General features: G+C 31.4%; 23 protein-coding genes and 1 long non-coding RNA gene across 32 annotated transcripts in view; 12 read left to right on the forward strand and 12 right to left on the reverse strand.

Annotated features, from left to right (window-relative positions):
• LOC124835592 (PII, uridylyltransferase (DUF2921)) overlaps positions 1–2,068 on the reverse strand; it is a 3,712-nt gene extending 1,644 nt beyond the window's left edge. Inside the window, exons 1-2 of one of the 2 annotated variants that reach the window (XM_047310556.2) lie at positions 1,913–2,068; positions 1–1,840 (exon numbers count right to left, since the gene is read on the reverse strand). The exon at positions 1–1,840 is cut by the window's left edge and continues 1,644 nt beyond it. In XM_047310556.2, the coding sequence (XP_047166512.2) occupies positions 1–1,668 (1,668 nt within the window). In that variant the 5' untranslated portion in view covers positions 1,669–1,840; positions 1,913–2,068. The remainder of the gene's footprint in view (positions 1,841–1,912) is intronic. The other variant, XM_088102369.1, reaches the window with a different exon arrangement.
• A 2,758-nt stretch (positions 2,069–4,826) lies between these two features.
• MOT2 (sulfate transmembrane transporter) lies at positions 4,827–6,615 on the reverse strand. Its single transcript, XM_047310562.2, has one exon. It carries the CDS (start codon positions 6,500–6,502, stop codon positions 5,114–5,116), a length of 1,389 nt encoding a protein of 462 aa, XP_047166518.2. The 5' UTR covers positions 6,503–6,615; the 3' UTR covers positions 4,827–5,113.
• A 1,840-nt stretch (positions 6,616–8,455) lies between these two features.
• Positions 8,456–10,620, reverse strand: LOC124835598 (root phototropism protein 3-like). The gene is made up of 3 exons (XM_047310563.2): positions 10,197–10,620; positions 9,487–10,010; positions 8,456–9,217 (listed from the first exon to the last, which is right to left on the reverse strand). Exons 1-3 carry the CDS (start codon positions 10,474–10,476, stop codon positions 8,687–8,689), a joined length of 1,335 nt encoding a protein of 444 aa, XP_047166519.2. The 5' UTR covers positions 10,477–10,620; the 3' UTR covers positions 8,456–8,686.
• Positions 10,621–12,598: 1,978 nt separating this feature from the next.
• On the reverse strand, positions 12,599–16,569 carry LOC124835586 (plastidic ATP/ADP-transporter-like). The gene is made up of 5 exons (XM_047310549.2): positions 15,640–16,569; positions 14,246–14,500; positions 13,851–13,994; positions 13,405–13,752; positions 12,599–13,247 (listed from the first exon to the last, which is right to left on the reverse strand). The coding sequence occupies exons 1-5, from the start codon at positions 16,393–16,395 to the stop codon at positions 12,879–12,881; spliced, it is 1,872 nt and encodes a 623-aa protein (XP_047166505.2). The 5' UTR covers positions 16,396–16,569; the 3' UTR covers positions 12,599–12,878.
• Positions 16,570–24,842: 8,273 nt separating this feature from the next.
• LOC148191547 (uncharacterized) lies at positions 24,843–26,259 on the forward strand. The gene is made up of 2 exons (XR_015782804.1): positions 24,843–25,343; positions 26,114–26,259. It is a non-coding gene; the product is annotated as an uncharacterized LOC148191547 (long non-coding RNA).
• A 2,391-nt stretch (positions 26,260–28,650) lies between these two features.
• On the forward strand, positions 28,651–33,351 carry LOC124835593 (uncharacterized). The gene is made up of 7 exons (XM_047310558.2): positions 28,651–29,360; positions 29,677–29,984; positions 30,413–31,138; positions 31,445–31,573; positions 31,878–32,081; positions 32,460–32,660; positions 32,863–33,351. The coding sequence occupies exons 1-7, from the start codon at positions 29,093–29,095 to the stop codon at positions 32,983–32,985; spliced, it is 1,959 nt and encodes a 652-aa protein (XP_047166514.1). The 5' UTR covers positions 28,651–29,092; the 3' UTR covers positions 32,986–33,351.
• A 4,101-nt stretch (positions 33,352–37,452) lies between these two features.
• On the forward strand, positions 37,453–37,989 carry LOC124835594 (uncharacterized). The gene has a single exon (XM_047310559.2). It carries the CDS (start codon positions 37,518–37,520, stop codon positions 37,863–37,865), a length of 348 nt encoding a protein of 115 aa, XP_047166515.1. The 5' UTR covers positions 37,453–37,517; the 3' UTR covers positions 37,866–37,989.
• Positions 37,990–41,161: 3,172 nt separating this feature from the next.
• Positions 41,162–44,943, forward strand: UVR3 (DNA photolyase family protein). Of its 2 annotated transcripts, none has more exons than XM_047310566.2 (14): positions 41,162–41,552; positions 41,652–41,723; positions 41,836–41,916; positions 42,113–42,283; positions 42,350–42,421; positions 42,624–42,707; positions 42,808–42,906; positions 42,991–43,074; positions 43,331–43,417; positions 43,553–43,624; positions 43,704–43,817; positions 43,975–44,062; positions 44,153–44,248; positions 44,650–44,943. In XM_047310566.2, exons 1-14 carry the CDS (start codon positions 41,247–41,249, stop codon positions 44,829–44,831), a joined length of 1,608 nt encoding a protein of 535 aa, XP_047166522.1. In that variant the 5' UTR covers positions 41,162–41,246; the 3' UTR covers positions 44,832–44,943. The 2 variants fall into 2 exon arrangements, with proteins under 2 accessions (XP_047166522.1, XP_047166521.1); XM_047310565.2 differs by having other exon boundaries at positions 41,164–41,552; positions 42,621–42,707.
• Positions 44,944–46,111: 1,168 nt separating this feature from the next.
• Positions 46,112–50,633, forward strand: LOC124835587 (Rubredoxin-like superfamily protein). Of its 2 annotated transcripts, XM_047310550.2 has the most exons (6): positions 46,116–46,406; positions 46,479–46,567; positions 46,829–46,879; positions 47,771–47,837; positions 47,961–48,040; positions 50,324–50,633. In XM_047310550.2, exons 1-6 carry the CDS (start codon positions 46,268–46,270, stop codon positions 50,384–50,386), a joined length of 489 nt encoding a protein of 162 aa, XP_047166506.1. In that variant the 5' UTR covers positions 46,116–46,267; the 3' UTR covers positions 50,387–50,633. The 2 variants fall into 2 exon arrangements, with proteins under 2 accessions (XP_087957865.1, XP_047166506.1); XM_088101739.1 differs by having other exon boundaries at positions 46,112–46,567.
• Positions 50,634–59,539: 8,906 nt separating this feature from the next.
• Positions 59,540–63,005, forward strand: LOC124835588 (uncharacterized). Its single transcript, XM_047310551.2, has 9 exons — positions 59,540–59,814; positions 60,079–60,193; positions 60,849–60,885; positions 61,012–61,081; positions 61,178–61,282; positions 61,687–61,837; positions 61,926–62,008; positions 62,495–62,588; positions 62,671–63,005. The coding sequence occupies exons 1-9, from the start codon at positions 59,784–59,786 to the stop codon at positions 62,753–62,755; spliced, it is 771 nt and encodes a 256-aa protein (XP_047166507.2). The 5' UTR covers positions 59,540–59,783; the 3' UTR covers positions 62,756–63,005.
• Positions 63,006–63,196: 191 nt separating this feature from the next.
• Positions 63,197–65,504, reverse strand: GRX4 (glutaredoxin 4). Its single transcript, XM_047310553.2, has 6 exons — positions 65,346–65,504; positions 64,777–64,905; positions 64,583–64,682; positions 63,961–64,027; positions 63,591–63,669; positions 63,197–63,498 (listed from the first exon to the last, which is right to left on the reverse strand). Exons 1-6 carry the CDS (start codon positions 65,406–65,408, stop codon positions 63,451–63,453), a joined length of 486 nt encoding a protein of 161 aa, XP_047166509.2. The 5' UTR covers positions 65,409–65,504; the 3' UTR covers positions 63,197–63,450.
• Positions 65,505–65,566: 62 nt separating this feature from the next.
• Positions 65,567–70,778, forward strand: LOC124835579 (WD repeat protein). Of its 3 annotated transcripts, none has more exons than XM_088101535.1 (13): positions 65,567–65,696; positions 66,061–66,218; positions 66,579–66,683; positions 66,783–66,892; positions 67,376–67,530; positions 67,621–67,709; positions 67,794–68,325; positions 68,617–68,697; positions 69,084–69,325; positions 69,428–69,510; positions 69,894–70,005; positions 70,309–70,383; positions 70,467–70,778. In XM_088101535.1, exons 2-13 carry the CDS (start codon positions 66,126–66,128, stop codon positions 70,635–70,637), a joined length of 1,848 nt encoding a protein of 615 aa, XP_087957661.1. In that variant the 5' UTR covers positions 65,567–65,696; positions 66,061–66,125; the 3' UTR covers positions 70,638–70,778. The 3 variants fall into 3 exon arrangements, with proteins under 3 accessions (XP_087957661.1, XP_087957662.1, XP_087957663.1); XM_088101536.1 differs by having other exon boundaries at positions 65,567–65,644; XM_088101537.1 differs by lacking the exon at positions 65,567–65,696 and having other exon boundaries at positions 66,078–66,218; positions 66,788–66,892.
• A 106-nt stretch (positions 70,779–70,884) lies between these two features.
• Positions 70,885–71,426, reverse strand: LOC124835580 (uncharacterized). Its single transcript, XM_047310540.2, has 2 exons — positions 71,336–71,426; positions 70,885–71,233 (listed from the first exon to the last, which is right to left on the reverse strand). The coding sequence occupies exons 1-2, from the start codon at positions 71,387–71,389 to the stop codon at positions 70,988–70,990; spliced, it is 300 nt and encodes a 99-aa protein (XP_047166496.1). The 5' UTR covers positions 71,390–71,426; the 3' UTR covers positions 70,885–70,987.
• Positions 71,427–75,951: 4,525 nt separating this feature from the next.
• On the forward strand, positions 75,952–77,585 carry LOC124835569 (Ran BP2/NZF zinc finger-like superfamily protein). The gene is made up of 3 exons (XM_047310523.2): positions 75,952–76,087; positions 76,514–76,889; positions 77,207–77,585. Exons 2-3 carry the CDS (start codon positions 76,534–76,536, stop codon positions 77,280–77,282), a joined length of 432 nt encoding a protein of 143 aa, XP_047166479.1. The 5' UTR covers positions 75,952–76,087; positions 76,514–76,533; the 3' UTR covers positions 77,283–77,585.
• A 2,644-nt stretch (positions 77,586–80,229) lies between these two features.
• On the reverse strand, positions 80,230–82,521 carry LOC124835572 (3-isopropylmalate dehydratase small subunit 1-like). Of its 2 annotated transcripts, none has more exons than XM_047310529.2 (2): positions 81,675–82,521; positions 80,230–80,656 (listed from the first exon to the last, which is right to left on the reverse strand). In XM_047310529.2, exon 1 carries the CDS (start codon positions 82,435–82,437, stop codon positions 81,676–81,678), a length of 762 nt encoding a protein of 253 aa, XP_047166485.1. In that variant the 5' UTR covers positions 82,438–82,521; the 3' UTR covers positions 80,230–80,656; position 81,675. The 2 variants fall into 2 exon arrangements, with proteins under 2 accessions (XP_047166485.1, XP_047166484.1); XM_047310528.2 differs by having other exon boundaries at positions 80,230–80,573; positions 81,675–82,514.
• Positions 82,522–83,197: 676 nt separating this feature from the next.
• Positions 83,198–85,380, reverse strand: LOC124835574 (uncharacterized). The gene is made up of 3 exons (XM_047310533.2): positions 85,176–85,380; positions 84,293–84,521; positions 83,198–83,898 (listed from the first exon to the last, which is right to left on the reverse strand). Exons 1-3 carry the CDS (start codon positions 85,265–85,267, stop codon positions 83,611–83,613), a joined length of 609 nt encoding a protein of 202 aa, XP_047166489.1. The 5' UTR covers positions 85,268–85,380; the 3' UTR covers positions 83,198–83,610.
• A 1,361-nt stretch (positions 85,381–86,741) lies between these two features.
• LOC124835573 (uncharacterized) lies at positions 86,742–88,562 on the forward strand. Its single transcript, XM_047310531.2, has one exon. It carries the CDS (start codon positions 87,248–87,250, stop codon positions 88,352–88,354), a length of 1,107 nt encoding a protein of 368 aa, XP_047166487.1. The 5' UTR covers positions 86,742–87,247; the 3' UTR covers positions 88,355–88,562.
• A 5,851-nt stretch (positions 88,563–94,413) lies between these two features.
• Positions 94,414–95,108, forward strand: LOC124835584 (MAPK kinase substrate protein At1g80180). Its single transcript, XM_047310546.2, has one exon. It carries the CDS (start codon positions 94,535–94,537, stop codon positions 94,880–94,882), a length of 348 nt encoding a protein of 115 aa, XP_047166502.1. The 5' UTR covers positions 94,414–94,534; the 3' UTR covers positions 94,883–95,108.
• A 3,104-nt stretch (positions 95,109–98,212) lies between these two features.
• PDF1A (peptide deformylase 1A) lies at positions 98,213–101,005 on the reverse strand. Its single transcript, XM_047310536.2, has 4 exons — positions 100,459–101,005; positions 99,989–100,078; positions 99,817–99,884; positions 98,213–98,710 (listed from the first exon to the last, which is right to left on the reverse strand). The coding sequence occupies exons 1-4, from the start codon at positions 100,930–100,932 to the stop codon at positions 98,470–98,472; spliced, it is 873 nt and encodes a 290-aa protein (XP_047166492.1). The 5' UTR covers positions 100,933–101,005; the 3' UTR covers positions 98,213–98,469.
• A 9,446-nt stretch (positions 101,006–110,451) lies between these two features.
• Positions 110,452–112,071, reverse strand: GLYI4 (Lactoylglutathione lyase / glyoxalase I family protein). Its single transcript, XM_047310547.2, has 3 exons — positions 111,797–112,071; positions 111,514–111,619; positions 110,452–110,955 (listed from the first exon to the last, which is right to left on the reverse strand). The coding sequence occupies exons 1-3, from the start codon at positions 111,952–111,954 to the stop codon at positions 110,698–110,700; spliced, it is 522 nt and encodes a 173-aa protein (XP_047166503.1). The 5' UTR covers positions 111,955–112,071; the 3' UTR covers positions 110,452–110,697.
• Positions 112,072–116,289: 4,218 nt separating this feature from the next.
• Positions 116,290–118,696, forward strand: LOC124835582 (uncharacterized protein At2g34160-like). Its single transcript, XM_047310543.2, has 5 exons — positions 116,290–116,519; positions 116,641–116,689; positions 117,956–118,018; positions 118,122–118,186; positions 118,312–118,696. Exons 1-5 carry the CDS (start codon positions 116,403–116,405, stop codon positions 118,411–118,413), a joined length of 396 nt encoding a protein of 131 aa, XP_047166499.1. The 5' UTR covers positions 116,290–116,402; the 3' UTR covers positions 118,414–118,696.
• A 1,630-nt stretch (positions 118,697–120,326) lies between these two features.
• On the forward strand, positions 120,327–123,364 carry LOC124835581 (O-fucosyltransferase family protein). Of its 2 annotated transcripts, XM_047310541.2 has the most exons (6): positions 120,327–120,538; positions 120,697–120,779; positions 121,157–121,227; positions 121,337–121,425; positions 121,527–121,748; positions 122,462–123,364. In XM_047310541.2, the coding sequence occupies exons 1-6, from the start codon at positions 120,423–120,425 to the stop codon at positions 123,192–123,194; spliced, it is 1,314 nt and encodes a 437-aa protein (XP_047166497.1). In that variant the 5' UTR covers positions 120,327–120,422; the 3' UTR covers positions 123,195–123,364. The 2 variants fall into 2 exon arrangements, with proteins under 2 accessions (XP_047166497.1, XP_047166498.1); XM_047310542.2 differs by lacking the exon at positions 120,327–120,538 and having other exon boundaries at positions 121,115–121,227.
• A 470-nt stretch (positions 123,365–123,834) lies between these two features.
• LOC124835571 (DEAD-box ATP-dependent RNA helicase 15-like) lies at positions 123,835–128,685 on the reverse strand. Of its 2 annotated transcripts, none has more exons than XM_047310526.2 (12): positions 128,527–128,685; positions 128,315–128,428; positions 127,700–127,800; positions 126,848–127,020; positions 126,462–126,693; positions 126,249–126,367; positions 125,912–125,968; positions 125,626–125,810; positions 125,231–125,375; positions 124,578–124,661; positions 124,384–124,447; positions 123,835–124,219 (listed from the first exon to the last, which is right to left on the reverse strand). In XM_047310526.2, the coding sequence occupies exons 1-12, from the start codon at positions 128,676–128,678 to the stop codon at positions 124,209–124,211; spliced, it is 1,437 nt and encodes a 478-aa protein (XP_047166482.1). In that variant the 5' UTR covers positions 128,679–128,685; the 3' UTR covers positions 123,835–124,208. The 2 variants fall into 2 exon arrangements, with proteins under 2 accessions (XP_047166482.1, XP_047166483.2); XM_047310527.2 differs by having other exon boundaries at positions 128,315–128,422; positions 128,527–128,618.
• Positions 128,686–129,739: 1,054 nt separating this feature from the next.
• On the reverse strand, positions 129,740–132,477 carry LOC124835583 (SNARE-like superfamily protein). The gene is made up of 5 exons (XM_047310544.2): positions 132,317–132,477; positions 131,928–132,041; positions 131,415–131,494; positions 130,484–130,608; positions 129,740–130,154 (listed from the first exon to the last, which is right to left on the reverse strand). The coding sequence occupies exons 1-5, from the start codon at positions 132,367–132,369 to the stop codon at positions 130,083–130,085; spliced, it is 444 nt and encodes a 147-aa protein (XP_047166500.1). The 5' UTR covers positions 132,370–132,477; the 3' UTR covers positions 129,740–130,082.
• Between the last annotated feature and the right edge of the window lie 5,860 nt (positions 132,478–138,337).

Here is a 138,337-nt window from a genome sequence, read left to right on the forward strand (position 1 = left end):
CAAAGGGTCAGGAAATCCAGAGACATGATAAGTGAGATCTTCTGCAAGAAGAGACAGGCTATCCTGGAATGCCTCACTGTCCTCAAGTTTGGGGAATGTTAGCAATGATTTCTTAATGACAGTCGTAAAACTGAAGGGCTCATTTTTTTCTAGGACAGCACCAGCCAAATTAGTTTTGGAGTAACTGTAATGTGGGTTAGTGAGCTTGAAATAGTTCCAGAGTTCTGAAGGTAGCACAAGTTGCTCAAACGACAGGGGAAAGAAGGCACTACTGTTACTAATGGGAGACAAAGTTCCCAAAATAATACTATGTTCCTTTAAGGAAAAAGTGGTGGGAATATACATACAGATCCGAGTATTACAGCTACTCCCTTTGGCATCAACAACTCCTAGGCAACCAACCATGCAAAGCTGTCCACTAGAAGACTTCCAAATCCCTTCGGCAGCAAGAGACGTGTTGCTAGGCCCAGATCTTTTTGCTGCAGTATACTCATTCTCTGATGGAGAAATGGCTCTGAAAACAGTTGATACCCTAGTAGAACCAGTATTACTCTTGCTAGCTTCTTGACTACAGATAACATCCTGCATATAAAGTTTAACGCCTTGAAAGCCTCCATCCGTTGATTTGATTTCCTTATCTGACAAAAAAGGACCTAATTTACTGCAGAAATCATCTGTGCCATTACATCTCCAGTTTGACACCACAGACAAAGGTTTTTCTCTAGTAATTTCTTCAAGGATTTCACAAAACCTTGACCCTTTGTAGACAGCAATGCCATCATCCGTCAGGTTATCTTTAACAGGGTACGGATTGCATGCTTTAGATACAATCTGTTGTGAGCCAAATGTGTACTTTGCTGACTTGCCCAACTGTGATAACATGTGAACAACATCAAAGTATTTAGAATTGGACTCCCGGTTCAAGCTTTTTAGCTCTCCATTGATTATCCTGTTTGTTAATGTGAATGACAATGGATACCGAAGAACAAGCAGAATTTGATCATCTTCTGACAACGGTATATCACCCGGATTCTTCATCCATGACCACGGGTTGGCAGGGTCAGCCTCTCGAGTAGGAAGCATAGTGTTCCCTAACAAACACAATACCCTTTCCCCACCATTTTTCCTTGATTCGGTGTAAATCCCTTGAAAGGAGATTGAAAGCTGAGAATGGCTGGGCCATAAACGAAACTCAGGATTCCCATCAAATGCATTGTCCACAAAATTGCCATCTCTAGTAATGCCAATCACCATGAAACCATTGATAGGAATTGACTTCTTCAAGCGGTGGTCAAGATCAACATCCGAAACCCAAAAAGAGACCAAGTTCATTGAAGCACGATCTTCAGACAAGGTTCCAGGAGATTTGCTTGCATCAAATGGCATTATGGGAAACTTACCCCCATCCTGCCTCCAATCCCCATTCACAAAAGAAAACTCTCCTTTCATTCCAGTAACACTATATTCATATCTCAATTCAGATGAAGCAGACAACACAGATGCACACTGTTTCTGAACTTCACTCATGCGATCATACTTATAAGTCACCTGGGGGTTCCTATCAAAACTATACATTTCCTCAGGGAAACGTGAATTTGCGAGAACATGGACCACCAACAGATCACAAACACACCAAAGGATAACAATGGCTGAAAATAGAAACTTCATGATTCCTGGTGATGAAAGTTTATCACTTTTCCTGACAAATCCCGAAAACTAAATGACCCAAATGGTTTTTTTGCCAAGATTCAATGAAAAATCGAACTCCATTACATCCACTACGCGTGAAAATGCAGGCAGCACACGAAAATCAACCACAGATCACAGTCTCAGAGAAAATCTAAAGAGAATAAACAAAAACATAAGTCAAGGTAGACTCATCATCAAGTCCAAAACAAGTGAGAGAACGAACCTGAATCAGACACAGATCAACAATTGACAGTGAAAAAATTATTCGATTTGGATTAGGAAATAGGAAGACAGAAGAAGAAGCAACAGTGGACTTTAACGTAAGATGAAAGACTTTAATTGAATTGAATTGAAGTAGAAGTTTTCGGGTCTGTTTGGTTTCCTCTTTCAGATCCAAACTATTTTTTATTTTTATTTGGAAAAATCCAAAGATAATATTCCTTTTTTTAAAAAAAAAATTGATTTCTTAGTTTGGTGGCTTGTATTTGTCATATATCAACCTAATAATTTTGGAGAATATTTAAAGAAATAAAAAAAAAAGGCCATATTCTTCTTTTTTAAAATTTTGGTTTCTTAGTCAATCAAGAAATTAGATATAGCTACTGCAGCAAACAACTAATTCTAATATAGTAAGATAATCACAATATATATAAAAATATATATATTATATCATAATAAAGAAAATGTATATATTATCATAATTAATAGTTGATGTTAACATTTCATCATATTTAAAAGTTTCATTATTGGAACTTGTCATGCATTTAACAAAATATTTAGACAAAAATCTGAATATGATTGAGGAAGAACACATTGTATTCAAAAAAATAATGATTTTTTAAAAGAAATTTATCATTAGATTGAATTTTTTTAAGTATGTATGCTCTATTTATAAAATTATATTAATTCAAAATTATTTAATTAAAATATCAAAGTATATATATACATATATATATATAAAACTATATATATATATATATATATAAACTATTTGATTTTTTTATGCTTAATTATCAATGTTTAGCCTAAACCTCTTTATATATTTAGTTAAAACTTTTAATATAAACAAGTATTTCAGTACACTATTGTTTTCTTTTAGTATAATAAGAAAAAAAATTAAAAATCTAATCTAAATTTTTTAATTTGATTAATTTTAATTAAAAAAGTTGTAATTATAAGAATTAAGAATGTGTTTATTTAGTAGGATTATTTTTATTTTTTTGTTATTGTTAGGAAAGTTAAATTTATAAAAAAATTACATTATTATAATTAATCTTAATATTTTTTAAAATAAATAAACATAATAATTATTAAAAATATAAAATTAATAAAATTAATTATTATTTTTAATGTCAAATATATTCTGCCTAATTAATAAATATACCCATTTTTTAAATATTTAAAAAATTGTCGAACTTGCATGAAGACATCCACTTTGTTTGATGAAGAAGGTTTCAATTTGAAATCGAATATGAAATTATAAGGTTATTTTAGTAAAAAAATGCTTGATAGAAGAGGAATGTGTAATAATTGGATAGGGTATGTTTATCAAATATCTAAACTCACATGACCTTTTTTGCATGGCATATTATATTTTTATTTTTTGTAATTTATTTTACGGTATTATTAAAAATTTACAGAATAGAATCAAAGTAACATATTTACTAAAATTCAACACAAAAATATTTGTTATATATTATACAATGATCATTTTAAAATAAATATATGCTCAATAATAACAATAATTTATAATCTTTTATCTTAACAATTTTAATATAAACGCTGGAAATCTCACATCAACTAGAAATAAGACTAAACTAATTCATAGTTTATAAGTGAGTGTAAACCTCACCTTAAAAGCTGGTTTTGTAAGATTGAATTAGACTTAAAACCCACTTTTAATAATAAAATTTTGACTTAACTTTATATAATAATTATATATTTATTATATTTTAGAGAATTATTATATATTTTGTAATATACAAATATGTATCATATTATTTTTAAAAATAACTTTGACATGTGACATTTTATTTTTATAAAAAATGAAAAAAATTAATACGCTATAAAAGACTTAATTGAAAAAATAAAAATATTTATTTTTGAAAAAATATTTGAAACAAATTAATAATAAGTCACCACGTTACACATTGTTAAAATATTGTAAAAAGAAAAGTTGTTAAAAAATATTTTTCTTTGTTTTATTATAAAATGGTATAATTGTATATATTTCTTATTATTCTAAATATTAATTAAACAATAATAGTAAAGAATGTTAAAAAAATTATGTTAAATTTAAGAAAATAATCATAATTGCATAAATATTAAATATTAAATATTAAATAGTTAATAATTAAATAATTATATACAAAAATTAAATAAAAATTAAAAATATGACCTCTTTAAATAAAAAGAAACAGAAAAATGATTTTATATATATATGCTGGCGCCCATACACTAATACATAGAGATTCTATGAAACAAATTTAAAAAATATCTTAGTATTGATTTGTGGTCCCTATAGCCTATTAGTTTGTATAATTGAAAGGATGAAAAGCCATGAAATTAATGTAAGTTGTTTAGCAACAGTTGGAAATTAATGTTAGTTGCTCGAAAAGAGTTAGAGAGAACCACGATAAATAATTTCAAAGAATTACGAAATTCATCATGTTATTTTTTACATGTTTAGTGTTAATTTTCCCTATCTTTCTTTTATTTATTTATTTATTTCATTAATAAAATATTTCTAACTTCCAAATTTAGCATCTCTCCTATCATTTCTGCTTTTGACTTTTCTGTCCCGTTACGTTTGCCCAGCAAAGCAACCACCATATCATTTGGTGAAAGGACAACTTTTTAAAAACAAAAACAAAAATATATATCGATACATATAATAATGTGAGATGAATGTAAGATTGAAGTAAACAGAACGAAATTAAAATCTGGAACTCTGTAACATGAACTATTGGTTACAACCAATAGTCAAGTAACGACTGGTCTGAAAAAACAGCAGATACTTCCTTCTGTAAAAAGATCACGGTTAATGTAACAAGTCATGAAATGCCTTTCATATATCGTTCTGATCTTCCTATGTAACAAATGAATGTTGTTTTATAAACAAAGTCTCACACGTCATATAAAAAGAAAAAATAAACATAAATTTATATATACATAAAATAATTTCATCTTGTAATAACTTAACAATATCCTATAATTGTGGAACTATATATGGATACTTTCCCCAGCTGCAATAAGCGCTTTTTAGCAGAAAAGCGAGTAAATCCAAAATCCAAACACTGAATTATGAACTGTGAAGTCCTAAATTTTTTGTGCCATCTTCAGATGTTCCCACATGATCACAACATTGCTGATCATTTTCTGGAACATACAGTATATATATATATATAAGAATAAAAATTGTTGTCTAGGCAATTAAGCTTGCATGTTCTTCTTCCTGCAGAGAAGATTTGGTGGTTTTGGATGAGCAAAATCCAAAGGGAAAAGCTCCACATTCAAGCTCCCTCAATTTGAGGAGTAAGTATAGGACAATGCCCACAAAAAATCCCAAAGCAGCACTTGAACCAGTGAGTGAAACAGCGGCACAAACAAGCATAACGAACGATTCTTGTTTAGTGTTCATGTCTCTGGCAGCCATGGCTAATTCAATCCCTGCAAACAACAAAAGCACTCCAAGAATCCCAATCGGAAACTCGCCCAAGATTCTTCCGAGGGAGTTCCCGAAAACCAGAGCAAGCACGAGCTTTGCAATTCCAAGGAAAACCACCGAAGCACCACTCCTGCCTCCGAACCTGTACTGTCCCGCCAAACCTCCAGCTCCGTGGCAACAGGGCATGGCTCCGAACCAACACCCCACGAAATTCATAAGTCCCACACTCACTGAAACATGCATCGCCGAAGCTTCACGTTCGGGAAACAAATCCCCGGAGAGCTTACAAACTGCAATAACTGAATTCAGAACGGATAACGGAATCTGAGGAATTGCGGCGCTGACGAATCCAACCTTAAAATCTTCCCAGGTAATCTTAACCAAGGAAATCTTCGAAGGCCCAAACTTAAGATCTCCGAAAATGGAAGGGTCGCGAACAAAACACAACACCAGACCAAACAGAAACACCATCAACGCTGCAGGGATAGTTGACAAAACCCGCAACCTCCGGCGAACCCTGACTCTGTTTTCATTTTCGTCTTCTTGTTGTTGTTGTGGCGGAGGTGGGTCGTCCCCGGCGCCGGTTGCGAGGACGAGGAAGAGAACGGCTGCGAGGGCGACGGCGACGCCGTCGAGGGCGAACCAGGGGCGTGGAGGGCCGGATTTTGATTTGGCGAGGTCTTGGTCGTAGCGAATGTATTTGACGGCGGAGAAGGCGAAGGAGAGGCCCTGGGAGAGTTGGACTCCGCGGACGACGGGGAGGGGGAGGTAGCGGTAGAAGACAGACATGAGACCGGTGGCTCCGAGGACGAGAAGGACGGCGGCGACGGAGAGACCGGCGGCAGAGATCTGGGCGATGGTGAGCGGCGGCGAGGCGGAGATGGCAACGGCGGCGATGGACTTCATGGGCTGGACCGGCATGGGGAGGCCGAAGAGCAAGCCGGTGGCGATGTTGTAGAGCGAAGTGAAGATCAGTGTGGTAGTGAGATTCAAGTTGTTGACAAGAGACAGAGCCAGCACGATGGGTATGTAAGTCCCTAGGTCACCCACCGCGCCGGAGAGCTCCGAGAAAAGGGTTGTCTTCAGTTTGATGGAGGAGGGGAGCCACCGGTTGTGGCGGAGGAGAGGGGTGGTGCTGGTTGACATTTCGCCCTATTGAATGGCGTTGATTGCTTCTGTGAGCTAAACTACAAAATGAACGAAGGTTGTGTAGTTTTTATAATGGTTAAAACTACATAAATTATATTTGATGTTTTATTTGTCATTTATAAAAACAAAATAATAGTGAAAATAGTGTAAATAGTGTAAATTTATCGATTTTTTAGTTCTGAATCCAAAACATGACACAAATTAATATAAAACATATCTTTTTGTATCAACATGTCACGAACTGAACTGTTGGGAAAAAACTAGAAAAGGAAAGTGAGTGGCATTTTGTATGATCAGAGCAGCACTAAAAAATGGGGTTATAATTGTGCTTACGTTACGTTGCGGGGTAAAATGGAATCTGGAATTTGAGATTTTTTATATTGTTGTGCTACGTGTGTTTCTCATTGGGTAGCTTTCAATTTCAAAGCCTGTGGCTTTGCCTGTTATTTATGGGTTATTCTTCGTTTTTTATTTTAAGATCTTGCTGGGTTGTGGTGTGACACGAAATTGGAGATGAAGGAGATTTGTTTGGTTTCCACTAAAAGGGATAAATTATAATAATTGGAGGATGTGGTCATGATTTGGCTGCATAACTCATCTTCCCATGAATCAAAATTTGTTGTACAAATATATGTCTTACCAAAATCAATTGGCTCACCTAGAAGATGAAGAAAAATGTATTCTCCAAATCATCATGTTAATCACGAATTTAACTTTCAATAAGTCTATGATTCTACATGAATAGATCGTTGAACCGATAGATCGAATTATAATTATAATTAAATTTAAAAATAATTACATTAATTCTAAATTAGATCATCACAACAAAAATAATTAAAAGTTCATCCAAAAATTTATAAATAAAGATTATTAATTATTTTTACTATACATTTATTATTAATATTTTTAAATATATACTAACTATAACGTCAAAGTGATTATGTTAAAGACCCATTGTAAAAACATACTTAACATCAATCTAACGAAAAAAATATGATAAATTAAATTAGAGGGGATTTGGAATGTGACGTTTAAAATTGTCCTCCACTTTTCATTGTTTTTTTAACCGTAATGATTTACTTTTTTATAATAACTATAGTGCCCTTAATAATAGATTCCAAGTGAAAGATTACTTTAATTAGATTTATTAGGATAGGTAATAATTTCAATTACTTTTTGTCAAGTGACCAACATAGACCACATTAATGAATCAGCAATTTCTTCCGTGGGGGAATGTGTTTGTGTGTTTATATTTAAAATATCTATTTTTGACAAGTAGAACATCTATCTACTTTAATTATTCTACATCAAAATATTTAATATAGATACGGAAGCTTTCGTTACTTTTTCTTTAATATACTTATTTAGTATTATTTTCTGAAAGTTTATTTCTTATAATTTCATTGTATTTAAATAAGATATTCTCACAACAAGCAGCATAAAAAGAAATACATTTAAGATTTTACAATTTAAAACGTATTTTTATTTTATATTTTGAAATGTAAACTATAAGATTTAGAAAAATAATTCTTTAATACACCTAAATTTTTTACATTCATTTGATACTACATTTACTTATTTTTTATCATCTTCTTTTTTGAAAAAATATAAAAATTTATATTTTTATGACCATTTTATCCTTATACTATGTGTCAAATGAATTAAAAATATGTTATGGTATTATTACTCTAATATTTATTATCTAAATTACATATTTTAAAAGAAAAATATTCTTAGACATACCTAAATTTTTTATATTTATTTGACATTATTTTATTTATTTTTTATCCTCTTTTTTTTTTTGGAAAATTACAAACATTTACAGTTTTATCATTATTTTATTCTTATTTTTTGTGTCAAAAGTGTGTCATGATACTTATGAATAAAATGGAAATCGTAATCGAAGGAGCAAAATTGAAATTTTTAAATATGTAAGAATACAAGATGAAATTACGAAAGTGCAGGAAGCATCAGCCTCAATTTATTGAAGTAAACTTTGAAAAACAACATACGCCTAAACAAACCCAAGATTCTACAATCATCACATTTCAGTATTATCATTCCAAAGACAAAAGGCTGATCTTACATTATTTCAAACACCAATGAACAAACATATCAAACACTGAATTATTATTCTGAACAAAATAATATAACAAACTAATGAGTTGTGTTCTTGTGGTTTCACGACATAGATTTCCTCCACTTGTGAGTGTTGTTGTTCTTGCTACCTTTGACATTGACCAATCTGGTTTTGAGACCTGCAGGCGTGTACATTTCATTCCCTTCAAGCTCGAGTTCCATTTTTTCATGTTCAGCTTTGCCAAAAGCAAACTTCTTCCACTTGAAGAACCCCTTTTTCTTCTCCACCATTCTCTCCATCTGAGCCTGCATGGCGTTGCACTGGCTCTGCAACCTGTACACGTCGTCCTTCAGCTTCCTTATCTCGTGCTGCTGCGCGTTCACCTCACGCTTCGACAGACACCGTGTCGGTAACTCGAACGTACTGGGGCTTCTTGTCCCACTCACCAACGAACCGCTCCAATCCACGTGCCGTGACAGTTTGCTTTGCTCAGAAAGCAGCACCTGAATCACTGCTCTCACTGGAAATCGTTCGTTCTGTGCTGCATGCAGTGATGCCTCTGGGGTCAGTTTTCTGCTGTCGATTAACCTGCAAAGACCCTTCCTTTCTTGCTTTGACACTGCTGGATGTGCCTGCCATTTCACAATCATTAGCTTTCATCGCTGTGTTAATTCCTAAACAGTATCTGTTAACAAAGATTAACTCTTTAAATGGATGTTAATATAAGATTAGTCCTAGACATAGATTGGCTTCAATCAAACAGTTACATTACACCAGTTTTCGTTTAATTAGCCTTGTCCCATTTCCTGATTTGGTTCTTTTTACCAATTCATAGTCTTGTTTTGTTTCCCTGATTAGGAACTAGTATTCAACCGATTTGAAAATATAGAAAGGAGCATACTTTAAGATAGGTATCAATGGCACGGTACAAGCCATCATCCGTTGCTCTTGCATGGCTAGGAAGAGCGGCGGCAAGGGTAACGAAGTCGTTCAAGCTCAAATTGGAGTCCACAGCAGCCTCAGCGAGGTAGGAATCGACTAACTTAGCTACCTTAACCAAAGAAGCAACACTCTTAGCTCCGTCACTGTCCAAACTCACGAACCTCTGAACCAGCCTAATGACAAGTTCAACATCCAAGAGAGTGGCACAGGTGTGGCTGAAAGATGGAATCACCAACTCCTTCAACGAAGCCTGGTCTAATTGCCATGAAATACGCTTCTCAAGCTCTTGCCTGTAGTTACCCTCAACTCCAACCATGTTGGCCGTTCTCAGAAGCCTGAGCATAAAGTTACATGGAATTGCATCTTTCTCAGGGGGCAGAACACCCACCAAGGTTTCCACGAAGAACCTCTTCTTCATCCATGAAGCCGTCACGCTTTCCGGTGATTCCTTAATTTGGGTGAGACCCTTTTCGACCATATCACCTATAGAACAGAAATTATTAAGTGTTCCTGAACTATGCTAATCTCTGTTTAATCTTGAAGTAACAGTTAAACAAGCGTTGTGTATTTTTCTTGTAGCTTGTGAAATTTAAATGTGGTGTGTAAATATTAGTTAGAAGAATAGACAAATAGTGATGACATAGTACAGAACTATCTAACAATTTGCACCTGCAGAAAGATCAGGGAGCCATTTGGAGGCATAGTGAGTGATGATGGAGCCAATAAGGTCTGCACGAACACCTTTGGCCTTGATTCCAGAAAGGGTCTTCACGAAGTAATCCATGTCCAAGATGCATGCATCGTCGAACCAGCATTCGGAGCAGTGTTGGGAGGGAGATTTTGCTTGAAAGGTGAGTGATTCTGGCCAAGATTGCTTCTTCATTTCGGTGAGAAGCTCGAAGAGACTATTAGTGGAGGAATCCGTTGGTGTAGTAGCTGTCTCGGGCATTTTGCGTTGTATGTCAGAATAATCAGATTTTTATTCTTTTGACATTGTTGTGGAAATGAGATTTTCTTAGCAGAAGAAGGTAGGAATGAAGAAGATTGATGGATAAGGCCCTCTGAGATAGATAGGTGCATGACTATAGGACCACTTAAACAACTTTTTATTCTCTTCCTGTGCCAGACAGCATGCATTTTGCTCACATCCTCCTCTGTAGAGAACAAAATTAATTAAAACGCCCTCGAAGCTGAAAGGCACTTCAAACGGACCACTTTGTTCTCTCTCAATCTCATGTGTACCTAAGGAGTTTTGGACTTTGTCCAATTACAATACCTACCAAGAATCCTATATGGATAGGCAAAAAACTCATTTGCTGGCTTTATATGGAAACACCGAGTGAATATTGCTGATACCACTTACTTCTAGAATGTTGTAATCACAGGTTTACGTTAGTTGATTTGAAGAAAATGAAGACTTACTGTTACATTTGCAGTGCACAAAAAGATAGAAGCTAGAAATGGACGAAATAAGGCATTGATTATTGGAGGGTTCAAAATATATCCGTTGTAGCATTCATCAATGATTCAGCACCAAGAATTGTAACTTAACTTTCTGTCATAAAAATATCTTGTAGCAGCAAGCAAGATACCATAGCATCACTGTCCAAAAGGTCATGATTATATTAAATGCCGAGATTGAATCACACTCATCACCCTTTTTGAACAAAAAGTATTAAAGGGTGAGAAATTGGGTTCGTTTTAAGGTCAAACTACTACCCCATTAAGTACCAAGAATTTATACATAACCGTTACAGAAAAGTACACTTTTAAGTACATCTCTCTTTAAAGAAAATAAACCAAACTAACTATAATTTAGCGAATGTAAAACTTAAATATAACCTACTATGGAACAAGGGAAAAAAAATATAGCCCATTTAAATCCAACTCGTTTAAGCATAATGTGTATAATATAATCCATTTAAATCCAACTCATTTAAGCATAATGTGTATATTGTGTTGGTTTACGAAGGACAAGGTTCACTAAGAAGATAACAAATACCAATAAAATTTGAATCTTACAAAGTTCAATAAGACATGAGTCTGAACATATAAAAAATTGACACTATTTTTTATCCAAAATTTTAAGATAATTCGTCTTTCACTTTCGTATAATATTCTGATTTTTTATTTTTATCCAACGTCACACTTACATTCTCACCCTATCTCCCAAAAGATTATATATACTATAGTCATTTGACAAAACTGTACATCAACTTTTATATTTTACTTTTTATTGCGGTGTTTAACTATTTAGGTGCTAACGAATTCGAACTGTAATCAATCTTTGATGCTACTGACAGATTTTCTTTTTTCACTGACCCTTAATATGGACACAACTAGCTAAGAGATTAATAAATGAAAGAGTAAAAATAACAATATGATGTTAAAAGTGAAATAGAAGAGGAAAAAACCAAAAAAGAATCCAAAGTAAGTATGGCACCACAGAGTAAGGCTAGCTTGTGATCATTCTTGTCAGTTTTGAAGCAGACACGTGAAACTGTAGGGAATGCTAAATCGGTCCCCTTGTTGTATTAATTGTTTTGTTTGATCTGGCTCACTCACTCTAATTTTGAGTAATACTAAATTGGACTTTCTGTTCCTACACCTTCATGTTACTTACCAATCTTCATTAATCATCAGAAAAGGTGAAAAAATATATTTCTATGAGGTCTTGTAAGGAAGATTTCTGATTGAAAGATTCTAATATGTTTTAGGATTGGACAATCTACAAGTTAATAAAATTAAGTTTCTTGTTTAAGATTGAACATATCAAAATGTTAGATAAGTTCAAAACCGAAACTGATATTGAATACATATTAACTGAAGGAATTTGATAGCTTGGGGTGAACATTTTTGTTTTAATGACTTATATAGCCTAAAGACAATAATATACTTATACCCCAACCTTTTGGAACAGGTAGGGTTTATTGTTTCCTTTTCCAAGACAAATTGTTAAACGTTGGCATGATCATTGGTGGGCTGCAAACAACACATGAAGCCCAAAACCAAGCCCACACTAAGTCATTGATCCTTATCACCAAAAAACCCAATGAAGGGAATACAAGAAAGAGAGAAATACAGATTACATAACACTGAAATGATCTTCTATCTTTCATAGGAAAACAAATGCGGTTCACTACACAGCAAACCGTGATAACAAGTGAAGAAATTCATCTGATCTAAGAGGACAAAAAATTTATGTGACTTGAGAAAGTAGCTAACAAGCTTATTCTATGAGAGACTTATATATAAACCTACAACAAATAGTTTCACCTAACACTGCCCTCAAAAGAGCTCTACTTGTTGCTCAATTCTGTGGGACAATTTTCACAGAAGGAAGCACATTTTTCAAATGTTGCGAGGAGAGGAGGCTTCAGATGGACTACTTGAGGAGTCACCTGAGGTTGGATTTAAGGGTGCACCAGTTGCAAGAGAACCATTTCCATCATCATTCTCAGCCACCACTGGTATCTTAACGGCAGCTGCTCTTTCCATCTCCTTCTCCAATTCTTCCTCTTTGCGCAATGCAGTAAACTGGGTGTCCAACGATTTGGCTGCTGCTAGCCAGGCTGAAACAATCAGCAGAAGCACTCCTCCTAGGTATGGGGTTGAATTTGCAAGTGACCCAAAAGTTAAGATCATAAATTGCTGAATAAGGGCACCTCCAGACTTCCCCAACGGGTTGCACACAACATCAATGGCTGCCTTGCCTTTAACCTGCAGCGAGGAATGCACAGCAAATTCAGTAGTAGATATGGCAACAAGAATTGTAATAACAGTTTAAAAGAACTTGGCACAGTTACAGATCTTTGAAACTTTCAAATCATCAATTTAGTGGAAATATGATGGAGAGAGAAACGTATAACAATCAAACCTTGGTATCCTCATCCAGTGGAATGTAGGCCATTTCTTTGCAGGGATCAAACAAACTGTACTTGGCACTCTTGCTAAATATGTTCTGCAAAGCACCTACATATACAGCTGCTAGAAGTGGAGTCATTCCCAACTGTGCAAGACCAGGTGCAAGTGGGCCACCGAACAATAAAAGAGAAAAGAAACCAACTCCTGTCAAAAGCAGGACCGTAGGAGTGATTGTGGCAGCAACTCCCCATCCATATTTGTCAAATATAAATTGGCTCACAAGCATCATTGTGAATGTGGCAATTCCAGTTGCAGTTGAGAAGTCGCCCATAAAAGAAGAGTACTCATTGGGGCTAGGAAACTGCAGTTTATACAAGTTTGTAAGAAAAAAAGGGAACAATGTAAAATAGCCAGTTATAAAATAAAAAATAATACAAAGGAAATGTTTGGGTTCGTTACTTGAGCTTTGAGCTTAGACTTCCAAGTAACCTCAACAAGATTGATGCTGATTCCATAAGCAACCACTAAAGTAGCAAGATCTCTTATGTACTTGGAAGACACCAAGAACTTCAAACTCTCCATTGTACCCATTTTTGGCTTCTCCTGTAAAATTCCATGGTAAGGTAAAATTGTTGGTTCACTTACTTCAAATACCCGAAAACTTGAATCAAGAAGCCAGAATGTCCATTTGTATCAAGAAAATTCAAAACAAAAGAACGAAGGTGAAGATGTACACCGATCAAAGAGAAAGTCAGAAATGATGCCTCATTTAAGTATTATGTTAAAAATTATTTTCTTTAAACTATAAACATCTATTAAAAACTATAGGTAGCAAAAACGAAACAACAAATTACCTTCTTCTTCTTGCTACGTGTAGGAAGAGGAACATAGTTATTCACCCACCAGTACAGGAAACAGATTGCAAAACCCATACCCACAACTATACTCATCATTGCTTTTAGAGAGATGGCCCAACCATCAACTCCAGGACCCAAATTCTGCCTCAGGTTAGAAAAGTATTTCACAGTCCTCCCAGAGAAAATAAGGGCTACATTGGCCCCAAGTCCAAACAATGGGTAGAATCGTTTTGCTTCCTCAATAGTAGTTATCTGCAGAAGAAGAAAAAACACTTCTGTTAGATTTGTCAAGAAGAAGAAATGCATAAACCATGTAAACCTATCTGCTTTAAATTCATTATAACTTAAATAATAGATTCACTTTATCATTTTGGTCAAATAAGATTGGAGAAGAAAGAATTGTATTCAAGTACTTAACATTTAACCCTGTCATGCCATCACATCATAGCATGCTAATTGGGTAAGAGTTTACGCATGGTATTGCAAGTGAAGAAAGAATCTAGCAACCATCATTGCTGTTTTACTAAAAAGCATATGGACTTCTCAGTCCTACACCCATCTGAATATGAAAGATTGTTGAAAAATCCCATCGTCCAAAAATAGAACAACTGAATGAGAAAAATATGCTAAATTGCAAAGAAAAGACACATTAACAAACATCCACTAACCAAGTCATCTGACAAATGCTTTCCATTCAGCTAAAGATGGCAATACATTCAACACAATAAAAATAGAGAAACAGAGACAGACTTCACAAAATACAATTGTGTTTTAGTGCATGTTGGTTTCGCACTGATCAAGTTAAACACGGATCCATGGTCATGCATGTCCAAGCTGAAGTTACTCAGCAACTAATTCCACCATTACATTCATTGACATTTTAGTTATACAACAAATTTAACCGGTATCTAGAATTCCAAACACTCAACTTACAAAAGGATAGAAAATGCATGTGGCAGAATGTTAAACAATGTCTCATCCTTAAAATAGAATAAACATAACCATGTTTCCATCCATCTCTCAACTATCAACAGATGTACAATATAACCCAAGTCAGTAAACCAGACATGCAAATCTGAAGAAAATAAACACAGATGAGAAGTGAGACAAGTGAATACCTAATCATGATGATAGCCTAATAAATTAACCATATATAAATTCCATCCACCCAGGATCAAGAACTGCATGGAATATGCTCAAGAACACAACAGGAAATCCAACAAAGACAATCAAGATGTCATATCATGCCATGCATGCTTATAACAGCAGAATAAAAAAATCATAACCGGACATCGTCACACATCATCAAAGAATCAAACCAAAAGTCAGTTAACAAAACAGAATCAATTTCCTGATTAGCAAAAGTCAGTTAACAAAACAGAATCAATTACCTGATTAGCAAATCCCCAAAAGAGCACGGAAATGACGACACTCCCCCACAACTCAGCCATGACATAGAACAAACAGAAACTCCAAATTCTCATAATCGCAAGGGGGCCAAGGAACCTTGGTCCGAGGATGTTGAGAAGCTTATCCGCAAACGCCTCAGGGTGAATATAGTTGCTGAGAGGGTACAGTACAAACCCAAAAGCCCCAAAAAAAGCAATGAAGGGAAGAATAACGGAGTAGAAAAGAGCTTGCTTTGACAAAACATTGGCCAACTTGGTGTACAACAACATAAACCCAACAGCCATGGGAAGGTTCACCCAAGTTTTTAAAAACGGAATAATCTCTGCACTGCTCCCTCTAGCAGTGACAACAAGGACATCCTTGGTGTCTCTGAGAATCGTGTAATTAAAAAGGATGCAAAAGAACATCATACCCAAAGGGATGATTTTTTTCAAGGTGCTGATCTCGATGCCCAAGAGTTTCGGCTTCTCAGCCTCGGCCTCTCCGAAGGCGGGCTGGGCCGGCCCATCTGCGGCGGCGGCCGCTTCGGCTCGGCAGATGAATAAATTTTTAGGCTTTGAGTCGAGGGGTTGAAATTTGGCAGCGGAGAGAGAAGGGACGGAGATGGGTTTGGGGTTCAGAGAGATAAAACGGTTCTTGAGGCCGTGAGAAGGGTTCAGATGACGGGAAAGAGAAGCCCTGGATTTGGGCTTGGTGGGGAGAGAGAGAAGGCCCCTGGTTTGAACAAAGGTGGCCATTGATGCGAGTGTGATTCCCTCTCCCTCTTGAAGAACTAGCAATGGAATCTGGTAATTCAAGAGAGAGGGAATCGATAATGAAGAAGAAGAAGAAGAGAGAGATAAGGTGGGTTGGTGGGTTGGTGGATGAAGTTGGGTGCAGATGGGAGAGAATATCGTGTTCAAAAAAGGGAGAAGAAGGAAAAGCAAATATCTTACCTTTATAGCTCACAGTAGCAATCAAAACCCTTCAAGGGTTGAAGACGACGACAAAAAATTATAAACAAAAATACCACATTAGGTAGAATGTAACCAGGGTTTCTAAGTCAATCCAAATCCCCTCTTTTAGATGAGTCAGAAATTAAAAATTAAATATATGTAAAAATAATAAGATTTTAGAATAAAAAATTATATTTTGACAATTAAATAAATATTTTTAATTATAAATATATAAAAATGTTAATTCTTATAAAATCTCATTATTAAATTAAAAAAATTAATTTTTTAAAGTAAAATAAAATCACCTACAAGCTTTGTATTAAATGCTCTAATAAATGGATTATGATAAACTGAATGCCACTTTCTTGTTTTAAAAGCTGACGGAGTAAAATCTAATGAAAATAAATTAAAATTTTGATTAGTATTTAATGTTCAATGATTAAAAATTAATTAATCATTAGTACTAATTTAAAAATAATGATGAAAAACTTAAATTAAAACTCTGTCCATGAAAATAGTTAGGTAACTACTTATAAAAAAACTGTTAAAGTATTAATAATAAGAAGGAAAATAAAATGCATCATTGCACTTTAACCATAATAAGTTACACTGGTTTAATTTGCATATGGAGGGTCATGTGCGTATCTTGTATTTAATAAAGCTTGTATTTTTCATCTTCCAAAAAAAAATTAATAACATTTTCAATCCTTTAAGTTATATAACTTATATAATTTGTATAAACAATGTATTTATCTATATTTACCATAAGGTATATGGGTTATAAAAATAAAATAATAAGTAAAAGGAAAATTTAGATATGGTGGTACCCATGAATGAATTCTGCAAGTGAAAATGAGATGGTCAAACAATTGAAAAAATGTATATTAAAACAGAAAATGAAATGGTCAAAAGATTTGAAAAAAATTTAAACAGAATTAGGTTTAATAATTTGGAGAATGATATGTTAAAAACAATTTTTACACAACAAACATTTTGACATGCGTATTAATTTATTATTAAATTTAAAATATTTCAGTATAATAATAAACTTGTTATGTATAATATGATTATTAGATTATATAAAGATAGGATGTTCTACCAACATGAAATTCTAAAGAGGACAGTTCTATTAATATACAATTTTAAAAGAGCATGTTAATAGACTTGAATGGTCAAATTAAATAAAAATTAATGTTAAAAATAATTATATTAAAACTAAACAAAATTATTATTAGTAAATCATAATTACATTAATAATAACTTGATAATCGTTCCAAAATCTATATAAATATAAATAAGTATAACAATAAGTTAATTACCTTTACTAAATATTTATTGTTAGTCTTTGATCACATAAATTAAAAAGTGAAAAATGTCAGTTGTGTTTCGTTAGAAAGATAATGATACTTTGACAATATTTTAACACTGTCTACGTGTCATTCTGTGATTGGTCTGTATTGATGTTTATGATTATTATTATTGATCGTGGAATAATTTTGGATCAATCACAAAATGACACGTAAACAATGTTAAAATGTTGTGAAAAAAATATTGTCAATGTATCATTGTCTCTCGTCATTCTGTAATTAGTTCATATAAATGTTTATAGTCATTATTATTAATTGTGAAGTAATTTTGGACCGATATTAAAATAATATCAAACTATCATTATTTTTTTATGACCAAATTACCCTGAGATATTTTTCACATCCACACTTCACAATGTTCGTAGACGTTGAAAGTAACATGTACGATTCAAAAGCTTGGAACGTGAACCACTGTCATAACTCACGGTTCATCAAAATCTATGACTACTAAACAAACAAAAAGTGCTCTGCTTTGCACCGCAACTATGTCCAACTTGTGCCAAATTCTCATAAAACAATAATTGCTCTAATAAATTTAATTATTCAGACGCAAACTTTCATTCACCAAACGAACGGTGGATTTTGGGACCTTCTTTGAATATGACACATTTATCAAATTATTTGCATGCTTCTCGTTTTATTCAAAAACTACAACACAACAGCTACAATTACAATACAACTTGGTCTCTTTTTTTTCTTCGTCGAAACACGTTACTATTGTTGTATGAAGTTTAAGGTTGGTATGTGTTTGGTCTTTTCGTTCTTCGTTTCTCCGCGAGGGTAGGAGTAAGACCAAATAATGTTCATGAACAAACACGTGCTATAAGAAACTGTGTTACTTTCTTAAGTGCAAGAAAGAATAATTGAAAGGAATGCTGCATCTTGTCAGAGAGATCTTATTTTTTGCTTATTTCGTATTCTTTTTAATAATATTGTTTAATCTGTGATAAAATGTGACCATTACTACTAAAACTTCATCACTAATTGTTTGGTGTTCAAAATCTAGGATTTTTTCGAATTTGAAACGTCGTCAAAATTAATATGATTAACCTTAAAATCAAGTACATTATTAAAGAAAAATAGTGAGATTGTGTATAAAAATTAAGTTAAATATATTTTTTAATTCCTAAAATTATCTAATTACATTAACTTTTTAATAATAAATTAATATTTGAGTTATTTATTTTTTTGACTTCAATTTTAATCTAAAACACTTTTTAACAAATTAAAAAAAACAATAATGTTTGATTAAAATTATTGTATTCATTTTTTAAAACTAATATGTGTCAGTTTATAATATAAATTATTCTTATCACATACAATAATCTCACAAAAATAGTCTAAATACTTATTTCTCTTACTCTTCTGTTTTGGATATGAAATCAAGATTTAAGTTTTCACCGTATTCCAAGTTTGCAAAGGAGTCTAAGATGATTCTTTATGTTATCGATTGTCCAACACCAGGTTACGTGCAAAAAACATTTCGATTCTTAAATCAGTAGATGACCGTTCAGTCAGCAAAGCAAATGATGCATATTATGTGCATGCGTTTGAGAGGTTACCTGCACAAGACATTTTGATTCTTAAATTAGTAGATGACAGTTCAGTTAACAAAGCAAATTATGCATATTGTGTGCATGATGTCTAAAATCATATATGAGACATTTATTTATAGTAGTTGTGATGGACCTTTACCTTTCGCTAGCCTAATGACAACATCGATCACACCTTAATTTGTATTAAAGGCTTAATGAGTCATTATCTTTGATAATATGACGTATTAGGTGGTCTAGAGGAACTTAACGCAAATGAGTTCGACTTTAAAGGTGATTGACATGGGTGGTCGCCCCGAGTGATCAATCTGGGTGAACTGCCTGAGTAGATAGTCTGAATAGTCGACCTGGATGAACAACCTAAATGATCGGCTTGGTAATGCGAAATCCTTGAAAAGTTTGATAGTATAATATACCTCCAATACACCTTTTTAAAAAGAAAAATGTTATTTGGACAACAAAAGTTTGACACAATTTTGACAACGGCGACGTGGCAGCTGTGCATTGGCTCAGTGAATTGAAAACAAACCAGAAAAAACCCAAAATACCCCTCACCCCGGTTCACTGAGCCAATGCACAGCTGCCACGTCGCCGTTGTCAAAATTGTGTCAAACTTTTGTTGTCCAAATAACATTTTCCTTTTAAAAACAAAATTGAGACAAAATTACACATTCTAACATAAACAATACAATATGAGATGATTGACATGTCATTCTCGACAACATTAACACTCATCACCACCTCATATCAAAACATAAATAAATTAACATTTTATTTTAAAATATGAAAAACAAATTTAACATAAAATTATTATACCAATCTGATAAAGTTTGATTTGATAGTTTTGTATAACGAAATTTTATCTGATCATATTTAAGCCTGGACCTAGAATTACGCTTTCGATAATAAAGATTTAAGTTTATTACACTGTTAAGAGAGTTTTAGTTGAAAATTACATAGGGACTAAATGCTAAAACTGAGAACTTTATTACAACTACGTACCATTAAATTAAAATTAATGTCTCTATACATAATTACAATTACCCATTAGAAAAACGAATGAATTTTTATTTAAAAATAAAATGTGTATTATGTAGTTTGAACGGTTGAAAATTGTTAGCTTAAAACCCATTATTTATTTTATGCATTTAATGTTACTATATTAAATTTATTTAATGAATATTTTGAACAAATAAATGTTACATGGCCATCAACTTTACTAGTTTTGGTTAACAATATTTAACATGAAAATAGTTATTTGTTTTACCCATTTGATATTTCTATACATCAAATATGATTTATATTTTTAAATATTATTTCTTGAAAACAATTGTTTAATAAAAATGGCATTAATACCAATGTGTACACAATTTAACATATTTGAAAATATGGAATGGTCAAAGTCAAAGAATATGAATTCCGTGCAGGTTTTAATTGCGTTGTTGAGTTTCAAAAAATTCTCACATCCTTACAAAATTACAATTAACTTGTACGCTTAGCGTTTACAACATCCTTACGGAAAATGTTTAAATAAAATGCCAAAACACTGCAATTTTATCTATATGCTAATGTCACATTAAAAAGCTAATTTTAAAATAAAATCATTTAATCTTGTATGAAAAATCATCATGTATGAAAAAAATATATATAACTAATTTTTAGTATTAAATTAATATATAATTTGATAGTATTTTTGTTTCTATATTTATAAATATTTATTTATATTTTGTTTAATCTAGTCTCTATATATTTAAAAAAAAATCCATTATATCAACGTTAACATAGTGTTTTTCCTTTTATTTTTAAATTTGAACAATAAAAATACAAAAATAATGAATGATTGTATTAGCCTATACTAGAACATGGTCTTCTAAACTTAAACGATATTAATGTTGATATAATGGAAGATGTTTTTTTTTAAAAAAAAATCAATGACAAAAAAAATACTATTAAATCATTAATATAGACTTATTTGACAATAATTACTTACTAAAAATTTACATTTTAAACAATTTAAATTACCCAGACAGTATTAATAATACTATTATGTATAATTTAACCTGCAAGGATTAAGACTAGTGTTGGTGAATTAATATATTTTTGAATCTAATTAAAACTTATCATAGTTAGTATAGAACTATTATATGTTAATAACTTTTTTTAATAATTTTTTGATAATAAATTGTGTGTTACGTATATTTGAAATGAAATGGATTAATCATAAATTATCACGTAAGCTGTTATAAAGAAATTATAAAAAAAAATTGTTAGAAAAATATTTCACTTTAGTGTATGGTGTGCGATGGTAAATAATATAAGTTTGGATAGTTAAATATGAAATTGGATTGAATTGAAATGAATTAGTATATTAGTACATTGGAGTTGAAAGCAAAAAAAAAAAATGTGAAAATGTAATGTAAAAAGGGAATAAAATTTAATATATATATATATATATATATATATATATATATATATATATATATATATATATTCTAAGTTGTATAATTTTAAATCTCATTTAACTTATATATTAAGTATTTGAAAAGGTAGTAAAAAATAAATAAATAAAAGGAAAAATTTAGTTTACAAGTTAATTTTAACTAAGGCATGAAACAATACAATTCAATCATTATTCAAAATAATGTTTATTATGATATAATTAGTTATAGTTTAGTATAATTAGGTTAGTTTTGCGGTTATACTTTTTTTAAATTACTAAAATAACTCCCAAAATCAAACAAAGTTAAAAGCATCAAAACAATTTCAGTAATAAAAAAAGAAAAATAAATAAAATTACGATTAATGATTGTTAGTGATTTCTAAGTTGCTTTTTTATATTTTTAATTTGATTTCTCCTATTAAAATTTTGTTAATGTATGAATAAATTATAAAAAAATTAATAGAAAATTTTCTAAGTATTTTTACTAAGATATTATGATAATTATGAAAATAAGAGTTTCTTATCTCGAATTTGAATAGGATATTTATCAAAGTGACCATTTGAAGGCGTTTTTGTTATGGATGATGATAATTTGACAACATTCTTGTGAGAACATTTTAACATTATCTACGTGTCATTCTGTGATTGGTCTAAAATTACTCCACAATCAATAATAATAATCATAAACATCAATATGGACCAATCACATAATGACACGTAGATTATATTAAAATATTATCAAAAAAAATGTTGTATCACTATCCTTTTGTTATATGTGTAGCTTTAAGAAGCACCAGATTCACTATTTATTTTTTCATTCTATAAAATAATTTCACCCTTTCAATTTGAAATGGATATCCTTCGTATAAAAATAATTATGCTCCAAAATATCCCATAAAAGTTCATCGTTTTTATTTTGAAATCCATATTTCCTAAAATACCCATTATAATAATAAAAAAATACAAAAAAACACAAATTTTTAACACAAGTTGGGCTTTTTGTCCAAATAAAAAACAAAGTCCAAATCACATGTGGGACTGACCCACTATTCAAATGGCCCACTGCCACTCATATTCTTTTCCGTACCTTTTAACTTTATATATTCTATAATTTTTTAAATTGTTAATTTTTATTATTAATATTTGTAACCTAGTCTCACTGGTAAAAAGGAAGTGAGGTTGATCCGTAATTCATAATTTATAAATAAAATAAAATAAAATAGTGTGAAATAGTAATCTGAAATGAAAGAAATGACACGTCACCTGAATTACGAATAATAGACCCGTGCCCTAGCTTTATAAATATTAATTTTACATATGAAATCATATTTATTCATATTTTTAAAAAATGTTAGAAATTTAAAATAGCGAGATGGAATAAAAAAAATATTAAGCTTGATTTGTTTAGGTTATATAGTTTTTCAAATTGATATTGATAAATGTAATTTTTTTAATTTGGAAAAACATATTCGAAAAAGATTGGTCGAGATTTTTTATGGAATGTGGTAGATGCCCACAAATATTCTTTCAACGCAGCCCAAGTCGGTGGAAAATGGGCCCATTTTGGACGGTGAATATCAGTCCAATATGACATCTCACTCTTTGTGTAAGTTTAATAGTTAATTTAAATTATTGTGTAAGTTTAATTATTAATTTAAATTTAATTAAATGAAACTTTATATTTCTATCACACTCAATAATTGAACTTAATTTAAATTGAATTAAATGAAGTTTTATATTTCTATTACACTCAATAATATAAGAATTGAGAATAAGTACAATTTAAATATTTTTTTCTTATTTTAAAAATATTTTTTTAAGAAAAAATATATTTTAAAGCAGATAATATATTTTTAATTAAATTAATATTATTATTATTAATTAGGGGACATGTTATAATATTTTTAATTCTCTTAATATATTTTTAATATAAATAATAAAAGTCTCTTATAGTTTTACCACAATATTATTTTAATATTAATACAAAATTTTACATTTCTTAATATAGCAGAAAGATGGCAGAATCAGGTCAGCTAACTTACAAAAAAAAACAAATATTTAATTAAAAATATAAAAATTTTAATATTAGACGTAAAATAAAATTTAATTCAAAATACTCTAAAAGAAATTTAAAACTTAATTAAACTATTCATAATCCTATCAAACTCATTATTGTCATGTCTATCAGCCCATCAGAGACACGGGCCCAAAGCCACAAGCATATATTGGGCCTCATAAGCCGTGAGCTCACTCCACAAATAGTTCATTGCATTGTTAGATTTATACATTAATGAAATGGTTAAATTAATGATGATTTTGTTGGTTTATCACCCCAAAGAAAACTATTTGAACATATTTAAACAATATTTTATTTATTTAATTTATAATAAAATAAAAAGTTAACTATTATTTAAATTAATCAAATACGCATATATAATATTTAAATAAACTTAAATTTAAGGGTTAAATATGTTTTTGGTAAAATTAAAATTAGTTTCTTTTCCAAACTTTAGACTAATTTAATCTCTCATTTTTATAATAGTGTGAATTTAGTTATTTTAACAAAATTTTGTTAATTTTAATTTAAAGTTTTAAGTTTGTTATTCAACTAACATTAAAGAAAAAAGTTTATTAAAAGTAACTAACTCAAATGTTATTATAAATTATGTTTGAAACGTTAAACAAATTTAATAAAATTGGGTTAAAATAATTAAATTCATACATGTTTTTTAATAAAAATTAAAGTTCGAAAAACATATTTACTCTTAAATTTAATAATCACGGAAATTAATTAATATATTCTAAATTATAGTAGTCAATTTATAGATTTTCTGAAATTACACAAACTCTTCTGGTTTTTCTGTCCCTAGTCGGTTTTTTACTGAACAAATGATGCATGAATAATAGAGGGTAGAAAATTGGGAACAAAAGAAAAATGTTCATCTTTCAGAATTCCCATTTTTCAACCCGGATGATAGGTTCTCTAGGCTTTGGACTTTCTTGTAGAACTAGGTGGGGTGGTGTAGAATTTCTGGAAGAGTTAATTTTGGAATTCATCTTTATATTCCACAGTGCCATTGATTTATGCTCCATTCTTGTAAGCTTAAACAATCTTAGTATTGTGACAAACACAATCCAGAAAGTTAGTTGCATCAGTCATTATTATTGTTGTATTCTATGCACAAGAAAAAGCTGGACTTGTTTTGGAATTACATTATTTATTGAATGTGTATTAGGAAGAATATTTGAACATTACACTCAGTCCAAAATGCAACAGTCCAAAGAGGTAGATGTGCCTTGGGGAACTGCTCTGGTGGAGGATATTTCATAGCAGTTGATGGTTGCAAAGCTGAACCAAATTAATGGACCACACAAGAAAAAGTACTCCAGGTACAACTTACCTTCATTCTAGACTTCTACATGTTTGATAAAATACCTCACAGACATTAGTTAATATGAAATGCAAAAGTTTAAGGTTATATCATTGTTTCTGTATGAAGAAAAACAGACAAGTTGTTCTCTTGTGTTTTCACCACCGTGCATCGATGGAAAATTCTATTGGGTGCCCAGATTCCAGAATTGGAAAAACATGAATGTTTTGTGTATATATGTATTAAGGGAATCCATAAGATATGTTACTACGGTACAATACTAATAATGAGTTGTTATAGGTAATCATTTTTTGTTGATAAATGACAGGAACTATTGAAGTTTAGAAATAAATATCAAACAGCTCACTTTGGTTGTCCACGTTTAAAAGAGAGATGAGTACAGATCAACAATCACTATATATCCGATATCATTAGATTATATATGTATACATAACTTATTTATATGCCTAAGATTTCAATGAAAATCCGAGAGTGGAGGAGGAAAAGAAATACACCAGTTGATAGTGTCATTTTTTGAAATTCTATATTTTTACCTGTTGGATGATTAAGAAACTGTGACTTCATAATTGTGAAATACTGATACTGATTATGACGTATTGTTTAAGTAAAATTGAAAGTTTGTAATTTGCATTGGTTACGGTATAAACAATATTTGGAATCAACTTTTTAAAAGGTGACCACTGATTACACTTTAGTCATGTGTGATTAAGAGGAATGGTGGATTTTAGTGTCCAATTGGCTAACACCGTTCATTTTTTATCTTGACAGTGAAAAAGTCCAATGTGGCCTATACAGAAAACAATCAATGACAGAAGAGAATCCAAGTACGTATCATTAATCTCCAATAATGTAAGAAGAAAACATAATAAGCGACAAATCAGAACAATAATAAAAAAATGAAACGCCATTCAGAATATGGCACTCCTTATCTGCAAACTGCAGCATGCTTGAGATAAAGTTTACTCCATAATAGCTGAAGTGACTCCACTTCATATACATCACTCCATAATTCAATTAACTTATAATGAAAATTTCAAGGTTGAATTCATATCTGTCACGGATTTTGTTTCCATTGTGGTAAATTGGCCAAAATTACCAGTCTTTCATTGGCTTTAGTACACAGCAGAAAAAGGGTGACTCGAGATTCTGCCATCTTATAACTACTGTGTGAGCACATAGGAAAAAGGAGAAAAGAGATTCTTCAGTCGTTGCTTGTTTCAACCGAAAAACTGTATGTCATTACTCATTGGATCTTCGTGTGAACAAACAAGGTATAAAAAACAGACAAGGGCGATATGTGAATTTGTACAACATGTTTAGAGTTCCAACACATCACTAAAGATTTGGTTTTTTCACCATGCAAGAAAGTAAACGTTCATTTTTTTCAGGATAATATATTGATTTGCTTTTCCCGATGAGTAACTTTTGAATTAATTGTGTTAGTTGAAAATTTGATTCAAAATTAAAAAGTGTGTACATATGACTATCTGATTAATCCCAGATCGAGCAGTAAACAATTTTACAATGCACGACTGGCAAACCGAATGGTTGAACCACAGATAAGATTAACTATCAAGAATATTTAAACCCTAAGTCAAGTCTGGATTATAATTAGATTAACACTAATAAAAACCTATCACGAAATAGATTTAATATTAATATAGTTATTTATTTTTTCACCATACATCTATTATTAATATATTTGGAGAAACACTAACTTTGACATTAGATTCTTTTTAGAAAGATTGTAGACCAAAAATTTGAAGAACTCGAGTAAGGAGTTAACGCCGACCCCATGTTTAGATAGTCTTCTTAATCGAATGATATACTTAATTTTTTTTACCGAAATCATATAAATGCATTCTGCAAAAGTGACAGTAATTATTTAGTGGTAGGAATGTATTATTTAAGAGTTAAATAGAATGGAAACAATTAAAAATGTCACTCTCATCCCAGCTTTTGATTTGCTTCCTGTGTGTCACATTGACATTTAAAACAGTTAGAGAATCCGTTCTGTCTGGAACAGTGTTTGTGGAAAAAAGGGGTGAAATCTTTGGAGATGGCAGTGTTGTGAAACATCAGAAAGCACATGGGGGAAGATAGCAGTGTAAGAAGAAGAATCACCCGTGACGTTTTTTTGGGCAACCAAAATGGGAAAGCAACAGCCCCGTTCTGTTCTATTTCCGTAAATGGACCTAAAACTAATTATCGGTGAAGGAAAAAAAACCTTTATTGAATGTCCCCATTGCCAGACTAGGTTGTACTGCATATCTTGGTACTTGCTACACCCTATGTCTATCTATGTGAACGTGATGTGCCTTTCTCAACCTTCATACTAATGCTACTCTCACATCATTTTTCAATACTTATTTCCCATCTATCATAAGTGCCAACATTAAAGGGCAGGCAGGTTAGTGGAGGGACTCAAGGAGAAAAAAAACATTAAAAAAATGTGCAATTTTCCTTTAAATTACAAAAATGGAGCAAATTTTAAAAAAGTTACAAAAATTGACAAGTCTTGTAAATTTGATATGATTTTACTGTGAAGAAGTCGTGTCAATTTTATACTATTATTTACTTATTTATTTTTTTGGATATCTGATTAACGTGAAAAAGAAAAAACACATGCTTTGAGAAGAAGAAAAAGTAGGAAATTTAGAAAAATGAAAAAGTATATAATTATGGCTTTGCTTTTAAGATAAAAAAGGAAATAAAGAAAGAATAAATGGAAAAATGATTTTGACAGGTGGCAGTTAGCAAAGAAAGGAACAAGGTGTGGTGCGTGGGGCCTCGGTGGAGATAGTGACCGGACCAAAGTGTTTGAATTCTCGGTCCGACCAAACCGCAACACAAACCCAAACATGAACAGAGAACTCTTTACTCTGTCTCTGTGCGCACCAAATAATTCTGCACCCTAACCGTTACGCCGCCCCTATTCATCACTACACATAATCAATGCTTCAAATCCTTCATCATCATCGTCATGCCAAAATCCTTTCTAAAAATACATTTCAAGTTACCAAAGAAAAATCTTACGTGGATTTTTTCAAATTATTATATTATATTTTTTAAAATAAAAAGTTATTCTAATTCTTATTAATTTAACTAATTATTATTAATTTAAGGAAGGATTTGTGATCTGGCAACACTGCCAGTATCTAGTAGTGACTCTTGGTCACCCACCAAATGCAAACGGTTATCCCAAAATCAATTTATATTCCCATTTTTTAATTTCATAAAATTCATGCTTACATTTTAAATATTGCAGAAATAACGAAAAGACAAGCATGAATAAATAAATTTTAAAAATAATAATAAACAGAGCTAAGAGAAAAGCAGAAGAGAGAGAGGAAAGAGAAACTGAAGAGAAAACAAGATAGGAAGGAAGAGAAAGGAGAGCATTGAAACCGTTCGGAGAAAAATCGGAGAGGGCGTTGTTCGCACGGAACCCTAGCCATCAGCCTCCGTTGTCAATGGCGTTCTTCTCCGCCTTATTTTCCGTCGGGAAACATTTCCGGCGACGTTGAACTTCTTCTCCTCGATTTCCCCGCCGCCGGAAATGGCTCCGGCGCCGGCGGAGAGCGTGGTGTTGTTCGCGTTAGATAGGGAGCCGCATGCGCTAGATCTTAATGTTATTTTCTTTCTAACTGACTGACTGACTCACTGACGAATCTGTTTGGACGATCGTAACTAACCGGGAGGAGAGGTCGTTACGGCCGTTACGGGCTGGGTGTTTCTCCGGCGGAAATGGCGAAGGGAGGGCAATGCTTCTTCGAGAAGCTTCGGCGGTGCGTTCGGACGGTTTTCTTCGTGGTGGCATTGGTGGCGTCCTTGGCGGTTACGTCGCTGCCGGTGGTTGTGGCGGTGGTTGACGTTCTGGTGCCGTGCTTTTTGATATCGAACTTCACATGTGTCAAGTGTTTCAGCTTCAAGGAGCATTTTCACCGTTATGCTTTCAACAGTTCCTTGATGGACATTCCGCTCGTTTCGGTCATAAGATCGCTTATCATTCTCTGTACGCGTGTTCTAACTTGTGGAATATTAATATTAATTATTACAATGCAACACTTTTGTCTTCAAGGCATTAATTGTTCTAAATAATCATATAGTTTATATTGTTCTAATTCAAATTTTATTAGTTTTATTAACTTGAACTATTATGTTCAGTTGCTCTCCTTCAATTTTATTTGTCGGAAATTCCGCGGTTACGTTTTTTTTTTCTCCCTTTTGGATAAAGTTTCTCTATAATTTTTGAGTGCCTATATGATGGGGTTATATAATTTGTGCATGCTGGGTAGTGCAGTTCTCATGTTGGGTTTATGATTTTGCAGGTGTTTATTCCGTTTGTGATGCTCCTGCTCTCTCACACGGTCCTTACCTTGGAACTGTGACTCTGTGCTCCTTTCTGTCAATTGTTCTCCTTTCGGTCAAAGCTTGTGTTTTCACTGTAAATTCACATATCGAAGCGGAGGCTTCAGCTTCCTTCAGGAAGCAGAGACTTCATTTGAAGAAGCCATGGGGAATGCCTGTCTTGTTTCTTTCATCAGTCGTGTTTGCCCTTGGCCATACTGTGGTTGCTTATAGAACCAGCTGCAGAGCACGCAGAAAGCTCTTGTTTCATCGAGTTGACCCTGAAGCTGTAAGCTTAAAATACCTTTCTATTATTTTGTTTCTTTAATTTCATAGGCTAGTGCATGTGTTATTTCTTTGTCTTTAACTTATTTTGAATCAAACAATTGCGATACTAAAAGTCTTCTTCAGAGAAAATTTGTGAACTTAGTTATAGTTCCATATATGCTTTTTATTTTGTTTTTCTACCAAAAGGGGAGATTCATCTTGATAACTTACGTCTGTTTTTTGTGCTGACCTTTATTGAATCCGATTTGAAAATCCATTTTCACTATAAATAAGACCAAAATCACCTGTGGTATTTACATAAAGGCTTGTCTTGTCCAAAAAAAAAAAAATCATTGAATCAACATGACTTACATTACTGACTTTTCAATTTTATTTTACTTTGTTTGTGCGCATGCTTTTGCTCTAATTTCTCTCTGTTTAATCAAACAGGTTCTATCGTGCAAAAATGTTTTCTCTGGCTATCCAAAGGTCCCACGATCTCCCACTCCTTCTGTTGGGAGAACCCCCAAAAGTGACTATGAAACAAGGCGAAGACCTTTTGGGACTGCTCGTGATGAAGAACTGCTTGTCAGATTACTTGCAAACTCTGACAGCTTATTCATTACATGCCAAGGACTTACACTGCATTACAAGCTAAGCTTGCCTGGTTCACTTCCACATTCGTTGTCTTCAATGTCCTGTGTTGAGTCAAATTCTAGCCGCATTACTTCAGCAATGGCTGCTGGGTTGGCAAAACCTAATAAACATTTTATAAGTACATCTCCAAATGTCCAGCCACAATTGTACAGGAGCTATAGCAATCAATTCCATGGCCCATCCCTACATGTTCCTCTATTGGATGGTCCTATAACTTCTATTATTTCTGAAGAGGTCCCCGTTTTTCACCTGGATGGTATTTGTGAAGATGAAACTAATAAATTAGATTTTCAATCTCTGGACAAAAATGCAAAGAATGTTGGCCAATTAGGTCTTGTTTTAATTCATGGGTTTGGTGGAGGAGTCTTCTCTTGGAGGCATGTGATGGGATCTTTAGCTCGGCAGAGTAATTGCTCAGTTGCTGCATTCGATAGGCCTGGTTGGGGATTAAGTTCAAGGCCTCGCAGGGAGGACTGGGAGGAAAAAGAGTTGCCTAATCCTTATAAGCTTGAAACTCAGGTGATTAATATTTGCCATCTATGCAAATTGTCTTAAAAAATATTGTTATTTTCTTGTTCCTTGTTTTGATTATATTAAACATGAAATGCATGTTGTGTATATGGGGTTATATCCAAAGGCTACCCATTCCTATGTGGAGTCAATTTCTTATTTCCAAGGCCAAATCGAAAGTTGCGTAGCTGTTAATTTAGGTTGCCCTTTTCCGCTTGGAATTTATATTCACTACCATAACTTCTCTGTAACCATTGCTAGTTTTCATTTTTTTAATTCATGTTCCATCTGTAACTGAATATTTGATATTTTCAGGTTGACCTGCTTTTATCATTCTGTTCGGAGATTGGATTTTCTTCAGTGGTGTTAATCGGGCATGATGATGGAGGATTGCTGGCCCTTATGACTGCACAAAAAAATAAATCATCACTGAATTATTTCAATGTGTGTTTTTCTTCTTCCTTGATTTTTGCAAGTACCTAACTTAGTGATTTCGAATGGCCAGAGTATGATGCTTAGGGTTTGTGTAAATGTAAATCGCTATGTGGGTTTGTAAATTCAGCAACAATATGATGTGCTTTTTTGGTAGCTCCATCTTTATATTTTTCTAATGGTATGTGCAATCACATACATATTGAGTCTTCGTCAATACATGTTTTAATTAACCATTGTCGATTTGCAATAATTGATGTGCATAATTCGCATTTCACTGTCTTTTTGAGGTTTGATCTGTTTTGTGTCCATTCAGGTTGATGTGAAAGGGGTTGTATTGCTAAATGTCAGCTTGTCCAGGGAAGTGGTTCCATCCTTTGCAAGAATTCTTCTGCATACCTCACTTGGAAAGAAGCATTTGGTTCGCCCTCTACTAAGAACAGAAATCACTCAAGTGGTGAATCGGCGTGCTTGGTATGATCCTACCAAAATGACACAAGAAGTTTTGACCCTTTACAAGGTATGCCTGTATCCCATAAGCTTTATTTGCATGATATAAATAAGAACTGCTCAGTATTTTGAGCTTCAATTCGTGAATTGAAATAAACTCTATGAAACGAATGCTGTATAAATATTAACGAGCTATCACAAATTTGTATAATGATTTTAGTTTTATGCTTATGTTGAATACCTTTTTCATTTTTTCTGAGGGAGCATTATTGAATATTTTGGAATCAATTTCTATTGAGCATCGTTAACATGATATTCCAATATAGTCTGCAACTTGTTGGCATTATCCTTTTTTCCTGTGCTTCTTTATATTTTTCTATGAGCATTTTTTCTAGATTCAGAAACGTATTAACTAGTCTTATATGTAACTTTTTTGTTTTTTGTTTAGGCTCCACTGTTTGTAGAAGGATGGGACGAGGCACTTCATGAGATTGGTAAATTGTCATCCGAAACCATCCTTTCAACTAAAAATGCAGAATCATTATTACAAGCTGTAGGAGACATTCCAGTGTTAGTCATTGCAGGTTCTGAGGATTCCCTTGTTTCTTTGAAATCATGTCAAGCTATGGCCTCAAAACTTGTAAATTCTGTAAGTATACCATCTTGTTATAAATTTTCTGCAAAACTTGTGAATACTCTGTGTAATAAGGGTGAAAATCAGAAGTATAAAATGGACAGCAAGAAAACTAGGGTTGGTACTTGTAATCAATTCCGTTCCACGAATTTCCTACTCTCCATTTTATCGCACATGATTAAAATTTCTAATGCTTTTCTTACCATTATACGTGCAGAGATTGGTTGCCGTATCTGGATGTGGCCATTTACCCCATGAAGAGTGTCCGAAGGCATTGCTTGCAGCTATCTCACCCTTCATCAATAGACTCTTATTTACATCTGACTCGCAAAGCCAATAAGTTAATTTCTTTTAAAGCTGATCATACATAGGGTTGTTATCTATTGTAAGGGTCCACGATCTTCCTTCTTTTTTTCCATAATTGTTTTGGTTTTTTCCCTCCTCCCATTTCTTTCTCAACGATGTTACTTCAAGAGAAAGATACTAAAAATCATCTCTTCTCTGGAGTATTTTTTGACGTGCTAGTTTTAGGGCTTTAACCTTTCAGTAACTTCTCCCCATCTTTTCTCTCTTTTTAAGCTGTCAATATTGTGTTTCCTTTCATCTGCTTGTCATTTTTCCCACTTAAAGAGGGTGGAGAAACAGTATACATTTGTAAATTCATCACCAGATTGAGAATGAATATAGTTTAGCATGGTTTTGTTTCTGTTCACCTCACACAATTACTTCATACTTCCTACGTCTTAAAACCACAAAATAAGTTTTAGTTGGAAACCTTTCAGTTGTATGGAATTTTATCAAATTTATCTTTTTATGGATCCAATAATTTATTTATTTACACAGATAGAAGGCCTTAATACTAGGTATAGATTTAATAAATGAGTATTTATTTTATAGTAAGTTATATTCTCATTGGTGTACCGGAGATGCCATAGATGTCAATGTAAGAATAACTTTAGCTGAGGTCAGATGGTTTCCATTAATGCCTGCAACCCATAAATCCCATCACTGACACCCTCACAGTGCTAGAGTTCATCACAATTAATAAAACAACTGTATTGTTAGATTCTCATTTATATGCCAATCCCCAAAAACACACTCAATCTACGATACAGTTATAATATTTTAGAATATAATATACTCATCACATTCAAATAATTGAGGGCTACTTTCACTGTTCTTAAGATATATGTTGGACCCCATTCATCCTCTCAAAATAATCCTTATCAAGTACGAATTGATGGGCTCTGTCTGGATGACTCATGAATCTTTGTCCATGATGGATATATTTATGGAACAACCATTCTAACCATATTTTATTTGGATAAGATAAATAGAAATATCATTTTACATTTGGATGAAAATCAATAAACGATGTTGTTGCAGAATGGCTCCAATCCTAATGCCATGATTCCTCAAAGTACTAAGGTCAGTCCCACCCAACATGCTTTCCACTGACATGGTGACCTACATACTCTAAAATCAAATTGATCTTATCATATGGGAAATCATTTTCCAAAGATAGCCATATTTTGTATAGGAGATGGAGAAAATAAAAAAATTAAATAAGTTTCAATGTTCCTTCTACAAATATTCTAATATAAAAGAATTGAAATGATAAAATTTGTAATTAAAAATAGGAAATAAGGCAAAAAACATCCTAAAAATAAATAGGCCTGAGTTAAGGGAGTTGACAGTAAATTGGATGATTTAATTATTATAATTAAGTAAATTTTATCCTTAAAACTTATCCTATTATAAATTTAAGACCCTTATTATGTGACATTAATATTTTTAATAAAAGCTTTCAGTAAAATCGTGTTTTAAATAAAAACGATAATTTAGATTTAGGATTTCAACATTGAAGATGATGGTAATATGGTGATACTATGACAAAACGCAGAATTAATTTAATCGTACATTTACTTTAAATTTGACTTTCAGTAAAAAATTGATGTAAAAATTAACTTAACTTCATATTCAACTAAAATTCAAAACATTTTTTTTTATTTTACATTTTCAATAAACAATTTTTTATATAGACCGATTTTCTGTGTGAGCGGGTGTTAAGAATGTCCAATCTGAAAACAAATATAATGAGTAAATATGGAATAATAATAACAATATTTATAAAATTAATGGCGGCAATGAAAACTTATGGTTAGAATATTATTATGATTATAATTATATTAGTATTTATTTATTATTATTACAATAAAATTGAAGATTAAGAGATGCGACTTCACTTTTATTTTAAAATCATATTTATTTATTGTAATGTCTCACCCATACCAGTAGACACTACTATAAAACTATATATATTCATCCTGAAATTGTTTATATAAAATATACAATTACTTTTAAGATTCAAAGTTTTCCAAAACACACATGAATATAATTACAATCAAAATGTAATAACTAATGAGAAACTGTGTTTTTTCTACCAGAGTTTATAATAAAACTTGTTTATGTATTGATTTTGGTAGCAATTAACATGTAAAGGTAAAGTAGTCAACTTAAACCCTATCAACATATTATAACATTACATACTAGTTTTATTATTTTATATACAAATACAAAATAATTTACATATAGTCACACATATTATAAGCAAACATGGTCTATCCTTTAAAAGATTCTAAATCGTACAAAATAATGTTTACTAAAAATCAATACTTAACATAACGTAAATTCGTAAAACCTTAGTTTACATATGTTGTTAATGTTAGGGTGACACAAAACATATGATATCAAGTCATATGTACATTTTTAATACATACATAGCTAGAAAATAATGAAATGTAAATTCTAGAAGGATGTTATTCAATAGTTACATTTCATTTAAGAGACAAGTATATTGTTTAAATGAATGTTATATTATGTGTATTAAAGAATTCACCCAAACAACAATGTGTTGAGTGATGATATAGTCATGTTGTGCTAATAATAAATGTTTACACACACATATACATGTATGTGTGTATGTATATATGTATAATGATAGTGTAAAATATAAAAGGTATGATTAATTATATATGTATAATATGGTGTTTGCATGATATGTGTCTCTTTTGAGTGACTTTTGCATATGGTGAATCATAACTAGATCACTTATATACATAAGCTTTAGTTCAAAATAGGTGGTCCTTAATAGGTGATATAGGGATACCTAAGTAGTATCGTTGATGGTGATGATAAATACGAAACTGGGATAAATAGAGGTATTTTGGCTCTAGCTTCCATCTGGTCACTTGAGTGGCCATCATATAAGTTTTATGGCCAACACTTGATCAATACCAACTTATTGGAAGAAATCCAACAAGTTTTAAAAAAAACACCCACCAGCGTAAAATAATTAAACTTCGATACAACGTTTTAGCTTTCAACCCATATGTCATATGTTACCACATGTTATGACACATTTAAAACACCTGCAGGTCACACTTATGTGTTTAAAATCAATGTTTGAGTCACAAGCTATATTTTGGAGTGACATGTTTAGGAAGGAGAAAGAATTATATCGAGATCTCTTTTGTTTTAAGTCAATGTTTGAGTTATCTTGCATGTTACTTAATGACTTAAGGCGATAAATGCAATGATTTACATTATTTAAGTTTTATTTGAACAATAACATCACGTAAGTGATGTCTTACACAATAGCAATTCAAATAAATCAAAATAAACGTGTTTTTAAAGTTATCCACATTTTTATTCAGTTTACATTTTTTCAATTCAACAGCACTATAAAACAAACATATTAATTCTTAAATTCATACATAGATATCAACATCTTCAATAAGCGTGTTCTTGATTAAATTTCCATGCAAGAGATGTTATTTATACTTTCATGTACATCTTTAAAAAAACATTCATTACAAATTTTGAAACATTGAATCCCACACTTAAAGTGTGTTTTGTTAATAATTTCTTAATAATCTCTTTTTACTGTTTGAACAATTGAGGCATGACTTTAAAGATAAATCATATATACATAACATCTCTTTCTAATCATCCATTTAAAAGAAATAACAACCAACACTACACATAGAACTAATTTTACTTACCAAATTTAATATTTGATTGATTTAATATAATATGTGCTACTCAAAGCTTTAATGTAACATATATATGATAATCAAAATATCATCTATCTCAAACAAAAATTCAAAAGAAGAATTTCTTTTATATAAACTTCTGTCATTTTAAAATTTAATATTAAAATATTTTACATCTTACATTCATTTCACTTTGACTTTATTATAATAATAAATTTAAAATTGTGTATTTAACTAAGATTTACCTTTAATATGTTTGTTTTCGTTAATAAAGAAGATTTACTTCAACTTGAAATAAAGTTAATTACAAATATAGTCTTGTCATAAGGAAAACAGTATTTTCAAATATGACTTATTTTTTAATTTTATTCATTTTGACAATTTAAAAAAGACACATCACTTTAATAAAAAATAAAACATATCTTCGTTCTAAAATTCTGAATTTGAAAAAGTATACCGTAACACTCAACATCTTAGAAAAAGTGCACTTAATATCTCACAAAAAGTAAGAAAAGAGACACAATAGTCAGCATTATCTTCTCTACCCGCCACGTGTACTTGCTTATCCACAATTATTTTCCTCTGTTACGCTCTCCACCAACTCAATTCTACACTCATACCAAAATTCCCTAAATACCTATTCTTTCCAGCATCATATCTCATCTTGAAGATTTACGCTGATGCAGCGCATACCCTCATGGAATCTTGACACACCTGATAATTTCTCTAACTTCAACTTTAACTTGTTTTCTTTTTCTCTAAGTTTTTAACAATCAAAGCTAAAACCAAATCCATTGTTATCTCTTTTCTCTTACTCATGGCAACCACATTCACGTTTATCCGACCCCCAATCATCCGGGCTTCTGCGGGCTCGCCGGCAAAGCCCGATCCCAACAACAGGAAGGCCGTTTCTTCCAATTGGTGGGCCCCTCTGTTCAGTTGGCCCGCGGAAGCGGACTACATCAGCCCAAATCCGAGCAAAAAACCAGATCTGGAGCGAGAGCTGAACCGGCCCGGTTCAAGGTTCGCTGGGTGCTTCACAGAAGAGAAGGCGAAACAGCTGCGGAAGAAAACGGTAGAAACGTCGACGTTTCATGACATCATGTACCACTCTGCTATCGCCTCCAGACTCGCCTCCGATATTTCAAAAGGGTACGAGAAATAGGAATTCTGTTGCTTTTCAATTTTCAATTCGTCGACTTTAATTAATTTTCAAAAACTCTTTCAACTGTTCATGATTTGGGACAATCTGTAATGTATAATATTTGTGCATGATTTGTTTACTTGTACTTCTTTCTTTTGATTTTTAACCTTTTGGTATCTAATTATTAGAATAATTAATTAATCTTTGGTATGTGATTATTAGGGTAATTAATTAATCTGACTCCAATCTCTTCAAATGTATGATTGATGCACAGCTAAATATATTTGGTTCATATAACATCTTATACAACTAATTCAGATATGTATGAGTGTATTATTTTTTAATTTATTAATTAAATTATTTTAGATGATTATTGAAAAATATATATAATTTAGTAGGTACCGAAGCAAATATATAATTTGAAGCATGATCTCACCATATATTTTATTATCATATATATAGTCCAATTGAATAACAACTTTGGTCATAGTTATTTTATTCTCCTACAAGTCCTTAGAAATCCATAGGAAGAATGTACTTTGTATGATTCACATGTAGCGTGTGGGAATTTGAATAACATGAATAACACACTTACCAAACAAATATCACAAAAATTAGGTCGAATCCTCTTATAATAAGCCCATAATGCTGCATAGCCACGTATCTGCATTATTATTATTATATTAGGGCAAACTTGTATAGCTATAAAAAAAATGTTCAATCTCTAGTTTAATCATGGGTCCAACTTACCCATCTAAACTATTATTTTCAATTACTTATTCTTTTAAATTATTTTATCTAAACTATTTAAGAATTATGGTTAATTTATCATGAAATAAATATAGGAAACTAAAATAATAATTTAAAATATTTTGAGTAATGAAAATAAAGAAATATATATTTTATTAAGTGTTTTTTTAATTAAAATGTTCTTTTGGGGAAAAACTAAAAATCTAAAATTTATAATTCGGCTCCACTGGAATATTTTAATTAAGGTATTCAACACAAATTTTGTATAGTTAAATAGTGTTAAACAAAGTATTTATATGAATGGGCAAATATGTAACAGTTAATTTCAATGCAACATGGTATGTAACAGTTAATTTCAATGTCTATGTGTTTTTTTACTAGTTATTAACTCTCTTTTTTTTACTAAATTTAAATTTAATACTTTTTAAAACTATAAACACTTCGCGTTTTAGTTTAATTTTAAATTTAGTGGTAAAATTTTAATAATACTTCCTCATAATTTAATTATGATTTAATATTTTTGAAAATGAGATAATTTTTCTTTACTATTTTATATAATATAAAATTAAATTTGCAAAACAGAGACAATATGGAAAGGAATTGATTCTAGAGAGTAAATTAATTACTCTATATACTTTCAGATGATATCTAAATATGTTTTAAAAACTCAATAAACCTTTTACCTGTCGTGTTGTGGTCCGGACAGTGTCGTAACAATACTTGATAATTGTCAAGAAATTTCATAATTTCACTGACCTATTTGATTTTTTTTTTTTAATAAGTGTTTTCATTGTGTTGAAAATTTAATGTAAATTACTAACAGTAAAAATAATAGAGTGCAAACTTTTATTTTTTTTCATGTATGTTTTCAATTAGAATAAATCCAATAATAATTATTACTATCAAATAATATTAGAAATTATAATCAGTAGGTAATATTTCTAAGGTTTAATTATTCATTTATGTAATAGATAAATAAATTATAATTTTGACCTGAAAAGAGGGATATAATGTATTTCTTTTTGTGCAGATATACCGCAATAACTTTTAATCATGAATATAAGGATATATTAATAATGTTAAAAAAGACGATTAAATTTTTATGTGATTAATTTTATACAATTAAATTTAATTAAAATTTGACTTTTTTAATCATTTATATTAATATTATATATATATATATATATATATATATATATCCTTTTCTAATTTATTTGTAATTTTATTTACATGTTATTATTAGTATATATATTTTAACTTGTCTGTTTTAGATAACGAGCTAATATTATATCACGATGAACAATTTTATTTTCTATTTCACCAATAAAAATCTTTTTTTTAAGTTGTATTATCGCAGAATACAACTTTAATTAGTATAATCATATAATAATTTGGTGAAAGTCAATGAAGAAAATGACATTCATGATTTAATACAAAATTAACCATTGCATAGAAATGTTCAATCACTTGTCTAAGCACGGTCTTTACGTTCAGATCAACCTAAGACAAGAGTTTCTCTAAAGATCATGACGTTTCAGGATGGAACAGTATTTTACGTTAACAAAAGATAAAAAATTAAATTAATAATGTTGTAAAAATTTAGGAAATGATATTTTATAAATAGTAGTGGAATAAAAATTAAATTAAGAATGTTATTATAATACATAAGTCATAACTTGTGCTAGTGTAAAAATAATTTATTATTTTGTAAAAAATAAAATGTAGAAAAAAAGTAATTCTGCTAATGTTTTGTGTCACTCATGGTTTTAATATGTTTTTTTTTACAGCAATCTTTTTAGGAATAGTTTTTTAGTATTTTATAAGATAAATTATATGAAAAAGTGAATATCATTAATATCCTGAGAATAAGCAATCTCTTTAGGAATAGTTTTTTAGTATTTTAAAAGATAAATTACATGAAAAAGTGAATATTATCAATGTCTTAAAAATAATAGCAATTCTTTTATTTGATAAATAGAAACACTCGTTAGTAAAAAATTTCTTAGAAGGACAAAATTACTTTTCTCCAAAATGATAATAGAATATATTTTTCAACTTTTATTGAATTTTTCCTTATGTGAAGTAGTGATATTCTCAAAATTAATAGCTACGTTTTAAAATTTGATTGTTCATGCATTTTTTTTCCACAATTATATTTTTTGTATATAAAGATGAAATGGTGTATAATAAGTAAAAGATAATAAAGGAAAATGAAGGAGATAAAGATGGATTGAAATTATTAACTGAAAATGTAAATTGCAATAAACTAAATTGTCAACGGTGAAACATAAAATGGTACAAGAAATCGAAGAAAATTTGAATTATATTAACGATAAATTAAAGCAGTTTAATAAAAAAATGAAGCCAAAATCGAATTAATTGAATTCACATGAGCAATAACAACAGTACGTGGCGTAAAAGCCGCAACGTGGCATCTCAGGTACCGTTACATTTTCTCTATCCAAACAAGTTCTAACCTACGCCGTGTGCGTAAACCAAACCCCGAATCACGTAAACCTCAATATGTAAACTCCCGGCGCACGTTAGAAACAACAACTTCGTATTTCATTATGGAAACGTAAATTGGTGTTTAAGGAAAGGCGCGAAGAAGAGGATTCGGTTCAAACCTCCACCTTTGCAATTGTGCCTTCGATGATGGGATCCGGGTCGGGTTCTCTGGTGTGGTTCAGGAAGGGCATTCGGATCCACGACAACCCGGCTCTCGAGTTCGCGTCCCGAAGTGCCTCTCATCTCTACCCTGTCTTCGTGATTGACCCGCATTATATGAAACCCGACCCGGATGCTTTCTCACCTGGATCATCGCGCGCGGGTCTGAACCGCATCAAGTTCTTGTTGGAGAGCCTCGTGGACCTGGACCTCAACCTCAAGAACCTTGGCTCGCGACTTTTGATTCTCAAGGGTGACCCAGCTGAAGTCGTCATTCATTGCTTGAAGGAGGCATGTGTATAATATATCCGTGATCTCTACCATCGATTTCTTTCTTTCTATTGTTTGCAAAATTCAAGCTAGTTGTTTTGTTTGTGACTGTTGCTTCAGTGGAATGTCAGCAAGCTGTGCTTTGAGTACGACACTGAACCGTATTATCAGGCTCTGGATGTTAAAGTTAAGGTACAAATGTTGTTTACTTGAGATGTTTTTGTTGTTTGAGAAGCTTAGTCCTTGTTTTTAAGGGTGTGTTGTTGGGGTGTGGCTGTTGGCTTTACTGGGTATCTGTTTACAGAACTTTGCACTCGCTGCTGGAATTGAGGTTTTCTCTCCTGTGAGTCACACACTCTTCAACCCCACGGATATTATACAAAAGGTGAGTTTGAACCTTCAACAAATCGTTTCAAGTTAACAAGTTTTTTTCATTGCTTATTAATTTTATGATATTCTGTTCTTACGAATGAATAGTTTTTTCCTTTATGGTTGGATTCCTAGGTTATTCATTGTTATTATTGTTCTGATTATGTTAACTTGTGATCAATTTGTTTGTGTTCTTGCTAATGCCAAAAAAGAACGGAGGGAAGCCACCCCTTAGTTATCAATCGTTTGTCAAACTTGCTGGGGAACCACCCTCTCCTCTCACAACCGTGTACTCTTCACTTCCTCCAGTTGGCCATCTTGGAAGTTGTGATATTTCTGAAGTTCCTACCATCACAGATCTTGGATATGGAGATTCTGAACAGGTGCGTGAGCGTGTTTTATATTTTAGATCATACCCCTTCTGAGCACCTAATGATAGTTTTGTTCAGGATGAGTTCTCTCCTTTCAAAGGGGGTGAGTCAGAAGCATTGAAGAGGTTAGATGAATGCATGAAAGACAAGGTACTTTCTACACTCTAAGTTTCAGCATTCAAAAATAACAACTATAATCTCAATGCTGCGATGCCAATTCATCAGTATTCACATATAAGATTGATGTTTCTTGCTGAAAGGTCAAGTGCATGTAATTGGGGAGGCAACATAGTAATGTAGATTTTTTTAACCAGTATCATGCCTTGGTTTGTTGTTTTTATGATATTAGAAGTGGGTGGCAAACTTTGAGAAACCAAAGGGCAATCCATCTGCATTTCTGAAGCCGGCAACAACTGTTTTATCACCGTACCTGAAAGTAAGTCAAAACCTGTTACGTTTAAACTGTATTAAATCACACAAAGAACCTTGTTGAGATCATTTTTACATTTTTTGCCTTTCATTCACTTCCTATGCAGTTTGGTTGTTTATCTTCAAGATATTTCTACCAGCGAATTCAGGATATATATAGAAGTATGCCAAAGCATACATCACCACCTGTTTCTCTTACCGGACAGGTCCTGCCATCTCCTGAAGTTAATATCGCTTTATTGTTTTCAGAATTCTACCTTGAGGAAACTGAAGCTGTTTGACTTTTGCAGTTGTTGTGGCGAGAGTTCTTTTACACGGCTGCTTTTGGCACTCCAAATTTTGATAGAATGAAAGGCAATAGGATATGCAAGCAGGTGAGATTAGAAGATGTTGTTGCTTTTGTATACAGCCTCTAAACATAAAGATATGGCAATTTAGCTCGTTATGTTTATGCTTCAAGAGTATTTATTTTGATTGTTCTCCATGCTACATATATCCTTATATTGTTGTTGGTGTGTTGAATCTTGGTCCATTATTATGCTATGAGGTTGATGTCAGATTAACACTGCTCTGTTAAAGAAAATGTGACACCACTTAATTATTATAGATGTCATTTAAAATGTATTGTAGATTCCTTGGAAGGATGATGATAAGCTGCTGGAGGCTTGGAGGGAGGCTAGGACGGGATTTCCTTGGATTGATGCTATCATGATCCAGGTTTGGATTTGGGCTTTGACATCCTCTTCCACATGAAGCAATAATAAAAGTTGTTTTGCTTCAAATTTGTGTGCCTCAGAGCTATTCTGCTGCAATACATTTTTCAGCCTTTTGAATCCGTTTTTCATTTTGTAGCTACGCAGATGGGGTTGGATGCATCATTTGGCACGACATTCTGTCGCATGTTTTCTAACTCGAGGCGATCTGGTATAAGTACTTTGAATAACCTCGCCAAATTATTCATGCTAAGCTATTGGATACTGATATCTGTTTCTGCTGCTGACAGTTTGTTCACTGGGAAAAAGGACGGGATGTCTTTGAGAGGCTTCTGATTGATTCAGATTGGGCAATTAATAACGGAAATTGGATGTGGCTTTCTTGTTCATCTTTCTTTTATCAGGTTCGAAGTATACTTTGTTCCTAGTTTTGAATTTTCTGTGGAAAGTGACTGTGTTGAACTGGATTTGGCTTTTTTGTTCATCTGAATTTTATCAGGCTTCTGTTTCATGGGTTAAATCCTGAACATTCCTCTGACATGTTTTGTGTATCATGATCAGTACAATCGTATTTATTCCCCAACCACATTTGGTAAGAAGTATGACCCTAATGGCGACTATATTAGACATTTTCTCCCAGTCTTAAAAGGTATGTCATTGTTCCCTCACTTCCATCTTGTTCTACCATCTAGTCAACTTTTCTTTTGATAACATGTTAGAACTGAAAATTTACAAGCAGATATGCCCAAGGAGTACATTTATGAACCTTGGACTGCTCCTAAAAGTATTCAGACCAAAGCAAATTGCATAATTGGTAAAGACTACCCAATACCAGGTTAGTTGTAACATTTGTTAGAATTCCAAGTATGACTTTAAGTCTCATATTAAGTAAAAATGAGAAAGTAGAACACCATATAAGATGAATATAATTAATTCATTGTCTTAAGGTTTTGAGTAGAGAGTGATATTAATCCCTTATGAGGTTGGACTTAGGTTTCTGAAAGATTTCTTTAGTTTGGATGAGGAGTACTAGGAAGTTATATTTCTTTAATTTATCTATCTGTTGGCAGTTTTTTTAATAAAGCTGATATCTGGCTGCAATTGTTTTATACAAATTAGCCTTATTCTATGAATGTCTCCAAGTTTGGAACATATTTTTCTGATAAAACATAACATGTATTCCTACCACATCGATTTGGGGTTCCATACATACTTATTCTCCGAGCTTTGTTTCAGTTGTTTCTCATGATTCAGCTAGTAAAGAGTGCCGAAGGAAAATGGGGGAAGCATATGCATTGAATAAAGAATTGAATGGGTTGGTTGGTGAAGATGATCTGAAAAACTTGAGGAGGAAATTAGATGAGAGTGAAAGGCAAGAGCCTGAAGGCAAAAGATATAAGCAAAAACTGATTAGCTGAGCCAAAAATTTTAGGAAGTTGCAACTTAGACGTGTAGGGTTATTTTTTAGCATTATCAAGAAATTTGTATGACATGTATGTAAAAAATGAAAGAATTGTGTCCTTGAGGTTATTTTAATAATGTCTATGAAAATGGAAAGGAGAAAAAGGAAAAGAAAAGTGTGAAATATAAATAAAGAAGAATAAAGCAAAAGTTTTTACATTGTTTAATGGATAAAATAAATTCTACTAACTTATTTTGATGAGTAGAACAAAGAAAATTTAGAAAAAATGTTTGTATTAATGGGAAAATATTTAGTTTAAAAAAAATATGAAAATGTGTTATAGTAATTTTTCTTAATACAAATTCATTTATTAGTATTTATTAATGTAATAAGAAAATATCCTTTTTCGCCTTCATTTCTGCCTGTGTAGATTGAAATAAAATAATGAATAAAAAATATCTATAACAGTAAGAGCTGGAATAAAAATCCGTATAAATAAAAAATGCAGAAAAATTCACTATACTTGTTTGAATTAAAGAAAGATAAAGTGAAATAAAAAAATATATTATACTAAAATATTTAACAAATTAAAAAACTTATATTTCACTAAATTCAAACCACTTCTTTTGTTATTTTTTTATTAACATGAAGGTAAACATAAGCGTGTGTTACTTTTTGAAAATTTCAAAATATAATACGAGTTGTTATTAAACAGTTTAATTAAAAAAACAAATCTTTAAAATATAATTTAAATCATTTTATTTTTCAATTCAACGTAAGAGATATTAAAAAATAAAAATTAAATGAAATGCTTCTTAAAAGTGATATGTTTTATATATATATTAAAACTAATTAGACTCAAGAGTAATTAAAAAATATATAAGAAAATAAAAAATTCTATTATATAGTATTAGAGATAAATGGTTTATTTCTTCATTTATCGAAAGTGTCTCTCTCTCCATCACATGCCAAAGTCAATCCCCCTACTCACCCAATTTGTCCCAAGCTTAATTTTTAATGCCACTACTATACTAAAATAGAATAACAACTTTTAACGTTTTTAATTTATTATTTTCATTTTATCTACTTTAAAACTATGCAAGGATCATTTAAAATTTTTATTTAAATTAGTTTAGGTAATGACGTGAAACAACTTACTCTAATACGTCACATAATTAGATTCGTGAATTACTCTAAGAAGTTATTTAATTTTATCATATAAATGACTATTTTTCTAAATTGCAAAGATTAAAATTTGAAATAAAATAAATTGAAATACGGAATAATAAAATGTAGTAAAATTGTAATTTTGAGCGGCCGATGGGTTAGGAGAAATCGAAAGGTAGCCGAAGAGAAAGAGAAAAGACGATCTAGAGTGAAGGAAGTCGCAGGAGGTAACAACTCCATTTCCAATTTTCTGACTCGGCTGACGGGTGCGACCTGAGATCAAACATGTTGCGGAGGTTTCTCTCTTCCCACCTAAAAACCCTAGCCGCCGCTTCTTCCTCCTCTCTCACTTCCCGATCTGCTTCCGCCGCCGCCAGATTCCCCGCTCTTTCTCGCTCCTACCGCTACTTCTCAACTCAATCCGGTGCTCTATCTTCCTCTTTCTTTATTTTCTCTTTCGCCAATCGATTATTCGTCTTATTTCTTCTTCTTATAGAGGATGCTACTGCGATCAAAAAGAAGGTTGAGGATGTAATGCCTATCGCTACCGGACACGAGCGCGAGGAGCTTGAAGCTGAGCTCGAGGTCTCTCTCTCTCTCTCTCTCTCTCTCTCTCTCTCTCGATTCAATCAAATGCATAGTGTGCTTCGTTTTTTGTTAATAATTCCATATTATTTATTCTTCATACGCACACACGAGCCTTATGGTTAAGGTTTAAAATATTGAAGAAAGAGCTATTAAGCAAAGTGTTATTTCCTATACACAATTTGAGTTGAACCAAGCATTTGAAGGGAGGTTCTCATTATTGTTTTTTTGTTCTAACTGTAATCTGATTATTTTGATTAGGGAAGGGATATTCTTGAAATAGACCATCCCGAAGGTCCTTTCGGCACAAAGGTCAGTCTTATTGCTTCTCTATTTGAACTGTATTTTAACTAATGTATAAGTTTGTTTTCTAGGAATAGCATTGATTTCGCCATGGGAAACTATAAGAGTCCATAAGTGATGTTCGTTTCGATTTTCATTTCATCTTTTGTTTGAGATTTATGCTTGTGTAGCAGTTTTCCATTTGAAGGCTAGGAAACCTTGTAATGCACTATTTCCTGGTAACACCCCCTCCAGGGCGTACACACTACATGTGACTATCTCTGCATAACCTGAACAAGCGTTGCTGTAACTGTTGAGTCTTGGAATTTACTTATTGGAAGGTGTTTTCGATGTTGGTATGACCATATTTTTGTAGTACCGCAATTATGTGAAGAGGTCTTGATTGTGAAAAACTTGAGTATTTCTTCTTCTAGGTTAAGATTACATCTAGAAGCAAGCTCCTCATAACCTGTTGATATTAAAGTCTGTGGTACTCTCTCATAAACCATTGTGTCAATAAATGATAATCCTTGTGCTTAATGAGGTTTTAGTCCAGGAGAGAAGTGTGAAAGCGTTGTTGATGCATAATATTTTGACGTCAGTGAAATTCGTTGAGCTAAGCTTGGATAACAATATAGCTGTTAACACAGACACTAATATATTTGCATCAATTGATGAAATTTTATCATCTGAGATTGTCTGAGCCTTTCGTATCCTGTACCTTCTAATTGTATCTTACATAAGGTTCTTAGTATTTCCCCTTTCATTTGATTGAATGAGTTATCTGCCTGTGTAAGTATTCATGTTTCTTTCTCTAATTCTTACGAAATAGTTTGGTCAGATTCACATCGCCATAATACGAATAGTGATTTTATAAATGGTTCATCTGTTTCTGCTTTCATTATTTGTTTTGGTTCATAGGAAGCACCTGCCATTGTAAAATCTTACTATGATAAAAGGATAGTTGGATGCCCAGGCGGTGAAGGTGGTGAGCATCAAAATATCCCTTGTTTCTCTTAATTTGTATCAAGATTTCATCCTATCGTGATGAGAAATTCTTGAATTCTTGTTGTGGTGTTAATGAGGGGGTGAACAACTTGTTTTACTGCAGAGGATGAGCATGATGTTGTCTGGTTTTGGCTGGAGAAAGGAAAGCCTCATGAATGTCCTGTGTGCGCACAATATTTTGTTGTAAGTTCACAATGATGCTTAAAATATCTATTACTGTTGCGTAATATTTTTGTGGTGAGTGTAGAATCAATGAGTCATTTATATCCTGTGCTTTTGCTTTAGACAGAGATGGGGTTGAATGCCAAGATAATTAGGTATTTAGATTGAAAACTGTAGTTGGGTGCTTCACTTGTGCGCATTGATAGTTGATTGTCAAGCACCGGTTGCTTAGTGGTTGTTGTCAAGCTGAGGCTGCTCCTATAAAATATATCTGGAGCAGTTTTTAACTCCCTTAATAACTCAAATATTTCTACAATCTAATTTCTTTAACTAGTTTTAAATATGATTATCTGATTTTGTTGCACAATTTTGGTGTTTTTAGTTTATTGCTGTGAGATAATTCTCATTTTAGCACAAATATATTCTAAAATAGTTGATGGGAAAATGAGAGGTTTTCGATCTTAACAATGTATGTATTTTAAACATTGAATTTTTATTATCATCCAGAAGGTAGATGGTTTAAGGGTACATTTGGGTGAACAATTTCTTTAACTAGTTTTAAATATGATTATCTGATTTTGTTGCACAATTTTGGTGTTTTTAGTTTATTGCTGTGAGATAATTCTCATTTTAGCCCAAATATATTCTAAAATAGTTGATGGGAAAATGAGAGGTTTTCAATCTTAACAATAATTTTAAACATTGAATTTTTATTGTCATCCAGAAGGTAGATGCTTTAGGGGTACATTTGGGTGAACAATTTAATTAGAGAAACTTATTCAATTAGCTGCTACCACATGAGAGCTTATGTAATAATCGTTATCTTGGTACTATATGAGAAACTTATTGAAATAATAGATTAAGAGCTGATGGGTCGTTTACAAGTCACTTCCATATGCTTAGAACAAACACCCATCAATTTTCACTTTGACTACTATGATGATGAGATAAGCCCAAATAAATTCAATGGAGCTCTTCCAATCGCCCGTAAGTTGAGTACCTATTTTTTACCTCAAAGCAAGTGACTAGTCAAACAACGAAACCTTTTATTAGAATCAAAATTTTGTAAGCTCCTGATAAAATTATTAAACTCTTATAGTTTATTTATATTTACGTAGGGGCTTGTAACCAAAATAATATTAAGAAATCATAATCATGGTATACAAAGTCCAAACTAAATATTATTCTTATCATAGTTTCCACATCAAATGTAATGCCATAAAACAATACAATACCAACATTCTAACTTTGTAACAAAGCACTGAAGGGACAAAGTGTGACAGTGATAAAATTAAGATCCTGTTTCGACAAGGTTTTCCGTAAGAACCTCTAGGAGAAAAACATGAGAAGAAAAACAAAATTGACTTCTCCATTAGTTAAAATTAACTTCTAATGCTTAAACTAGTTTGTAGAAGCTCTCATAATTTTACTAAATTTTGTTTTCTAAGTTGTATATAAGATAATTTGAACTTATGGAGAAGTCAAGTTAAATTTTTTTTTCATATTTTTCTCAAAATAGAAGTTCTTTTGAAGAAGCTTGTCCAAATGGACCTTAAAACATGAAAGTTCATAAAGTGAAAAGTAAAAGTAACCAAAATTCCAATCTTTCAGCATCTTTGTTTTCACTAACATTATCATTAAATAAGAAGACGTGTTCAAAGGAAGAGAAACCTGAAGGCTCACAACTCACGAGCTATAGCTGAAAATGCACAATAGCCAAGAAAGATCTGGGAAGCCCAAAAGAAAACAGTGAAATTTTGTGGGAGCAGTTTTAGGCATTTTATTGAAACTAATGGAACTGGCAGCAATTTTTTTATTTTTTATATTTTTATTTTCAACAAGCTTGCATGGTCCTATATAAGCTCCTCATTGGAGTTCAACCGTGCGCAAGTCTGTGATGGAGTTGGTTTGTTCTGATCCTGGCTCAATGCGTGAACTTGTGTAAATTCACCTGTTAACCCTCGAGTGTGGCAACCATGGGCCAGCTCATCTTGAGCAAATCAATTTGTTTGCCGAATGCTCCGCAAGTTCCTGAATTATCTGTAACATCCCAGGAAATAGTTTGAAAATCTATAGGAATTTGACTTTGGCAATGTCATCAATATGATTTAGTGTAATGTGAGTTGGTGGCTGCTTCGGAAACGCATTAGTTTTTGCCTAACTACTGTCTTGTCTTGTGTCCAACTTTCGAGAGCAAAGTTTCTCATATCCCTGTCAGCTATTTAGAACATTAATGGACAATAATCAAATAACTGTTTACACATGGCCGACGCTAATTATTCTATCTTTTTTTTCCCCGAACAGCTTGAAGTGGTAGGACCTGGTGGACCACCCGATGGACATGGTGATGATGATCACCACCATTGATTGATCATTCAATTTTCCATCTGGAATAAATTCTGGGAACATGGAGAGACATTGTTTAGCATACACTCCGGCCTTTCAAAATGCTGTGGCCTGTTTGGTTTTGATTTGTCTGTATGGTATGGCAACTTTTGAGGTAGTAACTTTCTGCGATTGTTTGAACGCTGTATGCTCATTTTTTTGAGCTATCATGGTGCTAGACTGTTTTTGTTGGTTGCGAAATAATCGATAGAACTTGATGATTTCTTAACTGGTTTGAATTTCCGGAACCACGTAAGGGATTATGTTTTGGGGAGCAGGGAGAGAATTCCAAGAACGTGACTTCAAATTGTTTAAAAGGTGTGAGCGTAACGGCGAGGAGGTCCTCTCGCCACTAAACAACATTTATGTAGTAACGGTGGTTGTTTTTAATCATATTTTCCCCATTTTGTTTCAGCCTATTATTAAGCAGTTCTACTCGTTTAGAACTCTTAATCATATCTTAAAGAATCATCATCTTGTGAAATGGTTGTTTTTTCCAAGTTCTAACTATTTGGAACGTTCACATGGCTACAGAATATCTAGCATCAGAAATAGACGTTGAATACGTAGTATGCAAATATTGTGGATGAAAACAGCAAATACAAGTTTGATTACACCGTCATCAACCCATGAATATATCTCGCTGAAAGTTACAACCAATTGGTTTGCCGTTGAATATTACATTAACAAAAAAAATTATATGTATATGTATTGTGAATAAATCTTTTCAAGAACTTCATGGAACAAATGGCCCATGAAGTCCTTAATTCTGTTTTATTTTTTACCCAGAATAAAGTTCGTATTTATCTCCAGTGTAAGGGCAATTTATATCCCTAAAGTTATAATGCTGGATTTAAGGGTTTTATATTCCTAATTAATGTACAGAAAGTTTGGCTCGATCATGACAGGTGTAATATTTGACTTTCCCATGGAAAAAGAAATATATGTTCTTATTTGAAACTATGTCCTTTTCCAATAAAACAAAGGGAAAATGGTGGTACTGGAGGGTATCAGAGAGTTTATCACCTGCAAAAATATAGAAATAAAAGCATAAACATAACACAACACGACACTTTTTTTTAATTTTTTTTTTCACGAAGAAAAAAGGACAGAAAAGAAAAATATTGCGAAAGGTTATACCGAAATTCGAGAGAACAAAATAAACTAAAGAAAAAGTAAGCACTGAAAACTAATGAAATGACAACTATATATTCTTAATTCTTGGAAAGATTTATCCTAAATGCTTAGAGGTGTTTATAAGTAGTGCCCTTATAAAGGTAACATAAGAACATTGAAGTAATGGTAATGGAGTCCAAATCAAGTAATTAGCATCTGAACAGAATTGATTCAAAACATCACACACAATTTCATGCTAAAAATGACAAAGGACACATTTAGTCACTTTCCTTTCAAATTGAAGTTATAAGGAGTAGTCACCAACCTACATCTATGCTCTAGTAAAATTTTCCAACTATTATTCCTTCTCTCACATTTCGCCAAATAATTAACTGCTCAATGTATTCTCGACACTACTATTTATGTTCACCAAACACAACTTTTCATAATCTACAAAACCAAAAATTAACTAAGCTTTTCTACCTTATGCTTTGAGTTTGCCTTAATACTTCTGCACACATCAACAAGCTTTTTTTACAGAGAAATTTGGATATTAACCATTTTAGTCTGATTCAATCCGACAGCAACGCATGACAGAAGTTGGATTCCATGTAAGCATAAAAGAAAATTGGAAAGTGAGAGCAACTATAAAAAAAAGTATGCAGGGAATAACTATAACTTGGAACTCAAGTCTATGCAATTTATTTAACATGTACTCTTCAAATCAAACTCAAATGTCTCCATTGACTGCTTGCTAATCTCCAGAGTCTATAAAAAATGGCTAAACAACTCTTTAAAAAATTCCTAAAAACCACATATCATTGTAATTATTTTTATAAAACTTTTTTCTTCTAATATTTTTAAATAAATAAATCTTCATTTTGTTTTACTCACTATAGAATAGATTATATTGAATTTATTAGGAATAATATAAATATAAATCTAAATTTTATATAACAAAATTAAATATCATATAAATAAAAAGACTATTAAATTTAATGTGTCGGAAGTATTGAATTAAAAGTGGTGTTAATTTATTATATAATTATATAAATTGAACTTATATAATCGTATTTATACAATATTTCTTCCATGAATTTAAAATAAAAAAAAAAACAAAAAAAAAAGTCAATCTAAAATGGTAACACACATAACTATATCTAAATTATTTTGATGATGGATATATTCATATAAGTTTGATAATTCTCTTTCTCTTATTTTTTTTTCTTCTTTAAGGAAAACTCTATATGAAATATTGAATAAAAAAGATTAAACAATAAAGTAATAAAAGCTTCTTATATGAAAGGTTTATATTAAAAATTGTATAAGACTTTTCTAATTAATTATTTTTATTTCAATAAGTCTTCATAATTTAAATATAAAATATATATTTCCTTTTAAATATCTTACAATATGAAACGTAAAACAATACCATTTGTGTAACTAAACATGCAACTAATTTCTTTTATAATTAGTATAATGGTTGTGTGAAATAGAAAACATTTTACTTTAGTTGTAGACAGATTAGATTAAATTAGAAGAATGCATGTAAAGAACCTTCTCTTATTTTTTCCTTTCATTAGAAAAATGTTAATTGCATGTTAAGTAAATGAAGTTCTTCTACTAGAATCCATAATAATTTATTCTTAATCACACGATAAGAACAAACATAGAACTCACAAAAAATAATTAAGAACTCAAGTTAAAATTTTCTAATAGATAAAATTATTAAGTATTTTTTTAGAAAATTAAATAAAAAGCAGAATAGATTCTATTAAAAAGAGTTGTTTTCATACCTTTGGTTACTTCTTGAAACACTCTCCTATCTCTTCTCCAAAAAATTAATATAAAATAATATGTTTTATATTGAAACTTGAAAGTGACATTGGTTACGAGAAAAAACAAAATATTATTATCTTTAGCAACGACTTTTTTTTTTTGTTACAAATAAACATTGTATATATACAAGAGGCACTTCAACATGTTTTACACGTAATCAAATTATAAATTAACCAACAAGTTGTTATTAATATAATAGTATGAGAAAAAAATTGGTAACTAAAGAGAGTTAATGTATAAATGATGTTGTTATTATGTTTGTTTATTAAGAGCTTATTTTTGGGTTAAACATATTTTTCGTCTCTTAACTTAAAAATTAAAATTGGTTTCTTATCAAAACTTTAGATCAATTTAATCTTTATCTTTAAAAACTGTGTGAATTTAGTCTTTTTAACCAAATTGTGTGAATTTAGTTTTTTTAACTAAATTTTGTTAATTTTATTTGATGTTTCAAATACGTTTTTCAGTTAATATTAAAAAAGAAATGTGTCAAACAACTCAAATGCATAAAACACGTTTAAAACGTCAAATAAATCTAATAAAATTTAATTAAAAAAAACTAAATCCACTCATTTATAAAGTTAGACGATTAAATTGGATCAAAATTTTGAAGATGAACTATTTTTAATTTTTACCAAAAATTAAGAAATAAAAAAGTATTTAACTCTTTTTCTAAAATTAGTTTTATAAAAGATAGTTAATATACCGATAGAAGTTCCATTAAAAAAAATAATTGTGTAATTTGATACTCCCATATGAGTAAGTGACAAAACATGCACATATACAAATCTGTGTCACATCAAATAATCCAACCTAACTCCCCTAAATATTTATAAATAAGTAGCTTCTCACCATGCTTTTAACTTTATATAGTGGGGCATATACTATACTCAATAATATACATATATATATATATATATATATATATATATATATATATATATATATATATATATATATATATATATATATATATATATATTACCTTTAACATTTGAGGTTACTTCTAATGATACCATTTTAACAATTAAGACAATAATATTTAAGGTGTTTTATTATAAAGATATGATAAAGATTTTTCAGTTTAGTTTTATTTGTTTCGAATATGATGATAATAGAAAAGAAAATTTAAGAAAGCTAAGAGCTTATAAATAAATAATTTATAAAAATAAGGTAAGAGATAATAGGCGTAATTTGTGAAATTAAACAGATACTAATTATCATAAAATCGATAAATATTTCGTATTACTAACACACTTTAAAAAAAGAGAGAGAAAAATTAGCTTGTTATAAGAGTAATTTGTTAAACACTATCGCATAGAATAAGAATTGACACCCATGTCAAATTTCATAAAATGTCGTTTTTAATATGTTTTATAGGGGTAAGCTTAATTAGTTTTTAAAAAATTAAAATAATTATCATTTATTTATGAATTTAGAAACTTTAACAAATAATTATTTATTATATTATATAACATAGAAATGAATATTTAGATCCCATAAAAATACGTTATTTTTTTTTCTGAGTATCACACTGTTTAATAATTAAACTAAAGTAATATTAAAGGTATTAAATGTAAAGTTCAACACGTAATGTCAATATATTCTGTAATACACGGTGAAGAATAAAATAGAAAAGCATATGATATTTATAACACTTAAGGTGACTTTTATAAGTAATCCTTTATTTATGGGATTTAATTTTTTTATTGTCATAAGATTACTAAGTTATTTGATTTTTTTTTAAATTTATATATTTTAAGATTGACCATTAATAATAATACCCAATAATGAATGGGTATTATTTGAAGTGTATTTTAAGATTGTCATAATGACCCACATTTAATATCACACAAAAAAAAAACAAAAAATGCTGATTAAATAAAAATAATCTTTTTTATAAAGAAAATGCACCATTTTTTAAAGTGACAATACACTTTTAAAATATTTTCAATGTAATTAGTTATATGTGATCATAAGAACATTCGTTCCTTTTACCTATACATTTCAAAATTATACGCTGTGGGTTTTAAGCTTATTAATCATTTATCTTCTCTGATATTTCACACAAACGCAAAATTATTATGATTTTAAGAATTTACAATATGAATTATTATATTACATTTAATACATAAAAAGTTAGAAGAAGAATATGTATTATTTTATGTTGTTAAGTGACGATTAATTATTTTTTATCCAAAATAAAAAACTAATATATGTCTAGTCACTTTTTAAACTAATAAAATTAATTTTATCTTAAAAAAAATCTCATGTCAACTTTATTTCACTTGTAAAGATTCATAAGTTGTATCGTAAAATTTACTTAATACAGAATGCGCATCAACGCTGCCACATCAATTGATTCGATAGTTGAAAATTCGCACAGAAAATGAAGATAAGAAAGTCTCAATTAGTTGACATGACAGCAAAAGCACACCACTACTCTCTTTTCTGCAATTCTTTTATCTGCATTTTTTATTCACTGACATGGCTTGCTTCAAAATTACTACTATTAATCATGCATAATTACGTGCAGAATTTTCTGGGTATAAACATTTTATTGACATGTTACATTCTACACCATTACCGTTCATGAATCAAACAGTCAACAAGTTTTAGTTTATATAAAATGATCGGTTTCGATCTATATAAAATGATCGGTTTCGATCTATATAAAATGATCGGTTGATCGGATTATTGAGAGAATCAATACTAAAAATAATTATATCTATTCTAAATGATATTATTATTGTTTGGATTATAGTTAGGTCAGTATTAATCAAAAATTCATCCCAAAATTTATAAATACAGATTTAATATCCAGAAAGTTGGTTACTTATTTTTATAACGTATTTATTGTTAGATTATTCAGAAAGTTGGTTACTTATTTTTATTAAGCGTTTATTTTGCTAGAACACTAAAATAAACACTGACTTTAGCATAAAAATGATTTCTCACGGTTTAAGCTTAGAACTTAAAGACCTTTGTTAAAAGAAGATTTAACCTTGATCACATAAATCGGACACTAACAAAATAAAGTGCAGAATGTTGGGAATCCAAGTGTGAGTCTAAGTCTCACATTGGATAGAAATGAGAAAGTAGAGCAGTATATAAAGATGAAAGACCCATTAACTCATTGCCCTAAGGTTTTGGGTGAAGAGTGGTGTTGATCCCTTATATAGTTGGCTCAGATGTTATTAGAGTTTGTGTAATCCACATGGAACCTCCTCCTCGACAGATCGAACACAGAAAACAAGGAATCATGAGAAAAGATAGGTATGAGTGAATCTGAGTAGAATCATTTTTCTGGGGGTGGCTTTCTCATTGAAGTATATAAAGTTCGTTTTGTCCTAACAAAGATTGAGTAATTTATTTTATCCCGATCTCATAATTAATCTATAGTTTGTGAGTGACAGAAAGTGAAGCTAGTAGCTACAGAAACACTTATTATGGTTCACAAATGTCTACTCAATAGATTAGCACCAGCTTCTTAGCCTAAATCATAATATATGAACATATATTATATGCCACAGGCGTAATCTGCAAGATTAAAAGATTAAACAATTCATTGAATTTGTTAATTGCTGTTTGTTAGTTCCCAAGGAGAGGGAAGTTTTTAATTTGTGCTGCTATCCTTTTCTTCCTTCATTAGTATGACAGAATATTTTTTCTTCTGTGGATTCCAGCTTATTGCAAACCAGTTGCACTACTTTTGGAATTTCCTCATTTACTCTGCTTTTTAATTTGCTGCTCAATATTATGTTCCCCTGCTATGAAGATTTGCCTATTTAAGCTACTACTTACTGTTCAAGATTACTGTTTTCTTTGCTTTGGGAAAGAAAAGGAGCAGAAAAAAATGGGATAATTTATAGGTTTTTTGATGACATAAAAAGTAACATAATATTATTAATTCTCTTATAAATTAAAAACTCATCTACATAAAATTGATTGAGATCAAAAACACATAATGGTTAAATTCTGTTTAGAGTAATGATATCAAGATACATTTTTACATTCATTTGACAGAGTACAAGGATAAAATAGTCATAAAAGTACAAGGATAAAATAGTCATGAAAGTGTAAACTTTTGTATTTTTTCAAGAAAGGAGAGAGTAAAAAGCAAGTAAAGGTAGTGTCAAATGAAGTAAAAAATTTAAGTGTGTCAAATAATCATTTTTGTTTTGTTTAATAATAATTCAGTTCCTGAGACAGTCTTGTCAGTAGAAAACATGCAAGTACTGATTTTTAACATAACATCATTCATCATAGTATCCGCACCCTCTTTAATCAACTCTGGTTGTTTCTTTAGCCAAATCATGGTGCCACACAAAGAGACAAAAATAGTGTCAACGGAGCTTTTTCCTAAACAGAAACTTATGCTTCAACTAATGCAATTATTAATTGTCATTATTTCTATTTGAAGCTATTCTTTTACTGTATTGTGAGGCTAGGGAAGAGTTTGGGGAAAAAGGTGTTCTAAGTTGTTATATCAGGAAAACACTTAGTTTTTTGAGCTAGGAAGACATTAAGTGCTGAACCATTTATTGGCCATTCAAGTAGAATCTGCCATGTAAGTAGAATCACATTTAGCTTTTTCCAAGGATGACTTGAGAAAAACACATATATTAACCTTTTTCTAACCATTTATTGGCCATCCAAGTAGAATCTTCCATGTAAGAGGGACATAATTAAACTAATTTGAGGTATAAGTCAATCATGATCAGTTTAATGTTAATCTTGCTGTTAGTGTGCTAGCACTGTCTTATTATACATATTAATGTTTATCATCCTTATGTATGCATGTTATCAAAGTTAAAGTTCATAAGGGAAGAGAGAAAAGAATTGTTGGTGGTGGTTCTTTTTCCTGAGCTTGATTAAATTAATGCATAGATTGAGAATATCAACTAGAATTGTTGATTCACAGGTTAAGACAAACGGCACCAAACAAGTAACCAGTTAGGTGAAAGAAGAAGCACATATTGCAATTGAAGATTTCCATGAAAACTGCATTTTATAGGTGAACAGACATAGTGGTGTGCAATGAATGTAGTCATTGACTTATGCATAGTGTGCACATCAAATTTAACTTGCTGAGGATGGCATGGATATATGCCAGTTCCACTTTTTGTAATAAATTACATATTTGCTATCACTGTGAGAATCAAAGCTGCAAATATCTGCACCACTTGAGGACATGAAAAGAAAACAGGAAAGCAATATATATATATATATATATATAAACCAAATAAAAGAGCTAGCCAGTGGAATTTATGATGTATGTATCCAAGTTAGAGTCAACTAAAGCTTTTTCTATGAAACCATAGAAAAGATAAACCGCAATCTGCAAGTAATAAATTATAAACGAGATTTTGTAAATAATGGCCTTGTTTTATTCCATTGTTCTTCTTGTTTCTTAATGTTCCTTCTTTTGGCTTAATGTTTAATGCGTATGCATAAACAAAAAAGAGGTGAAGATTCTAGGATGTGTATTTTTTTTTCATCTAACGTGTTTAGTGTGTTGGGGAGCTTATCTATTTGTTTTTGTTTTGGCACTACTGAAGAGAAGCTATAGGGTTTGGACTTATGCAGTTGGTCATGAGTATAAAGAAACAAAAGTTTTCTTCAAGTGGGGTTTGAGCAACTAGGAGTAGTGGGAAGCAAGAAAGTAAGAGAGAGGCAAATGTAGTAAAAGGGTTACATGCTTTTTCTTGTCACTTCTAATTTGAGATCCAGGTTGTTACTGAGCTTAAATGTTATGAGTCTTAAGCTAGAAAGTAGAGGAAAATACCTAGAAGCTGTGGTTCCCTTTCCAATAGCAATTCTCAGTGATTTTTATTTCTGGAATTTCTTTTAGTCTTTGATAATTTGAGGACAGAAAAAGTGAAGGAAAAGAAAAAGACTTTAGTTTGAGGTTAATGGGTACCCATCAATCAATCAAGCAGGAATTGATAAACAAATATGATCTTTACAAGCACGGTTATTCTTTCTTGTTTTCAGTAATATTCTTCAGCTGCTGTTGCTGTTATCTTTATTTTCTGGCCACAGCCCACAAGCATAGATTCTCTCTATGTGCGAGTCCTCTGTCCTTGCTGTGTGCCTTAGAAATGGATGAATGTGCTTTACACTGCTTGGATTCTCTTTGCCCATAAAAGGTTTTCTGCTTTTGTCTGTCTATGCCTCTCCTTTTCATTGATGCTTTCTTAGGCGGTTCTACGCACACTCTATTGCTGGTGTGGTGTGAACACTACACGTACACAAGGAAACACACATACACATTTTATTCCAACTCCACCTCACCCTTCTGGGTATAAAGAGGCATCACCATTCTGCATTCTTCATTGCATAACCTCTTCATACTCCCTTCACACACTTCAACAGGTGGGAGTGCTGACAACAGTTTCTGACAACAGTTTCTCACAGCAAGATGAGCTATGGACATTATCATATGGGCTCTGGTTTGTTCTTTTGCTCCTCTTGATTTTCCTTATCCTTCTTTACACCTTGCATTTTGCTCCCTTAGCTCTTTCTCTCTAAAAATGCTTGTATTTTGGAAGTCATTTTTATTAGTCATGCATCTGTTTTTGTTTTTGTTCTAGCTTCTTGTATTGTTTGACTGTAATCAATGATAGTTTGCTTGATCCATTTGAAGATCATCGTTACTTTTGTGCCGTATTTTGAAATCTATCAACAATCTTCAAAACTTTATATGCCATTTTCAGGTAGTAGAACTGGTCGGAGAAGTTTGGAGTTTGGGAAGACACATGTGGTGAGGCCAAAAGGAAAACACCAAGCCACTATAGTTTGGCTGCATGGTCTTGGTGACAATGGTTTAAGGTATGGATGTCATATCTTTAACTTCTGTTATTGTTATATGGTTCATTCACCTACAAGGCATGTTGTGTACTTTTTCTAGTGTTGATCCTTCCAAAGCTTGTCCACTCTTCCTCCTCCATATTATCTCTTCATTGTTATTTTTTCTTCACCCAAACCTACTTTCTGTTTTACCATTATGATATGCTTCTTCAGAGTTCTGAGCTAAGTGTGGACAGTACTTTTGACAACACTCTTTATATATAACTAAGGGATCCAAACTTGTGTTTTTAGGTGTTGTATGCTTTCAGTGTTGTGTTTCTTTCAGTTGAGATTCTAAATAGAATAAATTCTGTTGGAAAAAGTTATATTTAAAGTTTGATTTGGAAGAGTATATACTAGATTCTCAATTAGGGGACCACAAGATCATTTGTTTTCTCTACTGATATGAGTAACTTGACAAGACTTTATTTAGACATAAGAATATTTATATGGCAGAAAAACTAACATATTACAGAATTTTTCTTTCAACTGTATTTATTGTGTTGTGACTGAAAATACCATTCAGATTTTTATCTTATCTTACAAATCTGTGTATTCCTAATTGACGTTTGCATTCTTCTCTGATTCTATTCAATGAGACAAGCATAATAAAATCTTGAGCTTGGATTTTTTGCAGCTCATATCAGCTGCTGGAATCTCTTCCACTTCCAAATGTAAGAAATGAACTTTCCTAGTTTGCTTTTGTACGCACGTATTCTCACTTTATCCCTATAATATTCTGATGAATCTATTCTCTTGTACAAAATATATGATGTTGGTTATGATCTGATATGCTACAGATAAAATGGATTTGCCCAACTGCTCCTATCCGCCCTGTAACAATACTTGGTGGTTTTTCCTGCACTGCATGTACTATTAAATAAACCCCTCTTGTGCTTTTATTCATTCTGATTTAATCAGCACCGTGTTACAGTAAGCTAACTCCTATTGTTAAACATTGATCAGGGTTTGACATGGGAGAACTTTCAGAAGACGGTCCAGATGATTGGGAGAGTTTAGATGCCTCAGCAGCACACATTGCCAACTTGTTATTAACAGAGCCAGCTGATGGTAATTTATATAAGCTGAATAATAATTAGTCTCTGTTTGAATAAATTTTAGTCGTGAAATAAAAAAAAGGAAAATGAATTGAGTTCCTCCTATAAATTATATCAGTTTATAACTTCTCCAAACACTGAGATGTGCCACTTAATTTTAACTTGAAAGCAGACACTAAAGTCTTTTGGGCCTTTTTATTTTCTTTTTCTGTAAGATGCTAACTAAGAAGTTTATGCAAACAACAGATTAATCATTTCCCAAGCATTTTTCAATATATGAGAATAGATTTTTCTTCATATGTAACATCATTCAAGTGAAAGGAAAAATAAATAAAGAAAATTAACAATTTGGGACTTGTAATTGATATTTGGTAGATTCATTCATTCTAACAAGAAATGGATTTTTTTTTGTCACAGTGAAAGTTGGAATTGGAGGCTTCAGTATGGGTGCTGCAGTAGCTCAATACTCTGCAACTTGTTTTGCCATGGGAAGGTATGGAAATGGCATCCCGTATCCAGTGAACCTAAGAGCAGTTGTTGGACTAAGTGGCTGGCTTCCAGGATCAATGTATGATTTCGCTGACATTAAATCATGTGTATATATATGTTGGTCAATGTAGCCACAAGCTAAAGGTTGGAAACTTCTGTTTATGTAGGAGCTTAAGGAACAAAATCGAAGTGTCACATGAAGCTAGAAGGAGAGCTGCTTCATTACCTCTTTTGTTGGGCCATGGAATCTGTACGTATGCATACATCTCAGCATGTGCTTATGTAACAGTTTGCAGCATTGAATTTGATTTTGCAAAACTGATTTTGAAGTGAAGTGACTTATGTTTGGTTATTGCTATTATTCAGAAAACAATGAATAGTAAATTTCAGCACAGAAGATTTGATCCAACGCAATAACTACTTGAAGTTATTGCCCCTCAATCAATTTTAGATTCATAATAATTTCTCAATGTGAAACTAAACATGTCAATATTTAACTAAAATCAAGCTAATTGATAACCTGCACTTAAATATTGAAACCATATTTCTTTGCTTATAAACTTACCACTATCTTGTTTCATTGGACTAAAAGCTTGTATTGATAAATAGTTGCTGTGAAATTTTTTTCCTTCTGCACGCAAAATTGTTTTGTAATCCAAGTAGAGCTTGTGCATGATTAACTATTCAAATGATGACCTCTTTAGCACGCGTAAAGCAAAGCTATTTACTGATGTAGGTGATGATGTAGTCCTCTACAAATACGGAGAGAAATCAGCTCAATCCTTAAGTTCAGCAGGCTTTCGATACATTACATTCAAATCCTATGATGGGTAAGAACTCTTGAGCAGAAATAACTCAATTTCGAATGAATCACACTTCAATTAAACTAATCATTAAACTTTTTGGGTGCAGGCTTGGTCACTATACTGTTCCAAGGGAGATGGATGAGGTCTCCAATTGGCTTAACTCAAGGCTGGGGCTTGGGGGATCATCATGAATAACATAACATAACGAGTGGCTATATCACCAAATGGTTTTCCAGTATATATAATATGGTATTGGTATAGGAGGAATAGTCTTCTGCGTTCCTTTAGTTATGTTGCTGAGAAATAAAGATCTGAATGTGTTTGCCAAGCAGTAATCTCCCTTTCACATTATCATAGTACCTAGAGAAAGGGTCAGTTGTACTGTTGGAAAGATTTTGTTTCAATTATTGTAATATAGGGTACTTAGTTGTGTTATTTATATATTTCAGAGTGTTTTTTTCTTCTTTTTGGTGGGGTGGGGGTTAGTGTAAAATGCTTGCATGGACTTTTGGAGCTATAAAATCCTGTAAACTACTTAGTATGAGTTTGTTTTCAAGTAACCAACATCTTCCAAATCACGTTGAGATCAATTCACAAGTCACGTATCAAAAGGTGTTTGAGAATGGCGAAAGTTAAATCAAACACTCAATTTTTATTTTGTAACAGCCTCCAAATCCAGACTCAGTCCTGACTCTTATTAACTTCATATGATCTTAAATTAAAGCAAGGAACAGAGGAAAAAGAAAAAAAAAATTCTTACAAACAGCAATGTTGAAACTTCTTATTTGAATATAATCTAGAAAAAAGAAGTTCAAAAAGTTCACATCATGAAGACGTTCTAGTAAACTACTACATCTGTTAACACTTCACTACCTTGGGCGTGTCTTTACTTCTTGGAAGTAATATCTTTAAGCTTTTCCTTCAATTCACCAGTCTACAAAGGAAAAAAAATATTATTGAACAGTCCGTTACAAAATAATACTAGCCACAAGTAGAAAAAAGAAAAGCATTTAAACGGGAACAAACCTGGTGCATGTTGAGAATAATATCCGATCCACCAATAAACTCTCCCTTGATGAAAATTTGAGGAAATGTCGGCCAGGTACTGCACGGAAAGAACAAGGAGAAGACTAGGCTGTAATACAATTTTTTTTCTTTATTTATTAATGACAGTTCATCAGGTAAGTCCTAGCCCATTGGAGATATTGGAAACTGAAATTCAATTGCCAAAGGCCCATGAAGACTTTTATCCCACAACAATGACAAACTATCATCAATCAAAGTTATAAGTAAACTATGTACAAACTACAATTGTAGATGATTGATGTTTTTTCCCAGTCATATATGCAATATGTTCGGAAGCAGAGAGTAATAGGATCAACACGCATGAAGTTACCTAAAGGCTTTTACAGCATTTTTTAGCTCAACATCCTCCAAAATGTTTCTAGCGCTTATAGGAACATCTGCAGGAGCAAAATAATGATATTAGTAATTTACAGAATAGTTATCAAGTAATGTGAATTCACACGTAACAAACTACTTTTACAACTTCACTGGGGAGAAAGAAAAGTACAAAAGTATCAGCAAGCAGAAAATATAAGCATATAGATCATTTTAATTAAATTCCAGAGAAGCAGATATACAGATAGAGCCAAAATATGATCTTATGGGTTAGCTCCTCATTTAATAAAGGTGGCCTTGAAGAATTAACAGGAAGAAGACTTCGTTTATAGGTCGAATTTCTTGAGGCTAAAGTCGCATATTTTCAAGGCTTTTCAAATATTAACATAGAAACTGCCCATCCACACCAAGAACCAGCCCCTGTCTGTACTGTATCATGCTCCTTTTTCATATATAACGTTTTGTATTTCGAGTGTCATATAATACAACTAAACATTATAAATCCGGTTATCATACTGAAAGAAACTATTTTTTAACATGGGGAAATACTTCCTCCATAAAGAGACAACTACATAACATACAACTTCGTGAGCAGAACATATAGTTTCAGTACTTACCATAATGTTTCAAAACTCTAACAGCAAGTGAGCTAAAACCACACTGTGGCAAATCAGGCACACCTTTCATGTAAACCATAACAGGGTTATCCTTGACATCCTGCACATATTAATCGGTGAACAAAATTTCAAGCTACATATCACTCAACATCGTTAAAAAAATTTGGGCAAAAGATTGATTGATATACCAGTACCTGCTCAATAACATTTGCCAAAGAAATGCCAGAACCCTCAAGCTTATTAGCTGCCTTGAAGTCATCATGCGTGTCAGAATCATTTGATACAGTAGTTGAGTATCTTGTGCAATAAAACAACCCATTTAACTGTCACCATGTTAAAGGAGGCAAGTTACAGAAAGAAAATTACAACATGGAGTTTGACAATTTCAATAACTAACCAACAATTGTTGGCATTGATTAGAAGAGTAACGCGATGCTATATATTTCTTTTCATACATTATGCAATGTTATATATACGGTACCATCTCTAAAATTTTGGGTAACTCAAAAGCCGAGAATGAAGCAGTCATACATAATCATAAAGGCAACCTAAGCAAGTTTATAAACCAGGTTATATAGAGAAGGAAAAAGGACTAAAATTGATTAAAAATAAACAAAATGAATAAAAAGCAAAAGATCTAGAAAACAAGCGATGCCCATTAGATAAGGCTGCGTAAAAAATGCAACTTTTATATGATTCGCACAAAATAGATGCGAAAAAGAACGATTAATCATGAATAAGAGGTAAGGGCTGAAGATCTTACGGGCCTGCCGAAAGAACGATTAGCGAGCCCTTTGAAGAACATGTTTGACAAGGATGTCGCCATTCGAATGAACCCACGAACAAAAACCTGAATGCTCCCGAACTCTGCACTTGTCTTTTGCCGTGTAGTTTAAAATTTTAAAAATTAAAAATTAAAAATATATAAATATATAAAGTAGTGCTCTGAAAGGTCAAAAATGCCCCTTGGTATATTAGTTATTCCAAAACCCAAACCCAAAACCCTTTTTCTTCCTCAGGAATTCAGTCCGCAGCCTCTTCTGAAGACGCCCCATATCAGAAGTATTCTCCTTTGATCGGTTTCCCTTTACATATTTTCGTTCATTTTGCTTAGGTTAGGTTTTAAGATTCATCCTTATCCTTTACTTTTCTCTTCTTTCTTTTGTAACTATTAATTTTCCGTCAAATTTTTCTGCCTCATTTTCGTGCTGTTCTCCTCAGAGTTAAACCCCTTTGATTACTAATATGTGGTGTGCAAAAATTAGTTTTTTTTTCTTTTCAAAATGCTGCTTCGAAATGTGGAACTTGTGAAGTTTTGTGATTTATTGGATTAGCTTCACCACTTTGCTCTCGTGTTGGAATTTCGGTTATTTGTGTTTGTTATGCAACGATTGAGCGGCCCAGTTTATGTAATGGTTTTTTATGACTGCAAAGTTGTTATCTTTACGTAGTGCTGACTGGCTTTACGTCTGATTTAGGTGCTGTTGTTCATTCACTGTTTGCTGCCTCTACATAGTTGTCTACTTGTAAGAAGCTCAGAGAAATGGTGAAGGGCGATTCAAAGAAACATGTTCTCACTGCTTTCACTCCTAATGGTGACTATGCTGCTATTTTGTCTGCCAATGGGACGGCCAAAGTAAATTCATCTTTCCCCCCCTCTTTAAATATGATATTTGTTAGTAATTTTGCTAAACTATTCCCAGATAAATTCCTAAGGTTCTCTCTTGGGCACTAATTGTGGATGGTTTTGAATTGTAATTTGTGTTACCATATCGGATAGCCCTTACTTTGAATTTATGATCCTTATATTATTAACTTACTCCGGCAATATATCTCCTACGAATCTTTCCTTTTGCATTTCTTAAGACTGATTTTTCTAAATGGTACCCAATGATTCCTTTTGCATTTTCAATTGTTGGTGTGCTAGAATGATGTTAAATTGTCAACATGCACTTGATGTTATGTTTGTAACAGAAAATCATCCTATAATTTTCAGATTTGGAACACAAGCACTGGACATTTGTTAGCAGAGTGGAAGGCATCAGATGAAGATAATGATCCTCGTTATTCTTGTATTGCATCTAGTTACACAGGAAAAAAGGTAGTATGAGCTTTTGGAAGAGTGTTTTAATCACTAGTGCTTTTTTACGTTAGAATCATACTTTTCCCCCCTGATGTGGATTGCGCTCTTTTGTAATAGTTTAGAAAAGAACAGGGAACTTTCTTATTAGCTCTTGGCACAATCGATGGAAGAGTTCTTGTTGTTGATGTTTCCACTGGTGACAGAAAGTTGATTACCAGCTATCCCGGGTATTACTGTCATTTTGTTTTCCTTTTTGCCATATTAATTATAAATTTTCTCTTTCTTTTCAGTCCCCTTATGAAAATTTAAAATGTTTACCAAATCTAAAATGTTTAAAGAGGGATTAATTCATTAAGATGTGTTCGTGAAGCAAATAAAATGTTGATTTTTTTCGTTTTGGGGTACGTGTGGGGACAAAATTTTTTTGTTAGTTTTTTTAATGCAAAAACTATCAATTTATCGAAGTAAAACTATCCAAATATTTGTGTTTTTTTTATGTTGGTCTGGTGTATAGGAATCTACACCATATGGTGGGATAAAACTAATGTTTTTTAATACACAGATTATGTACTTCTATCTCAAATTGAAAACTGTATAATTCCTTGACATTATCATGTGGACATCCATATATTGATTTTTATGCTTTCAAGTGAGATTAAGATGGTAGTTTATATTTGTCTATTGTAATAATTGTTCTCATCATCGTACAGGGAGATCTGTGGACTCTCATTTGCAAATAAAGGTCATGTTCTTCGCATTGTTGGACGTAATGGGATGGCATATGAGGTTAACACAGAAACAGGACAGCTTTTAAAGGAATTTAAAGTATCAAAAAAGTCTATCATTTGTCTGGCTTTCTCACATGGTGAGTACTTATTCCATTTGGAGCTTGGTCCATTATAATCATTTCCCTTCTTGCGTGCAATTGACACTTGTAATTTTACTTATTTTCCAGATGAAAAATATTTAGCTATTGTCAGCTCTAAAATACGGGTTATTAGCTGGGAAATTGGGAAAGAGGTTCTGAAGTTCACCAATGATTTGGTAATCTTCATTACTTATTCTGGATATGAATATTTGTCTTTACAAGTAAAAGCATCCTCATTTTTTACTTTTATTCTTCAACAGGGAAATGTACAACACATTTCTATATCCAATGATGCCAAAAATTTAGTTACATTTGATTTTGAGGGTAAACACCTTCATGTTTGGAAATGTGATTTAAATTCAGGAAATGTGGGTAAAGGTCCTACACTTCCCCTAAGGCATCCTCCAGTAGCTTTGGACTGCCGCTGTGGTTGCAATAAAGAAGAAGATATCGTTCTTTTGGCAGTTAGTAGTAGAGGTTCTTCTTATATTTGGAATTTGAATGCTTTCTCCGAAGATCGGATGCAACCAACTAAATTAACCACCAAGACCAAAACAGTTGAAACAGACAAGGAAAATGGGGGAAGTTCAAAGAAAAGGCACACCTCAATTATTGCATCCAGATTACAACCTATAGAAGAAGACAAACAGGTTAAAGCTATTGTGACTTATGGCTCTCTGGATCATCCTCAGTTTAGCGTCGTAAATATTAGCAATTCAGGGGAGACAATAGTATTAAATGTAGAAAATGAGACCGATTCTGCTCATCAGCATGGTAGTCCTTCTGGCAAAGGTCTGATAAACCCAATATGTTTTTAGCTTTTCTTATACTGTCCTTTTTGCTTCATTTTCTTTAAATTCTAGGTGATTCTAATTTTGTGTTGCTAGAATTACTAAATCTTAAATACTTTTCCTGCTCCACTGGAAGTTGTTTGTCATAGATTGTTGACAAGCTCGTGAAATACCAAATAGAATAAAATGTTACAAACTTTAATTTGGATTTTTTTTTCCTTTATTGGTCGGTGTCTATATATGTTCTCTTAACTTTTGAAATTCCTGTACATGTCCCCCTTACTGGAAGCAGCAATATCAATGGAAAGCAAGAAAACTAAGAAAAGACAAGCACCATCTGATCCTGATGTTACAACTGACATGGTGGATTTAGGTAAGAACTGTTCTTACTCAGCATGAATAGCATGTTATTGGATCTAATTTTCTAAGTCGTGTACTCTTTGAAATTGAGAGCACATTTTTATACACGGTTGTTTCTTCCCTGAATTTTGTGAATTACCTATTCTTTTGTTGTACTTATGATTTGCATGACAAGATTCTGAACGTATAGGCTATAGAAATCTGAACGATCCTAATATTTAAGACGATTAAATTTCTTTAAATTCATGTTCAGGTCTAATAGTTTTACTAAAACCATTCACTCATGGATTTATGTAAATTTACTCTTCGGCATGATGAACCATAGAACCACCAATTCTTAGAAGTATGCATTCTGTATTTAAGAATTGATTGGTATTTCTTGTAATACATTTAATGTAGATCAACATGAGGCTGCAGAAGGAGTTCTCCTTGATAATGATTTGGATGAGCCAACAATGGGAGAGAAACTTGCTAGTCTAAGTTTACTGGAAGAGAACAAATTCAGGAGTGACAAAGAGCAAGAAGCTTCTGTCTCAATAAAGCCTCCAAGTGCAGACTCCGTACATGTTTTGATTAAGCAAGCATTAAATGCTGACGATCGCACCCTTTTGCTAGATTGCTTGTATACGCAAGATGAGAAGGTTATCTTTCTCTTCTATTGGAGTTTATGTATACTTGAATGGAAGTTGTCCTCTTGCTCAGTTTATTAAATGCTATGCTTGATGCAACAACTCCTTTTGCAGGTTATTAGAAAGTCAATTGCTCAGTTGAACCCATCCAACGTCCTCAAACTTCTATACTCCCTCATATCCATTATTGAATCTAGGTAAACTCAACAATAATCTAGTAAATGTATCTTTAGTACGCATGTTTCTAGGGAACATAGAAAAAATTATAGTTAAGAAAGTTAAGGATAATTAACAGCTAAGGGATCAAAATTATGGATCATTAAGAATTCTGGGATTGATAAAATTACAATTAAGCCTATTGATAAAATTGACTAAAATAAAATATATGTATAAGAAAAGTTGCATTAAAATTGACGCAACATAGACACAAGCAGTATCCAATATCCATCTACAGTACTGTAACTTAAACAGCAACCAACAGAATCATAACATGTGATATCAGTAATATACTTTTTAGCTATCAGATTTTGTACTGACTCCTGATTAATTCTAAATAAGTGTTACTTTCCTTTTGTTTTAGAGGTGCAATCTTGGCTTGTGCGCTTCCGTGGTTGAAGTATCTACTTCTACAGCATGCGAGCGGAATATTGTCCCAGGAATCTTCATTAAAAGCTTTGAACTCTTTGTATCAAGTGAGTTCCGTGTGATGAATCCACTCGATAAGCACTTAATATGTCATTTTCTCTACCTGTGTCTTTTAAACTATCATTTACATGTAATATAATTTCTTCTTTCTATGCTTAAGAGAGACATTCTGTTTTGTATTTAACTGTAAAGCAATGGATGAACTTATGTTCTTCTTCAGTACTACACGAGCTGCAGAATCCCTTGAGAAGGATTGTAGAAGACATGACATGCTTGTAGAAGAACATTTAAATGTTGATCATGTTTGCAAAAATGACTCTTTCCTTATTTGATTCGTTTTGTGTGTGCAGCTGATTGAGTCTAGAGTCTCCACTTTTAAATCTGCCATCCAACTCTCAAGTTGCTTAGACATTCTTTACTCAGGGGTAAGCCTCTTTGAGCTGTTTGCAAGTAATTAGCAAAAGTTGTGATAAACCTGTGTTTATTATTAGTGTCTTCTTTGGAACAGGTTATTGTTGAGGAGGACGATGAAGATGAAACAGTGCCAGTTATCTTTGAGGATAAGGATAGTAGTGAAGAAGAATCTGATGAAGAGGCCATGGAAACTGGCCAGGATATCACAGATGAAGAAGAATCAGAACAAGAACTTGATGGTGCAAGTGATATGATGGAAGATTGATAGTGTCTTTTTGTCTTAACGTAATTGGCAATGGCCCAAGTGTTGTATGCATTTGCTTAGGCACATGCTAATACTCAGTTTTGAAATGTTCTACACAATCATAGGAATTTAACATGTTTGGTTTCGTTTATTTTGAGATTATTTTTTGGAACTTGAATATATATGCAAGCTTCATCTATGAAAGAAACTCAGCAATTTATGAAGGCTTCATGAAAATGAATTAATATAAAAACACAATAAGATAACATTAGCAGAAGAAAACTCAAGCCATAAGAAACATTTCAATTACATGTTCAAAACAAAAGAATCTATAAGAAAAACATTCAGTTATAAACTATATTCAAGAAAGCTTATTCTCTGCGATTCTGGGTTGGGTAGTAGTAATAGTACTCTTCGTCTTCATCATTCTGTGGGGCCATACCAAAGCTATTCTTCACACTCTCAGAAACACCCTGCAAGAACCCACCAGTGCTCTCCTTTCCACAGTGGGCCCATTCCTTCATACACCGGCCCATCTCAGAGGCCCGTTCTTTACTTTCATCACTCTTCTCTTGGGCCTTCTGCCCCACTTGTCCCATCTCTTGGTCCGTCTTCTCCTGATCCATTAATCCATCAACAGTTACAGTTAAGAATGAGAACAAGACATTAAGAAGAATGAAAAGGTTTAAGGTTGCATGAAAGACCATATAAGTTGGTACCTGAGTTTGAGCATTGGTCTCACCAGCTATATAACTCTCATCACCAGATGCCATTTTTACTCATCACTCTGTGTCTAACCATATACTATATGAATAAATATATAATACAATGGTCTGAATTGCATTCACTGCTTAATTTATTTATACTATTTTATGGTCTGTTTTGTTATCGCCACGTGTCCAATTGATCAACACGTGTACAACACATGTCAAATGTAATCAACTATTTGCATTTAAAATTTAAGTGGTAAAAATTAAATATTTAATTTAGTAATAATGATAAGATGACATAATTTACATTTATTTTATACATATTATAAAAAGATAAAATAGTTAGAAAAAAGTTAATATATATATATATATATATATTCTTTTTAAAAATAAAAAAAATAATATTTGTATGTAAAAAAAATTATGTTATTGAAATATTATTTTTCTTAATTTAAATTTAGTTTTATAAATAAAAATAAAGTAATGGTAACATAACACGTGTTTAAATTCATGTAATATATATTATAAAAATAAAATGATCGTAAAAAAAAAACTTTTACACTTTTAAAAGAAAAGAATAATATCAATATAAAAAATTTATTTATACCAAAATATCATTTTGCATCCAAACAAAGTAAATGTGATATAATAATAATAATTGTTTTTCTTACTTTTTGGTTAAGATGCATGCTTCATCACGTATTATGTTTTAAGAAATTCATAATCATAAAAAATAATTTAAATCTAATTTAATTTCATATAATTAACTTATTTTACATTTATTTATATATTTTAAATTAATCTTTTATATATTTTAAATTGATTTTATCTTTACTTTCTCTCACGTGTATTTCTAACAATAATTTGCATACACAACTTTATGTCCTCTAAATTTAGGTTTCCATATCTTTGATCAAATTTGGAACTTCAAAATCCAAGATAAAGTTTTACAAGTGGAAACTTCATACAATAATAGTTTTTCTAGAGTATAACTTGAAGAGAGGAAACATGGGTAGGTGGAGGATTAGTTTACTGTGTGTTCAACAGGGACCACAATGATTCTTTCATACACACTATTTTTTGTTGTTCAGTTCAGAGGTTGTCTGTGGCTGCGGATGTTTAGAAATTTGGCTATGCATGGATGAATGTTGATATCCGAAACTCTGTATCACTCTTGGTCCTGCCTTATGACCTTCCACTCCACCTTTTCCAACTCTTTTGTGCAGAGTAGTACCTTAAACCAGAAGTTTGTATCAGAGAATAATTTCCAATTGTTGAGGTGAAGTTCCTACGTTGCTTGCATAACCAACATTTCTCACTCTTTCATCTCTCAGTTAATTCAATTGTCAGACTACTAGGTGTACTAGGTGACGTCAATTTATAATATATAAATACACGTATAAATCGATTTTGTAGAATTAAGTTAGGTTAAAATTTACTTCTTAACTGTTATTATAAATCTTAGAGCATGGATTTGGATAGCAAACAATAGTTGGAAGTCTCTAGTCGATAAAATCAATTTATAATATATAAGTGGGTGCAAGTTTCTTGGAAGTCTCTAGTCGATAAAATCAATTTATAATATATAAGTGGGTGCAAACCTCACCAGCTGATTTTGTAGAATTGAGTTAAGCTTAAAATCTACTTTTTAACATAGTATCATCCTAACGAGCGAGATCTCTATGATATATTATTTCACCCAGACCACCCACCCGTTATATAAGTGGCTGCAAATCTCAACTTAAAAGTTATTTTTATATGCTTATGAGTTCCTTAATGTGTATATCTATGCAACAGAGCTAATGCTAACAGAAGGATTTAACATTAGTGTGTTTTATGCAGAAGGAACATATGCAGTTTAACCAAATCATGGTTTTACATATTTAATAAATTTCAAAGCATAATATGGTACAGAGTACACTACTAGCATACCTCAACAAAAGACAGGGTGGATCAAATTTTCAATAATTTCATGAACAACAATACGATGTACTTGCATTTCATATCAATGTATATCTTTTAAAGAGCACACTTTTAGAATAGGGAAGTACAAAGGGTTACTTGATATCGATAAAACAGATTTTTTTAGTGAAATATTCCTTCCATTCCTCTGCATAGAAGTCATATACAATTAATTAATCACCAATAGATTCAGTGTGCTTAGCTGTTAAGTTACGTATAACACAAGACCATGTGACATATAGGCCTTTTGCTAGAGTTTGTCTTTGATTTTTTTAAGAAAATAAAAACCAAATTTATGTATAAGTTAAAAATAAAAATTGAAAAAGCTGGTGAAAACTTCATCATAAGTAATGTTCAATGAACAGAACACTTTAACAAAACAGGAAAGAAAGTGATAGAGGAAAAAACAAAGTGAGAGAGAAAAAAAAAGCAGACATCATGGCATAACATATTATAATATAGAAATAGAAAAAACACAAAACTAAGGATAGATATTGTCAATAAGTGAATTATAAATCTAACTCAATCTATAAAACGGACTTGTAAAACTACTTAAATATTCTAAACTGGTCTTATAGATAAGAGATCCAACATATATATCCTTAGCAGTGAGAAGGTAGCCATAATAATGAGTAGAAAACATTGAAGTATTTACGTCTTTGCTTGGGAAAAGTACGCACACAATCACAATCACAATCACAGATAGCAGAATACAAATGATGTGGTCGTGGTCTTGCATGGAAACGATTCCCAAGGAGAATCGAATCAGCCCACTTCCCTTCCTCTTTATTCTTCTTTACAGTTTGCCTCTACTTCCCTTTACCCTTCCCCAAGAGAATGGAGGCCAGATCTTGGCTCATTCATTCTTACCATTGAAGAGAGAGAGAGAGAGAGAGAAAGATTATAGGGATAGATGCATACATACATTGAGATAAAGCTGAGGTTTGTGTGAGAGAGAAAACTAAAAAAGAAACAAAGAAAGAAAGAATAAAATAGTTCAGCAGCAGCCGCAGCAGTGCTTCAACCAAAGAATAGAAAAAGAATGCAAAAGATGGTCAAAATGAAACCTCGAAGACTTGTTATTCCATCATAAGCATTCACCTATCTTTATTGAAACTCCCCATTTCCCTTTTCTTTTCTCTTTTCCCATTTGTTTAATCTTCTTGTCTGTTTCCTTACCTTTCAAACTCATACTAACTCACCACCTTCTTCACTAACAATAATTCATCATAACATTGCTATGCTTGTAATATGTAAATGACACATATTTGTCTTTTGTGTACATTTTAGCAGTGTCCTTAACAGTACCAGAATGTTGTTTCAGTTTGTTCTTGTCTCTCAAAAACTTCTTAACCATATGAGAATATACATGCTGATAATTGCATCACTAACCTTTTATTGTGACTTCCCTTGCCACTTTTACGAGAGAATAAAAGAATATTCAAATGAATTGTAAAGCAGAAACTATTTTAGAAACATATTGACTGTCAAAAATTCTGTTGATTCCCAGAGAGTAATGGACATGAAAGAGACTTGGATCCCCTCGTGGATGTTATTGGGATAATTAGTGGGCCGGTCCATATGATTTAATGTACGAATATTCATTACATGGTGGCAAATGCTGACTTGGATTCCACATTGTCCAATCAGAGGTTGCCAACTTTCTTTTCTTTCTTTTTATTTTTCTTTTTGTTGTATGCTTGGATTCTGTTTGTGGGGCTGTACAATTCTAATTTGATTCATGTAACCAAATGCTGTGGTCAAAGGGACTTTCTAGGGTTCATGGTTTATTTGATTGATGAGATCTTTTGGACACTGTCTGTTGTGCTATTAGGTTACATGTTCTTTCTGTGGGTCTTGAGTTTGTTTGACTTAGCTATCTTGCTAGCTGCTATACTATAGACCATTAGAAAGTGTTTGCTAATTTAGTGTTATGCTATCCTAATACATCAAATACCATATTCTAGTGCCAAAGTTCATAAATAGTACTAGCCAATAGCCTTTTATATTTCATGTTATTTTCAGTATTTGTAAGTTTAGGTACAGTAGCTCAAGATAACTTCAACTAATTTTTTGCAACTAGAACATAACCAATAAGCCATTAGGATCTATGTTCATGAAACAGAAACCAAGTAACATAGCTAGTTCTGATGACTTCATTGCATAATCTTTTCATTATTATATTAGTCTTTCTCGATGTTCATGTTCTCATTGGAAGTCTTATATCGATTAGAGATAAGACTGATTTATAATGTGTAGGTGTGTACAAACCTCACCTTACAAGCTGGTTTTGTGGGTTGAGTTAAGCTTAAAGTCCATTCTTAACCGTTCTGTTGTGAAATTATTACAATGGAGAAAAAAAAAAAAGAATAAAAGCACCTGGTTCAGTTCAAACTAGCACAATCAAGTATCAACTAAATCTGATTTTGGAGTTGAAGGGCAAATGATTATCCTACATGCACTTTGCATCCATTACCGTACTCATTAAAAACTAAACCAAAATGAAATTGTAGCCCACTTCCAAAGTAAATGTTCAAAATTCAAAGTGTGCTCTCTTTGGAATTGTAGCACGAATTTCCTTTATCTCTTTTCCCTCCTTTAGAATTCATTGATTCCATTTATCTAGGTTGTCACTCAAACAACACTAAAAAGTACTACAACACGGCACTCCATTTATTCTCTTTTTTCTGTGGTCTCTGCCAGTATATAAACCATCCCCCATATCACATTTTCTCATCAGCAAATCCTCTACAGCTTCTTCTGCTTCTCTAACACTCCAACTCACTACACTATCTTCAGGTTGGTCTTTGTATTTTCCCTTCCACTACCCCCCCCTCATATTTTTTCTCAATCTTCAAAACTCTCTATGTAGTTCTTCACTAATTAAACTCTCCAGAAGGTCACATTTATAGTAATGTGATCAATCTGTCTTCTACTAGAATGCTATTTTATGTCACCTCGTAACTTGTTTTCATATGTTTCAGAGAAGTTAATCCAAGACCGAGTTATTTTATTTTAGACTTGTCCCAATATTATAATAAGCATGATGCTAGCAAGCTAGCTAGTGCCTAGTACTATGCACAAGCACATTACATAATGTGGCAATAAATATTCAGAGGAAGCTAACAGAAAAATGTATTCAACATTTGAAACATGGTTTGAAACATGGTTCAAAGTGTACACACAGAGTCTTCTAACTATGATTGTGTTTGGTGAATGCAACAGTGATTTGCAGGGAAGTAAATATGAGCAGACCGGGAGACTGGAACTGCAGGTCATGCCAGCACCTGAACTTTCAGAGGAGAGATTCATGCCAGCGATGTGGGGACTCAAAATATGGAGATAGAATTGATTTTGGTGCGTTTGGAGGAAGAGGAGGGTCTTCGTTTGGGTTAACTGGGTCAGATGTTCGTCCTGGTGACTGGTACTGTGCTGCTGCTAACTGTGGGGCTCACAACTTTGCTAGCCGCTCAAGCTGCTTCAAGTGTGGTGCTTTCAAGGATGACTTGGCTGGAGGCTACAACAGTGACATCTTGCGCTCAAGAGCTTTTGGTGGCAGTGGAAGACCTGGCTGGAAATCTGGTGATTGGATATGCAGCAGGTCAGTCATTCATTCATTGATTTTGTGTCTCACCATCTTTTGATTTTTGGTTCTGCCTGGGGGAACATCTTGTGCTTTTTCTTTGCCTGCTGTCTTTAAAGTGTGAAGAATATGACAAACACCACAAAAACAAAAGGCACTGTTGTGTTCTAGGCATGCAACTGATATCTTTGACTGCTTTTACAACTTGCATACTTTGAAAACTGGTTTACCCTTCAGCTTAGCAGTGCAAAATATGGCTCCCCAAGTAGTTTTTCAATTATGTTATGAGAAATTTGATTCATTCCTTCTCTATTTTTATCTTTGTGATTGAGCAGATCAGGATGCAATGAGCACAACTTCGCTAGCAGAATGGAATGCTTTAAATGCAGTGCTCCAAGGGACACGTACTAGTAGAAATGAGTTTATCCAAGCAAGAAAGCGAGCTACATTGATTACTGGAGATGCTGCAAGATTTCTTTATTAATTTCTTTGGGATGTTAAAGACAGTGTGAATTCTGAAAAGGTGGTTTAAAAAGCCATGTTACAGAGAAGCTAGCTAGCTACATCCCTTAGGATCTTTCTCAGATTTACCTCAAGAACTACAGCAATGTTGTTTTGGTGCTTTAAACTATTTTCTTTAGTTTTGAAGTTAGAGTTCCATTTATTGTATGGTGCGTGGTTTTCTTAAATGAATATGAATCTCTTTTCTTTTTCCCCTAGTTGTACTTCCTGAAATGGTGATGCAATGATCCATCACATTCATTTGATTAACTTTCACCAAGTGGACCATCTTATTCTGAATAATCCAGACACCAATCAAAATTAAGTATGCATGTGGGGTCATATGAGCAAACTGAAAACAAAATAGTACTACACACAACACAACTCAACCAATCAATTTTTTTAACAAGGCTCACCTTTAAGCCTTTGAGTTGACAAAAAGAATATTTGAAACAACTTTGAATCAGAATTTCAAACAGTTATGTTCAACTATAGAGTAAAAAAAGGAAAACTAAGATGTCTTCTTTAGTTTACATGATGAATATTCCTTTATTTGATTCACAAATTCAGGTCCATGCTGTTTCTTTTTCTTTAGTTTTGATTTCACAAACGCCACACATTAATTTTAAGAAAATGGTATCTATCAAAACTTCTTGGCAGCATGTCATGCTGTTAATTATGTCACATCAACAGTTATCTCAGAACAGTATATGATGTGACATGGAACACTACTGCTAGTTATAATAGAAGCTGTTTAGAAGAACTTTGTATTGTATTAAGTTTAACACATTTTAAATTGCCTGCAATATAATTTTTATGTTAAGAATTGAAATATTACTACACCTCTAATTAGTCCTTCATTCAGTTGCTTAGGTAGCATATTTGAAACACAAATCACATTGGATTCCTTTCTCTGAATGTAAAGTATAGCTTTAAAAAGGATGGGCATTGAGGATTAAAAAGATGAGCCAAAGAGTCCATAACTAGGTATGCTTTTATGTAGGACTCTTGTCTTCCTTTCAGGAAAGCTTTATGTTAGTGAAGTGTCTCCCATTCTTTTCAGGCAAGCTTTATGTCGAAGAAATGTCTCCAACTCTAGACTATAGATTATGTAGGATATATTATTCTTTTTATATTACTGTTAATTCATTATTCTCAGTATTACTCTTATTATCATTTAAAAAAAGCTGCATGGCTTAATGCTTATGAGTTGAATGTCCCAATAAAAAAAATATTTTAACACAGATTTAACGATATTTTGATATAATACATGTATTATTTTTGTTACTCATTCATTATTTATTTGTTATTTTGTTAATATATTTTAAATTTAATGAAAATTTGACACATGTAAATATTGTCAAAAAAAAATATATGTATTAACGTATTGCTCGTCCCAATATGTCCTCCTAATTGGGTGCAGTTGGGTAATGATGCTGACTTTGAAAAAATTATCCCCTTCAAAATCTCATCTAAATCCTCTTCTCAATTCTAAAGTTGAAAATACGCTATTCTTCTTTACAATGAGAAACATTTCATTGATTGTAGAGAACGAGAATCCTTTCATTATTATATATACAGTCATTTGTTTGTCTTGTTCCGTGAAAAAAGAGTAACATTCTGAATGATAAATGAGGCAAATAGATTCGATTGGTGAGTGCAGAAGTCTGCACTAATGAGATTTCAGAAGAAGCTATTGGTGAATGCAGACATCTCTGTATGATTTGTAATTGCTTTATCGGGCGGCACAATATCAAATCCCTGCATCAATACTACCGTGGAATAAATACGTACATGTGAATGTCAGAAGAATAACGAAACAAACCCAAGTTAGAATTAGAAAAAGAAAATATTCCAAATAGTGACGTAAAAGTAAACGTTGCGAAAAGAAAAGGAATGAGTAAAATAATAAATAGAAGAAAATTTGTCAAGAAATTGATATGAATCGATAAGCACAGCTTCAGTGAGGAAATAAATTTGAGAAATTGAAAGGTCAGGATTTGTTCAATCACAGTTCCCTTACTTTTCTCTGTTTTTGTTGTATTCTTGGGTAGAAAATATTAACTGCCATGAAATTTCAATTTTATACATAGAAATATGTTGATACAGTCCTTCAATTTCTCCTGACTAAACCCAACCAAGAAAAACCACCAATTGAAGGTAAGTTTTAAAAAAATCAACATTTAATTGCAGTTTTTTTCCTTAATTTAGTGTGAACAATTTTGCCCATAATTTTAGTCAAACATTAAAAACCAACAATTTTAATCTTTCAGTTAGTCACCGTCTAACTTTTGATGAAAAACAACGAGAAATTTCAAAACAAAAAGACTGGTTTCAGCCTACATCTAAACTAAACCGAGTCCAATAAGATGGGCTCCACCTGAACCGAGTTCAATAAGATGGGCTTCTGTAATTGATCTCTTTCATCCGAGAAAGTCATGAACTTCCAAGCATAAAACGTCGTCCATGTAACAAACAAACGACAGCAAAGAAATATGAAAAACTTTGTCATTCTACTCCTCTTGTTAGTAAACAATTTTCTGCATTTCAATGCTTTATTTTTGTTAAACAAGTTCTTTAAAATACCACGAGAATACATTGCTAAGAATTCCAAAAAGAATAAACGGTTTTGAATAACAGGCACTACGAGATCAGTTTTTGGTACATGTTCCTGAAGTAAAAATTCAAGAAAAAAACACTCAGGCCCATACATATTTCTAGTTTTCTTTTTCGCTGTTATTTAGAAGCAAATATGGCATTATTGTATTCTACTATTTCGATATGGCAATTGGCAATTTAAAATTCCAACCCACCCCTATTATATTATTTAAAAACAAACTTCTCAAATCAGCATGCGTAAAGCAAGAATTACAAACTATAATATACTAAAGTTCCTGCTGATGCTACATTCATCCAAACTTTGACATCATATTTTCCCAAGTAGAAAAATAATTCTAAAGCCAAACTACAGTACTAATCTTCATCCAAATTACTTTCACCTTAGAAAGACAAAGCAGTAGCCTATCTGTGAACAGTCAAATGTCTAAACTGCATACAAAGATTAAAAAAAAAATGCATCGAGAAGGCAATAAGTTGCAAATACTCAAATAATCGGGTAGTTGCTGCCAAAGTGACACAGTTCCAACAAATCCACGAACGCTTCCAGCTTCCCCAAATATCTACTGCCACGACAAGATCTATCTAGAAGGTAAAAATTTGCCAGTCCAATAGATGTGGTGGAATGGACACGGAAGATGTTAGAATCCCAAAAGAAAACATAGAACCTGAAGGGCAAATGTAAATAAGAGCCAAGCTTACAAGCTTATGGAAACTCAGAAAGAAACATATGCATCAAGACGCTCTAACTTAACTTCCAAAAATGAGTTGAAGATAATCTTCTTGTTCAATGCTAATAACAAAGCAAACCACAAAATCTAAAGATTGACAATAGCATTTGCTCCGATGTATTGTTTTCATTTTTAGAATACAATGAAAACATCAATCATAGTCAAATGAATCTGAAAATGGTTTTGTTAAGACAGCTAAGAGAACTATACCACAAAAGCTAGTCACTGTAGTTGAAGAGTCCAATGGCTTATAAATCGCTACACAATATATTCATACCTCAAACGTAGGACTCAACTCCCACCTAACAATTGGATCCTAACATCCCACATCCCCACCATGCACCACAGTCTCAATACCACGTGGATTGGCTGTGCAGTAACCTTTTGATTAGTTCCTGGAGAACACTGTGCCACTGATTGGCAGATCAGAGGCATGAAGAAAGACTACAATACCAATTGAAAAGAACATTGGGACCATTGTTGTCAAACTCGTGACTTAACTCAGATTCTTACCCTATCAGTTTAAAATAGGTGGACAAAAAAAATTAACCGCAATCAAACTTCTATTCTAGATTACCTATTAAACTTGCATAATATCTTGAGTCAAAAAGTGTACTCCTGCATCATTTTTAAGAATGTGTATGAATGTGGTCATTTATAAAATTTGATCTTATACATAGACAAACCTTTTCGGTAACCTGGCTCTCATCAAGATAGCTCAACACAACAGACTAGTCAATCAGACGCAAGAGCCACAAGGCTTGAGACTTCAAATAGTTCATTCTCCTTAATGGAGGATCCAGAACACTTGCACTTCAAGAAGTTCACATGGACCCTTTTCTATCTATGTTTTGGAAATTTTCGTTCATCCGATTTTAGTTTAGATAATTAATCTACACAATGTGACTCTGTCATAAATTTATGGCATCAGAAGGAGAAGGTAACAACGTAATACCTCAACGAGAGGGAATCATGCCGGACTTTCTCGCATAGGCAAAGATGCCACCAGCCTCAATCACTGGACCCGCGTCGCCGATCGGCTTCAACCTATACTCCTTTCCAGTGGTGTGATTGATCAAGCGGCTCTCTCCGAGCTCAATCGTGACAACATCACCGGTGCGGCACTCCTCGCACAGGCGGGTCTCCGACTCCAGCGGGTACACCTCGCCTGTGGCCACCGAGTTCCGAAAAAAGATCCGCGCGTAAGACTCCGCGACAACGGCGGCAGCGCCGGAGGCGCCCAACGCGACGGGCGCGTGCTCGCGGGAGGAGCCGCAGCCGAAGTTGGCGCCGCCGATGACGATGGCATACTTGGTCTTGGTCTCGCCGGGTTCAATGAAACGCGTGGCGTAGGAGGCGGGGAGGCCGACTAGGGCGTAGGAGCCGAGCTTCTCGTACTCGTCGGGCTTGGAAGGAACGAGGGTGAGGTATTCCGCGGGGATGATCTGGTCGGTGTCGATGTTGTCGCCGACAACATAGCAGAGGCCGTGGAAGGTGGCGGAGGGAGAGGAAGACGCGCTGGCGTGGGCGCGTGGGGATTGGAGAGAAGCGGTGAGGCGAATGCGAGGGTTTGATTTGGAAGTGGGGAATGAGAGGAAGGGCGGAGAATAAGAATTAGGAAGAGAATGACCGACAGGGTGTTTGGCGGAAGAAGCGACGGCGAGGTTTCGAGGAATAACGGTTGCAGTTGCAGAGAATAACGACGCCATTGCTTTCATTTCAATAGCTTTCTAACTCGCTCAATTTCCTCTGCATAACGTTCATGGTAATTTATGTAGGTATTCACAAACGACGACGTTTAGAGAACCCGGCGGCGCCTGTGGTAGGTAAGTCCTTCAGCCTTTTTCCTTTTTTTTTTTTTCTTTTACACTGTAAGGTTATTACTGAAAATATCTTTATATATATAGACACAGATACAAAATTTGATTAAATTTAAAAATATTCACGTTACCTAATTAAAACGTATAATATAATATCATAAAATAATTTTAAAATTTTTATGAGATTATTATTTTAGATAAAGAAAAACGAGTTAGCTTGTAATTAATTTTCAAAGTAAATTTTGATAAATTAAATTTTAATATACTCGAGAGCTAATGAGTTTTACATTCAATTTCATGGTTTTGCTAATTTTTTTTCCTCTACAATGCCAAAATTTTGTTAGATTCAGATTATTGGATGAATTTAACCTTGTTTGGAATTCTCTTTACGTTAAAATGTTACTCTTTAATGAATTTATATAAGATTTTGTCACATGTAGTTTAGTATTACTTAGCAATAATATAAAACATAACGAAAATATAAAATTACTACCATATTAAAAGTATATATATATATATATATATATATATATATATATAGGGTTTGAGTTTAGGGAACAAACATCCTGTTCTTTAGATTTAACAAATGCAATGAAAGAACCAACACTTCCCATCTTAAGCTGCATTGTGCATCTTCTAAAGAATGCTCTCAGTTTTCTATTCAGAACAGTATTAAATGCACTCTACAAAGAAAACTATGTCTGCAACTCACTCAGCTCATATACATCTCTTTCTGAAAACAAATAAATAATGGCATCCTTTTGTTTGAATTTGATCAATGCAATGAAAGAACTAAGAGTGCACAATAAACTTAATTTGCACATCTTAAAGAATTGTCAAATCCCTATTCAGAACAGCAGCAATAATGCGCTTGACAATTTCTGCAAGTCATTGTCATTCATGAACAATACAAAAAATTCATGCAGCGTAGTCACCACTACTAAGCCTGTGATTAAGAATTTTTCTATTCCTGTGTTTGCAATTGCACTGAGCAATGTAAGTGCTACCTACCTATAAGATTCGGGCATCATAGCCAATTAGGCCATGGACGTATGCATGTCATTACAAGTCTCATTTTGCCTTTGATTTGAAACGTTTAACCTTCACAACATGCTTTCGAGTGAATGTACGAATTAACTTTCTGACATCCTTTCTAATAGAGAAGAATGCTGAGATTAGTACAATATACATGGCTGGATAGATGTGGATGCCTTTTGCTTGTGCGAAACCAGATGTTCCCATTATGGACTCTCTAATGACACCCCACATAAGAAGAAGTATTCCAAAAAGGCCCATTCTCCCTGGTTTTATCAGCCCTGTGATTGCTCCTCCCACAGACAAGTAGCTTCCTGCAAGAACCTGCAAGACAATCCCAACCCAACTTCAAAATGAGGGTCAAAGCTTAACCTTCAAGGAGTTCATTACCAAATGCTAGCAACATACTCCCTAACACACTTCTCTCAACACAATATTCATTAATGTTTGAAATTTGGTGTAAATTGCAAAATTAAGTAAGGCTCACTTCTCTCAACACAATATTCATTAATGTTTGAAATTTGGTGTAAATTGCAAAATTAAGTAAGGCTCACTCCTTGTCTGATGAACTTCACTCACAATTTTATGTAATTTTTAAGAAAAGTTTAACCAAGAACAGACAGTGTGTTAAGATTTAGAAGTAGTGTTGTTGGATGTGTTGCTAGCACTAATCTCAATACTAACAGGAATTATTTTCAGTTACTAATCAACACAACACCTCTAGGTGTTGGATATCTGATGCAGCAGACACTGCCCTTGTATTGAACTGGTGAATGTTTAGCAGATTTTTGTAGCTTGGGATGGTTTTCTGATTGCAAATTGCCTTTGCAGCAGCACCAGGGTAGAAAAGGATCTTCACTATAGAACGAGGGAAGACCTCACTTGCAATTAACTGAGAAGATGTCACTTCCATCGGTGTCTTACAGATTCCAATTCTACATGGAACACTGGAAATAAACAAGACCTCGTGACCATCACCACCGCGATAAAAATTTAAAAGCAGTATTCCAAAACTTCATTCTAAGCTTTTGGCATTCATAATTGCAGGAATTAGAAAAACAAGAACAAAAACCATCTCAATTATAAGACCCTGTTACTAATGGCAGTGCAATCACAAACAAAAAATTAATGTTAGAAATTTCTGATAGCCACTTCAATTGTCAAACATTTTGGAGACTCGATAATGCACTTCTGCTTCCTAGTTCTGCCGTGTTACATTTGATCAACACATCGAAAATTAATGCAATAAAAAAATGTAAGTAACAAAAATGGTTCCTATATGTTACACCAACCCTAATTTCTGGAATATTTAATTGAAGATGCATTTGATTTCAATTCTACTGCTGACAGATGATTTAAAAAAGGCACATTGGATCTTCAATACATCAAAAAAGACAACTGTAAAATCTGTATTAAAAATATATATATATATATAAAAGAAAAAAAGATTCCCCGTACATTCTAGAATCATTTTAATCCTATGCTCTCTTCTTGTATGGTTTGTTTATGCTATTCTGATAATGGCATTGAAGGAATTGATAAGGGTGATTAGCATTAACGAAATAGGAGGAACAAGGAAAAAGGGATAAGGGAAATGATACCTGAAAATGGGAACTTGAAAAATGATGATAAAGAAATATATTGAAAAAGCAATGGAGCAAATGAGGGTGGCGCATCTCCTAGAAGAAGCCATAGCTCCAAATCTTTGAAAGGACCTTCGATTCTGAAAGGTCCCACAAAAATGGAATTGATGTTCCAAAAGGAGGTAACACTTTCACGACATCAATTTTACCCTAAATTCCCCTTTTATCTTCATTTCTTGGTTTATATATAGTAAGAGAGAATAACTCGTGTGATAAAATCGTTTTTCGTTTAATGCATCCAAAAAAATAAAAATTGAATATATATTTAATATATATAATATCAATTTTTATCTATAAAAAAGCTATGTATGAAATAATTTTGTAACAATAACGAAATTAATATATGTTTCGGTAGATATTTTGTGGGACCAAGAGAGGTAACTTTGTCGTTTCTGGATGACTTTACGGCTCGTTCTCCAGTAATATAGACCGCACGCTCGTCCTTCGATGAGTCGCTCGCGCTCCTTCGATTCCTTCCCAGCATAGGGGGAGAACCTGCAAAAGACACTCACTCCGACGCTCATAGTTGAGTATTTGGATCTCATAAAGTATGAGTTGAACTTACCTAGTTTGTGGTCGTGGCTCTCTATTTATAAGTTGTATCGTGGATCTTAAGCTAACATAAGCCTAATAAAATATAAACAAAATAAAATATAAATAGACTTACCTACAAATCTGGCTGGTTGCTTATAACTTGTTTATCAATATCTTTAAATAGATATTCTTGATTATTTTATCATCCGTTGGACCACTGGTCCAATCATAACTTAAACGTTAGCTTAATTGCGGTCCAATCTTTGACCTGATTGACCATAGCGAACCGAACGATCTTGAGTGGATGGACCGAACGGTGTTGAATGTTAATCGTTCGGCCTCCACTAAGTACGATACAATATATAATTTTAAAATTTATAAATTGTAGAATGATTAGAAACAATTGGTTCGGTGTAATTTATTAATAAAATTATAAATGTAACTATAATAATACTGGGAAAATTGATTCTTTTGCTCCTATATTTTTGCTTAAACTTAATTTTAGATTGATGAGTTTAATCTTTCAAGGATTAAAATATGTTACTTTAATTATTATGTTTGAATTTAAAACTGTAATGGTAATATTTTATGGTCATAGATTATTAATTTAAAGATATATAAATTAAAAAACCACAGATACAGAAAAAACCTATATTTTATCTTGGATTGAAATGCGTTACAGAATATTGAAACTAATATAATATCAGTCACAGATCAAATAGAATATATAATGTCAATTCAAATATGTTAATAGACACTCACCATGGCACACCAATTTAAGACGTAAAACTATGTTTCTGGACAGTAACGTAATCTACATGACCTTATCTTTGAATATCTTAATTAAGTTGATGATAAGGTTCTAAGCAAAAGCCCTAATAATCAACAAATTAATGGTTCAATTAATTAAGCAATATAGATGTAGCTTTTTTCCTACCTCAAATAATTCACGCCCATTTTCTTCATACTTGCAATCATTATCCTTTTGTTCACCAACTGTTTGTGAGAATGAAACAATTTTCCTGCAACACTTCTGCGTCTTTTTCAAAAAAGAAAAGTAGCGAGAAACCTTTGCACAAAAGAGCAAAGGATCTGTACTAACTCAAATTTGCTTTTCAAAAAGGAGGAAATACGAATTCTTCATTTTGACGTTGAGAATTTGAAGTAGCACATATTCTCTCACCCTTTGGCTATCTCCAAGAACCATCCAATCCAATTTGGGTTTCTGATATTAAATTCAAAAGTGACAAAGTTCACACACAAGTTGATGAGGTGACAGAGCTCCGCATCACATGTGGGTCACACATTTCAATGCAATTATTGGCCTCTGCCGATTGCTCAACCCAATAACTCCTTGAAGAAACATCATTTTTAACCAGCACAAACAATTTCTTGGTAACGGTACTTAGTATAATTCGTTGATAAAATATTATATATGCTAAGTTGATGAGAGTATCTATCTATCACCCCTTAGATTGAAATCGCCAATTCTGGGTATGTCAATTTGGAACAACCTACCCTTAGATCTCTTAGCCAAAATCTTCTCCTTTCTCTCCCCAGATTCACTGGCCATAGCAAGATCAGTTTGCAAGAATTGGAACACCTGTTCCAAAGCATATCCTCTGTCCCCAACAACCTCAACAACGACAACAACCTCTTCATGGTTCCTGGCTCTTCCAATTCGCAACCACAGAGCATGTTGTTATGCTCACAATCCAACCATAGACAAATGGCACCAACTCTCTCTGCCACTGCCATCCATTCGACCAATTGCTTCAATCGGAAGCCTCCTCCTCTTGAGGGTCACCAATTCCACAACGCTCCAATTGGGTCTCAGCAACCCCTTCACCGGAGAGTTCAAGCACCTTCCCCGGCTGCACGCGGCAAGGACCAACCCTGCCGTTGGAGTCACAGTCTCGGAGTCTTCGAATTCAACTCTGTTCCCTTCGTTTAGAGTCATCGTGGCAGGTGGCATGTCGGAGGCTGCCGAAGGTGGCGCAAAGTACGAAACGAAGGTGGAGATGTACGACTCGAGAATCGAGACGTGGCGGATTGTGGGGTCGACGCCGGTGGAATTCGCGGTGAGACTGACGGTGTGGACACCCAATGAGAATGTGTGCATTGGAGAAACTCTGTATTGGGTAACCTCGGCCAGAGCGTACAGTGTTGTCGGATATGATGTTGGGAGAAATGGGTGGAGGGAATTGGGTGTGCCCATGGCTGAAAAGCTTGAGTTTGCATCGCTTGTGAAGAGAAATGGAGCATTGGGATTGGTGGGTGGAACTTGCGGCGGAAGTGGTTGCATTTGGCGGCTGAGCGAAGGGGACAAATGGTGCTTGGTTGATGAGGTGCCATTTCAATTGGGGTTGAGATTGTTGGGAGGGAAGAGAGTTTGGGAGAGTGTGAAGTGTGTTGGCAATGATGATTGTATCTGTTTGTACAGAGATCTTGGTTCTGGCATGGTGGCTTGCAGAAGGGTTGGCTGGAAATGGGTTTGGGTTTGGATTTATGGCTGTGATTACATCAAGGGAAAACCATTGCTCAATTCTTCCATAAGAGGAGCACTTCTTCATCCCACTCTTGCTTCTTCTCTTATCTTTTGAAGAAGACTGCTTTCTTGTACAACTTGTAAGGTTTTTCCAGGTGAGATTCTGTAATGTTTCAGGATCATGTTCCTGTATAGCTTTTATTCTTCTTTGCCTTTGCCTCCAACATTATCATTGAAAATTGTGATTAAGCTCTTGTTTCAGTGTCGGGATTATGTTCTTGCTAATACTCATTGGTTATGAATATAAACTGTTGGTTGTTTCATACGAAAGTTGTCTTCTTCGTGGTGTAAGATCATCGAGGTACCGAAGAGAGTTTCGTTGCCAACTAGATACATATTGAACAAACGCTGTGTTAGGTGACATGTTTACAGTGTAGTTTTAATTTATGTAGTATTAAAAATGTGTGTCAATTATATTTTTTTAATTTTTAAATTAAAAAAATTAAGTGTACATAGTGGAAGTATAATTTAAGCAAGGACAAAGTTGGAAAATCAAAGTGCCAAAAGCCCTGTTCTCCTGTGCAATTGTAAAATCGAAATCAAATTGGGGAAGGTGAGTTTCAGGGTTCTGGACGTTTGTTTCTTTTGCTTGAATCAAGAATTTCAGCATTGGAAGCGCTTTCTTTTTCTATTCCTTTGCTTTAACCGCAACGTAGAGAGATTTCTTCCTTTCTCTTACTCCGGGGTATGGTTGGGTATAGTAGGAACGAGAGATGACTCCGTCGGTCGTAAGGGAGGGAGTTTCTTTCGTTTTCTTTTTCTGGTTTAGTTCTGGTTGCAGGGAGGAGAATGCGAAACCGGCGGATCACACACAACGTTCATCACTCGCGACGGCGATGCCTCTACGGTTACGAGGGTTTCTGCGTTTCGTGGCAAGGGTTTTCATTTGGGGTTTTTGAGTTCTCTGTTCTCGCGTGTGGCCCGCGAATTGGGGGTGGTGGTTTTTGATTCCCTTTCTACATATTGTAAAATGATTTGGAATTGAACTGTTGCAATTTTGGGGTTAGGTTATGAAATTGGATTTGGAAATTTCTTTGAAGGGTTTGAATTGGAGAATTATTGGGGTTTCTTTTTCTCTCCCATGAACCCTAATTTGGAGTCCAATTTTTTTCCCCAATCTGATTTCGATTTCTCAGTTGCAGGGCTGCACATAATTTTTTTCCCAGTTTGTCTTAATAAAAAAATCAAATCAATTTATACTCGTTTTTAATGTCATGTGTGATTAATCAATACACTCATCATGCCACCAAACCCAAACTTAAACGGCTGTGCCACCAAACCCAAACTTAAACGGCTGTGCAGACCCCTAATTGCAACAATTTTACACAAAAAAGAACCTTGAGACGCCGAAAAGTAAAGAGACCTATTTTAAATTCACGCCGAAAATAGGAACCTACCGAGACATTAAATCTTCAATAAAATGATCATAATAAAAAACAAACTTTTTTATTTTAAAAATAAAAACAAAGTAACAATACGATACATAATTTTATCTTTGTCTGACATACAACACAAAAATAATGATCATAAATAGTAATTTTTTTGTATTTTTGTAAGAAATAATAAAATAAAAAGTAAGAAATTATAACAAATGTAAAACGTTTATGTGTCATATTATAATTTTTAATAAAAAAATAGTATAAATGAATGTAAAAAATTTAAGTTAAAATATATTTTTTATATTCCAATACACACAAACTTTTTATATTTATTTTTTATTATTTTTTATTTTTCATTTTTTTTTCTTTAAACTATAAAAATATATCATTTTATTATTATTTTATTTTCATAATATATATGTTAGATAAATATAAATATATATTATATTAAAAACGAAGAAGAAGATTAGGCTTATATTAAAAAATTCATAAGATTATTTTTGACATTTCAAGTATTTCATGGATGCAGCGCGAAACAAGATGAATTGACACTTTTGTTATTCTTAATTTTAAATTTAACTATAAATTTAAAGAATAATTATTTTTCATGTTTTTTTTTCATGCAATATATTTAAACAAATCAAGCATACAAACAAACAAAAATTGAACATGATTAGTATATATAATTTAATATTCTTTTTAGATTTTTTTAACTTTTCTACCATCTATTGGTTTTAACGAGAATATTACTAACTTTAAATTAGCAAAACTGTAAGACAAATATCATTATGGGACTGATGTAATGTTTCATGAAGTACAATTAATTCTACTTATCTTTATTTTTAGTTTTATATATTATTATTAATTAAAATAAAATGCTATAAATTATTCTAAACTTGGCAACACATGTTATTGTTCCTGAAATATATTTTTGCAACTAAAACACAGAAATTATTTTGATAAATACCATATGTGTATGCATATTTTATCTTTTTTTTTCTTGTACAATAAAATAAATTTAAGAAAAAATTACATTGAACTTTTATTAAATAATTCATGGTGAAATACGTTTCAAAGCAACTAATTCTTCACAATAAATAAGTTTTCACATAATCATTAATATAACATTTAATTTTATTGTGATTATATATATTTATATGCACATTTTTTATTATAAAATATATATACCATCGAAATATTATTATCTTAAATTTTTTCAGAAATATATAATAAGTATAATTAATGAGTTAGATTTCATTAAATATAGCTACATCAATTATATGTGATGAAAATTTGAGTCTATGTGGACTTCATCAAGTTTGAAATTTAAATTCGTATCCATATTTCTATCTATGTGGATGGGAGAATTAAATGTTGATAATATATTATTTTATATTTTGAAAATAAATTTATTGCATAAATTATATCTAAAATTCTATTAAAAAAGTTAAATTTATGTTTTAGAGAGAGGTGATTTTTCTCGATTTATAATCGGTAAAAGAGGTAAAATTTTATTATTTTATATCTAACTAACTCTTTGTCCAAATTTCAAACTTTAGTTTATTGAATAAATTGAAACAATATCACTGATAGTTAAGTACAAGCAAAATCTCACATTCAATAAAATAAGAGATAAACATGCGTTTATATACACATAAGATACCTCCATTGATAAAAGGCTTTTTGGAGTGGTACTAAAAGCAAATCCATGAGAGTTTGGTGTAAAACGAACAATATCTTATCGAGATCTATGTGTGTTAAACCTTCCAATAAATAAATAAACATTTGTTCTAGAAAGAATGTGAAAAAGTAAAAAAAAAAAAAAAAGTAATTTTTGGTTTGGATATTGCATTTCAAAGTTGGTTTCCATAGCCATTATGTGAACTTTATTTGGCCATGACAACATATGAAAAAGGTGATCCATTATTTGAGATATCTTTAATACATTGATAACATTGATGAAGTGATAATGATGGTTATGATTATGACCACTTTTTGTATTAATTTAATGACAAATTGGTTTTGAATAATTAAAGTTAGAAAAGCATTTCTTTGCCTTCGTCATACCGTTGCTTACCAAATTTGAAGTCATTTTCTATATAATCGTGGACCAAGCCAAAACTATGTTTTCTAAGGAGTGTCCACAATTTATTTTATCTTAAAAGATCTAGTATGTTAGAAATATCTTTTATATATTTTTATAATTACATATTTAAAAATTAAAAAAAAAGAGTGATTTTGATTATTTAATGTCTTTATAGATATAACACTTGTATTTGTTTTAATAATATAGAGATAATAACATTAAGATATAATGTAGAATCATTGAGTATATTAAATTTAAAGAACTTTGTTGAAATAATATCAATAGAATTAATCAATTTATTTGATGTATTGCTTATTTTAGAATTTTGATCTTTATTATTATTTTTTCTTTAAAAATCGTTTATTTGACGTATTATTTATTTTAGAATTGTGATCTTTATTATTATTTTTTCTTTAAAAATCGTTTCACATGATTAAAAAAGAAATGTATGTTTTAAATTACTTTTATTTCATTTTCTAAATTATATTCCTAAATTATATGAGATTATTAAATACAATAAAACAGAACTTATAAAAAATTGCATGTTTAAATTATTAACAGAAGAAAAAAAGTTTTAAAAAAACATTGCTAGCATTTTTGTTAAAATATATATTTTTTTCTTGTAAGAAAAAAAAAGTTTTAAATATTTAAATTATATATTGTAACTCTTAAAATTGGAAACAATAACAAAAAAAATATTAAAGTATACAATGAAAATAATTCCACGAAGTAATAACAAAATAACAAATGACAACAATAATCACAAAACTAATATTTTAAAAATGGAAAAACTCTTTCAATAAGCACAAACTAGTTAATTAACTTATATTAAAATCGAATAAAATCAAAAGTACAAATAAATACAATTAGCGAATACATCAAAACAATTTTTAAGGTTTAAAGAACAAATAAATAAATAAAAATTAAAATAGATTAAGATTGTTCAATGAATATGATTAACAAATTTTCTCTAGCTTTTCTTTCTTCTAAATGTTGTTAAAATAACACTTTTTCTTTATCTATAAGACTTCTCTCTACTTAGATTAAACAGTGAGATAAAATGAGTTTAACTAGCTTTTTATACATATAATTGAAAATCCAAACTAATAAAAATAAAATATGTTAATGAAAGTAGAGACATGATATTAAAAGATAAATACATGTGAAATGTTGGTAATATCGTGTAATGACTGTGTTAATTTTGTTAATTAATGGTGTCTGGATTTAGCAAAGTACTTAGAGGAGTGTAATTAATGGATGGAAGTATTTTCCTAAAATGAAATGGCTCCACGTGTCCTTCCATTTACGTATCGTGTTTATCTTAAAAACTGATGCAACATTAGGTTACGTAATTACATGGTTTACTGATTATAATCCACACACACCACATGCGAATCTGCTAAACATTGCTTTTGATTCAATCATCTTCCAACTATGACCAACTAATTAAATTAACACTTTCAATGCTTAAACAAATTATTAAAATGAAAATTAGGGTTGGAGGGATTGTTTGAAAACTATGAACACAACAGGTAAGCAAGCTGGTTCACCAAAATTAAAAAACAGGTAATCCAGTAATTAAATAAAATTAAGTCAAACAAAGACTGATTAGTTAGATCAAATGTTATAAATGGTTTTATCAACTTAAACACTCTAATTATCTTGAATTTGATCCCTACCTTTATTTTTTAAGTTTTAATGAATATTTAACGTGAAATGTGTCTAAATGAAACTCAAATGTTAAGGTAACAGCTTAACAATATTTAAAAATATCTTATTATACATAATAATATATAATACTTCTTTAATTAAATGATTACTATTTTTATTCAAAATATTTTGTAATTATTATAATTTTCTTGTATTACGTATTACATTTACGTGTAATAAAATTATTAATTTTCTATAATAATTATCATTTATTCACATATATAAAATAGTATACGAAAAAACTTTAATTTTTAAGAATTTATTTAGAAATTTTACGGGTTAGAATAATAATTAAACACGTAGTATTTACATATTTGGATGCAATCTATATAATATGAAGGGTTAAATATGTTTTTAGTCCCTAAACTATTGGCCGTTTCTGGTTTTCGTCCCTCTTCCAAAGTAAGGTACAATTTGGTCCTCAATCTTTAAAAAACGTTCGTTTTAGTCGAAAAAACGAACGTTTTGAGGACTAAAACGAGGATTAAAAACAAAATTTTGAGAACTAAAACGAACGTTTTTCTAAAGAATGAGGACCAAATTGTACCTTACTTTGGAAGAGGGACGAAAACCAGAAACGGTCAATAGTTTAGGGACTAAAAACATATTTAACCCTAATATGAAATCCATATTAGATTCTCAATGAAATAATTTGATACCAGTTTTTATTTTATCATGAAACGAAGATATTAAAAAAAATTAGAATAATCTTTTTAATTTAACTTAAAAAAAAAAGGTAAAATCCAAGAGAGGTTGACTCCGTCACCTCCGTCTGACCCTTTTCTTTGGCCACTTGCCTCTCTTCCCACCATCATCAACATCGTCATCACTGTGTGTACATAATAATAACTATCACAGTAAAAGTCACCCATATATATATATATATATATATATATATATATATATATATATATATATATATATATATATACCTACACATCAACAATCTCTTCAATTAAGCTAAACCTAGAAACATCCACACATTTATACAGAGAGAGAGAAAAAACAGAGAGAAACAGAGAGAGAAAAAACAGAGAGAAAGAAACACAGAAGCTTCAACATGGCTGGTCTGCAAAGATCTGCGGTGTCTTTCAGGAGACAAGGTTCATCAGGGCTTGTTTGGGATGACAAATCAGTGTCTGCTGAACTGAACAACGATCAAAACCAAGACCCAAAGGCTGCCGCTACTGCTGCTGCCGACAACCTTAACGCAAGAACAACACCACAACCCACCACCACCACCATCCAGAGAACCCGCTCCAACAGCGGCTACCGCATGGGAAAAGTCTCGCCGGCGATCGACCCTCCCTCTCCAAAGCTCTCTGCTTGCGGCTTCTGCACCGCTTTTTCGAAAACAGGGGAAAAGGGTCGCCGCGCAAAGCCCAGTGCTAAGCACCGATCCAGGTAGGTCTTTTCCGGTGGTCGGAGATGGCTTTCCGAGAGTCTCCTTACCGTAGTAGTGGTCTCTGTTTTCTCTTTCGAGTAATTCACGAGTTTTTGCTTTTTCATTTTTCAATTCTGTGGTTTGTGATTGTAATTAATTATGTGTATAATTGGTGGATCGACCTGGAATTTTGATCTCTGTACAAAAGTAAATCTCCAATGATATATTTCACGTTATATGCTTTTTCAAACTTAGTTTCTGTACATTGCAATATCTCAGCACACTATAATCTGGATCATAATCATGAACAGTTTTCTCTCCTCCATGCTTCCACAGCATCTTTGTCCTGCATCTTTGTCCTGTGTTGTTTTTTGCTTTGTTCATTGCGAATCTGTGATCAGTTGCAGACAGAAGGAAGGACAAATAAGGTTAAATTTCATGTGATCGTTTTCTTGTTCCTTCTATCGTTTGCACATGACAGTAGATTGAAGAATAACAAGAAATGGGTGTTGGTGTGACAGGGATTGAGCAACCCTTTTTGGCTATACCTATGAAAAAGTAATTAGAGTTCTTCTGTTGATTTTGGGAATTGAATCAATGTGGCAAAATCCTTTCTTTTTTTTCAATAGCCAATTGCTTTTCTGGGAAAATCTTTATGCATGCTACCCTTTTTCTTTTTTTAATCCACATATATTCCTACACTTTTTTAATAATAATTTATTTTGTGAATGTGCTATAATTAATAATTCCACTCACCAATTATTGCTGTCTTTAAACTTTAATCGCATCCAATGATACAATCCAAATACCCTTTTTCTTGTTTTTTTTCCACTTCTGGGAAATTTAAAGTTTTATTTTTTCTTACCATTGAAAAAATAATATTTTGACATATAATTTTTTATATTTATTTCACATTATTTTTTATTGAAAAAATATAATAATATGTTGCCATATTATTACTCGTGGTTGTTTAGTCAAGTAATTTTGAACTAGTGATATTTCCCCCTCAATTTTAAGCTATTTCTGTGGTCAAGACTCAAAACATAAAGATGACTGGTTATACGACATAAAGCAAGAGAATTTTTTATTCAAAAATACGAAAAGTTGGTAACAAGAAAAATCAAAACGCGGATTTTGTTTTGGAGCATTGAATTCAAGATCGGTGGTGCTGGATCTGTTAATCATATACATCCAATAATTTATTGCAAAGTTGAAAAAACGAAATTGTCCAAATGGAAATCAATATGGTTTATTATCATATAATAATAATAATAAGCAGTGTTCATACAACGAGAGAGAGAAAGGAAAAAGACAATCACTTAATCATGACGTGATTCCGTGATCACTAATTACTGGTTCTGGAATCATTGTAAAAAACAACATTAGCACTAACTTCTTATTCTTTTGTAACATCATTCTGCTTTCCAACAATTCCACCTTCACGTTTTCCCTTTTTCCCTTCTCTTTCTCATGTTTTTCTTTTCTAAGTGGAGTATACTATGTCAAGAAACTATTCTTAGTATGTACTTTAATTATTGATGAATTAATCTCTCTTAAAAAATAAAATTATATATATATATATATATATATTTACGTTGAGAAAGTAAAAATTATTATCATAATAATAAATGTATGTATATAAATTTTTGTCAACCTATTATTTTATCTGATATGAAACTGTATTTGTATCCTATCCATCATTTCTTCAAATAAAAGACTATGATTTTTCATTTTTAAATTTTTTTTTTCACATTAATTAGATAATGTTTGTTCTGAATCGAAAGTATTTTATGTGTTTATAACTTTATGTTCATTTATTATTTTATTTAATATGAGATTTTATTTCTATTAAAACAGTCCCTTATTAATATATAGTATATAAATTTTAATTCATAAATTGAGATTAAGTTAGATTTTAAGTTTATTATTTAATGTAAGTTAGAATTTAAGAATTTGGTTAACGAAATATGGTTATTAAGAATTTGGATTTGTTTGATTGTGGTGTTGTTGGACATTGAATGAAGGGTGTCTTTCAAACATTTGCTAGCCAAAGAAATGGTTAGGTCACACAACGACAACATCGCCGCCGAATTTGACTGTCAACGTTGCTTTCATTTAGGTTCCAATATTCGTAAAGCCAACATTTTGTTTCCTCTAGGTATCTGTTTTTAAGAAGAATAAGAAAGTACAATGATTTCACATTTTACTTTACATATTTATTCTATTATGATTATAATTATTAATTTTTTAATCAACATTTATAATTGTAATTTATTTTCTAGGAAGTGTTTTTTTTTATTACTTAAAAGAGCTGCAGAATCTAATAATTTTAGATTGCCTTTTTTTCTTAATATTGTAGTTTCTGTTCTGAATACTGATAGAAAATAAAGGGGATGAAGGTTCGGTGCATTTAATCACAAAAAATGGAAATTGACAACTTCAATGTAAATAAATAAAATGCACTGAATGTGGCAAGATAACATAAGTTTAGACAAAAAAAAATGTGCATGATCAAAATTATTTACTTTTTTTTGTATCAAAACACATTTTTGCTAGTGAGGTTACTCACTTTAGATAACATTTACATTTAGAGTAACTAGGCATGTCAATAGCGGAAACCTAGGAAAAAATAATTTTGGCAAGTGATGATATTTAAAGCGAGTAACAAGCTATATAGCTGAAAAAACAAATCATTATGGTATATCTTATAAGATCAATATTATCATCTATGTCACTTTATTATTTATCTCTTTTTAAGCATCAAAAAGTGTGTATTGAAATCATAAAAATACAAAGAATTTCTCTTCGGGGTTAGGGTTCTAAGGAGAAGAGTTAGATGAGTATGGGAAATAGCTCAAGAATTACAACTTCTTAAGTCTATAACAGGAAAAAAATTTAATAAAGAAAGCTTTGATACATGGACTTGGAAGGAAGATGATAAAAGTGTCTTTACAATGAAGTTTGCATACAATATTTTACAGGTTAACCTATAAGGGGATGAAGAAGGTTGTTTAGAATGCTATGGAGTACCAAGGTAGTAGTACCGAAGGCACATCTAGTAGGGTGGAGAGTGTTGTTGGACAAGTTAACTTTTTTTTTTTTATGTATATAACTGTTAATTTTTATATAATAAAATGGATTTTTTTGTTGAAAAAAAAGGTAAACTTTATATTTTCTTCTGTTCAAGTTCTTCCCATTTATGGATCCTTTTGTCAACACGCCTTTAGACAACTATCAAAACCTACCCTGTTGAAACTGAAGTACATGTGAAAACATAGGTTTGAATCTCAATGATGTAACAACTCAGTAAAATGGTGACAGATGAAAACCCAAATTTTCTTTTCATAGGTACAATGGAGAGAAAAATCTAGGCACCATCCCATCATCAATATCCAAACTTCATAATCTACAACTCAGAATTTCATTCCAAAGTACATGATACAACATTGAAACTTGCACATTAATTGGTAGTGTGTAGTGCAATGGCTAATCTTGGCAAAAATGGTGGCACTGAATCTGGTTTCATTTAGGATTTACAGAAGTCACTAACAGGCATTAGAAATCTGTATTCAATTCCTTATACAGAGACAATTGAAGGCTGAAAAGCAGGGTTAGCGAGGGCCAAGTTTGGGACACCCCTGAGCAAGAGGCAGGTCAAGGTTGTCCACAGTTCTGAAAGTTCTAGGTACCATCTTATCAACATACAGAGTTCCATCCAAATGATCACACTCATGTTGTAAAATCCGGGCCTGCCACCCAGAAGCGCTTATTTTGATTGGTGCACCATAGCGATCCAAACCTGTAACCTCAACCTCAAGGGATCGCTCCACCAGTGCTCTAAACCCATCAACACTGCATAATGTTACGGAAAAATATTACTTGACACCCAAAAACAATCATCTGACAATCGGATAAAATGGTCATACAAAAAATAAACTTTTACATTTGTATCAGTGAAAAGTAGTAAAGGTGGTGTCAAATGGAAGTAAAATCTTTTTGGGTGTCAAAATACCATTGTACATGTGTTATAACAACTTAGGATGTCTGTACAGTACCGTAGATCAAAGGACAGAACATATATGGTTGCTCACACTAGACCATATCCATTTTTCTATGTTGTTTTTATGTTTTCAAATGCTGACTTTATACTATATTAGAAGAGCTATTACCAACATAAATAATCCGGTATGTCATTTGAGTACTAACAGGTTGGAAGAAATCTCACTCACACATGGCATAAGATTAATTAAGACATCTCACTGTAGTGTTGCACATGTCCCTTTGGGAATTGCAGCCATGTTCATGAATTACACTCATGGTACCTCATAAAAATTAACAAATTATAATATTGGAATGCTTCGAGTTTGGATGTCCACAAACCTCAAGAATATTAGACATCAAACTACTAAAACAAAACAAATACAGCTTCCAGTCAGAATAGATGAGGGGAGTATGCCAGACTTGAGCAATACATCAAGCATTCAGACCAGTATTTAAAATTTTGAAATCATGAATGTATATGCCAACAATCATCTTTAAGTTAGTTCTACCAAAACAACTATTACTATGCATTACCAATACTCTTTTAGCCATAAAGCAAAAAAGAATAACCCCCTAGCACATCATCTTTGAAGCAATTGTTTAAATGGAGGCATATACCCACTTTAATAGACTGGGTTAAGAAAAATCATTAGACAGTGTCAAATTGTTTGCCTGCCTCAGTTCCTTCATCTTATAACTATGTCTTCTTATAGTACTTGAGAGAGAGAGAGAAGTGGTGCATGATATTGGTCTCAGATAAAAAAAAAATAGCTATTTCCCATGAAAAGACCAATAACCTAGAGAGAATCAAATGTTTAGACATGCACAAATTTCCATCAGTAACAAGAAGTATAAAATAGGTTCTACTATCGTCTCAGATAGTGAATTTACAATCTAACAAAGACAGAAGCACACACCTCAAACACCCTTCAAAAAATAGAGCAGTCTTCTTGCTCTTCTTCTCTAGCTTGGGATTCAGGATGACCTGCCTCAAGAGAACTAATGAATGATGTATTAAAGTAACAGACCTTAAGGGCAAAACTGTAGATTTAAATTGAATAATCTCCTTTTCTCTGCATATCAACATACCAAAAGATCAAAAGGTCTTCTATCTTGGACTTTAGCCTCTTCCTTCGGGACATAACTAATATACTCTTTGGTATCTTCCAAAACAATTATCTGCATATATGAAAAGGCAACAAAATATATATTCACACAGCTCCGCATAGTGCAGTGACATCAGAATATTCTAGCACAATAAACCTCAGCTTTGAACTATCAGCATATTGTTAGAAAATAAAGAAGCAACCAACATCAGTAAAAATAAAGTTTTGATTTGTTTTCAAGGTAAGCCTTCAAGGCACTTTCTTAGACACCAAACTACTAGAACATTGCAAGTTAGAATACAATTGTATAAATGATATGCACAAATCGACTTTCAATTGACCCACACTGTTGTTGTAACCAGTATGAAGTATCTATGTTGGAACGGGTGAGTGAAGAGAAAGACACAAAATGGGGAACATATAAAACACAAAAATAAGAAAAATGGAACAGACCCTGAAAGGAATTCCAATCTGGGGAGCAGCTAGACCAACTCCAGGAGCCTTCCTCATGACCCGAATCATGTCATCAATGATATTCTGCACTTTCTCCGACTTTATCTCATTGGGATCAACTTCCCGAGCAGGCTCGTGCAGAACAGGGTCACCGGCTTTGACAGTGTCAGGTAAATTTGTCTTCATGGTATCTGCTCCAAGACCCAAAAACCACCCTGCTCTGGCAGTGCAAGTTTGCGATGTGGGTGCTGATTTCCGAAGCAATGGCGGCCTTGCAATGGGAATTTTGGTTAATTGGGTAGCAGTTGAACGCCAAAAGATGGAGTTTTGAGGAACAGGTATGGGGAGCACGCGGTGCAAGTGCAAGACCTCCATGCCCTTTTTTGCTCGCTTTATGCGGATTGTTGTGCAAATCTTCAGCACCCAGAGTGAGTGTTTAGGGCTTGTGCTAATTTTGGACTTATTAGACAACATCTGAATGTTTCCTTTAGGATAACATATGAATGGGTTAACAAACTGGTTTCGAATGGAATCATGGCTGTTTCTCCTGCAACTCCATACAATTTTTTTCTTCTAGCACCCTTTTTTTTTTTTCTTTGGGTAAGATAAAATAAAAGATCAACATGATACATAATAAATTTTTGGTTTTATGTCTCTCCTATTTTTTTCAGTTTCAGAATTTGAATTAGGTCCCTTTATTTTTTGCCCTACCGGAAAAGATTTATTTGCATCAAATTAACAAAAATAAGGACCCAATTGAGACGCCAAAAAATAAAGGAACGTTTTGAACAAAAATAGGGACATTAAACCTAAATTTTTTTGGAGTGGTATCAATACGTGAAGATTTGATCCAAAACGAACAATATCTTAACATTATAAAGATACACGTGTATATCAAACATTTCCAACATTTTTTATTTTAAAACTATCTTCCATGATTCAAAAGATTTTACACTTCATTTTTAGTGTTTTAATGTATTTCAAAATTTGTTAAAGAAACTCGCTAAAATAATTTTCTTTAATGAACTTCAAAAAAATTCGTTGAAGAAAAACATAATCTCAAATTTATTTCTAGAATGTGGAGGTAAAAAGAAAATGTGGAGAGGTGTAGGAAGAAAAAGTCTGAATCATAGTTGAGCAGGACCAGACCAAAACAAATTGTTGGACTTTCTTGTTTTACCTTATAATTTATTAAATCATTTTTATGGGTGCAACTGTTATCAATTTTGTTGTTGTTTTTACTTTTTTTCTTTCACACATTCTTAAATAGATAAATTTAGTTTTTGTTTTGTACTTTCAGTAGTTTCATATGATGTTTTGTTACTTTCAGTTTCTGTTGAGTTATATTTGTTTGTTTCATACATTGTAATGTTGTTTCTGTTGAAGTTATGTTTCTTTTAGTTATTGTCTAGTACTAGCAGTTCTTCTCAGACTAAAATTTTCTACCGTTTCCTTCATAAATTTGGAAGGTTCTCTGACCCTGTTGGAAGAAATGCCCTTATCCTTCTGCAGATAAATATTGGATATAGATTGAAGTGGAACCTATTCAGCACAGGATAGAGTCCTAGTCATTTTCATACTTATGCCATCAAATTTCATAGTTATAACGAATAAAAAGAAAAAACAGTTAAATCATGTTTTTCAGATTTCAAACACGTTACTGAATGATTACATGCATATCTATCTGCATTGTGCCAAAGCTGCTTTGTGTCACATGAGATTTTGCTTTAAAGATTCTTCTATTTGTTAGCTAAATAGCCACCACCAAATGACAAAAAACCGCATAAAGGAATTTCCATTGGGATGTTAGCTATAAAATAATTAAGATAGTTTATACCTTTAAATTTTTGACAGCAGAATGTAGAGAAATCTGGAACCTGCTGAAAACTCCATGATCATAAAAAAATTTCAATACCATCTTAATGAAGTCCACGTATGTGTATAAGCATCACCATGTAAAGGAATCATGCTATAGTTTTTGTAATTTCCTAGGAAGTTCTTTAACTCCATGCTCTGTATCTATCTCCTCTCTACTCATCTTAAGTTAGGCAGGTAGGTGCAGATTCCAGGTTGCTGCAAATCATAGTCTATTACTTATAAGGAAACATATGTAGCAGAAATTGTCACAAACACTTGGTGCGCAGGATGTGTGTTTTAAATGTATAAACATTAATTAAATGTTGCTATATAGAGAATTATCTGATGGCATCTGAACCTGTCATTGATGCAAAGAATAAACACATTAAAGGTTTGTAACATATTAATAAATAAAAGGTCTTAAATGCACATAAGATTCTCTACAAGATTAAACTAAAGTTGCGGCAATATTATTTGACTGAACAAAGCAAGAACCTTTGAACGGTCAATGAAATCATGTCTTAAACAACAGTAACAAAAGTTGATTTTTTTTTGTTACAACCAGAGAATAAATGTACAAGGTCAAATTTATGGTCATTCATTCACCATTAAAAACAGTATAGAATCACATGGTATTGAATTTCATGAAAAGAAGGCATACTTAAAGAAGAAAGTTCTATAAGTCCTAAACCTAATTTTACCTGCTTGAAACTTGTGAGCATCTTTTAGTTATATGTTTGTGACCTATATTATATATCTTTGACTTTGAATTGGAGGAGGCAAAGGTGAAAAAGTATACATATTCCCTTTTGCTTGGTATGTGTATATATAAGGAAGCATTGATGAGGTTACAAAAACATCAATTCCATTCAATAGATATTGCAGAACAACAACACTCACAGAAGCAACAATGGGAAGGAAGAACATGAAGCATGAAGATTTTCCAAAGGAGCATGGCAAGGAAGAGAAGAAAGAGAGATATGCAGAGAAGAATGCAACTGAAGACATCAATGTTTGTGCTGAAGCCTACATCAAAAACTTCAGGCACCATCTGCTACTTCAGAGACTCCAATCCATGGATAATCACAACCAGATGATTTCCAGGGAACACTAGCTGCATCATATATCAGATATTTGTCACAAATAAATAGAGGCATGTGATGCATAATAGGTTGATCAATGCACAGTGTTATGCTTGTATTGTTTATGTATATTGTGTTCATTGTTTTTGTACTGAAAGCATGCATTTATACTCATTCTTATGACAGGGTATATGGAATAAAATGAGGTTGTGGATAATTATACTCCTTCACCCTCGTATCAATGGTTTTTTTTTCTTATCGCTTATTTATCTGTCTTTTCATTTATTTGATATTTATTTGTAAGTTTTTTTTAGAAGAGACAGAAGAATTTGAATTTTCTGTTGACCTTTTTCTGTGTTGTCCTTTTGCTTTCAAAATTAGTTATTTAATAATTTATATATATATATTAAAAAAATGAGTATTAATATTAATATATTTTGAAAGTTCAACAGCAGAAGAAAAACACAAAATAAAAATATCAATAGAAAGCATGGACTATGAGATAAAAAGAATTATTCATGAAACCGGTGAGGTATATACTCTCTACTTATATAAATTTCACTTATATATTATTATCGTCTTCCTCAACCTGCAAAGGAAAACTCAATCACAAAAAAATCTTAATGAAGATTGGACGAAATCGGACTAGCAGCCACAATCATCTTCATCGTGCTGCGCCTCATAACCATCAAGCGAAAATTCAAATCGCAAGATCTCCTTTCTCCATCAATGTCCACCTTCATGCACCGCAAGAAAGAAGAACAACATCACCTAGTCTCGTGCAAGGTTCACAAGACTCTCACAAGCACATTCCTCTCAGATTTTTTAATCACCAAATTCCACGTATTCAACTCTCAGCATGCCACGTTTAAAAAAATTGACACGTCAACTTTCAACCCCAGCAAAAACTCGTTAAACCAAATTAACGATAGTGGCTCAATTGATTCAAATTAGCACTATTTAAAACTCAATTAAGAATTTAAAAAAAAAAAAGAGGATCAAAGTGAAAAAAATTTATATAAATACGAACAACTAAAGGGGTTTAACTTTTTAAAATATAAAAGGTAAAATATTTCGGGTGATTGATTAGATTTTAAATAAAAGTGAAAGTGCTATTTTATTTTGTTGGGGTATTTGAGTCTGGTTCTTCTCTTTGGAATTGTTGTGGAAGTGCTACTAATGTCGAAAATTCTTAATTGTTGTTAATTTTATATTGATATGAACATTATTAATTGATGAAAACTTTATCATAACATTTTTTGTATGCACTATGAATTAGTTTTGGATAAGACAATAATACACTATCTAAGTATAGCTAGTAATTTTTATTTTTTTGTATATATAGCTTACTAATTTTTTAATAATTTAAAGTTAAAAAAAAGAAGAGTCTGGCTAATCTAAAACTTATTCCCGTTTTGAGAAATGGACTAATTTGGACTTCTTAAAACCCTTGCAATTTCTTCCTGCACCTTTAATATGCATTTTCACCTATTTTTTATTCTAACGATGTAATTTGAAATATAGATTTTATATTTCAAGATATATAATTCAGAATATATTTTTTATTTTCTATTTCGAAGTATATAATTTAAAACAATTTTTCAGAATGCTTTGAAATAAAAAAAAATTATATCTAAATTATAGAATGTAAAATGTGTGTGGTTTAGATTAAATAATTTGAAATATATTTTATTTTTCAAGTAATCCAAAACATAAAATACCATATTCTATATTATAAGTAGAAGAACGTAAAAAGAAGCTAGAGACCAACCATTCAACCCATCACCTAATATTAGACTCATCTCAAAATATAAAATTAATAACAATAAAATAATTTAAATAAAAAAATCAAATACTTTTTAAATTTAAGTTGTATTAATTAAGTGAATTTTATTTATTGATATAAAGATTTGATATATAAATAAATATAAATCAGGATACATCATTATATTTTAAATATACTAATTATTTTATAGAATGAAATTACTTCATAACTTGACAAAAGATTTTCTTTCTAAAGAAATTCGATTCGGAACTATGATATGTCCAAGGTCCAATATGGAAAGAATTTCAAAGGTTTTCCTTGACTTTGTCCGTGTCAACAAACAATTCGAAATGCCTCGACTTTTTTAGAATAGGTCCGAGTCAAATAGCAATGATTCGAAGCACTTTACACTATTTTGGAAACCCAAGGACTCAATCGGATATGTAAAATACAGGATTTCCAATCCTAGCAGGAAAAGGGGAACGGATACTCAATTTCAAGTGAGTAAACAGAATTCCATATTAGATATCATAGATACATATAGAATTCTGTGGAAAGCCGTATTCGATGAAAGTCGTATGTACGGCTTGGAGGAAGATCTTTCATATCTTTCGAGATCACCCCTACAATATGGTGAAAGTTGAATTTTTTTCATAAATACTATATTTTAAAAAAAAAATATATATATATATATATATATATATATATATATATATATATATATATATATATATATATATATATAAATGAACCCAATAACAAAATAACTTGGTTACATTGGATTGAATTTTAAATTCAGAAATCAATTTATGGTCAAATTCTGCACAAAACTTGTTGGATTCTAATTGGAAAGGACCAAATGACCTAAATATTAGAAAATGACTCTTTGAGATAGTTTTAACTCAATGAACAAAAATTGATTCTGAACTTTACTTTTTCTAATTTAGTGAGGTCTACTATTTATGCATTTCTAACAGTGAGGTTGTTCACCGAACAATCTTGTTGAGCTAAAAACATCATTAAATTCAAAAAAAAAATGAAAGAGTATTATTCATATGTTCTGCATTAGGTGTTTAATTTATTTGTTTTCATATCTTGTTATATAATTTTCAGTGCATATCCATATACACAGGTTCATTCATATTATTATTATTTTTTTTCATTGCATTTTTTTAAGATATAGTATGTAATCGAGTTTAATACAAACCAAACCCACCATGAATTCCCTATTTTACATTAGAAAGGAAATTTGGTTTGTTAGTCCAAATTTGAGAGAAAAAAAATATTATTGAAAGGTGTTTACCATTTCTTTTTTAAAATTGGTTAGGTAAAATAGTTTATTGTTATTATAAAAATCAATAGAACTGATCTTCAAGTTAAAAAGACTTAGGACAGTTATACATATGGGAGACAGTTTCCAAGACAACAAGATAAAGATGTGAAATATCAATTGGCCAAGATAGAGACACTTAAATTATGAATCAATAAAATAATTTAGTTGGGTGACCAGTTTAATCATGAAAAATTTATCACTAAAGTTGTACTCTAACATTCAATTTAAGATATCAGGTAGAAAAACTTCATACAATTTGTATGTTATAGTAAGAGTAAAAACGTGTGTGCATTGTGTATAAAAATGATTATAGAGCTTACAATGAGGTATAATGAGACAGACCTTTTATAACTATATTAACTCAATAAAACACACTTTTTCAAACACTCAATTCCAATATTTGAACATCCACAGTCAATAAAACACATGCAAGACAAACCACAACCAAAATTAGAATTCCAACCAAACAGTCAAATTCAATAACAAATATTCACACACAAATGCACTGCACCTTGCACAAACAAACCCTAACCAGCAAAACATTATTCATGGCACGAAAGGAATTGCATAACACTTTCTCTTTAAGTTTTCTCGAATGGCAGAACCAAGAACACTAAATCACCTCATAATACAAATAGCAAATACAGAACTACCTTTTAAAATCCATGAACCTTCCTATTACAAAATCAAATAGTTAGGACTAAAACCGGACAGAACAAAATAGAATGAACCCACACCAATCTTCTTCTCTTTACAAAAAAGAATGATATATGAATAATATTAGTAACTAAGTGATGATTGCATACAACAACCATTTTTATTTAAAGATCTTGAAGAAAATTAAAAAATAGTGTAGATGTTTTGTTTTTTATTATTACAAGTGAAATGAAAATTATTATTTTTTATTATAAGAATATTAATATTATTATTATTATTATAAAATTAAAATATTTTTTGTAATTTTACGGTAAATAATTTTTTTTAATTTTATTTGGTGGACTGTTTTATAATTAGAAAATGAATAAATTAAAAAATTGTTAAATTTAAAAAAACAATCACTTAAAAAATATAATTGATAAAATAACTATTTTAATTTTAAAAAATATTTATTTAAAAAAAATTAAAAACAAATGTGGACAAAAAAAGAAATCACTTTTTACATGTAAGTATAGATTGTTGTTGTTATAATTATATATTACGGAAATATTTTTAACTTTGTTGTAAATAGGTTTTATTATTTTATAGATAGTTCTACAATTAAAAAATGGATAAATTTAAAAAATGGTTAAATTTAAAGAAACAATCACTTAAAAACTTAAAAAGTAAAATTAATAAAATAATTATTTTAATTAAAAAATAATTATTTAATGAGTAAAATTAAAAAAACAAATGTGAACACAAAGAAGAATTCCCTTTATATATAGTTTTAGACTATTGTAATAGAATATATATCATTATTATTATTAACGATGATATAATTATTTTAACGTTATTTAAAAAATACATTATGGAATATAAAATAAGTTAAAATATAATTTTAATTATTAAATTTATATTAAAAAATAAAATATTTATAAATACATGTTGATGGAAAAAGAATTTTAAAATTGAAATATTGGAATGAAAACTTGAATTTATAATTGAGAAGCGAAACGTTTTTTAGACAAAAGTTAAAAAAAAATTATTAGAGCATTTTAGTCTTCATAATAGTAACCAATTTTGCTTTGACAAAAATTTTGTTACGTAGTAAATTGTGTTACATTGTTATAGTTATACATTTTCACTAAAATGTATTAGAACAGGTCACTCCAAACCCTTCAATATTGACACGTGGTAGTAAATCACATGACAATATAAACGTATGATAGTAGTAAATGTATTAGTGGAACTTAATTATTTAAAATTTAATTAATTAATCTAGATATTATTTTATTAACAATTAATTACGAGCTTGAACAGTAAAAATAACATAGTAAATCAGATAGATTCCATTATTAATGGAGTACTATCTTTGTAACATGTTTCTTCTATTTTTATGTCATTTTCCATATGAATTTCAATTTCAATATTAAACAGTATCATTAGTTAAAAACAATTCAAATAACAATCTAAATTATTCAATATAAATCTAAAACATAATTTAGGTGGTCGATAAAAACCAATACATTTATCCTATATTTTAGTTTGTGCAATTTTTAAGATAGATGTTTAACTTTTATACATCTAAAGTTTGAAAGAAATAGCTATTTTAAAATATAAGGACCTTTTTAAAACGTTAACTAAAATTGCTTCTTTCATCTGTATTTCCAATCGTTTCATCTTACGTTTCTAATTTTTTAAAAATTTTAAAACTGTCATTTGCAGTTCAAAAAATCTCCCATTATTTATGTTTTAGATTTCGAAATGTAATAAAAGATTTTTCAAGAATTTTGAAATCTGATAAAAGATATTTTTTTATCGAATTTCAAGTGTAGTGAAAGATTTTTTTTTTTTATCAAATTTTAAAATCTGATGAAGTTTTTTTATCAGATTTCAAAATTTAATAAAAAAATATAATCTCTAAAATTATTTTAAAATATTGGAAATATTAAATAAAATAATTGAAGATACAAGATAAAACCGCCATTGATGATTCAGAATTTGTAGAATGAAAATAAAACGTGATAGACAGTGCAATGAAGGAACCTAGAATTGTACGAATGAAAATGATGTTTTTGAGGCAGTGGACCAGACATGGAGTTGGTCCCAAAATCTTCACCAATGGGAGATGAGAATGGACCACCAAATCCTTTATGCGGAAACGCAACAAAAGATGCTGATTATTAGGGTTACCTAATTTGCAACATTTCTTCTTCTTTTTATCTCAAAAAGTCTTTCTGTTTGCAGCTCCCACGTTTCTATTCACTTCATTAATTTTTAGGTAAAACTTTGGATAAATAAATAAAAGATAATGATACTTTAACAACATTTTTTTGACAACATTTTAATATCATTTATGTGTCTGATTGGTTGTATTTATAATTATTATTATTAATTGTGAAGTAATTTTAGACTAATCACATAATAACACGTAGATGATGTTAAAATGTTGTAAAAAATGTTAAAGTATCATTATCCATGAATAAAACCAAATACATAGAATTTACATATTTAATATTTAAATTAAATGAAATTAAATAAAGAGGGATATTGAGATCTAAGTATAAACGCAAATAAAAATAAAAATAAGAAAATTAAGTAACATAATATAATTTATATTAAAGATTTGAATTGAAAATAGTTAATTATATTTTTAATCTTTTAATTTTAAAGTGAAAATCAAAAATAGTTTCTTTTTAAAATTTTGGTCTAGTTTATTTTTTTTTTATTTTAGAAATATGTGAATTTATCTATTTTAATTAAATTTTTTGTTAAATTTATTAAACATTTCAAAAGTATTTCGTATTTTAAGTTTTGAAGAAAAATTAATCTCAATTTTTAACTGAGGATTAAATAACTAAAAACATGTTTACTTCAATTGAAAATTATATAATTTAATTAATGTTGTGTCTCAATAATAAATTTTTTCCTTGGTTAATTCATCAGAAATATGATGATATGATTAATCAGTTTCATACAAATACAATTTGTTTTATCTCCACAGAAAGATTAATTGTATTAGGATATTGAGTCATAGACTGTCAGAGGAAGATTTTACATATTCTATTACTTAAAGAGAAGAATGCTAATCACCTTAAAAATTAAAAAGGTGAGCATGAAAGTGGTGAATAAGATGACAGCATTAATCAATTAATTAATGTCCATTTGGAAGAATCATCCATAATTAAATGACATGTAATCATCCCATTTGCTATGATGTGAGCGTGGATCACTTGATGACAAAGTTACCAAAGCAAGTACTATTATTTTAAAGCAAAAGAACAGCAAGGCAAACTCCACTTTTGAACACTGTCATCGTTGGAAAAGCACTACTCTGTTTGGCAAATTGCTTGTTATTTGATGATCATATCACAATGGAAACTGAGCAAAAGAGACAAGTTCATGATAAATTAACAACTCAGCTAGATATTAAAAAGAAGCTAACTTAACTAATCCTTGTGATCCGTGTAGATATACTCTTCAAGATTCACCTAAGGATGAAGCATGTTGCTGATTCTGCATTTTCTCAAGATTCACCACTTAAGAACTTAAGGATCATTTCATCAGAGTTTCTGAAGCATGTTTTGTATCTGCTGCTGATTCTGCATTTTCTCAAGATTCACAAGGGAACATGATCTTGCCACTTCACCAACCAAGGGAATCACAGGGAGACTATCACAGTTACATATTTCGATCATGAATCCATCAGGGTCGTGGAAAAATAGCTGGTCCACTTGAATACCTCCTTCCTCCACCGTTGCTCTCACATAAGCAATTTCCATCTCCTTCAGCTTCTTCTCCACAGCTCCCATGCTCTCACACTGATATCAACCACAAATCACACATATTATAAATTTCACATCACACTCATTAAAACAAATTTTCCTGACACCTCATGCCACACCACACTATAACTCGCGTACAAGTAACTTCAAAGTGTATATATTTATATATGTATGATAAGTTTGTTTGTGTGTGTTTGCGTTTGTCCTTACTCACAAGTGTAGATAAGGGCAAAGCCAAAAACAATATTGCACGCAAAAACATGTCAGCTCAATTATCTCACAGATATATATATCAAAGAAAACTCCCAGTTAATGATAGCTGCATATCACTAATGTTTGAGTGCGTTTGTGTCAGATGACAGAAGTGTAGGCAAATACAAAGCAAAAAGTGATGATGTGTAAATCTGAAAATGTCTTTATTTCGCCTATCTTTTGTTTGATCTTTGTGTTTATACATGTTTCTTTTGTTCTCTTTAAGAAAAGAAACCATTAATTAATAATCCACTTCGATGTATTCCTGAATTCTGATCATCCAAACAACATGTCCAACTTGATGTGAAATTGATTTTCAACTTTTCACCAAATTATTCTGACCTGAAAAGATATATGATTATCCTTTGGGTTAATTTCCTTCTTCTTTGGCAACTTTTCTGGGTTCTCTGCTTCTAGCAGATGAATTCCGATACCGTAGCCGAATAGCCTGCAAGTTAAACACCCAGAAAATGAAAACCCTACCTGGGATAAGAAAACAACAAATATATGTATTTGGGGAAAAATATGTTTATGTTTACTTAATTAACTGTCTGTTTAACTTAAAAATTGGATCTTGATGTTAATGGTTTCTGACGACGATGATGATGTGTGTGAAAGTAATTACCATGCCCCATCAAAATCAAAAGAACCAGGCCTCCTGATTGGGGAAAATCCTAGAACGTTCTGGTAGAAATCCATTGATTCTTCCACTGATCTGCATATGAGGGAGATATGATTTACAGACTGAAGGCGAAGAGGGTTTTCAACACCGTTGTCCTTCATTGTCAACCCTAAAACTCTCTTCAACAAACAGAAAATGAAAAACCAGAAAGAGTGAAAGAAGAAAGAAAATGGAAATGGAAAATTGAAAGAAAAGAAAAACTTTGATGGTAGAAAGACTGTCACGGAAGTGGCAGAACTGCTGCTGCTCTATATAGAAGCACCGAAGCACCTGTTGAGCGCCACGTGTCCGTTTTCCTTGTACGTGTCAGATACGTATTTTGTCGATTACATCAACCACTCGATGCTGACTAGGATGTTACTGGTCATGACACGTGAGCTCGCACGCACAGGTTCGTTTCTTTTAAGTATTTTTACTACAAAATAAATATTTACTGAAAAACTGAAACAAAAATATGAACTATACAGAATGGATAAGGATACTTTTATAATAATTTTTTTACAATATTTTAATATTATTTATGTATAATTATGTAGATATATTTTACAATTAATAATAATAATCATAAACATTAACATATACCAATAACATAAATAATGTTAAAATGTTTGAAAAAATATATATACAAGATACATAACTTTTTAATTATTTTAAAAGATTCTGATAACAAACTTCAAACCTAAATATATTGGTATACTTTTATAACATAACAATAATGAAATCAATATTTTAAACTATTTAAAATAAATAATTTAGTTTATACAATACATTTTTATGTTATATAAACATTTTTAATACATGATTTATGGATTGAATAAACCATATTGAATCAAGATAATGTATAATTGAGTTAATCTTTAGTTTATAAAAACATTTTATTATAACTAGTGGAAATATACACGTGTGTTAACTTTATTTGTATTTTTAGGTTTAAATTTTTTTTTTGTCCTTTGATTTAAATTTCATTCATTTTTATACATGATAGAGACTTTTAAATTCATCTAATAAGTATCTTATTAATTAAAAATATTTAATGTTTAAAAAGAAATTTTAATTACCATAAACATAAAAATAAATACAAAATTCAATCAAAACTTAATATAAAAATATATAAGTTTCATTTTATAATGAAAATTTTATTTTCTATTATATTTAGCACTTATCATCTCTGATTTTAATTTATCCTCAATCAAAAAGTTTGTATAGCTCAAGCAACCGAAATATAATTATTGAAAGTAAGAGAAATTTTATTTGAGAGTATCACTCAAACTAGAAGATGTCATAAAAGCTTTATAAAATATTTTTTCATAATGTAAAAAGTCGTCAAAATTTAATAAATACGTAAAAAAAAATCCTGTTATATGTGATTTTTCTAATTGATATTAAAATTACACAACAAATCCTATACCTAATAAATATGACATGGGTTAGTAACATGTTCGAATGTCGTTCTAGTCTTGATGTGTCTATTTATTTTTTTATGTTTTTAAGTAGAATTTGATATGATTTATTTCAATTATATTAGCTTGTTTTTTTTCGTGTATTGTCTTTTTATAATTTATAATATCATGATTGAGATAAGAGCAATATGTTTCATTTTCATACATTAATTTGAAGTATGATGTTGTATTCTTAGAATGGAATTATCATGCTACAATTCATTCATTGACAACGTTATTAAAAAGAAGTAAGAAAGAAAAAAAAAACTTTTTATTTCAAACAATTTAGGTTTAATCATTCACTAAGTCCCTATTTTCGCATGGAATCTCAATTTCGTCCCTTTCTTTCTGAAAATATCAATTGGATCCCAATTTTATGAAAATTGCAACAAATCGATCCTTTCCGTTAAATTGGCTGGACGGCGTTAAAAAAATTGATGAGTGGATGCTGTGATGACGAACGAACGCTCGTCCACCAGCGAACGAACGCTCGTCCACCAGCGAACGAACGCTCGTCCACCAGCGAACGAACGCTCGTTCACCAGCGAACGAACGCTCGTCCACGCCGTTTGACACTATTTAACGGAAAGGATCGATTTGTTGCAATTTTCATAAAATTGGAACCCAATTGATATTTTCAGAAAGAAAGGGACGAAATTGAGATTCCATGCGAAAATAGGAACTTAGTGAATGATTAAACCAACAATTTATACACTCTTCACGTGATGATGTACCAACAAAATAATTTTAAAATGCACTAATTTAGAGATTTTTTTTTAAAATCTGAACTTATATTGAAGAAAATAATAATAATAGTATTATAAATAAATAAAAAATTATCAAAATATATTTATCTTTCAACTACAATGTGAAATTTTATGCTAAACAATATATTTCTTATTCTAAATCATAACAACATTCATTTTTAATTTCAAATTAAATCAATATTCACACTTTTTTCTTTACATGTATCTATCCTAAGTTTTAAATCTAAACTAACTAGTCAGATTTATTTATTTCTTCTAATAAAGTATGTTAATCATGTGAAGCTTATTTACATTTTTTAAATTAAGCATTTAAAATCAATCTTCAATTTTGCATTTTATATTTTCAATGGTAATTCAGCTATTTTATGACACTTTAAGTAGATCTAAATGGTGGAATACATACAAAAAATCAAGAGATAAAACAATTTCTTTTTTCAAATATATATATATATAAAAGAAGATCAAAATCACAAATACAAATTAAATAATTTAAAAATAATAATTTATCATATTTACATATCAAGTTCATTGATCCTATTTGATATAAACCTAACTGAATCAATTGGGACCACAGATTTCAAAGTGGTTCATGCATGCCAGATTTTTAGAGATTCTGTTTTCTCATCATACCAACGTATCTAATATATATATATATATATATATATATATATATATATATATATATATATATATATATATATATATTTTTATTTTTATTTTTATTTTCTTTTTATTCATTCCAAAACAATTGTGCAGTTTCTTTAAACATTCCTTATCTAGTAGTCCAGTTTTTTTGAATTTCCTCCACCACTCGTTTCATCGTAAATGGTAAACATTTCATCAAACATGTTATCTGCCAGAATACATTTCCTCTTTATTTCACCAACCATTTCTCAATAATAATTGTAGGTTACCTTTCACCATCAACACTCACAAATTATTTTTTTCTAAACTCTCATAAAAAAAATATAATTTTAGCACGAGGTTCGTATGTTTCATTAACATTTAATTATAGGTATTCTAATTTGAACTTTTCTTTTGAGATAACATTATTCAATGCAAAATAAAAGCATATAACAAGACTGAGAGGCAAACCTGAGTATTGACATCTTTATCTTAAAAATAAATAAACATATTTAACTTATTCGATTGATATTAATTTTACATGTTTTAATTGTTATAATTGATAGATTTTTTTCAATTACGATAATTGTTAAAAATAAACTTAGAAATAAGATAAAAGATAAATATTGTTTGATTGAAAAAGAATTACTAAAAATTTTAATACAAATTTTATCGCTGATAAATTTTACGATGAAATAAAATAAAATGTATAACTTAAATAAAATTATATTGTATTTATTTATTATACTTTAATTTTTATTAAATTTTATTTCTTTTGAACTTGAAAGGTACCTGAAGACCGAACAACTGTCAAAAATTTATCCGAGAAAATGGAACAATAGTCAAAATTTTATATGAGTAATAATACTAACTTTCTAAGTTGATGTCTACTCACAAAATTGAATTATAATATAGAAAAAGTAACTTATTTTTTAGAACTTTAGTGGTTGAGAATTATATGGGCCTTGTCATCAATCATCTGGACCCCTGTGCATGTGGGCCCATTGTAAGGCCCATAATACTTTAATTTGAGAAGCTACTTTTTTGGAACATGCTTATCCTGTTGTTGGAGTGTAGAAAAAGTAGTATAGGAAAATACAAATCCACTCTGTTCATAATCAAAAGAAAATCATTGACTTGTATTTTATGGGTTGAAAATATATTTTTTTTATAAATAAAAGTACAAATTTATAAGATCACATGTCTACAAAGTTAAATATACACAATGATAGGGGTCTTGTTTGTTGCATTACCATTTAAAAAAAATGAATTTTAAATTTAATAATTTCTTATTGGCTCACACTCAAGATACAATAGAAAAAAATAGATAAGTCTAGTAAGAAAATTTCTACAAATTATCATATAGTAGAGTTATTTATTGTATTTTTTATTTAATTATTATAAATCAATTATAATTTTGAAACTTAAACACATTTTCTCTCACTAAAAGTATATTTTTTAACCGTTTTAATATTTGAAATTTAAATTGAAGGAAAACAAATTTTCATCAGAAATTGCGAAACTAAACTGACGGGCCAGAACAAGGCCCAGTAGTAATTATGGGCCACATCATCTAAAATATCTATAGGCCTTTGTTCCTGTAATACGAGATCAGAAGAAGGCAATAGATTCAGATTTGGGGAATATTTGGTTGATTAGGGTTTCTTGTTGTTGATACCTTCGTTTTGTGTAGCAGTTGCCTCACAGTCACAGCAAACAATGGAAGCAATCACGGAGGGAGTGAACAACATCAATATCACCGAAACTTACAAGAAGAATCGTATTCAGGTCTCCAATACTAAAAAGCCTCTCTTCTTTTACGTCAATCTCGCCAAGGTACTCATTTTTCTTTCAATATTCGTCATTTTTTCAGCTCTGGATTTTGTTTAATTTTTGTGCTCATGTTGGATTCAGATTCTATTTGATTTTGTTGTGTTTTTTAATGTTTTTTTTTCAGAGGTACATGCAACAGCATAACGAGGTCGAGCTCTCAGCACTGGGAATGGGTATCATTTCTTGATTTCTTTTTTCTTTTTGCACATTTATAATGTGGAGTTTGTTTTCGGTGAGCATTGTTACCTAGGAAGTAATTTGTTTTAGGCAGATTCACAAATGATTTAAGGCTTTGACAAGTTGAATAGGTTCTATACTGTGTTATTTACTTTTCTTCTGCTATTTATTTTCCGCCACCCCATTAGTGTATAGCATCTTTCTCAAAGAGAAAGAAAAGAACTTTACTCTCCTAGATTATTGTAAAGAGAAATAATGTATTTATCTAAGAAGTCATTTTCCTGGAATTGAACCTAATGTCTTCACCCAAGTAGAAGAAAAGTTCTCTTAGAAGTTTTCTTAATGCACCCAAGCAATATTTGATTGACCCTTACACTGTGAAATGATTATATAGGATTAGAAAAATATCCCTTTTTTCTGAAAATCTTATTCATGATGGTTCCTTCCAGTAACATCGTCTGCTTTTCACACCTTATCTTCCTAACCAACTAGCCTTTCAGAAGAGCAGCCATGCACCATCATTCTTGCACTTGTGCCTTGTCCATCTGGATTGGTACTTGTTCTTCCATTCCTTCCCCTTTACCAGTGCTCTCTGTTGCATTCATCACTCTCAACTTTAGATGTACAGTGCTGTCAAATTGATTTGGATAGACGGGAGGGAGAGACTGTAGTAACTCTTTTTGTTTGCATGGAAAGTTGAAAAGTATATGATACTGGATGAAGTGGAATGAATGGAATTTAAGTCTGAATTTTGACATTATTAATGTGTTTGCCATGTTTTCTGTTTCCTTCATTTAATTAAACAAGCTTCAAACGATGTCTCTGATCAAAGAATTATTGCATTTAAGGGTAGTGTGGTCTATAACTGTTCATACATGTTTCAAATTTACTTGAAATGCTGGACCCATGGTTTTGCTCCATTTGAAATCCCAAATAAACTGAAGGTTACATGATTTTTCTGTTGTAAGCATAAACAAATATTGGAGTTATGATGAACGGTGTTGCTATTTGTCTAACTGAGCTGTATGTATAAACACCTGACTAGCCTGAAGTTCTACTCTAACAGCCCTTCAAATTTGAACTCCACCTTACAGTTTTAATTTTGGATTCAAGCGTAATACACTTATTCTTCGCATTGCAGAATGCTATTCACAATTAAGATTACCAAGGAGACTGGGTCTACTACTTGATATTCACGTTTATGTATAGTCATTCCTTTTAACCTATTTCTCATATATATTTTTATTTACTTTTTGGTCCAGCTATTGCTACAGTTGTTACTGTTGCAGAAATCTTGAAAAACAATGGGCTTGCTGTTGAAAAGAGTGAGATACCATATTCTCTTTTATGGAAATGTCTACCTTTCCTACATACTCTCTTTTTAATTATTGAAAAATAAAACTTGATTCTGATGCAATATTTTGGCAGAAATCATGACATCGACAGTTGACATAAAAGATGATTCCAGAGGAAGACCTGTCCAGAAGGCCAAGGTAAGGATAAAAAACACTATTTTTTATTAAGTTAGGATGTGTTTCTATGAATCTTTTTCAACCAATTTATAGTTTAGGAATCTCCTTGATGGCTTTAAAACACTTCTTGCGATAAATTTTCCTAGATTGAAATATTGTTGGGAAAGACTGCAAACTTCGATGAGTTGATGGCTGCAGCAGCTGCTGAAGATGGTGAAAATGGAGATGCTGAAGAGCAAACAACTTAGAGTAAGTTGTCCATGTCTCTTGTGAAGAAGACATGTATTCCTTAATGAACTGCCATGGTGTGGTTTGTGTAGGTAGGGACAAGCATAGCATTCATTATTATATAGACTGACCTACAGTGTTGAATTATGCTATTCCTTCATTTCTTTTACCTATAAATAGAGTTCTTTTTACGTCTTTTTGCTGTTGCTGGGTTTAGTTTGTCAAGAAGTATTGGCACATTTAGCTAGTTCAGTTTGAACAATAACTACTTATATGATTAAGAGTTTTGATCTTTGTTCATCACTAACTGTTTTGATCTTCTAGGTTCAATAATATTAGATCAATATGAACCTGTTAGAAGAATATTCAATATACACTCTTAATTTTGTGCAATAACATTACTGTGAAAAGGTAGAACTATGGTTGCCGAACTTAAAACATTTGCGCCTCACTAACATGATTCGATCTACCAAAAAAATTTCTATTTTTGAGTATTTCAGTTGGGACTTTCCATTTTTTTAATACACTTCTGAAAATAACATTTCAAGATCGGACTGATATTAATTTAAACATGATTTTGGTTTACTTTTTGCTGTATACATCATAATTACCAGAATATAAATATTAATTTATTGCAATTAGAAAAGCAATAAACTAGTAAACAATATTATTTTTCATAAATAATTATTTATTATTTATTTGATATAAATAATAAAATACTCAGTGGGACTTAAGTCTTGAAACTTGAATAATTATATATATATTTAGGGTTTAGAGTTTAGAAAAATTTTAAAAACAGATGTTAAATACATTTTGCTGCAAACAGTAAAATTTATTTGTGGAATTTATTTTAAATTTAATTTTCTTCACCTAAACCACTGAACCATGCTGGACATGAATCTTGTGAGAGGAAGATTAAGATGTGTATTAAAAACTCAATTTTCTGAAAAAACGCTCATCAATCCAATTTGGACATTGTTTAAAAAAATAATGTAACTTAATATAAATATACATATATGAAAACCGTATTAAATTAAAAAAAATGCATCTGACAATAAATTGTTTTATGCTCGAGATATGCAATTTTATTTTTCAAATTTACAGGAATGAGCAATTTTTAAAAGAATTTCTATGGGTACTAGTAATCCGAGAAAACAATTCTTTTATAATAAAAGTATTTTAATATACAATTTTATATTTGTTTTTCAATTATGGGGAAATTGTGCTTATAACAGTGATTTCACATCTTTTTTACCGAGTTTATAAGTATTTTGTTTTCTTGAACTGTGTTGGTAAAACTTTTTTTAAACGTTTGTTAAAAAAAAAAACTAAAATTTTATATTTTGTAAAGTTATACTCTAAACACGACTTATCTAAATGAATATTTTTTTCCTTAAAGAATTTATCTACTTTGATAAATTGTAAAGACCATCGTAATGTCACCTATATATTTTAATCTACAATTTCATGAAATTAACATTAGTATATTTTCATTAGTTTTGATGGCAATTTTATTTTAATTATCTTCACGATAAAATACATGATTCATTAAAGAAAACAGAGAAGAGGATAAATTCTTGCCATTTACATTATTAGTTAGTTTTTGAAGTTATTTTAATAATTTAAATTACACTCGTGGTAAAAAAAATACGCCTATGTATTAATAATATAAAGAATTTTTATTGTGTTATTTTACACACCGACAGAGCTTTGAAGACATCTCGACATGTTTTACGTTACAAATTATCATATCAATTATTAATTTTACAATAATCATATTAGCATATGTTTTTTATTTGATAACATAAAAAGATCTATAATAGCAAGCATATAAATCAAACTCGTAATATTTTTTATTGATAGATATTATATTAATAATTAACCTTTTACTATTTTCTTATTTTAAATGTTGAAATAAGTAGCAGTATACCGAACCAAAGTGTATAATGCATAGAGCAAAGCGATTTTTCGACTGTTGTGTGCAATTGCAGGGATCTATACACTGTCATCACCAGTTCTGTGAAATCAAATGTTCGTTTTCTCTGTAAAACCTTTCTTCAGCATCCTCCTCGTCTCGCTCTCAGTCTTCTTCTTTCTCGTACTGCTATCGCCTCGTTCCCTTTTCTCCCAAAATCCCATTTCTGGGTAAGTTGTTTATAATTTCAGCACCCATCTGTTTTTATGCCTTGAATCGGCTATAAAGCTTTGAAATTGGCAACTGGGCACCTTTAATTGTGGACTTGGTATGTTGGGTAGTGACATTTTTGCGTATTGTTGCTGATCCGTGGATTGGTGTTGTGTAGTGGGGAGGTGGTGGATATATGGAATGTTCGGAGACTCGTGGAATGGAGACCTTGCAATTGGTGGCTACAAGGACATCAAGCAGGTACTTTTTGCTTGAATCGATTGGTGTTTGTTTTTGCTACATTTCAGCTTTGGAAGGTTAAAAATTTGTTGTATTGAATGAACTTTTGTGATTACTGGATTCATTTTGCATTCAGTATAGGAATAGCTAGAACTGTCAATAGCAATTGAAATTCCGGAAGTTGCAGTGAGTAGATCTAGTTCTGTGTTGTTGATTGGAAGTTAGGGCATATGATTGGATTTTCAATGTTATCTGGACTTGGATTTGTAACTGATAGGGTTCATTGTTGAGGGTGGGTGAGGGTTGTAGATTGGCTTTTTATTTTCTGAATCAACCTTAATTGGCTTTCATTGCAGACAATTGCTTTCGTTTTTTTGTTTATTCTTGAAATGGTGCAGCTCTACCACTAGAAACCAACGGATATATCAGAGTGGATTGCTATGGGGGCCTCAATCAGATGCGAAGAGATGTGAGTACTTGAAGAAAAATCTTTTGAATTTCTACTCCAGATCCTTAGAATATCTTCAATGTGATTTTTCTGCTTTCTTAAATTGAGATGAAATCTACATGGGTTGCAGTTCTGTGACGGTGTGGGCATTGCTCGTTTGTTAAATGCAACTCTCGTCTTGCCAAAGTTTGAAGTGGCGTCATATTGGAATGAAACAAGGCAAATTTTTACTCAAAATTGTGTTCATTGGTTGACTAGTAAATTTTGTTATCTTATCTCCTTATCTATGTTATTGTTCTGAATACTTGGTTCCATTACAGTGGTTTTGGTGATGTATATGATGTAGACTACTTCATACAGCATATGAATGGCTTTGTCAAAGTTGTGAAAGAGTTACCACCGGAGGTTGCATCTAAAGAACCTGTTCATGTGGACTGTAGCAAACGGAAAGGGCAATTTGATTACGTTGAAAGTGTTCTTCCATCTTTGTTAGAACACAAGTACATTTCAATCACACCAGCAATGTCCCAAAGAAGGGACAGGTATGATCATGTCTCTCACTTCCATCAACAACCTCACTCACTCGTCTTTAGTTCTATAAACCAGAAATTGATTGCTAATAAAATATCAGGACCTGGGATATTCTTTTTTTCTTTTGTTTCCATTCCCTGTAAGGGGGATTTCACTTTATTATGAAATGGTTACAATTGGTAAATTCTTGGCAATTAAGCACTACTTTATAAGTGAACTTATTCTTAAGTTATCTCTGTAAGGAGGTTCAAGACACACATGCATTGGTAAGATATTGTTTGTTTTGAGCCAAATTCTCACAGATTTGCTTTTGATACCATTCTAAAAGGCCTCTTACCAAGCGAGGTATCTTATATGTACATATAAACTCATGTCTATTTCTTGTTTTATCCAACGTGAGACTTTGTTTGTATCCATCCTAACATCCACTGATTTTCAACACCATAATATGTAATTTTTATGAGTTTGTCAAAAGGGTTGGTTTGCTTAATATATGTGAATATTTAAATTGAGTTGTAATATTTGTCTCATGTTACCAATGACTATGCAAGCAACTTCATTGAACAATGTAGAATTATTTTATTCAACATCCATTATAGATTAAATTCTGTAGAAAACGGGGGCTGCTATCGATAAATAAGATCATGTGTCCCATCTCCCTTTTCTTTCATAGTAGTATTGTAACCAAGTTTGATTGTTCTTTGTTTTTGTTCTTCCCTTGCAGATACCCTTTGTATGCAAAAGCTGCTCTGTGTCAAGCTTGTTACAAAGCATTGCGTCTTTCGAGAGCCTTGGAAACGAAAGCCTCTGAGCTTCTAGATGCAATACCTAAACCATTTTTGTCTCTTCATCTTCGTTTTGAGCCTGATATGGTTGCATACAGCCAGTGCGAGTACAGGGGTCTTTCTCCTGCTTCCATGAAAGCCATAGAGGAAGCCCAAGTGGACAGAAAACCATGGACTGGAGACTTAGCTCGCATTTGGAGACTACGTGGAAAATGTCCACTTACACCTAACGAGACAGCTTTAGTACTTGAATCTCTTTCCATCCCACCAACTACAAATATATACCTAGCAGCTGGAGATGGTTTGATGGAAATTGAAGGATTGACAGAAACCTATGGCAACATATTTACTAAGTCAAGTCTTCTTAGTAGGGAAGACTTCACAAACATGCATGGCAATACAAAAGCTGCTTTGGATTATTATATATCCATTAACAGTGATTCTTACGTAGCTACATATTTTGGGAACATGGACAAGATGGTTGCAGCAATGAGAGCTTTCAAAGGTTTGTACAAGACTCTATTTTTGAGCAGAAGAGGTTTTGCAGAATTAACCACAAAGGGTCTTAGGGGAAAGGAGTTGATGGCAGCACTGTGGAAGGTTCACAGAGATGATTTTGCTATGGGAAGAGGCTCTGCTCTGCCCGAGTGTTTTTGCGAATTCAAGTTCTGATTTTGGATCTCTCTTTTGCTTCACTTTTCACGGAGGCACACCTTAGAATCCAATTGGATCAATCCAAAAACATATTATTTTAGAATTTTTATTTTTTGTTGTGTAATTTTAGTATTGTGAATTGAGAATACAATTAGCCTTTCTCAGTTTCATTATGATTTTTATCTTGATATAGTTTTTCACTTTATTAATTGAATTGATGAAATATAAGTGAGTTGAGTCAATTCGGCTTACGTTATTCTGCAAATAACTTGGAACAACGCAGATCTCCTATTGTAAATTTGGATCTAAATAACGCCTGCGTTTCCCTCTAAACTCCTGTCAGTTTGCTTTTTAAACTAATTAGTTATGTATCTGACTACTTTTCATGCATTGTCACGAGTGAAACAATTACACAATTAGAAACATCATGTTTCGGTAAAAGATTTTTAGTGCCTTCAACTCATATATGGGCAGACCTACAGTTTCCTTGCTTCTGTTACGTTGAAAGTTTAAAAAGATATCGATATCTTGGCTCAAGTTTTTGAGCCGTAAATTTTTCTCTCACAAGGAAAGCAAAACAATCAACACCTTTTTTTTTAATTTAATCAATTTACGATGACAAAACTCCTTTATGATTAAGCAACTCATGTTAAGAACATTAAAATAAAATAATAATTTCTTTGCAACTAAATCTTGCATCGAGATATCAACACCATCAGAACAGTTATGCTTCGCGCATTGATTACATGAACCAACTGACAGTACTGATGGATGATTTAACGGTACTGCCGCTAATGTTTCAACAAATCGATGATTAACACATTTATAGGCTACAATGACTACGATGAATTTCTACAAATACAAATGCTGGGTCTCAAATGGAGTCATTCAAATCTTCAAACTTAAAACAATATAACATTTTTCGTTAAATATTGTGTCAAAGCACTCAAATTTATGAGATGCCACCTAATCCATCCCTCAATATGGGCAAAGCTCTTTCGAATTTCACCTCCCCTATTGTCCAAAACGTCATCAATTTGGCACTGCAGAAAACACAAATAAGTCAGTTTTTTTACTAACGTAAGAACATGAGACAAAGCATTTCATCTCATTTGAATTATTCAACAGTGTATTTACTATCCACATGCAATCATCATACATTAAGTTCAAGTCATTAACAAGTAGGGTAATAGGAGAACAGTCTTACTGTATGTCGAAGTGTCAATTTGTTCAGGAAGCTCCTTAATATCAACTTCAAACCTAGATTGCACCTGAAATCAGCATTCAGATTTTGTTAATAGAAAGCACCGTATGGAGAAAAGATCCTTTGATTCCTTCTATTTCTTAATGTCAGAGTGCAAAAGAAACGTTAATACATCTCCATGAAAGAGGGGCCTAGACCTGATTAAGAACTTCAGAGTCGGCAGTGGAGGAGACAAAAGTAATAGCAAGCCCCTTCGTGCCAAATCTACCTGCTCTTCCTACCTATAAAAATTCATAAATTAAAGTATTAAGTGATTGAGGAAACAGAGAGAGAGAGAGAGGTAAATCACAAGCATGCAAGCATACCACAACCACACGCAAGAAGAAGAAAATTAGCAGTAGCTTAGGATGAGGTGAAAGAGGTGAGGTGTAGAGAGGAAAGGAAGTAGGGGGCTGGAGTGGTTGGGCTGGAAGAAGAGAAAGAAGAACAATGAATACAAGAGGTGTTTTATAGTGAAAACATGGAACGTGAGTGCAGGAAACAGCATAATTATACTGTCTTATAGGTGTTTTAAAGGTTAAAACACCATACACAATGCCACATAATCAATTATGAGGTCAAATTTTTTTAAATCTTTTTATATATAATATAAAATAATGATGATAATAATAATAATAAACAACTGCCACAACAATTTTTTATCATCATTTATCTCCATTCTTCTTCAACCAAACAAATCTCATTTCTACTCTTTTTCTCACCTATTTCCCTTCTGTTTTATTCTCTCTATTTCTTTCCTCTTTTACTAAAGGGTGCATAAAGAAATAAATCTAATGGATCCAGAAATTACCCTGTGCAAGTAAGTATCCGCAGAATCAGGCATGTCATAATTAATAACTATATTAACACGTTCTATGTCAATCCCCCTCCCTACTAAGTCAGTTGCCACGAGAATCCTTTGCTTCCCTTCCTTGAAGCCTTTGTATCGTTTCAATCTGAAATGGGTAAATGTGTTAAAACCAAAAATAAGGCTGCAATTATGGATAAAAGTTCACATCTATGCAAATGAAGGGAGTTGAAACGCCCAATCAATCAGTGTACCATACTTTGAATTGAAGCTTCTGAGACACAGACCTTAAGAATCTAAAAGCTAAAAAGTCTAAGCAAATGAAAAGTCAGCTTAAAGCATTAAAACTGTATTAAAAGACTGCACATGCCACCAATTACAAAATTAGTTGTATATACCTCTCTTCCTGTGACATTGCAGAATGTATGCAGATGGATGGGAAGTTACATTCCACAAGCAACTTGTTCAACTCTGCTGCTCTGCTAACACTCTTGACAAAAATAACTACTTGGTTGAAGTCCAAAGCATCAAGAAGATCATTCAACTTCCTGTTCTTCTCTGACTCTTGCAATTTGATGTAGTGCTGAAAAAGGTTACAAATGAGTAGAATTAAGCTAGAAAACAGAATTTCACTAAAAAAAATCAATTACCAAGAGGAGAGAGAGAAACGTTAATAAAACATACCTGGACAAGACCATGAAGCGTCAACTTGGCCTCATCATCCACATAGATTTCCATAGGCTGAAAAGAAAATATGTTGATATTAGTCATCATAGAAAACAAATAGATGGAGTTTAGTTATTTTCATTTACTTATAAAATAGATTGCAATTACATTTAAACAAGAATAAACATTCAAAATACAAAATAAAACATATACTAACAAAAATGCTTTATAATATAATAATCTTCATGAAATTTCTGAGAAAAGAGCATAAGTGGTACACAAAAATAAATGAGAAGGAACTATTATACCATCTACCATATAAGGTAAATTAAATCACCAAAAACAAGAACATTACATCTTGCATAAATTTCTTGCAAACAGGTCGAATCTCTTTACTAAGTGTAGCTGAAAACATCATCACTTGTTTATCATGAGGAGTCAATTTGAAAATCTCCTGGACGTCTCTTCTCATATCTGTGAAGGTAAAACAGAAGAAATAAGAAAAACATGATATCACAGATTGCCAAAGCATACCCAAAAACACAAATTTACAGGGGAAGAAACAGACCAAGTGATTCAAGCATCTTGTCGCACTCATCAAGTATGAAATGCCTCACGTTCTTTAAACCAAGGTCCTTATCTCTAGCCAGAGCAAGAATCCTCCCAGGTGTTCCAACAACAATATGAGGACATTCATTCTTGAGCAATTCTTTGTGAACCTTGATATTGACGCCACCATAGAAAACAGCAGCCTTTATATCAGGAAGATATGTGCTGAATCTCTCAAATTCATGGCAAATCTGAACAGATGAAGCTTTATTAAGTATATAAACATGCATGTGTTAATCAATTTTCGGTAATACAATAAACACATTTATGTATGCAAACAGAAGAGTAGAAAACAAATTGCTCTAGCAGCTCAGATACATTACATCCACATGAACACAGACATACCTGATAAGCCAGTTCTCTTGTGTGGCAAAGAACTAGAGCTGCAACTTGACCAGGAACAGGATCAACTTGCTGAAGTGTAGAAAGAACAAAGACAGCAGTCTTTCCCATCCCAGATTTTGCTTGACAAATGACATCCATTCCTAAGATTGCTTGAGGGATGCATTCATGTTGCACTAATGAAGAAGCAAACAAAATTGTAGTGGACGAATCCTCAGTAAGTATATATGATCTGCCAGATCCTTTTAATGTAAAGGTTTACCAACCAATTTTCGTGACCAATAATATGCTAGTAGTGATTACCTGGTCAATGAAAAGAAAATAGATTAGAGAATAAGAAAAATTAAAATAATTTAAGGAAACCAATAAACATACAAAAGATGAAATCCAGCAAGAAAGATTTTAGCAGAGGAAATATAAAATAATAACTGGTGAGTCCATATTATATTATTTAATGCCGATAAAGCTTGTTTGGTAACTTCCTGAACAATAAAAGGTTTCCAAAGGGAAAAAATATATATCCTCAAGCATTCCCTCTCAAACATACAATACAATGACCAATTGACCCCCTCTTAGTACAAAGTATATCCTTAAGAAACTATTGAAATATTAGCCAACTGAATTCAACACAATGTAAATTTTACTGAAAATGCAACAGAAAATACATAACATTATGATCAATAGCATTGGCTAATGGAAATGAAATCGCTAAAGAGCACAGATAAGCAAGTCAAACACCATTACCAGAAAGAAAATTACAAATTAATCCAAGCCATCATGAAAATTTAGTAGAAGAAATTGCACGATATCCTCATATATTAACTTCAAGCAAAAACATTTAATGTCAAATCTTGCCTTCTGAAGGATGCTCAAATCCTGAATCTACAATGGCTCGCAGAAGCTCTGGCTTCAACAAAAAGTCTCGAAAACCCGAACTATGGATGCCAACATAGCCCCTGCATCACAGAAACAATATATACATAAAATCAGGAGCTGCAACATCGAATTTTAGCTTGAAACCCTAAGCAAGTAATTTTTTTACTAATGAAAACAATGCATCAATATGTCAAAAAACCCTAACAAAGCTTCAAAGTAGGATTGTGAGTGTAAATTGAAGCTTATTACCTATCCTAATTTTACTTTTTCAATATCTATACAATTTACGCTACAACACAGGATTAGGCAACTGTCTCTACTCATTACACTATATGCATGTACAAACAATGTCTTGTTCACTAGCCAACACCAGCAAACAAATTACTTTTAAAATAAAATAAATAAATAATTAAATTAACATTCACACTCCCTAAGGTAGTACGAATTGATACTAGTTGAAGCAAATAAGAACCAACATAGCTACTTTCAATCGCGCAACAACCAAAAAAAAACAGAGAAAATGACAAATTCTCAGTTTCAAAATGAAACACACAATACAAGAAAGTGGACAAGAGAAAGAGGAGGGAGACTAACTTCTTGCCGGATTCTGCAGGCTTGGCAGAATCGGGAGCTTTCTCGTCTTCTTCTTCGTAATCAAGGAGCTCTTCCTCGTAAGCCTCGGTGTCCTTCAATTCTCCCATCCTGATTCTGTTCGTTAGGGTTACATTATCGGATTCAGTTTGAAAGATTGGGATAAAGAAAGTCTAATTCAATTAGTTAGAGAGAGAGAGTTGATAGAAGCTGACCTTCGAAGACGCAACGGAAATAGTTGTTGAGGAGGAGATTGAAAATAAACCCTAGATCTGGTTCTGGGTTTTAGGAAGAGTAACAGCGAGTTGAGCAGGGACGAGAAGATATAGCGTGTGCTACCGTGAATAGTCCGAAAAGCCCTTCCCATTCAAGCTTTCATCTGTCCCATCACCAACCTTAACAATACTACTCTAGGAAAGAAAGGTTAATTCTGGAAAACAAAACCATTTTTTTCCAAAATTGATAAATATTAATTTTATGCTAAAACAGTGTAAAATATTATTTGTGAATCATTTATAAATTTGAATTCGTGATTTAATCTCTTATTTATGATCAAATTGAAAAAAAGTGGTTTTTAAAATTTAACAATAGGATATTTACATATTTAGATACCATAATAAAACATTTAAGAATCAAGTTTGTCATTTATTTATTATTTTTATGAAAAAATTTGCTCTTATTTTTTTTTAAGTTCATGTTAAATGATATTCATACATTCTATTTATAGAATAAGCATTTACTCTAATTTTATGAGTTCGTGATTTATACAGAATAACTGAGATAGCAAAAAATGCAGTAATTAGATAATGTTTTCCTTTTTAAAATACTTTAATAATTCTGTTCAAATAAGATATTTAATGATTTTTTAATTGTCACCAAGACATAATTTTGAAATTTTTATGAGAAATATAGGCCGAAAGGCCTACAAGAAATCTTAGAAGGCCATTACTTTCTGCACCCCATGATTTCTTCCCGCATCTTCACAAATATGATGAAATAATCATTTTATCCATATGAAAATTTTAAAATACATTGAGTAATTAGAATTTTTTTTATTATACAATAGAAAATATATTTCAAAACATTCGGACTATATTTTGGGACACAAAAGACTTGTTTGCATCTTGTAAAGGGGAATGATGAGATATTACATGATAACTAAATGATTTATAATATTTGATAAAATTACTTAATAAGCTAGTTGATGAAACATATAATAACATTAAATTATTTGAGATGATAAAGAACTTTTAAACTAGATTATTTTCACAAGCTACTTTAAGTAGCAAAAGCAATATTTATGCTCTATTTAACTTCAAATCATCTCATTTTTTACACATTTCAAAGCTAAAACGTAGAAGGAAAGGAGTTGGATTAGCGTTACCTTCAACTTCTCTGTTCACAAATTAGTTCACAGACCAAACAAGCTACAAGAACGAGTTAAAAAATGTTGTATTCCTCGTGTTTATGAAATGGTATAATGAAATGCAACTACTTTAGCCAACATGAAAATCCCTCATTCCATAAAATGGAATCGTGTGCCACACAGAAAGCAAATTATAGGCAAATTATAGAAGGCACAATTTGGAAATGTTAAAAATTTCAGTGCTAAAAATTGAGAAGATTTTAACACAAGAATTTTAATATAGTCGTTGCAAAGCGAAGATATCCAGCACAGTCTCTGGTTGCTTGCCCATATGCATTTACAAGATGCTACATTGAACAGGAATCAGGCCAGTCATTGAAGTATGACTACCTCTGGATTTCTCATTCAAAACTCTGTTGGAGGCTTTAACCTTATCAGTCTTTTGATTCTATCCTTTTCTGTATTTTCCAAATATCCCTTGAAAACATAACACAGAAAATTGTCAATAAAAAAGCATCAAGTAGAAAATTGCTCTGTGAAACAATGGAACAAAGTTTTATCAGGGCATCCATCACATGCATTGCAGAGGATAATATCTAACTAGTGGGCCTAATGTAAAACAGATGACTACATCACACAGATAATAAGTAGATGAGTAATGCCTATGACGACATATATCAGATGGAATTCCTTGATAAATGAGTTCAAAAGACAAGCAGATAGAGTAAACTGACAAAAAATCAGATGCTCTGGTTTGATTATTTTGTACAACTGAAAGTCTGAAACTGTTCAGCAAGCCTCCTTACCTTCCATACAATTTCATCCAAACAAAGGCAAATTCGTCCATACTTGTCAAGGAAGAGGCGCTCACTTGGGGGCTTCCCACATACATCCTTCACAGCAGAGGTTATGACGAATATCACTTCTGACACTGGACAGAAAAAAAGGTAAATAGAAGCAGATATGTAACTTGAAAAGTATTCCACGGCTCTTCAAATTTACATTTCCAGCTCCAGTGAAATAATGCATAACGCTAAAAAGGCAAATGTCATCATGACATTAATCATTTCCTTGGTAAGCAAACCAAAACCATTCACTAAACGTAGAATCCAAGATATGTCCCTTATAGGCAGTTAAAGTGATCGCTAGTTTTACCAGCAAATATTCTAGAAAAGGAATGTCTATCAGCAATAGTTATTATTTGCATTATCAAAATAAGAAAGTGAAGGCGGAGTTTTCATCTTTACTTTTTGTCCCCAAAAACTACAATTTCTTCGTATCTGGATGTCTATTAGGTTTTATAGAAAAATGTATAATTGAAATCCAGCTTTCAAAAATGACATCTAAACGATCTGATTCTTTGTCTCCACAACTTTACTGTTCTTACTCTTCTTTCTATTACTGAACTCTTAACTCAATCACTTTTTTATTGCAAATAATTTATTATATCTTATCATCCTATGCACATTTGTCTAGGTGCATCCTGCTTACTAGTAGCAACCTAAATGAAGAAGCTCAGTCTCTAGTAGTGTAAACGGTTAAGTATATTTGCATCAAGACTCAAGACAAAAAACATTTAGTAACTCTGTTCACATTTTTCAATTATACCCTTCTCAGCCAGCACTGCAATATAAAACAAGTGAGCCTATCATCTGCCAGAGAGCTGGAGAATGAATAATTTCCATGATTTTATATTACAACCAACAAGTATAAAATGTAGAGTCCATGAATACATACAGGCAAGTTCGTCATATTCATCCTTTCCCACAACATAGATGCTGACATCCCCAAGCACCGTGTATACTATATAAACTGACCTGAAGCAAGGAAAAATGTACAATTACCATACAGAATCACAAAAGAATAAGAAGCAATTTTCCACAAAAAAATAATATGAATGCAATAGAGTTGGTGGTTAAAGATAATCTTGTTTCAAGTCAAACTTCAGATTGGGTTAAACGATGATTCAAGTTCTCAAAAGCTGTTAAACATCATTGACCAAGTATGCATGCGTGTTTTAGTCATGCAGAACACTTGTACAGTTATACAAATACAACTCATTTCTCATATTTCTTCTACCAACTACACCATCTGAAAGTACTGTTTTTGCCAAATAATAGGCCCATTCTTTCTAGCAACTAAAATTATTTAGTTTGTAATCTTTCTGATCTTGACGAGGCAATTGATATAAGCACACACAGATACATGAAATTCAAAGTATAATATAAGCGAAAAGCATGCTATACTGACTTGTGGCAAGCAACTAGGAGCTCTTCATTTTTGACACCCTTAAGATTATCAGCTCCTAGTTTGACTAAGAAAGAACGCCAGTGTAGGCGCTCCTCAGCAGGTACTCCATGGAAACTGCAATATTGAAAATCATTATGTATTTTATGTAGGCATGACCAGACAATATGTATCAACAAAGGGGTTATGAGAAAATCACTATATCAACTACTACTCTATCCCATCAAAATCCATGCCAAACCCATTTGAGATCCAATCTAAATAGCAGGATTCGATCCACAAAATCTAAAATTTAGATGCATAACGAGAACATTGAAGCGAATCGGAGAAGTTGAGGTATAACTGAGAAAATAAGAATTAGGAATGGGAAGAAAAGATGGATCTGAAAGTACCGTTCGATGAGGATATTGCCCTCAGCGTTGGCAAAGAGCACCGCAAGGATCATATTCTCTCAAGTCTCTCTTTCTTCTTCTGGATTCAGCTCCTATCCCCAATTCCCAGCACAGTTTTCAAACATCAAGGGTTAATAATTTAACTTATCTTACACTTTATGCTTAAGAAAGTTTAACGAGTGATTTTTACTCTCTTCTAATTTGTTAGATTTGTTAATTTTGGTTTCTTATTATTTTCTTTCAATTTAATATTCTAATCTCTTTTAAAAATATTCACTCTGTTAATTTTGGTTAGATTAATGTTAACGCGTGTACATAAATATTACTACGAGTTATTTTTTAAAATTTATTAAAAACTTACACGTGTTAAGTTATTATTATGTCACTTGAGAGTGTTATCCACATATGATAATAATTATTTTCAATTTAGTCTTATTATCTTTTAAAATGATTCAATTTTATCTTTTTTTAATTTGAGACTAAATTAATAATTAATTTTAATTAATTTATATATATATATATATATATATTAAAATATATTATTTTATAATTTATATGTTAAATTATTCTATCTAAATATTCAAATTATTTTATTTTTTATAAATTGTAAAAAATTATATGTGAAAAATGTGAAAAATAAAATAATTTTAGTATTTAGAGGGAATAATTTGTTGTATAAATTCTACGAAAATTATTTTAAGATGTATATATAAATTGTAATTAAGTTTAAATACTAATTTTATCTTAAAATAACAAAATTGGATTGATTTAAAAAATGAAGAAACTTAAATTGAATTAAAATTTAAAATGGAGTAATTAAATTGAAAACCATGACATGACCTGAAATATGACCATTTATATTTTTTTTAAATAAAAAAATATATAAATAATTAATTAAAATTTTCAAAATTTGACATGTAATATGTATGGGTCAATTTAACGAAAATTAAAAATTCAAAAAAATTGAAAGATTAAAATTAAACTGAAAAATAGTAAGATGGTGAAAATGAATCAAATCAATAAACAAGAAGATTAAATTACTAATTGTGTTAAAATAACTTATGTCGTAGGGAGGTTTTGAGAAAATAAATTGGATTAAAACGAAATAGGTTAAAATAAACTCAAATAGAATGAAATGAAAACACTAAATTTTTGTCTTGAACAACTTTTAAGTAGAAATGGCAACTAAACTAAGCTCAAAAAATTGTTTTATACCTATTTGCTAATTTCTCGGGCATAAAAAATTACTTAAAATTTATTTTAGAATATATATTTCATTAATTTGTTTTAAAATTATTTCAAAATATAATTGAAATAAAAATACATATTAAAATAGATTGGAGCCTCCTAAAATTAAATTTAAAAAAATTGTATCATAAATTATGAGTTGAAAAACTATTTTTATAAGAAAAACAATTTTAATTTCATAGATGTAAACAAAAAATATGTAAATATGTAAAATTAAATTAGAATTAATTATTAAATTTTTATCACCAACAATTAGTAATTTTAGCTTTTGTATTTAACAGCCATTCACCGAATAGTATTGGATATGTCTTTGCCTTATCAATAAACTAATAATTTAAATATTTATACCCATTGTACATGCTGATTATTAAATATATTTATCTAATATCTATACTGTATTTTTCTCACGGACATTATTGAATCAGTAGTAAATATAATAAGAATTTCATTAAAAAAAGTTAAATATATTTTTAATTTTTAAATTTAGAGGTGAAATTAAAATTATTAAATTTTAATACATTTTAATTCTTAAATTTTTAAAATTAATAGATGTAATTTTTAATTTAATTATGTTAATATTTTTTATGTATTAAATAATGTTTTTTGTTTTATAGTAACATCTTAGTTTTTTATATTATTTATAAGTCTTAGTATAAACATTATTTAACGTATAAAAAAAATTAACTGTTATTAAATTAAAAAAATTATATTTATTTATTATGTTTATGATCAAAATATATTAAATTTTGAGAAGGTCACTTATCCCTGAATTACTCTAGGCTAAGTCTGGAATTCTTATGGATTAGGGAGCAAATGCATTTGGTGATATGAGTAGTCAAATCAATTTTTTTAAGTTATTCTTCAATTGTATAGTTCCATACCTATACAATCTCTAGATCCTCTCGTTCAGGTGTATGTTCGATTCATTCATGTGTTCCTTCCACTGGAAGTTTGCCAGGAACCGCTCCTTGTCCGTACCCCTTGCACTTTGTGCTTCTTACACCGGCGATCACTCCCGCCCTCCTCAGTGCCCGGATGTCACATTAACATATTTCAATTCACATATAAAAAGTTAAAAATATATTTAATTAAAAATAATAATGAAACTCGTAAATACAATTCAATATTCATCATAAAGGTATAAAATTAAATCTAATCATTAAATCATATAATTTTATTAAATAAAAAAAATTAAGTTAAGTAATTAATCAAAGAAGCTTCACAATATGAATTATACTACAGTAATGTAAAAAAGAAAAAAAAAAGGTATTTTATATGCTGGACCACCCAATGAGAGGTCTAGACTCTCTTCAATTGTGTACTTTATTGGCAAAAGCCATTAAGATGGAAATAAATGACTAAGTTGTAAGAATCTCTTGAACATGGTAACAGCTCACACAATGAGACAAAGCAATTAGAAGGTGCATGATCTATATCTATCCTACCGTAGCCCTTACTTTGAGGTCAAGTTAACCTTCAATGATCCAATATGATATTTCAGTATCACGAACCCTTTTAGAAAATCCACCATTTGCTTTTCGCCTTTCCTCTCCCAAACCTCCACATTTCCTCCATAATTTCACAAGTAAAAACACTTTAACCACCTACAAAAACGTGCATCCCATGTTACCACGTGTCGACACACAAACAATTTTAAACGTCGTCATTTTTTTAAAATAACACAAATTTACATCTATTTAACATTGTAAGATAAAATAGTCATAAAAAATAAACTTTTATAATTTTTTAAAAATAAAAACATAAAAAATAAGAAAAGATAATATTAAATAAATGTAAAAAATAAGAAAAGATAATATTAAATAAATGTAAAGAATATGAACTTGAAAGAGAAAAAAAAGTGACCTTAACACTCTAAATTGCTAACTGAGAGATGATACGTGTCATCATGCCCAACAGAAAAAAAAAGTTAAAAACGCGTAAAAATTCTGATGAAGATGTCGTTGACGATGTGGTGATCATATGACCAAAACGATCAAAACTATGTGATCGTCGATCGAAACTAGAACTCCAACAGTGACAGCAATAGTGACAAAAATAACAAAATTTTTTTTCTCAAAAATAACTTAGACTCTAAATACCATGTTAAAAAATAAAATTTGAACCCGTTTTGTAAAATTGAGTTAAACTTAAAATTTCCTTGTCAAAATATTATTTCTCTTTTCTTAATTAAATAAACTTTACTTAACAACATATTATAGTGCCTTTGCCAATCGAACAACCTCTTGGTGTTTCGAAAAACACTACTCAGACATTAACTTGTTAATGTTTTTCTTCCCCGACAGGTTTAAAATGCTTAAATACGCTGCTAATTATGTTTTTTTCTCACTAATTTTTAATTAATTATAATTGTCGGCAGGGTTGTTTAATTATCCAGCTAAATTGATGAATGTTTCAGCTGTCAGTATCAATTTAAATTCCTTCAATTATGATGTAGAAGGAAGACAATGTCATAGTCTACGAAATTAGAATATGTGGTTCGCTATTTGTACTTTAATTAACAATGTTTCTATTATTATGACAAAGCATACGCATAAATACCATCCCGTGCTTCAATCCCTTGTTTGATGTGATATATATATATATATATATATATATATATATATATATATATATATATATATATATATATATATATATATATAAATTTATTGTATGGGATGTGGACATCATATATACTCATTTGAAAGTTATAATATTAATTTGATCAGTTTAAAAAATAAAAAAAACGTGAGTTAAATTTTTTATTAACAAAATATTAATTATTAATATTTGTCGATAAAAAAAGTATATATTCAAAAATATATTACAATAAATTAATTATTAAAAAATGGTTAACTTAAGTATTATTTATAGAATTGAGAATAGAAGTAGAAATATCACTAAAAAAAGGAAAAAAAATATGTTTTTCTTTTTCATTGAAGTAAAATTGGAAATAGTTCATCGTCGTAACTTTTATATAATTTATTTTATGTGCAAACGACATATTATGTGTTATTTAATTGTTTTATAAAATAAAATATTCGTATAGGCGTAGTCCACATAATTCCTGTCAGAGATCTCGCCAATGTTACTTGCATCAATAATAAACTTTAACACTGTTAAAAATAATAATTAAAATTAAGATTTTTAAAAATACAAGAACCAAACACTATAAATTTTTTCAACAAAACTATTTCCAGTTTTACATATTTGTTCCTAAAAAAATAGTTTTTGTTACAAAAGCTTCTCTCCTAATTTCATAGTTATGGAAAAATATTACTTTTCATTAATTGTTCTCTTTTAGAAGTTTTTCTGGAACTTTCTTCAAACGAATTTAATGTTTTTTTTTCTTAGTTTTTTATTTTTTGCGATAATTTTTTTCACATATATTATGTATCTTTTTACTTAATTTAAGCGAAAAGTTATATTAATATGTCTAATAAATAATAAAAAAATTTATTTTAGACAGAAACAAATTACAGATAAATAATATCTGTATTAACCCATGAAATTGGTATATCTTAAAAGGTAGTCAAATATATTTTAATAAAATAATGTGAGAATATTTTTCTCTTATAAAAATGGTAATGATACTTTGACAATATTTTTCTAATAATATTTTAAATCATTTACGTGTTATTTTGTGATTCGTCTAAAATTATTTTACAGTCAATAATAATAATTATAAACATCAATATAAACCAATCATACAATGACACATAAATAATATTAAAATATTACGGAGAAAATGTGGTAAAAGTATCGTCATTCTATAAAAACAGAGTGCACACTTCAGTAGTGACAACGAATTGCAATCGTAACCTATAAGGCCACACACATGCATAGGTTGTCAAATCAAAAACTCATTTAACACATTTAATCAAACAGTCTAAAGAAAACTTCTAAAAATGAATGTATTTATTCATTATCATAATTCGAGTATTCCACTACAATAGCCATGTGACTACCAAAAGTCTTATGTGAACAATACCATAAAAGTATCACAGAATTCAATTCACTGCATTCCAGTGTTCCTTATCAACTTAACAAAAATTTATGAATTATACTAACATGTGTTATGTATGATATTGTATTGATCCTCATACTCCAAACTATTCACTATCAAACTTTGTATGCTCAAAATGAAACAATGTCATATATAAAGCTAAAAGTTAATCATCATTTCATTCGTATTATAGATATTATAAAAAAATATAAAAAGTATATTTTGAAACACATAATTTTTTTATCGATACTACTTAATTTTTAGTTTAAAAAAAATACAAAAATTAGTTTTCATAATTATTTTTCTTTATATTGTTTAGATTCATGAAATGAAAAACTCATTGAGAAGATAAAACATCAATAAAATATGAATATTTATTTCGAACAATTGAACCTTCTCAAATTTTTTTCTTTTTAAGAACTAAAAAGATTTGTGCTAAAATAACATGTAAAAAAAATAAGAGACCGTGAAAACATAATGGATCTTGAAGTACTATTTCTGCATCTATGACCAAATTCACCAACATCAGAATTACTTGTTAGTGGCTGATCAAGTTTGATAGATTCATCTTCCAAAACAAGAAGTTTTGCTGCTTTAACATTATAAACATTATTATTACTCTTCCTTTTCTCAATATAAATCTAACCCCTTTTCTTTCTGCCTTAGTAGATCGAATATTTTAAGAAATAAATATCTTTTTCACTAATGAGATCCAAAAAAAAGAATAGAAAACCGATTTCATTATATTTTTTATTAAGAACAAAACC

The sequence above is a fragment of the Vigna umbellata genome, chromosome 11, assembly GCF_029865625.1.
Source record: "Vigna umbellata cultivar VRB3 chromosome 11, Vumbellata_1.0, whole genome shotgun sequence".
NCBI classification, from domain to species: Eukaryota; Viridiplantae; Streptophyta; class Magnoliopsida; order Fabales; family Fabaceae; genus Vigna; species Vigna umbellata.

Bases quoted from the DNA above. Each gene is read 5' to 3' on its own strand.
- MOT2 (XM_047310562.2), bottom strand. From the start codon at position 6,502: ATGTCAACCAGCACCACCCCTCTCCTCCGCCACAACCGGTGGCTCCCC.
- LOC124835598 (XM_047310563.2), bottom strand. From the start codon at position 10,476: ATGCCCGAGACAGCTACTACACCAACGGATTCCTCCACTAATAGTCTC. The intron at 10,011-10,196 runs GTGCAAATTGTT...TCTGTTCTATAG, and splicing joins GCTCCCTGATCTTTCTGCAG to GTGATATGGTCGAAAAGGGT. The intron at 9,218-9,486 runs GTATGCTCCTTT...GTGAAATGGCAG, and splicing joins CCATTGATACCTATCTTAAA to GCACATCCAGCAGTGTCAAA.
- LOC124835586 (XM_047310549.2), bottom strand. From the start codon at position 16,395: ATGGCCACCTTTGTTCAAACCAGGGGCCTTCTCTCTCTCCCCACCAAG. The intron at 13,995-14,245 runs GTAATTTGTTGT...GGAATTTTACAG, and splicing joins CACGTAGCAAGAAGAAGAAG to GAGAAGCCAAAAATGGGTAC. The intron at 13,248-13,404 runs GTTTGATTGTTA...TCCTCGCTGCAG, and splicing joins CACTGGATGAGGATACCAAG to GTTAAAGGCAAGGCAGCCAT.
- LOC124835593 (XM_047310558.2), top strand. From the start codon at position 29,093: ATGGCGAAGGGAGGGCAATGCTTCTTCGAGAAGCTTCGGCGGTGCGTT. The intron at 29,361-29,676 runs GTACGCGTGTTC...ATGATTTTGCAG, and splicing joins AAGATCGCTTATCATTCTCT to GTGTTTATTCCGTTTGTGAT. The intron at 29,985-30,412 runs GTAAGCTTAAAA...TTAATCAAACAG, and splicing joins ATCGAGTTGACCCTGAAGCT to GTTCTATCGTGCAAAAATGT.
- LOC124835594 (XM_047310559.2), top strand. From the start codon at position 37,518: ATGGCAACCACATTCACGTTTATCCGACCCCCAATCATCCGGGCTTCT.
- UVR3 (XM_047310565.2), top strand. From the start codon at position 41,247: ATGATGGGATCCGGGTCGGGTTCTCTGGTGTGGTTCAGGAAGGGCATT. The intron at 42,907-42,990 runs GTCCTGCCATCT...TGACTTTTGCAG, and splicing joins CTGTTTCTCTTACCGGACAG to TTGTTGTGGCGAGAGTTCTT. The intron at 43,075-43,330 runs GTGAGATTAGAA...AATGTATTGTAG, and splicing joins GCAATAGGATATGCAAGCAG to ATTCCTTGGAAGGATGATGA.
- LOC124835587 (XM_088101739.1), top strand. From the start codon at position 46,268: ATGTTGCGGAGGTTTCTCTCTTCCCACCTAAAAACCCTAGCCGCCGCT. The intron at 46,568-46,828 runs GTCTCTCTCTCT...TATTTTGATTAG, and splicing joins AGCTTGAAGCTGAGCTCGAG to GGAAGGGATATTCTTGAAAT. The intron at 46,880-47,770 runs GTCAGTCTTATT...TTTGGTTCATAG, and splicing joins AAGGTCCTTTCGGCACAAAG to GAAGCACCTGCCATTGTAAA.
- LOC124835588 (XM_047310551.2), top strand. From the start codon at position 59,784: ATGAGCTATGGACATTATCATATGGGCTCTG. The intron at 60,194-60,848 runs GTATGGATGTCA...GATTTTTTGCAG, and splicing joins CTTGGTGACAATGGTTTAAG to CTCATATCAGCTGCTGGAAT. The intron at 62,589-62,670 runs GTAAGAACTCTT...TTTTGGGTGCAG, and splicing joins ACATTCAAATCCTATGATGG to GCTTGGTCACTATACTGTTC.
- GRX4 (XM_047310553.2), bottom strand. From the start codon at position 65,408: ATGGCGACATCCTTGTCAAACATGTTCTTCAAAGGGCTCGCTAATCGT. The intron at 64,906-65,345 runs GTAAGATCTTCA...ACATGGTGACAG, and splicing joins ATCGTTCTTTCGGCAGGCCC to TTAAATGGGTTGTTTTATTG. The intron at 63,670-63,960 runs GTAACTTCATGC...CTTTCCGTGCAG, and splicing joins AATGCTGTAAAAGCCTTTAG to TACCTGGCCGACATTTCCTC.
- LOC124835579 (XM_088101535.1), top strand. From the start codon at position 66,126: ATGGTGAAGGGCGATTCAAAGAAACATGTTCTCACTGCTTTCACTCCT. The intron at 67,531-67,620 runs GTGAGTACTTAT...CTTATTTTCCAG, and splicing joins TTGTCTGGCTTTCTCACATG to ATGAAAAATATTTAGCTATT. The intron at 70,006-70,308 runs GTGAGTTCCGTG...TTGTGTGTGCAG, and splicing joins CTTTGAACTCTTTGTATCAA to CTGATTGAGTCTAGAGTCTC.
- LOC124835580 (XM_047310540.2), bottom strand. From the start codon at position 71,389: ATGGCATCTGGTGATGAGAGTTATATAGCTGGTGAGACCAATGCTCAA. The intron at 71,234-71,335 runs GTACCAACTTAT...TTAATGGATCAG, and splicing joins AGACCAATGCTCAAACTCAG to GAGAAGACGGACCAAGAGAT.
- LOC124835569 (XM_047310523.2), top strand. From the start codon at position 76,534: ATGAGCAGACCGGGAGACTGGAACTGCAGGTCATGCCAGCACCTGAAC. The intron at 76,890-77,206 runs GTCAGTCATTCA...GTGATTGAGCAG, and splicing joins GGTGATTGGATATGCAGCAG to ATCAGGATGCAATGAGCACA.
- LOC124835572 (XM_047310529.2), bottom strand. From the start codon at position 82,437: ATGAAAGCAATGGCGTCGTTATTCTCTGCAACTGCAACCGTTATTCCT.
- LOC124835574 (XM_047310533.2), bottom strand. From the start codon at position 85,267: ATGGCTTCTTCTAGGAGATGCGCCACCCTCATTTGCTCCATTGCTTTT. The intron at 84,522-85,175 runs GTATCATTTCCC...GTTTATTTCCAG, and splicing joins TTTCAAGTTCCCATTTTCAG to TGTTCCATGTAGAATTGGAA. The intron at 83,899-84,292 runs GTGTTGTGTTGA...ATTGTCTTGCAG, and splicing joins CAGATATCCAACACCTAGAG to GTTCTTGCAGGAAGCTACTT.
- LOC124835573 (XM_047310531.2), top strand. From the start codon at position 87,248: ATGTCAATTTGGAACAACCTACCCTTAGATCTCTTAGCCAAAATCTTC.
- LOC124835584 (XM_047310546.2), top strand. From the start codon at position 94,535: ATGGCTGGTCTGCAAAGATCTGCGGTGTCTTTCAGGAGACAAGGTTCA.
- PDF1A (XM_047310536.2), bottom strand. From the start codon at position 100,932: ATGTTGTCTAATAAGTCCAAAATTAGCACAAGCCCTAAACACTCACTC. The intron at 100,079-100,458 runs GTCTGTTCCATT...TCATATATGCAG, and splicing joins AGATTGGAATTCCTTTCAGG to ATAATTGTTTTGGAAGATAC. The intron at 99,885-99,988 runs GTATGTTGATAT...CTCTTGAGGCAG, and splicing joins GAAGACCTTTTGATCTTTTG to GTCATCCTGAATCCCAAGCT.
- GLYI4 (XM_047310547.2), bottom strand. From the start codon at position 111,954: ATGAAGGACAACGGTGTTGAAAACCCTCTTCGCCTTCAGTCTGTAAAT. The intron at 111,620-111,796 runs GTAATTACTTTC...TTTAACTTGCAG, and splicing joins TTTGATTTTGATGGGGCATG to GCTATTCGGCTACGGTATCG. The intron at 110,956-111,513 runs GTCAGAATAATT...GGTTGATATCAG, and splicing joins ATAATCATATATCTTTTCAG to TGTGAGAGCATGGGAGCTGT.
- LOC124835582 (XM_047310543.2), top strand. From the start codon at position 116,403: ATGGAAGCAATCACGGAGGGAGTGAACAACATCAATATCACCGAAACT. The intron at 116,520-116,640 runs GTACTCATTTTT...TTTTTTTTTCAG, and splicing joins TTTACGTCAATCTCGCCAAG to AGGTACATGCAACAGCATAA. The intron at 118,019-118,121 runs GTGAGATACCAT...ATATTTTGGCAG, and splicing joins TGGGCTTGCTGTTGAAAAGA to AAATCATGACATCGACAGTT.
- LOC124835581 (XM_047310541.2), top strand. From the start codon at position 120,423: ATGTTCGTTTTCTCTGTAAAACCTTTCTTCAGCATCCTCCTCGTCTCG. The intron at 120,539-120,696 runs GTAAGTTGTTTA...GGTGTTGTGTAG, and splicing joins TCCCAAAATCCCATTTCTGG to TGGGGAGGTGGTGGATATAT. The intron at 121,426-121,526 runs GCAAATTTTTAC...GTTCCATTACAG, and splicing joins TCATATTGGAATGAAACAAG to TGGTTTTGGTGATGTATATG.
- LOC124835571 (XM_047310526.2), bottom strand. From the start codon at position 128,678: ATGGGAAGGGCTTTTCGGACTATTCACGGTAGCACACGCTATATCTTC. The intron at 128,429-128,526 runs GTCAGCTTCTAT...CCTAACGAACAG, and splicing joins TTTCCGTTGCGTCTTCGAAG to AATCAGGATGGGAGAATTGA. The intron at 125,811-125,911 runs GTATGTTTTATT...AACCTTTTTCAG, and splicing joins CGCTTCATGGTCTTGTCCAG to CACTACATCAAATTGCAAGA.
- LOC124835583 (XM_047310544.2), bottom strand. From the start codon at position 132,369: ATGATCCTTGCGGTGCTCTTTGCCAACGCTGAGGGCAATATCCTCATC. The intron at 131,495-131,927 runs GTCAGTATAGCA...TCCTTGCTTCAG, and splicing joins CTCCTAGTTGCTTGCCACAA to GTCAGTTTATATAGTATACA. The intron at 130,609-131,414 runs GTATGTATTCAT...TTTTCTGTCCAG, and splicing joins TGAATATGACGAACTTGCCT to TGTCAGAAGTGATATTCGTC.